At 47.3% G+C, this 144,179-nt stretch overlaps 2 protein-coding genes and 1 pseudogene across 3 annotated transcripts; all 3 read left to right on the top strand.

Moving 5' to 3' along the window:
* The first annotated feature begins 11,524 nt into the window (after positions 1–11,524).
* On the top strand, positions 11,525–15,293 carry LOC103649870 (pectin acetylesterase 5). Its single transcript, XM_008675568.3, has 9 exons — positions 11,525–12,144; positions 12,246–12,418; positions 12,579–12,703; positions 13,094–13,154; positions 13,311–13,370; positions 13,657–13,734; positions 13,913–14,018; positions 14,158–14,306; positions 14,906–15,293. The coding sequence occupies exons 1-9, from the start codon at positions 11,688–11,690 to the stop codon at positions 15,080–15,082; spliced, it is 1,386 nt and encodes a 461-aa protein (XP_008673790.1). The 5' UTR covers positions 11,525–11,687; the 3' UTR covers positions 15,083–15,293.
* Positions 15,294–16,392: 1,099 nt separating this feature from the next.
* LOC103651838 (beta-1,2-xylosyltransferase XYXT1-like) lies at positions 16,393–70,697 on the top strand (annotated as a pseudogene).
* An 18,485-nt stretch (positions 70,698–89,182) lies between these two features.
* LOC100191394 (Glycosyltransferase family 61 protein) lies at positions 89,183–92,099 on the top strand. 2 transcript variants are annotated; one of them, XM_008673793.4, is made up of 4 exons: positions 89,183–89,651; positions 89,828–89,890; positions 90,075–90,209; positions 90,497–92,099. In XM_008673793.4, the coding sequence occupies exons 1-4, from the start codon at positions 89,510–89,512 to the stop codon at positions 91,672–91,674; spliced, it is 1,518 nt and encodes a 505-aa protein (XP_008672015.1). In that variant the 5' UTR covers positions 89,183–89,509; the 3' UTR covers positions 91,675–92,099. The 2 variants fall into 2 exon arrangements, with proteins under 2 accessions (XP_008672015.1, NP_001130300.1); NM_001136828.1 differs by having other exon boundaries at positions 89,490–89,651; positions 90,494–91,929.
* The last annotated feature ends 52,080 nt before the right edge of the window (positions 92,100–144,179 follow it).

The following is a 144,179-nucleotide window of genomic DNA, read 5'->3' on the forward strand; positions in this document are numbered from 1 at the left end:
GCCAAAGGTTCACAACAAGCCAATTAAAAAGACCAATGTTGGGTTCAAAATAGAGAGCTAAAGGCATCCCGAAAGGCTCCCTGGTCTGGCGCACCGGACAGTGTCCGGTGCACCAGGGGACTTCGTGCTGAACACCTCAGCCTCGGGAATTTTCAGAGCCGGCGCGCTATAATTCACCGGACATGTCCGGTGTACACCGGACAGTGTCCGGTGCTCCAAGAGGACGCGGCTCTGGAACTTGGCAGCCTCGGGAATTCGCAGCAGCTGCTCCGCTATAATTCACCGGACATGTCCGGTGTACACCGGACTGTCCGGTGTAACTGCGGGGCAACGGCTACTTCGGCGCCAACGGCTACCTTCAAGTGCATTAAATGCGCGCCAGCGCGCGCAGAAGTCAGGCACGCCCATGCTGGCGCACCGGACACTCTACAGTACATGTCCGGTGCGCCACCGGACATTCAGGCGGGCCCAGAAGACAGAGCTCCAACGGTCAGAACCCAACGGCTTTGGTGACGTGGCTGGCGCACCGGACATGTCCGGTGTGCACCGGACTGTCCGGTGCACCATGCGACAAGACAGCCCCACCAAACGGCTAGTTTGGTGGTTGGGGCTATAAATACCCCCAACCACCCACCATTCATTGCATCCAAGTTTTCCACTTCTCAACCACTTACAAGAGCTAGGCATTCAACTCTAGACACACCAAAGAGATCAAATCCTCTCCAATCCCACACAAGGCTTTAGTGATTAGCGAGAGAGATTTGCCGTGTTCTTTTGAGCTCTTGCGCTTGGATTGCTTCTTTTCTTTCTCACTTGTTCTTGTGATCAAAACTCCATTGTAATCAAGGCAAGAGGCACCAATTGTGTGGTGGCCCTTGCGGGGAAGTTTTGTTCCCGGTTTTGATTTGAGAAGATAAGCTCACTCAGTCGGAGGGACCGTTTGAGAGAGGGAAAGGGTTGAAAGAGACCCGGTCTTTGTGACCACCTCAACGGGGAGTAGGTTTGCGAGAACCGAACCTCGGTAAAACAAATCCTTCTGTCACACTCCTTATTTGCTTGAGATTTGTTTTGCACCCTCTCTCGCAGACTCGTTTTTATTTCTAACGCTAACCCGGCTTGTAGTTGTGTTTATATTTGTAAATTTCAGTTTCGCCCTATTCACCCCCCTCTAGGCGACTATCAATTGGTATCAGAAGCCCGGTGCTTCATTAGAGCCTAACCGCTCGAAGTGATGTCGGGAGATCACGCCAAGAAGGAGATGGAGACCGGCGAAAAGCCCACTACAAGCCAGGGGAGCACTTCATCGGAAGAGTCCCGCACCAAGAGGAAGGAGAAGAAGAAGGACTCCTCTAAAGGGAAGGAGAAGAAATCTTCTTCACACCACAAAGAGAAGAAGGAGAAATCCTCTTCCCACAAGCCGCATCGGAGTGGGGACAAGAAAAAGAGGATGAGGAAGGTGGTCTACTACGAGACCGATTCTTCATCGGCATCCACCTCCGGCTCCGACGCGACGTCCGTCACTTCTAAACGCCAAGAGCGTAAGAAGTATAGTAAGATTCCCCTATGCTACCCTCGCATTTCTAAACATACACCTTTACTTTCCGTCCCATTAGGCAAACCACCAACTTTTGATGGTGAAGATTACGCTAGGTGGAGTGATTTAATGCGATTTCATCTAACCTCACTCCACAAAAGTATATGGGATGTTGTTGAGTTTGGTGCACAGGTACCATCCGTAGGGGATGAAAACTATGATGAGGATGAAGTAGCCCAAATCGAGCACTTCAACTCCCAAGCCACAACCATACTCCTCGCCTCTCTAAGTAGAGAGGAATATAACAAGGTGCAAGGGCTGAAGAATGCGAAGGAGATTTGGGATCTACTCAAGACCGCGCACGAGGGTGATGAACTCACCAAGATCACCAAGCGGGAAACGATCGAGGGGGAGCTCGGTCGCTTCCGTCTTCGCCAAGGGGAGGAGCCACAAGATATGTACAACCGGCTCAAAACCTTGGTGAACCAAGTGCGCAACCTCGGGAGCAAGAAATGGGATGACCACGAGGTGGTTAAGGTTATTCTTAGATCACTCATCTTCCTTAACCCCACTCAAGTTCAATTAATTCGTGGTAATCCTAGATACACACTAATGACTCCCGAGGAAGTTATCGGGAATTTTGTGAGCTTTGAATGTATGATCAAGGGCTCAAAGAAGATCAACGAGCTTGATGATCCCTCCACATCCGAAGCACAACCGGTGGCATTCAAGGCAACGGAGGAGAAGAAGGAGGAGTCTACACCAAGTAGACAACCAATCGACGCTTCAAAGCTCGACAACGAGGAGATGGCTTTAATCATCAAAAGCTTTCGCCAAATCCTCAAGCAACGGAAGGGGAAGGATTACAAATCCCGTTCCAAGAAGGTTTGCTACAAGTGTGGTAAGCCCGGTCACTTTATTGCTAAATGTCCATTATCAAGTGACAGTGACAGGGATAACGACAAGAAGGGCAAGAGGAGAGAAAAGAAGAGGTACCACAAGAAGAGGGACGGCGATGCCCACGTGTGCCGCAAGTGGGACTCCGACGAGAGCTCCACCGACTCCTCCGACGACGAGGACGCCGCCAACATCGCCGTCACCAAGGGACTCCTCTTCCCCAACATCGGGCACAAGTGCCTCATGGCAAAGGACGACAAGAGGAAGAAGGTTAAATCCAAATCATCCACTAAATATGAGTCTTCTAGTGATGATAATGCTAGTGATGAGGAGGATAACTTGCGTACCCTTTTTTCCAACCTTAACATGGAACAAAAGAAAAAATTAAATGAATTAATTAGTGCTATTCATGAAAAGGATGACCTTTTGGATTCTCAAGAGGACTTCCTAATTAAGGAAAATAAGAAATATGTTAAGGTTAAAAATGCTTATGCTCTAGAGGTAGAAAAATGTGAAAAATTAACTAGTGAGCTAAGCACATGCCATGACACTATTGCCAACCTTAGAAATGAAAATGCTAACTTGTTAGCTAAGGTTGATTCTCATGTTTGTAATGTTTCAACTTCCAATTCTAGAAATGATAATGATGATTTACTTGCTAGGATTGAAGAATTGAACATTTCACTTGCTAGCCTTAGAAATGAAAATGAAAAATTACTTGCTAAGGCTAAAGATTTTGATGTTTGCAATGCTACTATTTCAGACCTTAGAACTAAGAATGATATGTTACATGCTAAGATTGTAGAATTAAAATCTTGCAAGCCCTCTACATCTATCGTTGAGCATGTATCTATTTGTACTAGATGTAGAGATGTTGATATTAATGCTATTCATGATCACATGTCTTTAATTAAACAACAAAATGATCATATAGCAAAATTAGATGCTAAAATTGCCGAGCATAACTTAGAGAATGAAAAATTTAAATTTGCTCGTAGTATGCTTTATAATGGGAGACGCCCTGGCATCAAGGATGGCATCGGCTTCCAAAGGAGAGACAATGTCAAACTTAATGCCCCTCCTAAAAGATTGTCTAATTTTGTTAAGGGCAAGACTCCCATGCCTCAGGATAACGAGGGTTACATTTTGTACCCTGCCGGTTATCCCGAGAGCAAGATTAGGAGAATTCACTCTAGGAAGTCTCACTCTGGCCCAAATCATGCTTTTATGTATAAGGGTGAGACATCTAGTTCTAGGCAACCAACTCGTGCTAAGTTGCCTAAACGGAGAACTCCTAATGCATCAAATGATCATGACATTTCATTTAAAACTTTTGATGCATCATATGTTTTGACTAACAAATCCGGCAAGGTCGTTGCCAAGTATGTTGGGGGCAAACACAAGAGCTCGATAACTTGTGTTTGGGTTCCCAAAGTTCTTGTTTCTAATGCCAAAGGACCCAAAACCGTTTGGGTACCTAAAGTCAAGAACTAAACTTGTTTTGTAGGTTTATGCATCCGGGGGCTCAAGTTGGATCATCGATAGCGGGTGCACAAACCACATGACAGGGGAGAAAAAGATGTTCTCCTCCTATGAGAAAAATCAAGATCCCCAACGAGCTATCACATTCAGGGATGGAAACCAAGGTTTGGTCAAAGGATTGGGTAAAATTGCTATATCTCCTGACCATTCTATTTCCAATTTTTTTCTCGTAGATTCATTAGATTACAATTTGCTTTCTGTATCTCAATTATGCAAAATGGGCTACAACTGTCTCTTTACTGATATAGGTGTCACTGTCTTTAGAAGAACTGATGATTCAATAGCATTTAAGGGTGTGTTAGAGGGTCAGCTATACTTAGTAGATTTTGATAGAGCTGAACTCGACACATGCTTAATTGCTAAGACTAACATGGGTTGGCTCTGGCACCGCCGACTAGCCCATGTTGGGATGAAGAATCTTCATAAGCTTCTAAAGGGAGAACACATTTTAGGACTAACAAATGTTCATTTTGAGAAAGACAGGGTTTGTGGCGCATGCTAGGCAGGAAAGCAAGTTGGAGCCCATCATCCACACAAGAACATCATGACGACTGACAGGCCGCTTGAGCTACTCCACATGGATCTATTCGGCCTGATTGCTTACATAAGCATCAGCGGGAGTAAGTATTGTCTTGTAATAGTGGATGATTATTCTCGCTTCACTTGGGTGTTCTTTTTGTAGGAAAAATCTCAAACCCAAGAAACCTTAAAGGGATTCTTGAGACGAGCTCAAAACGAGTTCGCCTTAAGGATCAAGAAAATTAGAAGCGACAACGGGACGGAGTTCAAGAACTCTCAAACCGAAGGCTTCCTTGAGGAGGAGGGCATCAAGCATGAGTTCTCTTCTCCCTACACGCCACAACAAAATGGTGTAGTGGAGAGGAAGAATAGAACTCTATTAGATATGGCAAGAACCATGCTTGATGAATACAAGACTTCGGATCAGTTTTGGGCCGAGGCGGTCAACACCGCCTGCTACGCCATCAACCGGTTATATCTTCACCGAATCCTCAAGAAGACATCGTATGAACTCCTAACCGGTAAAAATCCCAATATTTCATATTTTAGAGTCTTTGGTAGCAAATGCTTTATTCTTGTCAAAAGAGGTAGAAAATCTAAATTTGCTCCTAAGACTGTAGAAGGCTTTTTACTAGGATATGATTCAAACACAAGGGCATATAGAGTCTTTAACAAGTCCTCCGGACAAGTTGAAGTTTCTTATGACGTTGTGTTTGATGAGACTAACGGCTCTCAAGTAGAGCAAGTTGATCTTGATGAGATAGGTAATGAAGAGGCTCCATGCATCGCGCTAAGGAACATGTCCATTGGGGATGTGTGTCCTAAGGAATCCGAAGAGCCTCCAAATGCACAAGATCAACCATCCTCCTCCACGCAAGCATCTCCACCGACTCAAAATGAGGATGAAGCTCAAGTTGATGAAGTAGAAGATCAAGCAAATGAGCCACCTCAAGATGACGGCAATGATCAAGGGGGAGATGCAAATGATCTAGACAAGGAGGATGAAGAACAAAGACCGCCACACCCAAGAGTCCACCAAGCAATCCAACAAGATCACCCCGTCGACACCATCCTCGGCGACATTCATAAGGGGGTAACTACTAGATCTCGTGTTGCACATTTTTGTGAGCATTACTCTTTTGTTTCCTCTATTGAGCCACACAGGGTAGAGGAAGCACTACAAGATTCGGATTGGGTGGTGGCAATGCAAGAGGAGCTCAACAACTTCACTAGGAATGAGGTATGGCATTTAGTTTCACGTCCTAACCAAAATGTTGTAGGAACCAAATGGGTTTTCCGCAACAAGCAAGATGAACATGGTGTGGTGACAAGGAACAAAGCTCGACTTGTGGCCAAGGGATACTCCCAAGTTGAAGGTTTGGATTTCGGTGAAACCTATGCACCCGTAGCTAGGCTTGAATCAATTCGCATATTATTGGCCTATGCTACTTACCATGGCTTTAAGCTTTATCAAATGGACGTGAAAAGTGCCTTCCTCAATGGACCAATCAAGGAATAGGTCTATGTTGAGCAACCTTTCGGCTTTGAAGATAGTGAGTACCCTAACCATGTTTATAAACTCTCTAAGGCGCTTTATGGGCTCAAGCAAGCCCCAAGAGCATGGTATGAATGCCTTAGGGATTTTCTTATCACTAATGGATTCAAAGTCGGAAAGGCCGATCCTACTTTATTTACTAAAACTCTTGAAAATGACTTGTTCATATGCCAAATTTATGTTGATGATATTATATTTGGGTCTACTAACGAGTCTACATGTGAAGAATTTAGTAGGATCATGACACAAAAATTCGAGATGTCTATGATGGGGGAGTTGAAGTATTTCTTAGGATTTCAAGTAAAGCAACTCCAAGAGGGCACCTTCCTAAGCCAAACAAAGTATACTCAAGATATTCTAAGCAAGTTTGGAATGAAGGATGCCAAACCCATCAAGACACCCATGGGAACCAATGGGCATCTCGACCTCGACGAGGGAGGTAAATCCGTCGATCAAAAGGTATACCGGTCGATGATAGGTTCTTTACTCTATTTATGTGCATCTCGACCGGATATTATGCTTTCCGTATGCATGTGTGCAAAATTCCAAGCCGACCCTAAGGAAGCTCACCTTACGATCGTAAAACGAATCTTGAGATATTTGGCTTACACTCCTAAGTTTGGGCTTTGGTATCCTAGGGGGTCCCCTTTTGATTTGATTGGTTATTCGGATGCCGATTGGGCGAGGTGTAAAATCAATAGGAAGAGCACATCGGGGACTTGCCAGTTCTTGGGAAGATCCTTGGTGTCTTGGGCTTCAAAGAAGCAAAATTCAGTCGCTCTTTCCACCGCCGAAGCCGAGTACATTGCCGCAGGCCATTGTTGCGCGTAATTGCTTTGGATGAGGCAAACCCTGCGGGACTACAGTTACAAATTAACCAAAGTCCCTTTGCTATGTGATAATGAGAGTGCAATCAAGATGGCGGATAATCCCGTCGAGCATAGCCGCACTAAACACATAGCCATTCGGTATCATTTTCTTAGGGATCACCAACAAAAGGGAGATATCGAGATTTCTTACATTAACACTAAAGATCAATTAGCCGATATCTTTACCAAGCCTCTTGATGAACAAACTTTTAACAAACTTAGGCATGAGCTCAATATTCTTGCTTCGCGCAATTTCTTTTGCTAAATTGCACACATAGCTCATTTGTATACCTTTGATCATGTCTCTTTCATATGCTATGACTAATGTTTTTTTAAGTCTATTTCAAACCAAGTCATAAGTGTATTAAAAGGGAATTGGAGTCTTCGGCGAAGACAAAGGCTTCCACTCCGTAACTCATCCTTCGCCATCACTCCAAGCAACTCTTCATCTTTTGGGGGAGAGTTCAAAGCAAAAGGACTTCGCCTTTGGTACAATTCTCACTCCTTTATTTATGACCAAAGGGGAAGAAAGTAATTCGAGGGCTCTAATGATTTCGTTTTTGGCGATTCATGCCAAAGGGGGAGAGAATATGAGCCCAAAGCAAAAGGACCGCACCACCACCTATTTTTTTAAAAAAAATTGGAGATTTTCAAAAGAGTATTTTCAAATTGGTATCTTATTATGTTAAAAGGGGGGAAAAAGTAGTATTTCAAAAATGATATATCAAAACCCTCTTGAACACTAAGAGGAGGATCTCATTTAGGGGGAGTTTTGTTTTGTCAAAGGAAAAGCATTTGAAACAGGGGGAGAAAATTTCAAATCTTGAAAATGCTTCGTAAAATCTTATTCATTTACCTTTGACCATTTGCAAAAAGAACTTTGAAAAGGATTTACAAAAGAATTTGCAAAAACAAAATCTGTGGTGCAAGCGTGGTCCAAAATGTTAAAAATAAAGAAACAATCCATGCATATCTTGTAAGTATTTATATTGGCTCAATTCCAAGCAACCTTTGCACTTACATTATGCAAGCTAGTTCAATTATGCACTTCTATATTTGCTTTGGTTTGTGTTGGCATCAATCACCAAAAATGGGGAGATTGAAAGGGAATTAGGCTTACACCTAGTTCCTAAATAATTTTGGTGGTTGAATTGCCCAACACAAATAATTGGACTAACTAGTTTGCTCTAGTGTATAAGTTATACAGGTGCCAAAGGTTCACAACAAGCCAATTAAAAAGACCAATGTTGGGTTCAAAATAGAGAGCTAAAGGCATCCCGAAAGGCTCCCTGGTCTGGCGCACCGGACTGTCCGGTGTGCTACCGGACAGTGTCCGGTGCACCAGGGGACTTCGTGCTGAATACCTCAACCTCGGGAATTTTCAGAGCCGGCACGCTATAATTCACCGGACATGTCCGGTGTACACAGGACAGTGTCCGGTGCTCCAAGAGGACGTGGCTCTGGAACTTGGCAGCCTCGGGAATTCGCAGCAGCTGCTCCGCTATAATTCACCGGACATGTCCGGTGTACACCGGACTGTCCGGTGTAACTGCGGGGCAACGACTACTTCGGCGCCAACGGCTACCTGCAAGTGCATTAAATGCGCGCCAGCGCGCGCAGAAGTCAGGCACGCCCATGCTGGCGCACCGGACACTCTACAGTACATGTCCGGTGCGCCACCGGACATCCAGGCGGGCCCAGAAGGCAGAGCTCCAACGGTCAGAACCCAACGGCTTTGGTGACGTGGCTGGCGCACCGGACTGTCCGGTGCACCATGCGACAGACAGCCCCACCAAACGATTAGTTTGGTGGTTGGGGCTATAAATACCCCCAACCACCCACCATTCATTGCATCCAAGTTTTCCACTTCTCAACCACTTACAAGAGCTAGGCATTCAACTCTAGACACACCAAAGAGATCAAATCCTCTCCAATTCCACACAAGGCTTTAGTGATTAGCGAGAGAGATTTGTCGTGTTCTTTTGAGCTCTTGCGCTTGGATTGCTTCTTTTCTTTCTCACTTGTTCTTGTGATCAAAACTCCATTGTAATCAAGGCAAGAGGCACCAATTGTGTGGTGGCCCTTGCGGGGAAGTTTTGTTCCCGGTTTTGATTTGAGAAGAGAAGCTCACTCGGTCAGAGGGACCGTTTGAGAGAGGGAAAGGGTTGAAAGAGACCCGGTCTTTGTGATCACCTCAACGGGGAGTAGGTTTGCGAGAACCGAACCTCGGTAAAACAAATCCTTCTGTCACACTCCTTATTTGCTTGAGATTTGTTTTGCACCCTCTCTCGCGGACTCGTTTTTATTTCTAACGCTAACCCGGCTTGTAGTTGTGTTTATATTTGTAAATTTCAGTTTCGCCCTATTCACCCCCCCTCTAGGCGACTATCAAGTACGACAATAGCAACAAAAGATATTTGTGGCAATATAGATAACTATATTACAACCATTTTTTATTTTGTGGCAAGAAGCATCACAGTTTTGCAACGGAATTTAATAGTATCGCAACCACATGAAACTCTTGGCAATATTGATTAACATATTGCAACAATTTTGCATATTGTGGCCCTAATACCTACTTCTTACCACAAAACTAATAATTATTGCAATGTAAAACATTTATGGTAATAAAGTCTATATATTGCAACCATTTTCAAATTTATGGCAATAACATATATCTATTGCAACTAAATTTGTGTTGTTGCAATATGATGCTAATTGATCAGCATCAGGCATTGGAAAGGAATCCTTGCCTAGAACTTTCTATTAGATCAAAATTTTCTCTTCGAGTAACCCAACCGCCACCAAGGACCAAAACTCTATTGGATCAATATGATCTGTGGTCATGGATGTGATTGGATGTGGTTTGAGATTTGGCAGCGACGACTGAGTGATTTAGGCTTTCACCGAAGATGAATTAGTGGTGGAATCAAAGCGCTAGGAAGTGATGGGCCAGTGGAAGACTAGAGGCCACAGAGGGGTCCCATTTATAAGTTGTAATGGAAGACCAAGTGCCACAAACCTAGAAGATGAGAAGCTAAAAGATTAAGCTATGTGAATATGTAGAATCTGGAGTGCTAGTGTGGAGTTTTGGTCGAGTCCTAAACAGTAAAAGGTCGAGTTCTAGGACTTAGGGGGTGCATATCAAAGCGAAGGATTTGAGGAACAACTCTAAATATCAAAAGCGAGGCTTCACATCTATGATTCAATGCAAGAGTCCAATCTATCCGAGTTGATAACTTTGTCAAATCACACTCGAGGGCTACTGTTAAGAATATATACTAGTGGTACCCAAGAACACTTCAACGAGCAAGGCCTTAACATGTGGGTCTGAGAACTCGGTGATGTTATTTAGGGACTATGTCCATAGTTCAAAGAGATGTCTGGTTTGCCTGGGGAAGATAAAGCTCATGATCTTATTAGATCAGTAGATAAGATTGATATCCATATAATATGGTAGAGTATGGACAATAAGGAAAACATACATGTAAAGATAGAATTAAGAGTCCTAGATAGACTCTGTTAGCGTGATACATATGCAAATACTTATCCTTATCTGGTATAATGTCAGGTGATCGTCCTATAACTGCCTCCTCCTTGGACTATAAAAGGAGGTACGATGGTGTCCAAAGAGGTGAGATCATTAGATCATAAGCAATAGCCACTGACATACAAGACATAATGTATTATGTCACATCGAGAGCCTGAACATGTCTAAACCTTCGTGTCTCCCATGCACTTATCTTGAATTCTCGATCTCATGATCTATCCTAAAAATTCACTACTAAATAATTCTCGAGAAACCCACCATTGTTGAATAAATTACAAAAAAGGTAAGTGACATAAGCTCAAAGCTAGGAGAAATAAGGTCCATCCATTTATTCACCTCAATTTATAGATGGATTAAGACATGTTTTGCTGATTTTTAGTGCTTTAATGATAAAAACGACTATTTTAAAATGGCCAATACCGTCTGTCGACGCTACTATTGGGCAACAGCCTTACGCTCGCTGAAACCACCACGTCAGAGCCTATTCGTTTTCATCTCAATCCATATGGATTGAAGATGATTTGGTGCGTTTAAATTTATAACAAGTCAAAATCTCTATTAACTTTTATGCAATTGCATCCAATCTATATGGCGTAGCAATAACCGAATAAGCGCTCATCTGGGACGGACTAATAAACAACCGCTAGTAGATCGAGGAGCGTAACTTTGTCTAACTTTTCTGCCTAAGGTTAGTTATTCAATTCGAACGACTAACCTTAAACAAAGTGTGACACATTTAGACACGAACCAAACAGCCCCTAAATTGCGAGGGCGGGTTTAGGCAATAACGCCCACCGTGGCAACCGGCCTAATAAACAACCGCTAGTAGATCGAGGAGCGTAGCTAATTAGGTATACATTCCTTGTCATAGTGATAATGAGTTACGACATATATATAGCCGGCCCTTGCTTGTCGTTGACCATTAATAACAATATGCAATAGCAATGGATAATGGAAGGCACCAAACGAACAAGCAATCAAGCAAGCAATAAAGGAAAAGAAGACAGGCAGTCGCAGTTCCCATCCCGTGCATGCATCCATCGCACGCCACACAAGGAGTACACAACAGAGTACCAGACCACATCACATCGCGCGGTAGGTGTACCTCCTACCTCGTGTCTAATTCTTCTTCGCTTCTACTCCAGTCCTGCATTACACCATAAACTGCAGTGCTTCCAGAGAGCCTGACCGACCATCCACCAGCAGCTAGCGTAGCGAGCGATGGCCACCGAACTCCGGTCGCCGCTCCTCCCGCCGCCACCGCCACAGCGCCGACTAAGCCCGCGGGCAGCCGCGTGGGCGGCGCTCGCCGTCTCGGCGACGGTCCTGCTCCTCCCCTTCCTGATCGGCAGCACCACCAGGACCACCAGCAGCAGCAGCACGAGACACCCTCGGCCCCGATCCTCCCCACCATCCAACCCCGTGGAGCTGACCCTCCTGACCGGCGCCCGCGACAAGGGCGCGGTGTGCCTGGACGGGAGCCCCCCGGGCTACCACCTGCAGGCGGGGTCCGGCGCCGGGTCCGGCAGCTGGCTCATCCATCTCATGGGGGGCGGCTGGTGCGACACCGTCCGCAGCTGCTCCGACCGCAGGACGACCTACCTCGGCTCGTCCCTCTTCATGCAGAAAGTCATGGACTTCACTGGCATTCTCAGCAACGACCCGGCACAGAATCCTGGTAACTACTACTCTCTCTCTCTTTCTCTCATTTTTTTTGTTATTATTGGCTGGTCGACGATTCATATCTCCATGTGTATGTATCTGTGTGATCATCGCCAGATTTCTACAGCTGGAACAGAGTGTTCGTTAGGTACTGCGACGGGGCATCGTTTTCGGGGGATTCCCAGCGCGAGGCTGGGCCTGGGAACGGCACGCTCTTCTTCAGAGGCCTGCGCATCTGGGAGGCAGTCCTCGACGAGCTCATGCACAAGGGCCTCGCGCATTCCAAACAGGCAAGTATATGTATATGTCTATGTATAGACTTAGAATATTGCATGATCTGATCTCTCCACAAGCTATATCTACATATATTCCATTTTGCTGCTGATCTTCATTTACACATGTGGTCTCATTTAATTTACTTGCATCGCCCGCCTTCGTTACGTACTGCAGGCCTTGCTCACAGGTTGTTCCGCTGGTGGTCTGGCCACGCTGCTGCACTGCGACGATTTTCGCGCACGGTTTCCCCCTGAGGTTCCTGTGAAATGCCTCTCCGATGCCGGGTTCTTTGTTGACGCGTAAGTACGTCCATCCATATCGTACAAATCCACTCCGTGTTCGTTTCCATCCTAATCCATATAAGACCTCGTTCGTTTTGCTCTCAATCTATGCAGATTAGTGAGATTAAGTGAGTTTAAATCTTAAGCAAATCAAAAAACTAAATCATTTCTTTTCCAATCTCATCCAAAACACATGGGATAGAAATAACCGAACAAGACCTAAATTGGGGGATTGGGTTGGTTTAAAATCCTTAATAATTCAAAATCTCTCCCAATACAATGTCAATTCTCTCCAATCCATATAGATTGCAAATAACCGAACAAGCCCTAAGCTAGAATTACATTGGTCAGTTTACTCCCATACATATGCGAACTCAACCCTTGCCTTGCCACTCTGCGTGCGTGCAGGAAGGATTTGTCAGGGCAGCGCTCCATGCGTTCTGTGTACAGCGGAGTTGTTCATCTTCAGGTGAGCGTGCCGTCCGTACGTCGTCGTCAAGTTCGTTCATGTTTCTCAAAAACAAATAAATAATCCTATCAGTATGGTGTGGGGGTGGTTTCGGCCTTCAGCTAACTGCAAACTAAATGTTCTTTTCCGGTTGTTCTTTTCTTCTCTTCCACAAAGAACGTTACTAAAGTTTTGCCCAAGGACTGCCTCCTCGCAAACAAGGACGATCCCACGCAGGTATTATATAATCATATACTACCTCGCTCCATTTCTAAATATTTGACGCCCAACAGTTCGTCCTTAAACTAGGAAACGTCATATATAAAAAAAACAAAGAGAGTACTATTTATCAGGCCTCCGATCCTATTATTCGTTAGAATGTATTATTCTTGTGTTTCTTTTTTTAATATTTCATGTGAAGTCTTGCTTGATTCTTGGGTTCAAAGGACGCCCTTACAGCATTATATCGATCTGTGCTTGGTTGGTAAAATATGTCAGTGTTGCTTCATATATACCAATGCAGTGTTTCTTCCCGGCGGAGCTTATTAAGAGCATCAGCACGCCCACGTTGATCGTAAACTCTGCTTACGACTCTTGGCAGGTACACTACTACTACTCTATTATTTCTGTTTCCGTATAAATTAAATACTAGTATATATATCGATATTGAAATCGATCTCTATAGAACTAGAATGAGGTCAAGTGAACAGCCCTGAGTGACTACTGCTATCCATCATGCATTTTTTAGTTCTATCTCATCCGTGTGGCGTCCAGTGCAGGTACGGTTTGTTGTTGCGCCAGACAGCTCGTCTCCCGACGAGTCATGGCGCGGCTGCAGAGACGACGTTCGCAGATGCAATTCCTCCCAGATCCAAGTCCTCAATGGTTGGCTATATATATATATATATATATATATATATATATATATATATATATATATATATATATATATATATACCCTTTTTTTTTCTTACTGCCTGCCTTTTGTCAATACTACACATCACACTTTCCTACGTCGTTGCAGCATTTAGGAAGACGATGGTAGATGACCTCGTCGAGGCTGCCGACGGCACCAACAGCAGCTGGTTCATCGACTCTTGCTTCACACATTGTCAGACTATCTTCGACACCTCAGGATGGAACTCAGCGGCCGCGCCGAGGATCGGAAACAAGGTGAGGAGGCGTGGATGCATGTGGATGGAATGAAAATATCATATCCAATCGGATCTCAAATTAATGCGAAACCAAACCATATAAGGGCTTATTCGGTTTGCTCTCAATCAATGTGGATTGAGTGGAATTGGGTGGGTTTAAATCACAAGCAAGTCAAAGTTCTTCTAATTTTTTCCAATCTCATCCAATCCATATATAATGGAAATAACCGAACAAAGACTAATCAACACTAAACCCTGATAGGTGCCAACTATCTATTATTAGGGCATCTAAAACTCTGAGATACCTGTTCGATTTTCCAAATATAAGAGACGGATAAGAGACCGTATGATATAATCCCGAGACCTTTAATTATAAATATAGCTAATACACAATGTATATAAAAAGTCGTGAAGAGACGAGCTCTTTGCGAAAAGCCGTCCCTCGTATTTTTTTCATTTAGTACCTTAGAGATCTATCAAGAGACTTTGTATTAAATAATGTTATACATATACTTAGCACCATGTTACTGGGACCATTGAAAAGCTCTATATTAATAACATACTGTTACTCTGGTTGATACAATAACTAACACGGCTTGGTTTTCTTAATTGGAGCAGACACTGACGGAGGTGATCGGGGACTGGTACTTTGGTAGGAGCCCGAGCCCGGTGGTGAGGCAGGTTGGCTGCGAGTATCCATGCAACCCTACATGCAACAGTCAGCCACCAGTTGCTGGCTTCTACAACAAAGCTCTGCCGCCGCGTCAACAAGCAAACATTCTTGTATTGGGGTGAACCATACAAGTAAACGGACAATAATTCTAAAGATAAATATATATAGCACACACTGCATGAGAGAACACTGAAAATTGATGGAAAGAAAATTGACGTACGTACGGGCTCTTGTTGGACCCTGTTAATGATGATAATTAAGAAGTGATGGATGATGATGAGACCAATGTGTTCCTTATCAAAAATGAAAGCGGATGGACCACTGTATTGGCCTCGTTTGGCTGTTTTGCGACAGCTTAGCTGGTAAAGCTAGCTGTTTTCTTGGTTTCAGCTTCACGAGCAACTTTCTCTTGATCGACAAAAACAGCTTTGCTTATATATTACTAGACAAAAAAAATGACTAACGATCTTTTTCTTTTTCCTTGTTTTCTATTTCATCTCCTTCTATCATATCTCAACAATGCACTGTTAAGGTATGGGTAGGGACGTGAAGGGGAAAAGCACATATAGTTGGGAGGAGGTAGAAGATAGGCTGGAAGGCGGAGAGTATATTTCTTCTCCAAATTCTTTTTTTTATTATGAAAACAAGAGTTTCGGCTTTAGCATAAAGATGTGTGCAGCCAATACATGACGATTATTGCACCAGAGAGCAGTTGCTTGAATAATTAAACTAACTCAAAGAAAACAAAATGCCATGATTATAGAAAACACTAGCCATCTTCAATTCTTGCATTTGAGCGTCATCTATGCATTGCAAAGACTTCTAGCGCCACCACCTCCAAAGCTCGACAGACATCGAGTATTTGTTGATGCTTTTCCTCCTTCTGTACACGTCTCCAGAATCTGAACCAGTGGGTACCCCTGAAAATAACATGCACAATTGATGATAATGGTTTATGATTAAAAGTCACCTCCTTTCGACAGAGCCAGATGGACCAAAATAAAGCTGATATTTCAGTCAGTAATAATTTTTTGTAAGCTAGAGCATTATTAGATTCCCAAGACCCGATAATATGATTAATGCTAATGGGCATGTCTATTTTAAAGCAAAGTAAATTATTCTCCATATACTATTGGCAATCACAACAGGAATTCCGTTGACTCCCGTCGGCCGGATTAATTCCCGTCGGCTAGTGCAAAAGCCGACGGGAATTAAGTAACTCCCGTCGGCCGTCAACTAGCTGACGTGAATTAATTTAATTCCCATCGGCCACGTCACCTAGCCGACGGGGTTAAGTAATTCCCGTCGGTTGTCCCTAAGCCGACGGGGGTTATTTAATTCCCGTCGGCCACGTCATAGGCCGACGGGGATTAATGGTTTTAGAGCCACGTCCGGCCGCGCGCGGACTCATTCTTCCTCCTCTCTCTCTCGTATGAAACCGACGAGCCGCCGCCGCCGCCCGCCCGAGCCGCCAACGCCGTCGCCCGCCCGAGTCGCCGCCCGCCCGAGCAGCCGCGCGGCCGAGCTCCCGCGCCGCCGAGCCCCCACGCCACCGCGCCGCCACGCCACCGCGCCGCCGTGCCCCGGCGCCACTGCGCAGTCGTGCCACCGCGCCGCCGCACCGCCACGCAGGCTGCGCGCCACCGCTTCTCCGCGCCGCCACCATCCGAGGCCCGCCACCCGAGGCCGGAACGCCGCCCCCGAGGCCGCCAACGCCCTCTGCTCGTCCCGGAGCGCCGCCGTCCGCCCGAACGCCGCCTCTAGCCCCCGTCGAGGTATAATCCTACCTATATGTAAATACATGTGATTATTTTCGTCGGTTTTTTATGGCCGACGGGAGTTAGCTTTAATGTGAATTATTGTTTATTTTCGTCGGTTTTTATGGCCGACAGGAGTTAACTGTAATACGATTACAATTTGTTAGTTTAATATCACATGTTAATTTTCATCGGTTTTAATATCATATGTTATTTGTTAGTATGATTTGACTTAAATTTGGATGTTGCAATATTGTTAATTAATTATTATCATGTTAATGTGATGAAGGTGATGTTATGTATATATATATAATATATATATATATATATTTACTACTTACCTATAGATGTATGTGTGACGTGTAGAAACATGAATGTCTCACACGCACTCTTTACTCGTACACACAGCCGCAATAATGGGTGATAGACGTTATTGGATGTATGAAGGTTTCAAGAAGGGTGGGTGTCACACAAGTGAATGGTTTGCCAAGACGCAGATGTTTCTGGACCATGCAGCTGCTTTGTCATTAATAATAATATGTAACATTGTGTGTGTGCAGGTGATGGTTCCATGGATGGCGCCCGTGCCTGATGCGTACTATGCTTGGTGTCGATATTGGGCTTCCGAAGGCTTCCAGAAAGCGTCAGCGCATCACAGACAATGTCGAGGAACCAATCCTAACCACAAGTTTGGCGGTGACGACACGATACGAAAAGCTAAAAGAATGGTAAGTTTGATCTTTCTATGTCGATCAGCAAATAATACGATTGCTTATGAATGTTTTTTGTTTATACAGGAAGCTACGAGTGGCCAAAAGCCTAGTGACATTGAGGTCTACCAGGAGGGCCACAAAGGACCAGACTCGAACAACCCTGACCAGCTCTGCAGCCAGACAGCCACGGATCGCTTGGTGAGTTTTGGCTCAAAAGTTCAAACATTCAAAGTATATAAATTCCTGCATTTGTAAGGTTGTGAATGATGTATAGGCGGCATATGGGGAGGAGATGGTTCGTCGCCATGGCCCTGACTTCGACTGGCGCCATGAACCGGTGGATCCCTCGGTGGTGTACGCAAGTGGTGGTGGCAAAGCGCATGGACGGTAAGATCTAACTTATGAAATTATATGGTTGACACTAAATTGATTATACAGTAATCACATTTTTTGAATAACTTATAGATATGCACTCTTCGACGGATTCATTGACTCGTCGTCGGTGAGATCTCAGAGGACGGGTTCATCTTCCCGTAGCTCATGCTCTCGTCGACCGAACGAGCAGGAGTTGGAGATTATGAAGGATGCGTGAAGAGATTAGACAACAACACGAATTTATGGAGGCTTGCAATGCACATAACCAAGCGATGTATCAAGTGAGTACACATAATCCGAACTCTAAATTATTATATTTCAATACAACATCTTAGGTAGTAACACATATGTGTTTAACAGTTAATGCAGCAACAGGGCATGACATCAAATTTTCCACCGCCACCACAATGGAGCCAATTTGCAAACACACCAGTTCCACCACCCCTCCGACACATATACCTGCACCTGGAGATAGGGTACGTTTGATAACTCTCCATTAATTTATATACTTGTATACTTTTTTGATATTTGCATTTAACGTGATGATATTTGCTAACTTGCATAGGTTACGCCCGAAGCGGGTGTTAGTGGGTCTGATCCCGCAGCAGGGACTGGATTTGTTGACTCGCTCTTCGCGTTCCCTCCTCCTGGTGGTGGTGGCGGCAGCGGTCAAAGCTCTAACCACCCAAGTGGTGGTTATCTATAAACACTTGAACATGTTTCTTAACTCGTTGACTCTTGGTCGTACTTGAACATATGTCGTACTTATATTTCAATACTATGTCGTACTCGTTGACTCGATGTGGTGGTTGAACTTATATTTGAAATGTTGGTGGATGTTATGTTTGTAATGCGTGATTTTATTATGAATGCATGTGTTTGTAATGTGGTTGTTATCTGTGATTTATGTTATGTGTGATATATGTTATGTGTGCAGAAATAGTCACCTAATTTAGTGCTGTTTTTGTAGCAGTATAGGGTAATTCTCGTCGGCCCAGTTAATTCCTGTCGGCTATGGTCGAACCGACGGGAATTAACTAATAACGCACGTCGGCCCAGTTAATTCCCGTCGGCCACGTAGGGCCGACGGCGGTCTGGGGAACCGACGAGAATTAATTAATAACTCTCGTCGGCCTGGGGAACCGACAGGAGTTAGCCTTAATTCCCGTCGGCTAGTTAGTGGCCGACGGGAATTAATAATTCCCGTCAGCCGCCGACGGGGATAAACTTATCCCCGACAAGGGCCGCCTGGCGGCTGAAAATCGACGGGAATAAGCCCTAAACCGACGGGAATAAGTAATTCCCGTCGGTTTAGGCTTATTCCCATCGGTTTCTGGCCGACGGAAATTAAGTGAATTCCTGTAGTGAATGTAACAGTAAAAAATGAGATAATGTATACTTTCATTCCGGTTGCAAAAGCTATAGGTCAAGCTACCATTCCAACGCCTTCTAGCTAAATTATCTTTAGTGAGGATCACTCCCCGACATAAATTCCACAAAAAAACTTTTATTTTTAGATGGAGCTTAAGTCTCCAAAGCATCTTACTCCGATTGTTGTTAGGATTATTCATCAAAAGATGGCACATCGATTGGACAAAGAAAATTCCATTCTTATGACCGTCCCAAACAAAATTGTCCCTAACCGGATTCAGAGTAACCGTAGTTAGCAAGTTTAACAAGTTGTGCCATTCGACCATTTTAATTCCCCTAATTGTTACGCACTATATTAAAAAGGTTCAGGAATTGTTCACTAAGAGGTCGACTGGTTAACCATATATCCTTCCAGAATATGGTAGCATGACCATCCCTCACTTGAAAGTGACCCCATCTAAGAAATTGATCCTTAATATTTATTAGACCTGACCAGAAGTGTGAATCATTCGGTCTTCTAGATATTTGAGTAAGAGATTTATCTCCTATGTATTTGTTTTTAAGTAACTGTTGCCATCTCCCCTCCTCATTGAGTAATTTAAATAGCCATTTGCTGAGTAAGCTAATATTTTTTACAGCCAGATTAGAGACACCTAAACTCCTAACGCTTTGGGTTGATAAACAATATGCCACCTGACCAGCCTATATCTCGTTTTACTGCTTCCTCCCTGCCAAAAGAATCTGGATCAAATAGCATTAAGTTTCTTCAAGATGCCTGCCGGAATCTCAAAGAAAGACATCATAAAGATAGGCAGACTACTTAACACCGAATTAAGTAAGACCAACCGTCCACCTGAAGATAGAAATTTGGCCTTCCATGTACTAAGCCTCTTTTCAAATCGGTCTATAACACCCTGCCAGTCACTATTTCTCAATCTTCTATGAGTCATAGGAATTCCAAGGTATTTGAAAGGCATTGACCCAATTCCACATCCAAATATAAGTGAGTAATGCAAATCATATTCCTTAGCCAACCCATAACAAAATAACTCACTTTTATGGAAATTTATTTTTAAACCAGACATTTGCTCAAAAAGAGTCAAAAGAAGTTTGATGTTCCGAGCATGCTCCAGATTATGATCTAAGAAAATCATCGTATCATCAGCATACTGAAGGATAGATAACCCCCACCGGAATCAAATGCGGAACAATACTTTTGAATTGATTTTCCTCTGTCGCTCTTGTGAATAGAATTGCCAACATATCAGCATCAATAATGAATAATATTGGCGACAAAGGATCCCCCTGACGAAGGTCGTTGTAAGTACCAAAAAAGGACATACGTCATCATTTACTTTAACTCTAACATGACCTCCAGAAACTATGTTTGGATCCAGGCGCACCAAGATGGAGAGAAACCCTTCATATGCATAGCTTGTTGTAGAAACTTCCATTTTACTTTATCATAAGCTTTCTCGAAGTCTAATTTAAGAATAACTCCATCTAACTTTTTCCTCTGTAGTTCATGAATAGATTTGTGAAGAATAATAACCCCTTCAAGAATATTCCGATCGGGCATAAAAGCTGTCTGAGAGGGTCTGACAATTATGTCTGCTACTAGACCTATTTGATTTGTAAGAACTTTAGTGATGATTTTGAATGAAACATTAAGTAAGCAAATAGGTCTGTAGTCCTGGATTTTAGTTGCGTTGTCTTTCTTTGGGATTAGAGTAATAACTCCAAAAATTAAGCTGTTAACCGGTAAAGAATTTTTATGAAAGTCCTCAAACAACGCAATCAAATCATATTTAATAACTTCCCAGAAAACTTGATAAAACTCAGCTGGAAAGCCATCAGGGCCAGGAGCCTTATTATGTTCCATATTAAATACCTCCTTTTTAACTTCATCCATAGTAAAATTAGGAGTTAAAATTTCATTCTCTGAATCCGAAACTTGAGGTATGTCATGGATAATAGATTCATCAAGTTCGATCGATGTTGCATCTGGCTTCCCAAAGAGGTTTTTGTAGTAATTCGTTATGTGATTTTTAAGCTCTTCCTCATCAGCTATACAGGTGCCGTCATCATCCTCCAAAGAATAAATCCGTTGTCTCCGGTGCTTGTCGTTAGCCACTAAATGGAAATATTTTGTGTTATCATCCCCTTCAAGGAGGTGTTTGACTTTAGCCCTCTCGAAGTGACGAATTTCTTCCTCTCTCAAAATACTGGCAAGTCTATCATTAGCAAAAGCTTTAGTATTCAACTCGTTAGGCGATAAGTAAGTAAATTCCGCTTTTTATTGAGGTCATTAATCAACTCTGAAAGTTGTTGCTTCTCTTTTTTTATTGACCCTGCAGAGTTCTTTGCCCACCCCTTAGATATTGCTGAAGGGCCCTAATCTTGTTCTGCCATATCTATATAGTGGTTTCTCCTTTATTTTCTTTTTGCCAAATCGAAGTAACCATATCATGGAAGCCCTCTCTAATAAACCATCCCAACTCAAATTTAAACACAGAGTGATTTCCCAGGCTCATGGGGACTTTGTGATTCAATAATAATGACGTATGATCAGACCGAGATCTGTCAAGCGCACGTACTGTAACATTAGGCAATTTAAGTTCCCACTATAGACTCATTAAAACCCTATCTAGCTTCTCAAACGTGGGTGGAACCAAGCCGTTTGCCCAAGTAAATTGTCGTCCCAACATTTCTATTTCCCACAATTCTAAGTTTGCTATGATAGCATTAAATAAATTAGGCCACTGGTAGCTGAAATTATCATTACTTTTTGAAGCGTTCCCAATCCTCTGGGACTCAAATGTGATACAATTACTAGTCCCAGGAGGCTAGTAAACACATTTACTTTTTGAAGGGATGAGAGCAAGAATTTTTTTAAGAAAATAGTTTGGACTCAAAATTTTTGGATCAGGCTAAGGGTTACGTCCTGCGGCCAACCTAACAGCTCCGATACCACCTGAAGCGTCCCCAATCCTCTAGGACTCAAATGTGTTACAATTACTAGTCCCAGGAGGCTAGTAAACACATTTATACATCAGATAGTTCCAGATCTGCTTAAACGAGACAAACCTATAAAGGTGGCGATCAACTTTAAGAGTTGGTCCACAACTCGGGACATATCATCAGAGTGGGGCTGAAGCAGCCCGATATACGCAGCGAAGCAAATCAGCGGTCCAACAGCCACAGGCAAGGTTGGGAACAGTCGTAACTCTTACCCGATCTCCTTTTTCTGAAAAACAACAAATAAGCAAGGGTGAGTACAAACGTACTCAGCAGCCCACCTTCACCCGCGGAATGGGGAAATCAGATATAATGCATGAAATATGTGGAGCTCAGGATATTTTGTAGAAACAGCAATATTTTATGCAAAGTTGTTTTGAAAAACATTTTGTATTTTTGCAACGCGCATCCTCTCCAAAAGGAGCAGGAAGTTTTTCAGTATTATAACAAAATCCCCTGGACTAAACCATCCAGGTATCTCAGCAGTTTCCCACTGGTTTTCCTTTTCAAAAACAGCTACTAGACTTCCCGTCCACTATAGCTCATGGCTCAACCGCCGAACCTTTTAAAAACCACTTTTCTCAAACGCAGCCTTTTTTGAAAACAAAACATTAATTGTCATACCATACCAGACTCGTCCATTCCTGTGGACACAGACTATTCGAATAGGTTTTCAAACTCTGCGCAGAGGTGTACACTTTACCCACTAGTCCGGCTCTGCGATCCCATAGCTAGTGAGACCCGAATCCGAATCTCTTTCTTTCCTCGCACGTCCTAACCTTAACGGTTATACCGGAAGGAGTCAGGCCACCGCCATGTCCAAACCAGACAAAACATTCCCCCTCCTTATCCTCCCGGTGCTCCCCAGCCTTCATAACCCTGGGGTTGGACCGTACGAGTTCAGATTGAGTGACTGCCCACACAGTCTCGAGTGGTTGTACTTATCATGAGTACAGGTAGTGAAGATGACAAACCGATCCTTATACGAGGGGACAATCCTTCTCCTCACGCCTAAACCAGCTGAGCTAACACCTTAGGCCCTCCCCTAAACAGGGAGTCCCTGATCATCCCTACTCAAAGGTGATAAGGGTGAAAACCCTTCATCATACACATTTTCAAAAGCATTTCCTTTTGAAAACTCACACCCTTTTCTCAAATCATTTGTAACAAATATATTAAGGATTGATTGCGGCAAGAGGCTTGGGGTGGCCATAATAACTTGTATCAAAATCATATCATGCATAAAATAACAGGCTGAGGGTTGTGGTTGAAAAATCATAGGTAATTTATGCATCAAAGGGATCCAGTGAGCTTGTCGTGCTTATCCGGTGAAGGGGGAAGGGGAGCTCGCGGAACTGGCTCCTAGCTCCACTGCCTGGCGTAGACTTACAGATCGGGCCTCCATGAGACGGCACGAACGCTCCGATAACTATGCAACATGAACAAGCAAACATACAAACAAGAAAGTATACCAACAAATATTTAGTATAGTGGCCAGAATAGAGATATATGGATGGGTAGAGTCTTGAGTAGAATCTGCGTCATGTGGTGTTGAGATACTACTAGTGGTGGAGCGGAGGTGCTTACCAGGAGGGTGGACTGGAGGCGAAGCGACACTATGCGTGTAGCCGGTACAGCGGAGTAACTGAGTGGGTGGGCGTTTGCCTTAGCTGAGGGTGTTGAGTGTGTGTGGAGAGGGAGAGGGTAGCTGGGTGTATTTATAGCTGGGTGTATGTGGTGTAGCACAGTGAAGTTCACTGTTGGTTAGAATAGTGACGAATGAATCGTCTGACTTAGTATGAACAGGAGAGTTATAGGCAGAATATGGGATAAGAGTATTTTGGGATTTTTCTGGAACATGAACCGTGCTTAAGGGATGACATGGTTGGATAGGGAATAATTCGATGAGAATTTAGAAACAAGAATTATTGGAATCGGAGTTTGGAAGCCTGGTTCGAAGGAATCTCAAGTTAAGCGTGCTCAACTTGGAGAAACCTAGGATGGGTGACCAGATGGGAAGTTCCCACTGGAAGGAAAATCACAGTCACCGGAGTTCGTATGACTGGAATATGGGTTTGGCTGGTCTTAGGTGGACTGGACAGCATGATGTATGAGTAGTTGAAATTTGGGGTGATCGGCTAATCGATGAATAGTAACGATGAATAGTAATGATGAATAGTGACGATGAAAAAGTTACTAGATATCATCGATGAGTAGTAACAATGATAAATAGTAACGATGATGAATAGTAACGATGGTGAATAGTGTCAGTGAATAGTAATGATGAATAGTAACGGTGAATAGTGATGGTGAATAGTCGTATGAACGAACGATGAATAGGAACTATGAACGAACGATGAACGATGAATAGGAACTATGAACAAACGAACGAACGATCGAATGATCGGGCGAACGAACGATCGGAATTTCGGCAGCATAACGACAGGACAAAGATTATCTGGAAGAACGATGAATAGGGACTATGAACGAACGATGAACGATGAATAGGAACTATGAACGAACGATGAACGATCGAATGATCGAACGAACGAACGATCGGAATTTCGGCAGCATAACGGCAGGACAAAGATTATTTGGATGAACGAACGGACGAACGATCGAATGATCGGACGAACGAACGATCGGAATTTCGGCAGCATAACAGCAAGACAAAGATTATCTAGAAGAACGATGAATAGGGACTATGAACGAACGATGAACGATGAATAGGAACTATGAACGAACGATGAACGATCGAATGATCGAACGAACGAATGATCGGAATTTCGGCAGCATAACGGTAGGAAAAAGATTATTTGGACGAACGAACGGACGAACGATCGAACGATCGGACGAACGGACAAACGAACCATGAACGATCGGACGAACGATCGGACGAACGAACGGACGAACTAAGAACAGGGGACGAACGATCGAAGAACGATCGAACGATCCTTGTGCTAGTGTGTGCTTGTGTGGGAAGTGGAGTGGGTGTGTGTGGGGGGGGGAGAGAGTTGCCACGAAATGGCTTGGGGTGGGATGAGAGGAGGCCCTTGCCCCTCTATTTATAGCCATGGTGGGGGGATTAGGGGAGGGATGAGAGGATTAGTGGGAGGATGAGAGGATTAGTGGGAGGATGAGAGGATTAATGGGAGATTAGCATGTATTTGTCTTATATGAGTGTAATTAGCTTGTAGAGCTCACCGTATGACACCGGAGGCATACGTATACGTATGAACATGAGAAAAGTTATGAAGAAAATTTTTGTTGGGACTTCAAAAATGATTCGGAAGGTATTTCTGAGGAGGAAAATATCTGGAGAATTATTGGTGGAATATTTGGGCAATATTTTCTAGAAAGGATCAGATGGGATCACTGGGGAAATATCTGGGCAGTATTTCTGGAAAGAATTTGAGGGGGATCACTGGAGAAACATTTGAAGGATATTTTGAGGAGGATTTTGGAGAGAATATAGACCACTATACTTTATTTGTTGATATCAACTCGCAAACAAACATTTTGAAATGAAATTTGAAATTCATTTTGAATTTAGAGCGAGTTTGAGAAATTTTTAAGATTTGAATTTTTGGGATGCTACAAATCTACCCCACTTAAAAGGAATCTCGTCCTCGAGATTTGGCTTAGAAGGGTTATGGGTATAGCTTTACTTCAGCTACATATCTTCACTTTGCAACTCTTCGAGGAGATGGAACTTCAACAAGATCTGGCCTGGCGGAGCATCTGGTTGCTGATTGCAAACGCTGATTCTGGCTACTCAAAGATCATCTTCAGGCTTCAGCTTTCGCTTGGTAGCTAGCTTATTGAAGAAGCATCGATGCCAACACGCAAACCTTTCTCTTGCGAACTTTCACATGGATTGCTTCCTTGATTGGTCTTCTGGTGCTTCATCAACAAAACTTGGGTGACCACTTCTCATCAGAAACTTATAAGCTTCGATGATCTGGTACTCCACAAGCTTGTTACAGGCCTTCTTCTTTTTCTCCATTGCAGGAACCTTGCTAGAATACTACCCCACTTAAAAAGAATGAGGGTAGAACTCTTGAATCTTGGGGATTTGAACTCCTTGAAGTACCTCATAACAAGGGTGTTACGGGTCCTTCTGCTGCTGTTGTTGCATGAGCTGGCTGCGGAGGGATGACTGGCACAGGGTTGATTCTGGGAGAACCTTCTTCTTATCTTCTCTTCACTATATTCTTTTCTCTTCTCACTTTTCACTTTTCACTGCCTCTTTCTTTCTCTTTGCTCTTCCCACTGGAGGAGTCTATCGATGAGTATTACCATCATACAGAGGAGGAAACCGAAGACTATGAACCATGTACAACAGTCTTCAACCCAAGAATCACCAAGCATTGTGATCTTAGGGGCGAGGGAGTGGAAAATGGAGTTGCTTGCGATTTGGCAGAGGGGATTTTTATCTGGCGTGTGCTTTTCTTGGGATGGGAACTGAGGGAGCTGGTGCGGAAGTTTTATAGGCGAGCGGTATGCGAGGTGGTGCTCGGGTGCGGAGTGGTGGTGGTGGAGCAGGTGCCATGTGGCAGCGGATGCGACGGAGGGGAAAGGGGGCATGGTGTTGCTGGCAGTGATGGCGGCTGTGGTGCGCTGCAAAGGTGGCGTGGGCGGCGGTGGTGCGCATGGAGGCGGGCACGCGTGCAGGGGGCACGGGTGAGTGGTGGGGTCACTGACCCTGATGTTTGTGGTCTCTGGTTCCAAGAATCTTTGCCTCTCTGTATGGTAATAACTCCTTCTGTCCTCTTTTCCTGTTTACTTTGACTCAGGGGCAGTGCTTTGATTCTCACGGTCGGTCCTTTTGACTAAGCGGCTGGACTGGTTTCTTCTATATTATTCCAGGCTTCAAGGGTAAGCTTCCCGGTATCTTCTTGGGTAAGGCACTTTTCTCTTGAGATGGGTTAAGATGAGAATGGAAGCATAAGGTGAGGATTAGCTCTAATTTGTGATCTATGTTTTTAGAGAAAACCTTTCTTAAAAAGAAAGAAAACACACAAGCTCAGCAATGATAAGCACAAACAAATCAAATGTTTTGAATAAGGGAAGAATAGAGTTTTTCCAAAGCACGGACTACTCAGATTCGGGGTCTAAGCATAACTACTATTGCTTGGCTCCTGAATTGAGAACTATGCTAAATGCAACTTATGAGCACTAACGTTAAAGCATCACATATGTACTCAAAAAGAGGAGAAAACATCAAGCGAAATTCATTTTGAAATGCCCTAGGGGGCAACACAATTAGAGTTTTTCAAAACACGAGTCTACACGATTACCTCTCATACATGCAGGGCTCTGGCCAAAGTGAAGAAAAACTTCACTACCCAATGCACGCAGAGGGCTAGGTATACTAACTTCAGGCCAGGCAATTCTCTTCTAGCAAGGCTTGCACACAACTTCAATCTGAGACATCTCCTGGATGGGTCAACAGGGAGCTGATGTTGATGACTTCTTCTGGCAGTGATTGAGATGACAAGACGGGGTCGAACTCTTCTTCAAGTTGGACTGGCTCTTGTAGCTCCTCAGAGGGCGGCGGTGGTGGCGGGGTGCTTGCAGCTTCTTCCTTGACCTCACAGGACGGTGCTGGAATCTTCTTCATGCTGAGGGGCTCAAACAACTCTGGTGGGGGATCTTGGGAGGACTCGGGGTGCTCTTGCTTATTCATAGCCTGAGGGAAGACTGGAATTCCTTCCAAGACTATGGCTCCTTCCGGGAGTTCCCAAGCCTTCTTCTCTCCTCTGATAGAGACCGGGTGACCTTCAAGAATCTGAGGGTCTTCAACTCTCCTGGGTTGAACTGGGTTGGATGGAGCGGGCTCTTGGATCCGCAGGGCTCTACGTTGGTTATGGGTTACCAAGTAGGCCTCCATCAACTTCTGGACGTGCTCATCCTTGGCTTGCTTCAGGGCTTCAACAGCAATGGCTTCACGACTTTCCAAGGCAGTTGCACGGGCTTGAGCTGAGGTGAGATCCACATGCAACTTACGGTTGAGCTTCTCTGCATCATCTACTCGGGCAATCATCTGACGGTGGTGTCGAGCCAAGGAATCATACTGTGCATCCAGGGTGAGCAGGTATGCAGTGAGGTACACGACTGAGGGGTTGTCCTCAAGCAACTGCTGACCTTCCAATGCACGCATCCTTGCCATCCAAACTGGACGGTTTCTCTGAAAGGGCGGAAAGAATCTGAGCGGTGTGTCAGCCACTTCTTCTTCATAGATCTGACATAGGGCCCTCAATGCCTTGCGAGCGACGACTTGGCAGGTGTCTCTGAATCTGTGCCCAGCAGCAGTGACACTCCATTCCACATGGTGTGGACTGGATCCAATGTATATAGTCACAACACACTTCTGTGTGCCATGCTCGACGAATTCACGACCATCATACTCTGGCTGTCTCCTGATTCCGAGGCGAACTGTGCATGCTCTCAGCAACTTGGGGAAACCATCTTCATTCTGGCAGAAGCTGGTTTGGCAGCGAACCTCCATCTGACTTCTGAGAGAAGGAAAGGGGAAACATTTTTGAAATGAAGGGATGAGAGCAAGAATTTTTTAAGAAAATAGTTTGGACTCAAAAACTTTTGGATCAGGCTAAGGGTTACGTCCTGCGGCCAACCTAAGAGCTCCGATACCACCTGAAGCGTCCCCAATCCTCTGGGACTCAAATGTGTTACAATTACTAGTCCCAGGAGGCTAGTAAACACATTTATACATCAGATAGTTCCAGATCTGCTTAAACGAGACAAACCTATAAAGGTGGCGATCAACTTTAAGAGTTGGTCCACAACTCGGAACATATCATCAGAGTGGGGCTGAAGCAGCCCAATATACGCAGCGAAGCAAATCAGCGGTCCAACAGCCACAGGCAAGGTTGGGAACAGTCGTAACTCTTACCCGATCTCCTTTTTCTGAAAAACAACAAATAAGCAAGGGTGAGTACAAACGTACTCAGCAGGCCACCTTCACCCGCGGAATGGGGAAATCAGATATAATGCATGAAATATGTGGAGCTCAGGATATTTTGCAGAAACAGCAATATTTTATGCAAAGTTGTTTTGAAAAACATTTTGTATTTTTGCAACGCGCATCCTCTCCAAAAGGAGCAGGAAGTTTTTCAGTATTATAACAAAATCCCCTGGACTAAACCATCCAGGTATCTCAGCAGTTTCCCACTGGTTTTCCTTTTCAAAAACAGCTACTGGACTTCCCGTCCACCATAGCTCATGGCTCAACCGCTGAACCTTTTAAAAACCACTTTTCTCAAACGCAGCCTTTTTTGAAAACAAAACATTAATTGTCATACCATACCAGACTCGTCCATTCCTGTGGACACGGACTATTCGAATAGGTTTTCAAACTCTGCGCAGAGGTGTACACTTTACCCACTAGTCCGGCTCTGCGATCCCATAGCTAGTGAGACCCGAATCCGAATCTCTTTCTTTCCTCGCACGTCCTAACCTTAACGGTTATACCGGAAGGAGTCAGGCCACCGCCATGTCCAAACCAGACAAAACATTCCCCCTCCTTATCCTCCCGGTGCTCCCCAGCCTTCATAACCATGGGGTTGGACCGTACGAGTTCAGATTGAGTGACTGCCCACACAGTCTCGAGTGGTTGTACTTATCATGAGTACAGGTAGTGAAGATGACAAACCGGTCCTTATACGAGGGGACAATCCTTCTGCTCACGCCTAAACCAGCTGAGCTAACACCTTAGGCCCTCCCCTAAACAGGGAGTCCCTGATCATCCCTACTCAAAGGTGATAAGGGTGAAAACCCTTCATCATACACATTTTCAAAAGCATTTTCTTTTGAAAACTCACACCCTTTTCTCAAATCATTTGTAACAAATATATTAAGGATTGATTGCGGCAAGCGGCTTGGGGTGGCCATAATAACTTGTCTCAAAATCATATCATGCATAAAATAACAGGCTGAGGGTTGTGGTTGAAAAATCATAGGTAATTTATGCATCAAAGGGATCCAGTGAGCTTGCCGTGCTTATCCGGTGAAGGGGGAAGGGGAGCTCGTGGAACTGGCTCCTAGCTCCACTGCCTGGCGTAGACTTACAGATCGGGCCTCCACGAGACGGCACGAACGCTCCGATAACTATGCAACATGAACAAGCAAACATACAAACAAGCAAGTATACCAACAAATATTTAGTATAGTGGCCAGAATAGAGATATATGGATGGGTAGAGTCTTGAGTAGAATCTGCGTCATGTGGTGTTGAGATACTACTAGTGGTGGAGCGGAGGTGCTTACCAGGAGGGTGGACTGGAGGCGAAGCGACACTATGCGTGTAGCCGGTAGAGCGGAGTAACTGAGTGGGTGGGCGTTTGCCTTGGCTGAGGGTGTTGAGTGTGTGTGGAGAGGGAGAGGGTAGCTGGGTGTATTTATAGCTGGGTGTATGTGGTGTAGCACAGTGAAGTTCACTGTTGGTTAGAATAGTGACGAATGAATCGTCTGACTTAGTATGAACAGGAGAGTTATAGGCAGAATATGGGACAAGAGTATTTTGGGATTTTTCTGGAACATGAACCGTGCTTAAGGGATGACATGGTTGGATAGGGAATAATTCGATGAGAATTTAGAAACAAGAATTATTGGAATCGGAGTTTGGAAGCCTGGTTCGAAGGAATCTCAAGTTAAGCGTGCTCAACTTGGAGAAACCTAGGATGGGTGACCAGATGGGAAGTTCCCACTGGAAGGAAAATCACAGTCACCGGAGTTCGTATGACTGGAATATGGGTGTGGCTGGTCTTAGGTGGACTGGATAGCATGATGTATGAGTAGTTGAAATTTGGGGTGATCGGCTAATCGATGAATAGTAACGATGAATAGTAATGATGAATAGTGACGATGAAAAAGTTGCTAGATATCATCGATGAGTAGTAACAATGATAAATAGTAACGATGATGAATAGTAACACTAAATAGTAACGATGGCGAATAGTGTCAGAGAATAGTAATGATGAATAGTAACGGTGAATAGTGATCGTGAATAGTCGTATGAACGAACGATGAACGATGAATAGGAACTATGAACGAACGATGAACGATGAATAGGAACTATGAACAAACGAACGAACGATCGAATGATCGGGCGAAAGAACGATCGGAATTTCGGCAGCATAACGGCAGGACAAAGATTATCTGGAAGAACGATGAATAGGGACTATGAACGAACGATGAATGATGAATAGGAACTATGAACGAACGATGAACGATCGAATGATCGAACGAACGAACGATCGGAATTTCGGCAGCATAACGGCAGGACAAAGATTATTTGGATGAACGAACGGACGAACGATCGAATGATCGGACGAACGAACGATCGGAATTTCGGCAGCATAACAGCAGGACAAAGATTATCTAGAAGAACGATGAATAGGGACTATGAACGAACGATGAACGATGAATAGGAACTATGAACGAACGATGAACGATCGAATGATCGAACGAACGAATGATCGGAATTTCGGCAGCATAACGGTAGGAAAAAGATTATTTGGACGAACGAACGGACGAACGATCGAACGATCGGACGAACGGACGAACGAACCATGAACGATCGGACGAACGAACGAACAAACTAAGAACAGGGGACGAACGATCGAACGATCCTTGTGCTAGTGTGTGCTTGTGTGGGAAGTGGAGTGGGTGTGTGTGTGGGGGGGGGGAAGAGAGTTGCCATGAAATGGCTTGGGGTGGGATGAGAGGAGGCCCTTGCCCCTCTATTTATAGCCATGGTGGGGGGATTAGGGGGAGGGATGAGAGGATTAGTGGGAGGATGAGAGGATTAGTGGGAGGATGAGAGGATTAATGGGAGATTAGCATGTATTTGTCTTATATGAGTGTAATTAGCTTGTAGAGCTCACCGTATGACACCGGAGGCATACATATACGTATGAACATGAGAAAAGTTATGAAGAAAATATTTGTTGGGACTTCAAAAATGATTCGGAAGGTATTTCTGAGGAGGAAAATATCTGGAGAATTATTGGTGGAATATTTGGGCAATATTTTCTAGAAAGGATCAGAGGGGATCAGTGGGGAAATATCTGGGCAGTATTTCTGGAAAGAATTTGAGGGGGATCACTGGAGAAACATTTGAAGAATATTTTGAGGAGGATTTTGGAGAGAATATAGACCACTATACTTTATTTGTTGATATCAACTCGCAAACAAACATTTTGTAATGAAATTTGAAATTCATTTTGAATTTAGAGCGAGTTTGAGAAATTTTTAAGATTTGAATTTTTGGGATGCTACACTTTTGGAGCAGCTGTGATAGCATTAAATAAATTAGACTACTGGTAGCCACGGTAGCTGAAATAGGGTTTAGGGTTTAGGGTGTACAAATCCCCTTTTGGGCCAGTTACATAGCTTCTCCAAATTATTGTTATCAGGTTATTACAGTCTCAACATATTTATATTCTCGCTGGGACGTAGCCCAAGCTCATTTGGCCCACTCCAACCCATGAACGTGTCTGTTTGGACATGAAGCGTCCTGATCCTTTGGGACTCAAATGTGATACAATTACTAGTCCCAGTAGGCTAGTAACCACATTCCTTACTTCAAATAGTACAGAGCTCGAAAAAAAAGTTATTACAATACCAGAGTACAAGCTCGAGAGAGAGCCATAATTACAAAGCGCAGCAGAAGATAAACTAGCCCAAGCCACAGGCAGAACTGGTTGCAGACACAGCCCCCTTAGTCAAGCATAGCAGAAAAGAAGTCTTCAGCTGCTGAAAAACATAAATAAATCTAGGTGAATACACTAGGTATTCTGCAAGCCCATCCCGCCCGTAAAGAGAAATGGACCTATATAATACATGCTTTATATGGTGGAGTTGAAGTCACTCTTCTTTTTCCAGAGAGGGGTGATGGGTGGGGCCAACCGATCAGCGGGGGAGGGGGCGCGGCGCTAGCGTGGGCGGGCGTGCGGGGGAACGGGACGCATGGGCCTGACAGGGGGCGAGGCGCGCGGGAGAGAGTTGGGCCGGAAACAGCCCAACCGGGGGGGGGGAGGATTTCCCCCCTTTTTTCTTTCTATTTCTATTTCTTATTTCTATTCCTATTTCTTTTATCTCCTTTTCTTTTGAACAAATAATTAGCTAAATAATCTTAGGTGCTAAAAGAAATATATTCTATGTGAGGTGCTTCTAACAATCATAGTGTATGCATATGATGAGATGTTCTATGAGGTGGAGTCGAGGGAAAAATCAAGCGGGGGTTAGGAGATTAGGGTTTCTAACCTTGGGGTTAAATTTTGGGATGTTACAAACCTACCCCACTTAAAGGAATCTCGCCCTCGAGATTCAGACTTGGCTTGAGAAAAGGTAAGGGTATTCCCTCCTCAAGTAGTCCTCACTTCTGAGTTGCGGGTCTTTCAGACTGCCGAGTCAAGAATCTTTACTGGCTTTTCTCGATACTGAAGATCCTTCTGAATCTAGATTGTCTCTTCTTCGATGTGATTTTCTGATACTTGCAGGCATTTGCGGAGCTGGGACACGTGAAACACATTGTGGATATCTGACATGGATTCTGGCAATTCAAGGCGGTATGCTGCGGGTCCTACTCTGCCAATGATAGGATAGGGGCCGACGAACCGCGGAGCTAGCTTCCCTTTCACTTGAAACCTTTTGACTCCGCGCATCGGGGAGACCTTGAGGTAGATGGAGTCTCCTTCCTCAAATCTGAGTTCTCTCCGCCTGTTGTCAGCATAACTCTTCTACCGACTCTGAGCTTCAAGTAATCTTTTGCGGATCAGGGCAACCTTCTCTTCTGCCTCTTTAACGAAGACATGTCCTTCTAGTGTCTTTTCCCCAATGTTGGACCACATTAGAGGGGTCTCGCACTTCCGTCCATACAATGCTTCGAACGGTGACATCTTGATACTGGCCTGGTAGCTATTGTTATACGAGAACTCTGCATATGGCAAACTGGACTCCCAATTTCTATCAAACGTCAACACACAGGCTCTTATTAAATCCTCGAGGACCTTGTTGACCCTTTCTGTCTGACCATCTGACTGGGGGTGGTAGGCGGTGCTGAAGTCTAACTTGGTGCCCATCGCTTGCTGAAGGCTCATCCAAAATTTTGAGGTGAACTGTGTCCCCTGTCTGACACTATCTTCCGTGGAATACCATGGAGTCTGACTATCTCTTTAAGATATATCCGGGCAAGAGTGGCTCCTCCAAAGGTAGTTTTCACTGGAATGAAATGAGCTACCTTGGTGAGACGGCCTATTATCACCCAGATAGAGTCGTTCCCTGTTTGGGTCCGAGGCAGTCCAGTTACAAAATCCATGCCTATTTCTTCCCACTTCCATTTGGGCACTAGAAGGGGTTGTAGTAGACCTGCAGGCTTCTGATGCTCGGTCTTAGTTCGCTGGCAAGTGTCACACCGGGCCACATATTGTGCTATCTCTTTCTTCATTCCTCTCCACCAGTATCTGGTTTTGAGGTCTAGGTACATCTTGGTGGTCCCTGGGTGGATGGAGTAGGCTGAGTTGTGAGCTTCATCAAGCAAAACTTCTCGTGCCTCTCCTTTTGGTACACACAGACGGTTCTTGAACCAAAGGACTCCTTCCTCAACTGTCCTGAAGTCCGGAAGTTGTTCCTTGCAAGCTTTTTCCATAAGACCTGATGTCTTAGTGTCTAAGCGTTGAGCCTTGCGTATGAGGTCTTCTAGCATTGGCTTGACTTTTAGGCTGCCATTGTCTCCCAGACATGCATTAAGCTGAGCTGATTCTTCCTTCCAATCTTCTAAAAAGTTGGTTCCTTTCTTCTCAAAAGGTTTTCGGCTGAGGGCGTCTGCTACCGCGTTGGCCTTCCCGGGGTGGTAGTGGATCTCAAGGTCATAATCTTTGATCAATTCTAGCCATCTTCGCTGACGGAGGTTGAGGTCCGGCTGAGTGAAAATGTACTTCAGACTCTTGTGATCGGTGAAGATGTGACATTTGTTCCCAATCAGGTAGTGCCTCCATATTTTTAGGGCATGCACTATGGCTGCCAATTCCAGATCGTGTGTGGGATAATTCTGCTCATGCGGCTTAAGTAAGTGTGATGCATAGGCAATGACTTTCTCATTTTGCATAAGTACACACCCTAAGCCTTGTCTTGAAGCATCACAGAAGACGACGAAATCGTGATGGATGTCTGGCAGTGTCAAGACGGGTGCGGTTGTGAGCTTCTTCTTTATGATTTGGAAGCTTTCCTCACACTTCGGGGTCCACACAAACTTATTGTCTTTCTTGAGGAGCTCGGTTATAGGTCTGGCTATGCTGGAGAATCCTTTGATAAAACGGCGGTAATATCCTGCCATTCCCAGAAAGCTTCGAACTTCACTTACGTTGGATGGCTGCTTTCATTTGGATACTGCTTCTACCTTGGACAGGTCTACTTCTATTCCTTCTGCAGTCAAGATATGCCCAAGGAAGGCTATATTTTCTAACCTGAATTTGCATTTGCTGAGCTTAGCATAGAGTTGATATGCTCTGAGTCTTTCAAGGACAATCCGGAGGTGATGCTCATGATCTTCGCGACTCTTGGAGTAGATAAGGATGTCGTCAATGAAGACTACGACAAACTTATCCAGCTCTTCCATAAATACCTTATTCATGAGGTTCATGAAAAAGGCGTGTGCGTTGGTTAGTCCGAAGGGCATTACTATGAACTCATACTGTCCGTACTGGGTGACAAATGCAGTCTTCTGAATATCTGCTTCCTTGATTCTCAGTTCATGATATCCTGACCTTAGGTCTATCTTGGAGAAATACTTGGCCCCTTGAAGCTGGTCGAAGAGGTCGTCAATCCGAGGGAGTGGATACTTGTTTTTGATTGTAACCTCATTCAAGGATCGGTAATCAATACACATCCTCATACTTCCATCCTTTTTGGTGACGAAGAGGACTGGTGTGCCCCAAGGAGATGAGCTGGGACGAATGTACCCTTTTTGTTGAAGGTCTGCGATCTGGAGTTTTAGTTCTGCTAATTCGGTGGGAGCCATGCGGTATGGTCTCTTTGCGATGGGTGCAGTGCCGGGAATTAGATCTATGTAGAACTCCACTTCTCTTTCTAGCGGCATTCCTGGCAATTCTTCTGGGAATACATCCATGAATTTTTCTACTACAGTTATGCTTTCTGCTGCTAGATTAAACACCATTGGATCTTTGGCGGGTGGCTGAGCCTGACATGAAACTGACTTTCCTTGGTGGTAAGTGAGAAGAACGGTCTTATTTGTGCAACTTATGATGCCCTTGTGTTTGGTTAACCAATCCATTCTTAAGATCACATCAATCCCTTAGGATGGCAAGGCGGCTAAGTCTACCAAGAACACTACCCCACTTAAAAGAATTTTGACTTGGGGGCATTTGAGCTGGCATAAAAGGTCTGACCCTAGGGTTCGGGTGACCAAGGAAATTTCTAGGTGTGTAGAGGGAATGCCATGTTTTTCCACAAAACTAGTGGCTATGAACGAATGAGATGCTCCTGAATCAAAAAGTACAGTAGCAGGAGTAAATTCAACCAGGAACTCACCGAGTACTACTCCCGGGGCTTGTTGAGCCTCTTGAGCATCGACGTGGTTTACTCGTGCCCTGCCATGATATTGGGTCTTGTTCTGCTGGCTGATGGAGGAGGGTGCCTTGGAGGCGGGTGCTGGGGCATTCTTGGGGCCATTCACCGAGTTGGAGTAAGTAGGTCCCGATGCCTTCAACTGGGGGCAGTTATTCTTGAAGTGACTGGGGTCTCCGCAGTGCCAATAGGCATTAGCTGGTGGTTGGTTGCTTGCAACTGAGGGGGCCTGAAAGGAGCTTTGACCCTGCTGACTGAAATGTGACGGAGTGGGTCCAGCTGGCTTATTGAAGCTTGGTCCCTTGGGTGGAAACCCAAAGGATCAAATTCTCTGGTGCATGTCTTGCTGTTGAGCTTGGAGGACTTGGAATTTCCTCTTGAGGTGACCTTTTTCTTCTTCCCTCGCCCTTTCCACTTGTATGGCTTTGTTTGAGAGGTGCGAGAAGCTGAGGAAATCCTGGCTGGCGAGGATAGTATTGAGTTCTGGTCTTAGCCCTTTCAAAAAGCGGGCCATCTTCTTGGCTTCTGTGCTGTTGTCGTCAGACGCATAGCGAGCCAATTCTGTGAATTTGTGCACGTACTCGCTGACAGATCTTCCACCTTGAGTTAGTTCCCGAAATTCATCTTCCTTGAGCTGAACGATCCCTTGAGGCACATGATGTTCTCAGAAAGCAGTCTCAAATTCTGCCCAGGTAGCATCTTTGACGGCAGCGCTGAAGGTATCCCACCAGGATAGGGCCATCCCGGAAAGTTGATGAGCAGCCAAATGAACACGCTGGTTCTCAAGACATCCGATGGCTTCTAACTTCCTTTTTATCGTGCACAGCCAGTCATCAGTATCGAGGGGATTGCTAGATCCAGCAAATGTGGGAGGCTTGAGCCTTAGAAAATCTCCCATCCTGTCCTGTGGTCTTCCACCATTCGGGCGCTGATTCTCCAGACTTCTAGTGAGGACTTCAATGAGTCGGGTTTGGTTGGCCAGAACTTGGGCTAAATCTAATGGCAGCTCCGGAGGTGCGGAGAGGTGGGTCTCACTCCCTTCTCCACCGGCTTCTCCTTCAGCTCCTAGGGGAAACCTTGCTCCAGTCCCGGAGGCGGTAGGCGTGGTTTTATCCGAAGCCATCTGCCAGGGGGAGAGAATTACTACTATGCATATGCCAAATTTTTTTCAACCATGTTATTTTATTCATTACACAAGTTCATTACAAGCATATAGTTACCACAAATCACACTACACGCGAGCGCTTTCTAAGGTGCTTCCAAACTCCCTTTCTAAAGTGTCCCCAAATTCCTTGAGAAGGTCGTCAAGGCTAGCTAGGTACATATCCTCGACGTCAGACAAGTTCTCTATTCTGGTGGGAGGCTTCCTTTTTCCGCTTAGTCTGGCATCCTTGGCTCTTGGTCCTCTTCCGGATTTTCTTCGTGGGGGCGAGCTTCTTTAGCTTCTTATCGTAATCCATCTTCAGGGTTCGGTAGGCTTCACGAGTGTTGGCCTCTTCACCTTCTGCTATTTCGAGACTTTCTTGGAGGGACGCCGTCTCCTTTTTAAGTTCCTTGACCTGTTGCTCTAAGCTCTCCACCCGAGAGTTTAGGTGGGTGCAGTGGGAGGAAAGGTCGTCATAGTGGTTATCGAGGGTGTGGAGATATCCGGCCATGTAGACGATGGTGGGGTCATCCTCAGTAGGATCTCTTCCTGACAGGGCCTGAAGACTTTTCCTATAGGCAGGAGTATTTTTGTTGCTAGGTGGGAAGTAACGAAGGGGGGTTTCAAAGACCTCCCTGCTGTAGTTTTGGCATAGCTGTCGGAGAGCTTTTCGGGCAACATTTTGGCAAGAGTCTGGGAAGCGGTGTCCGCTGAAGGTGACTTGGAAAGGAGGGTGATTCGGGTAGCTTCGGCTTTCTCCCAGGTAGACTGCCATAGAGCACTTCTCAGTTCCATTCTCGTGGTATTCTTTCCAGTCGTACTCCGGCTTCTTGCGGATCCCCATGCGAAGCGCGCAACTCCGCAAGAGATGAGGGAATCTTTCCACCTCTGAGCAGTAGGATGTCCTAATGACCAAAGAGGCTTCCATCTGGTAGAAGAAAAGAAGGGTCTGTTAATATCAGGGAAAGGAGAGAATATTTTTTTCTTAGAGGTAAGAGGTCTTTTCTTTTAAGGCAAACTTTTAAGGTCGAGGCTGCGATCTACGACCAGTCCTATGGCTCCGATACCACCTGAAGCATCCCGATCCTTTGGGACTCAAATGTGATACAATTACTAGTCCCAGGAGGCTAGTAACTACATTCCTTACTCCAAATAGTACATAGTTCAAAATAAAAGTTATTACAATACCAGAGTACAAGCTCGAGAGAGAGCCAGAATTACAAAGCGCAGTAGAAGATAAACTAGCCCAAGCCACAGATAGAACTGGGTGCAGACACAGCTCCCTTAATCAAGCATAGCACAAAAGAAGTCTTCAGCTGCTGAAAAACATAAATAAATCTGGGTGAATACACTAGGTATTCCGCAAGCCCATCCCACCCGTAAAGAGAAAGGGACCTATATAATACATGCTTTATATGGTGGAGTTGAAGTCACTCTTCTTTTTCCAGAGAAAGGCAATACTTTGATGGTTTCTCCCAAAGAAGGAAATAGCACATTTTCACACTCAACCACCACTGAGCTTCCCGCTCCCGTGGCATCGTTTTCATTTCCAAAAACACACCCACTCACACATTTCCCTGTTCCCGGAGGTTATGAAACACTAATTTTCATACCACACCAGACTCGTCCATTCCAGTGGACACAGACTATTCAAATAGGTTTGAACTCTACGCAGAGGGGTACACTTTACCCACTAGTCCGGTTTCTGCGATCTCACTGTCGTGAGATCCGAATGCCGAATCTCTTTCTTTCCTCGCACGTCCTTACCTTAACGGTTATACCAGAAGGAGTCAGGCCACCGCCATGTCCAAACCGGACAAAACATTCCCCCTCCTTATCCTCCCGGTGCTCCCCAGCCTTCATAACCCTGGGGTTTGGACCGTACAAGTTCAGATTGAGTGACTGCCCATACAGTCTCAAGTGGTTGTACTTATCATGAGTATAGGTAGTGAAGGATAACAAATCGATCTTTATATGAGGGGACAATCCTTCTGCTCACACCTAACCCGGCTGAGCCATCACCTTAGGCCCTCCCCTAAACCAGGGAGTCCCTGATCATCCCACTCAAAAAAGTGACGAGGGTGAATACCCTTCATCATACACTTTTTGAAAACATCGTTTAGTACAGACACTGCCCTTTTCTCATCCCTCATTTTGTACTCAAAAGATGTTTGTTAATGCGGGCCATCTCTCTGCTCACAATGCAAAAGATCCATCCCTTAATCCTGGCTTAGGTAGTGGTAGAAAGAATAGGTAATTTATGCATCAAGGGAAGAATGGACTTGCCTTCGTCGAAGTTCTCCTGGCACAAAAGATCTATTTTCGGAGCGATTGGGTTCCTGCCCTTCTTCCGGAGCTACAAATTCTGGAGGATCGGATCCCTCTTCTTCTAGCAAAAATAGGTAATGAACAATACATCAATCATGGTGACTTGGTGGGGTGTGCCAATTGTTAGACATTATTATTTTGTGCCCTATAATTTAATTAGACTATTTTTGGTGCATAAAATATCAATATATATATACATATATATATATAAATAGGAAAAGAAAAAGAAAAAGAAAAAGAAAAGGGATTTCCTCAGCTAGCTGGGCCGGGGGGGAATTCGGCCCAGCCGAGCGCAGGCGCGCGCGGGCGCGCGGGCAGGCGGTCCACTTGGCCTACCAGCGGGGGAACGGCGCCGTGGGCGTGGGCCCATGTGCCAGAGGGAGGGGACGGTGTTAGGAGGTGGTGACAGGGGGGGGGGGCGAACCGATCGGAGCCCGACCGCCGGTGAGGTTCGCGGCGGTTCTCCGCTGGGGTCCCAGTTCTGTGACGACGGAGTGGTGGCAAGGCACAGGCGGGGGTAGGGGATTACGGTGGTGGGGCCAATTTGGCCGGAGGGCGCTTAAGACGGCCGGTCCACGGCGAGGTGGCGGGCGCCCGCGGCTGTGGGATCGCCGATGAGGCCGCCGGGCGTAATAGGGAAAGGGGATGGGTGTGTTGTGCTTGCGAGGGCACGGCGAAGCTCAAGAGCTACAGTAATTGGACTAGAACTCAACAGAGAGGGGAGGGCGGGACTCACCGGAGCGGAGGAAGGGTGCGGCGGTGCTAGCTCAATCGAGCTCGGGGATGGGGAGAGAGAGTGGTCGAGGCCTGTGTGGAGAAAGAGGGAGCTCGGGCGGTCCTTTTATAGGCGCCCGGGGCGGGGAAGGAGGCGAGAGGTGGCGAGCTTGCCACGGCGGTGATGGTGGCGCACAGTGGCGACGACGGGACGGCTCGGGCAGGCGGTGACGGGATGGCTCGGGCTGGTGTAAGGGGACAGGGACGCAAGGCGCCAACCGTGCTGGCGAGCGAGTTAATGGCGAGATGACGGGGCGGTGGCGACCGGCGGTGATCGCGTCGTTAGCCCGGTCACGGGCGCGGGGAAGGTGCTGACAAGCGGGACCCGCTTGCCAGAGAGAGCGATTGCGAGGGAGCGAGGGCGAGTGCGGCTGACGGGTGGGGCCGGGCTGGCAGCGGGAGAGCGATGAGAGAGAAAGAGGGGATGCGCAGCTGACGGGTGGGGCCAACCGGTCAGCGTGGGAGGGGGTGCGGCGCTAGCGCGGGCGGGCGCGCGGGGGAACGAGCCGCGTGGGCCGGACGGGGGACGAGGCGCGCGGGAGAGGGTTGGGCCGGAAACGGCCCAACCGGGGGGAGGATTTTCCCCCTTTTTTCTTTCTATTTCTTATTTCTATTACTATTTCTTTTATCTCCTTTTCTTTTGAACAAATAATTAGCTAAATAATCTTAGGTGCTAAAAAAATATTCTATGTGAGGTGCTTCTAACAATCATAGTGTATGCATATGATGAGATGTTCTATGAGGTGGAGTCGAGGGAAAATCAAGGGGGGTTTAGGAGATTAGGGTTTCTAACCTTGGGGTTAAATTTTGGGATGTTACAGGACACCTCATTCACTAGTACATAGAAACTCTATAGTGATGGTCCTAGATGTATTTCTACTGGTGTTTTTAGTGCCGCCAGTGCTAGTGGACAGTGGAACATTTCCACTAGCGGTTATTTTGGAACCGCTAGTGAAAATACTATTTTCACTGGTGTTTTTCTTAAAGAAACTGCTAGTGGAAATATAATTCTACTGGCAGTTTGCTTAATACAACCGCAAGTGGAAATGAACTTTCCACCGACGATTTTCTTTATTAGGCCATTAGTGGTAGTTTTCCCGCCATTTTTCAAATTTTCAAACAAATTTGAATTTTACATATATTTACACACAAACATATATATATATATATTGAAAGCAACATGGAATTAAATTCTATCATACATTTATATACATCAAAGTCTTGTGTTTACAACTATCAAACATTCTATACATCAAAGTTTTCACCTAAGCTCGAATAACTATCTCGGCTAAGAGATAATCTACTAATTTCGGTGAGTATTCTAAACTCTGGCCTAGCTAATGTACCAGTAGGATCGTTATATTTCCCTTCAACGGGAATGACCTCTTTCAATACGAATGTGCATAGGTCCTCAACTATGCCATACAATGCACATTCAGTCAAGTTCTTTGTTTTCCTCGTTGAAATTCCTGTAAAGGAAGTTTATAAACACCAACTATTTACACTCGATAACACATTTGCATCCTTAATGACATAAATACATACATGACTATTACTAATAATATCTAGCTAGGGTTCGTGATGTATCCTCTGTTCACTCTCATGAACTCGCACACATAGAACGCACAAAGGACTGATCCTTGTGGTTGCTTGTGGTACTACATAATGAGAGATTGGTTATTTAGTTGCAACATTGTGTATGATATGTATTCATAAATTCATACACTTACCGACCAATCATAATGGGTGTATAGTGGCATAATTTTTTTGTCGTATCGTACTTTCCACCTTGCATCTTATAAAACCTATATGCCCTATGATCTCAAATAGAATCACTAAGTTATTCTAAAATTTTCATCAATATAAGTATACATGCATAAAAAAGGCTTACATCTCTAAGATGCTAAGAAATTTTGCATAGATCGAAGGGCCGTAGTTCAAGGAGTCGAGCACCAGCACCTTTCCAACCTTAAGATGTCTCTCTCCCTTTGTGGCTTAAATGTTCCTTGGCTCTGCTTAGCTGCCATTATATATATATATATAATGGCAGCTAAGCAGAGCCAAGGAACATTATATATATATATGTTTTTTTGCTGCTTCTTCGACAGTTGGATCATCAAAACATACACTATACTTGGTTTCCCTTGGTTTTCTAGCACGGATCCAATTAGCCGTCCTTTCACTAAGTTGCTCGGATAGCGTCGGCAACCCTACGATCTTCTTCTCGGTGTCTTCTTCTCGGATAGAGTCAGTAAGTAGTAATTCTATCAATTACCAATTCGTGGAATTCTCATGTTCCAATCAATAAGTGTGTCTACTTAAAAGTAAGTTCAACTTGCTTGTGTTAAGCTTTGCTCGAACTTGATTACTTCCTCGCTCTCCTTCACTCGGTCAAGGGATTCACCTTTACCTCGTTCTGGTCTTCCAGCTTGAAAGACAAGGTCCTTATTCAAAACTGGCTCGGTGAGAACATAACTAGCCCTCCCGTCAGCAAAGTGAAACCCCCTCCTCTAGGCTTGTTACAGTGGTGGGTGATGCACGTCGAGACCCAATGAATTGGACTTGATCATCACCATCTGCGCCCGCATCTTTGCTTGCACCGTCCGACTGTGATTTCTCTGGAGTGTCAAAGATGAGATTAAAGCTTGGCATTTAAGACTGTTATGCATGGAACTTTGTGGCTGCCTTTTTATTTTAGTATTACGCGGTGCCTTCTTTCCAAGGTATGGCGTATCTTCGCTATTAGGGATTGCAGTCTTATCAGAGGGGTTCTCGGCGTGCCATGCGTGTTACAGAAGACACTCAAATAAATCATGCATTATGCTGGGTTTTGTATTTTGTGAGCATATTGTGACAATATAAAAATAATAATGTGACAAGGAATATATTAAAAAGTCCAAAGTGGAATTTAAAACTTAAAAGAGATTCTAGAATTTAGAAAAGAGAAGCAAACAAATTTTATGTGATATAAAAATATAAATAATATATATAAACATATCTCCAAATTGGAACTTGTCATGGCACAATATAATCTAAGGATAAATTTGTCACAAGTTTGAATTTAAACTAGAATTTAAATTTGAATTTGGAAAAGAAGGAAAGGAAAATGAAAATATAAAAGAAAAGCAGAACTGTGTGCAGTTTGGGCCTAAACTAGCCGTTCGGCCCACTACTGCTTTTCCCTCCGCGCGCGCACGGCCCAAGTTCCTCCTGTGGCGCCGACGTGTGGGCCAACCGGGTCAGTCTCAGTCGCGCTGCATTCACAAGTTCTCTGCTGCTGGCGGATGGACCCGTGTTGTCAACGCTCACCTTCAACTGTCATGTCGCGCATGGCGGAGCTCCGCCGTGGACTTTGGAGCTAATGGTTGCGTGGATCGGGACCGGACTGCGGGGCTTTAAGTACCGAGTGGCCGAAGCTCTAATCCTCTCCACCTATCGCGCCTTTGTTGACCTTGTCGTGGATCGGGTGAGAGAGAGAAAAGTCGAGGGAAGCATGATTGGGGGCGCCGCCGTGCCTTCCCGTCCATTCGCCGCCGCCTGAAGTCGTAGGGGGGTCGGGGGTCTACACCGAGCGAGAGCGTAGCCATCCGCGGTGCCTGCGTGCGGAATCGACGATCGTGCGCCCCTTAATTGTTCGCCGGAGAGGGAGGAACACCGACAAGCCGCCTGGTCTCATGGTCAGCTCGCCCGCGCGCCCAATCCTCGGTAAATTCACCTCCCCCATGTTCGCTGTTGCCAACCCTTCGTGTAGCAGGGACTAATTGGGGATCTAGTCCACCCGTCGTGCTCGGTCTGGTGACTCCGGCGAGTGCGCCGCCGGGCGGGGTTTCTCTCCGCCGTAGCAGTGCGACGGGGTAGAAGAGGGGGCGTGGGCTATCGATCGGGAGATCTGCGGTCCAGATTAGAAAAGGGATAACGTTTCGATCCTCTGATATGCACCGCTGATCGGCAATCGGACAGATCAGCGCATTATGTAGTAAGATGTGATCGACACTATCGGTTTACGATCCGGTGGTTGCTATGGTGTACCGATTCGCGTTATAATCTAGGCCGTCATTTTAGATCCAACGGTTCGGATCAGGCGATACCTCTTCGCGACCGTAGTTTTACACCTAGGCACCTCTGTTTCTATAGAACTAACCCGCCATCCACAGGAGCTATTCACTGTGTCTGGAAATTATTACCCCGAGACCCCTGTGTTTCCCTATTTTAGTGCCTGCAGTCCAGAGCACATTTAAATTGGATAAATGAAATAGAAAATGAATATTTAATATATAAATAATTGCTAGAACTTGCTAAATTCATAGAAAATGCATATGAACTCCAAATTGATCCATTTCAGTTTCTAAAATTTTGTAGTATTATTGTCTAACACTTAGAGTCTATGTTTTGACATGAAAACAGTAAGAAAATTAATTTCCCACTTAATCCTATTTCAAGCACATAAAACCTTTGGAAATGCATAATTTAAAATCTATAACTCCAAAATTAATGATTCATGTTCCTAGGATTTTATTTTAATGTGTAGATTATTATTATGTATTTTGTTTACATGTTTGGTGTGATGTTAATTTTCTCTATATACTGTGCTTGTTTGTATTGTGGCAAGTAGAAGAACCTGTGAGTAAGGATCCTGGTGCCCAACAGATTGAAGTTGCTGAGCAGGAGCTCATTGAAGGCAATTTGTGCCCTTGACCACTTTTGTTACCCAATAATGATCTTTATATTCATGTACCATGCATAGGCTTAATTTTGATGGGACCCAATAGGTCACTCTAGACTGTTTATCTCTTTACCTTGTTATCCCTGAATCATTTGGGTAGTTTTGCTATTGCTTTACATAGTTTCTGGGATAATATTTCATAATGTCCATGTTCCAATTATTTTGTTATTCTATTTATGTTCATGTCAAGATCATTAATGTTAATTGGAACATGGAGCTTAACTTGAGAAACACGTGCCACCACAAGGGTGGAATGGGACACCCTTGGCTGACTAATTAGGAAAGCTAGTGGAAGACTACCTTACCCGAAAGGGGCAAGGGCAGTAGGGGAGTTGCATGCAAGGAGGTTCTCAGGTTGATTTTGCTGCGATGGTGGTCAGACAGGGGATTCTTGCAAGTGCTCTTCCCATAAACTCTAGCGGGTTTTCGGAAACTAGTGGAACTTTGTAAAGGCCTCGTAGTGTTACCCTGCCTCGCTTCCTTGGTAGAGGTGTATGGGGTCGTACAACCCCATGGCAGATGGGTAACATGACTTGTGGGTACAGGGTACAACCTCTGTAGAGTGTAAAACTGGTATACTAGTCGAGCTCACGGTCATGAGCATCTCAGGACTCTCGCATGATTAATTTATGGAACTTAAATTCATTTTGTCATTTGCATTGCATGGGATTATGTATTAATTTTGTTCTATTACTTTTATTAAGGTTTGGTATTTAGTTTCATTTAGTAACTGCTAATAAAATTTTGACCAACTAATTAAAAGCAATGCTCAGCTTTAACCCCTATTGTTGATTAGCCTTACACATCACATGGACTCCCACCTTTGGTGAGTTCATGCCCACTGGTTCCCCACAACTTGTTGATTTATGATCATGTGTGAGCTCACCCTTGATGTCTCACACCCCCCCACAGGATAAGAACAGGTGGTTCAGGAGGATCCACAAAGCGAGGAGTTTGATCTGATCTAGGTGGTGTTTCCTAGTTGACTTTGGCGCCAAGGATGATCCTTAGTTTGTTTTATATTTATCTTTTATTTTATAATAAGACTTCCGCTATGTAATAAATACTCTGATGTTATTGTGACATTTATTTATATACACTCTGTTATTATATATGTTGTCTTCTTGGCGCATGTATGAGATGCACCCGGCTTTGTCCCTTAAAGTCCGGGTGTTACAATTTAGGAATCTGATGGATGCAACCACCTATGCCTAGGTGGTGGTGGTACTTGTTCTTCTTAGATAGTTTCAAATTTGTCTCGCTTAGAGATATGAAATTAAGACTGCTCCTCTCCTCTAGAAATACTGCCCATTGACCTACTGAGATTTTATATTTTTTTGTCGGCTCCAGGCCTTTCTTTGCATACTTTGTATTCATCTTAGACCTCCAGTTTCGAAAAATGATTGCAAACTGCTTCATTTTGTATTCCTTCACGAGTTCTTCTGAACTACGAGGCAGAACGAACCTTGTTAATAACTTATTCCACATTTGACTCTTGACATCATCTCACACATCTCTCCACTGTCGGATTGTGATGTCAAGATTATCTCTAACTAAGAACCCAAGTGCATTCTAGAACTTAGGTAGTGCCTCTCTTGGAGCTAGGGGCTGACCTTTCGGGCTCACAACTAAGATTTTATATGTATTGTTAGGAAACTTGTTCAGTCCCCTGTCACCTTTTTCGGATCACTCTGCTTACTTTTCCTTGACCTCTCTGTGGTTGTCTCGGTCGGTTCTGGTGTGTCTTGGGTCAATTTTGTTGTGTCTTGGTATCGTGCTGCAGCTTGATTGAGTATCGCACTATATTGAGACAAGACCTCCTATTCATGTAATAAAATGCACAAGAAATCATGCATGTGTAATAGAAATTGTGAAATCAACTAATTAGGTACACACACAAAATTAAGGATGTGTACTTTACCTCACACTCTCATGGATCATAAGTAGGGTCATGTTGCAACTCATGGCGAGCGTCCCTATCTATGCTAGGACAAGGGTCGCTAGGCATTTCATGTCGTTCACCACTCGTTTGTTCTTGAGAAACACTCTTGTCCATGTGTTCGGGCCCTAATCCTTGGTCTTTGATCAAATAACTCATTGAGCTATATATATATATGCATAAGCAATAATTAAATACATATTAGCATAAGCAATAATTAAATTCACATTAACAAATACCCTAAGCCTAACCCTTAACCATAACGCTAAACCCAAAACCCAAAACCTTAACCCTTAACCCTAACCCCTAACACTAACCCTCAACCCTAACCCTTAACATCTAACACTAACCCCTAACCATAACACTTAACCCTTAACCCTAACCATAACCATAACACTTAACCCTAACCCTTAACCTTAACCCTAACCCCTAACACTAACCCCTAACCCCTAATATCATGTTACGAATATTATCGAGTTACGTATAGACAGGGAGAGTCGTATAGGCGATAGAGAGAGAAAGAGATGGAGAGCCGTATAGAACATATAGAGAGGGAGAGTCGTATGGATATTATTGAGTTGTGTACCCCCTGTCATAAATGCATCATGCAAGATGCGCCCAAGTTGTTGGAGCTCACAAACAATGAGTTATCTCTCATGAGATTGCTCAACTATAGAGCAATTGTCAACCATCTTGTAGTCATGATAATTCTCAATGACATAAGACTTATACCCAACATCAACATCATACTTACGTTCGATGGCCTCCATGGGCTCTCTTGCACTATTTATATTTATGTACACATCATAGAGCTTGTCAGACAAAATGATTAAGATACAACCTATTGCTATGATATTATCTTTGTTGAACTTTGCCTTCTTTCAAGAGTTAGAGGACATTCACAATGCTTAACAATCCAAGATTTATCCATAGCACTGGACCACAAATTCAAGCTTTATGGACTATCCCTTAAATCTCAATACATCGAACTTCTCATGTTTCATAGCATCAACAAAGCTATTACCCATCATAAAGGAGGTTTTTGGTTTGTTAGAAAGTTATGCACTTTTAAGGTTAAATTAGTTTCTCAAGCAATCACTATATTAATAATAGATAAACACACATAGCAAATAAAAGAATGTTCACGTAGTTAGAGACAGATCAAGTGATGGGCGGGTGGGTCTCCAGTCCCCCTATCGGTCCCAAGTCCATAGAGCCCCACTAAAGCCCCTCCTAAAATTTAAAATGTACATGGCATAATCTCATCATATATTTTATGGTTTTCATCATTTATTGACGTTTTAATATAATACTATTTCGATGTTTCAATATAATACTAATTCAAACTATTGTATATGTCTATTTTGAGTTATTTAGTGAGATTATATCGTTGTAGCGGTTTAATTCAAACTCTCTTAAACTTTTTTCTGGCTCCGTCCTTGCACGTAGTTGATTAAATCTAGGGTTTTTAAGGTGGTGCCCTCGGTTTTGCTGGTGTCCTCATTTTTACCCTTAGTCGTGTTTTTTGCTCAGTTTTGCCCTTCCAGTGCTATAGAACAGAAGGGCAAAACTGAGCAAAAAGCACGACTAAGGGTAAAAATGAGGACACCACATCGTTTCTCACAACGAGGATTGCTCCAGCCTAGTTGGAGATGAGTTCACAGTGTTGTTAAAGCCTACAGGCGTGACAATGTTGTTAAGGCGTCACTGTGCAGACCAACTTGACGAGCAGTCGCATGATCGCTGTTAGAGTGAATGTGCTAACCAATTCAACACAAAAACTTAAGCTATTAAGGACTTTCATAAAAATTCTTTACCAGTTCACAGCTTAAATTTTGGAGTTATTACTCTAATCCCAAAGAAAGACAACGCAACTAAAATACAGGACTACAGACCTATTTTCTTACTTAATTTTTCATTCAAAATCATCACTAAAGTTCTTATAAATCGAATAGGTCTAGTAGCAGACAGAATTGTCAGCCCCTCTCAGACAACTTTTATGCCCGGTCGGAATATTCTTGAAGGGGTTATTATTCTTCACGAATCTATTCATGAACTACAGAGGAAAAAGTTAGATGGAGTTATTCTTAAATTAGACTTCGAGAAAGCTTACGATAAAGTAAAATGGAATTTTCTACAGCAAGCGATGCGTATGAAGGGTTTCTCTCCATCTTGGTGCGCCTGGATCCAAACAATAGTTTCTAGAGGTCATGTTAGAGTTAAAGTAAATGATGGCGTATGTCCTTTTTTGGTACTTACAAGGGCCTTCGCCAAGGGGATCCTTTGTCGCCAATATTATTCAATATTGTTGCTGATATGTTGGCAATTCTATTCACAAGAGCGACAGAGGAAAATCAATTCACATGTATTGTTTCGCATTTGATTCCGGGGGTTTATCTATCCTTCAGTATGCCGATGATACGATGGTTTTCTTAGATCATAATCTGGAGCATGCTCGGAACATCAAACTTCTTTTAACTCTTTTTGAGCAAATGTCTGGTTTAAAAATAAATTTCCATAAAAGTGAGCTATTATGTTATGGGTTGGCTAAGGAATATGATTTCCATTACTCACTTATATTTGGATGTGGAATTGGGTCAATGCCTTTCAAATACCTTGGAATTCCTATGACTCATAGAAGATTGAGAAATAGTGACTGGCAGGGTGTTATAGACCGATTTGAAAAGAGGCTTAGTACATGGAAGGCCAAATTCCTATCTTCAGGGGAATGATCGGTCTTACTTAATTCAGTGTTAAGTAGTCTGCCTATCTTTATGATGCCTTTCTTTGAGATTTTGGCAGGCGTCTTGAAGAAACTTAATGCTATTCGATCCAGATTCTTTTGGCAGGGAGGAAGCAGTAAAATGTTAGGTGTCTTTAATCTGGCTTTAAAAACATTAGCTTACTCAGCAAATGGCTATTTAAATTACTCAATAAGGAGGGGAGGTGGCAACAGCTACTCAAAAACAATTACTTATGAGATAAATCTCTTACTCAAATATCTAGAAGACCGAACGATTCACACTTTTGGTCAGGTCTAATGAATATTAAGGATCAATTTCTTAGATGGGGTCACTTTCAAGTGAGGAATGGTCATGCTACCAAATTCTGGAAGGATATATGGTTAACCAGTCGACCTCTTAGTGAGCAATTCCCGAACCTTTTAATATAGTGCGTAACAAATTGGCCTTGGTTGTACACGTCTTTTCAGATACAAATTTTAATTTGTCTTTTCGCCAAACAATTAGAGGAATTAAAATGGTGGAATGGCACAACTTGTTAAACTTACTAACTACGGTTACTCTGAATCCGGCTAGGGACAATTTTGTTTGGGACGGTCATAAGAATGGAATTTTCTCTGTCCAATCGATGTACCATCTTTTGATGAATAATCCTAACAGCAATGAGTAAGATGCTTTGGAGACTTAAGCTCCCTCTGAAAATAAAAGTTTTTCTATGGAATTTATGTCGGGGAGCAATCCTCACTAAAGATAATTTGGCTAGAAGGCGTTGGAATGGTAGCTTGACCTGTAGCTTTTGCAACAACAATGAGAGTATACATCATCTCTTTTTTTACTATTACATTGCCAAAAGTATATGGAGAATAATTTAATTTGCTTTAAAAATAGACATGCCCATTAGCATTAATCATATTATCGGGTCTTGGGAATCTAATAAAGCTCTGGCTTACAAAAAAATATTACTGACTGGAATATCAGCTTTATTTTGGTCCATCTGGCTCTGTCGAAACTGTCGGGGACCATAATAAGGGGTACCCCCAAGACTCCTAATCTCAGCTGGTAACCCCCATCAGCACAAAGCTGCAAAGGCCTGATGGGCGCGATTCAGGTCAAGGCTCCGTCCACTCAAGGGACACGATCCCGCCTCGCCCGAGCTCAGCATCGAGCAAAGGCAGCCGGCCCAGGAGGATTCACGTCTCGCCCGAGGGTCCCCTCAAGCAACGGACGCACCTTCGACTCGCCCGAGGCCCAGCTCGGACAGGCTTCGCGGAGAAGCAACCTTGGCCGGATCACCACGCCAACCGACCATATCGCAGGAGCATTTAATGCAAGGATCGCCTGACACCTTATCCTGACGCGCGCTCCTCAGTCGACAGAGCCGAAGTGACCGCAGTCACTTCGCCGCTCCACTGACCGAACTGACAGGAAAACAGCGCCGCCTGCCCTGCTCCGACTGCTGTGCCACTCGACAAAGTGAGGCTGACACCAGCTAAGTCCAGCCTCGGGCGCCATAGGAAGCTCCGCCTCGCCTGACCCCAGGGCTCGGACTCAACCTCGACGCTGGACGACGGACTCCGTCTCGCCCGACCCCAGGGTTCGGACTCAGCCTCGACCTCGGACGACGGACTCCGCCTCGCCCGACCCCAGGGCTCGGACTCAGCCTCGACCTCGGAAGACGGTCTCCGCCTCGCCTGACCCCAGGGCTCGGACTCGACCTCGACCTCGGAGGAGCCTCCGCCTCGCCCGACCTCGGGCTCGGACCTGCCACGTCACAGGGGGGCCATAATTACCCTACACCTAGCTAGCTCAGGCTACAGGGAACAAGACCGGCGTCCCATCTGGCTCGCCCTGGTAAACAAGTAATGATGGCACCCCGCGTGCTCCATGACGATGGTGGCTCTCAGCCCCTTACGGAAGCAAGGAGACGTCAGCAAGGATCCGACAGCCCCAACAGTTGTACTTCCACAGGGATCAAGCACTCCTCCAACGGCCACGACATCACATGAACAGGGTGCCAAAACCTCTCCGACAGCCACGACGGCATGTACTTAGGGCTCTAGCTCCTCTCTGCTAGACACGTTAGCACATTGCTACACCCCCCATTGTACACCTGGGCCCTCTCCTTACGCCTATAAAAGGAAGGTCCAGGGCTCTCGTACGAGAAGGTTGGCCGCGCGGGATAATAGGCTGGCGGACAGTCTCTCTCTCTCTCCCACGCGAACGCTTGTAACCCCCTACTGCAAGCGCACCCGACCTGGGCGCAGGACAACACGAAGGTCGCGGGTTTCCTCTTTGCTGTCTTTCCCCCCTTTGTGTTCCGTCTCACGCCGACCCATCTGGGCTGGGACACGCGGCGACAATTTACTCGTCGGTCCAGGGACCCCTCGGGGTCGAAACGCCGACAGTTGGCGTGCCAGGTAAGGGCCTGTTGCGTGTTGACGAACAACTTTCCGTCAAGCTCTAGATGGGTAGTCTCCAGCAACCTCTCCAACCCGGGACGATGCTTCGTTTTGGGAGTCTTGAGTTCATGTCCCTCGACGGCAGCTACGACATGATACTCCTTCCTCCGCCGCGCGACAACGACAATGGCGGCCGTCAGCCCGCCCGCCGGCGGCGGAATCGACGACGTCTTCCCCACGTGGCGGAAGAGAAACGTCCGGGTCTGTCCCGTCACCTTCCCCGCCGATGGAGGAGGAGGCGGGGCAGGCATGGCCAAGCAGGAGGCGGCACATCGTCGGCTGTCGAGCGAGTCGACGGCGCCGGCGCCCCAGTGGAGGACACGTCAGACGTCGACCTCATGTCTGAGACGAAGACGAGCGTCGTTTCCCCGCAACACGCTAACTCCAAGCAGACGGACGACGCAAGCACGCTCGCGAAGGGCTTGCTGGGCGTTAGCCTCGTACCTGAGACAACGGTGCAGTCCGTCCCCGACGCGACTTCGTCACCGCCCGTCGATCAAGAGGTACCGTCTGTTTCCCATCCCATGCCTTTTAGATTCAGCTGTGACCCACCAAGCGACCCCGCTTCGGTGGACGCTTTCATAAAGGCATGTCCAAACCCTCCGGGGTATCATATGCGGTCACCCTGGGACCGGCTGACGGCCGTCTCGACCTACGGGCCCCTAGGTTCCGAGGAAGATGACGAGCCCGACTCTGGTTGGGATTTCTCCGGGCTCGATAACCCCAGTGCCATGCGGGACTTCATGACCGCATGTGACTACAGCCTCTCTGATTGCTCCGATAGCAGCCACAGCCTCGGCGACGAGGACTGTGGCCCAAGTCGCGAATGCTTCCACGCCGATCTAGGGGGTCTCGACGAAGGCAACCATCTTGGTATGTCGGAGGACGGTGATCCCCCTAGGCCTGCGTCTCGCGTTGACATCCTTCGGGAGCTAGCTGTGGTCCCAGTCCCTGCGGGGGGTCAGGACGCACAGCTCGAGCAAATCCGCGAGGTACAGGCCAGGCTCGACGAGGAAGCAGGACAACTTGTGCAGCTTCGGCAAAATATCGGGCAGGAGTGGGCAGGCCGAGCACCGGCCGGAGAAGCGCGTCATTTGGCCCAGGACGTCCAGCACCGCATCGCCGACGATGCCAGGGTGAGGCCGCCCCCGGTTTCCAGTGGGGTCGGCCAGAACTTGGCAGCAGCAGCGATACTACTCCGAGCGATGCCGGAACCATCCACCACCGAGGGGCAGCGTATCCAGGGAGAGCTCAAGAATCTCCTGGAAGATGTCGCGGTCCGACGGGCCAAGAGCTCTGCCTCCCGAAGGCAGGGGTACCCCCCGGAGCATCGCGCCGCAACTTCCCGATTCATGCGGGAAGCCTCGGTCCACACCGAACGCACGCGGAACACAGCGCCTGCGGCCCCGGGTCGCCTCGGCAACAAGCACCACCGCCGTGACCGTCGAGCCCACCTCGACGAGAAGGTGCGCTGAGGCTACCACCCCAGGTGTGGGGGACGCTACGACAGCGGGGAGGATCGGAGCCCCTTGCCCGAACCACCCGGTCCGCGAGCTTTCAGCCGAGCCATACGACGGGCGCTGTTCCCGACCCGGTTCCGAACCCCGACTACCATCACCAAGTACTCGGGGGAGTCAAAGACGAAGCTGTGGCTCGCGGACTACCAACTGGCCTGCCAGCTGGGTGGGACGGACGATGACAACCTCATCATCCGCAACCTTCCCCTGTTCCTCTCCAACGCCGCCCGAGCCTGGCTGGAGCATCTGCCTCCTGCGCAGATCTCCAACTGGGACGACCTGGTCAAAGCCTTCGCCGGCAACTTCCAGGGCACATACATGCGCCCTGGGAACTCCTGGGATCTCCGAAGCTGTCGCCAGCAGCCGGGAGAGTCCCTCCTGGACTACATCCGGCGATTTTCGAAGCAGCGCACCGAGCTGCCCAACATCATCGACTCGGATGTCATCAGCGCTTTCCTCTCCGGCACCACTTGCCGCGACCTAGTGAGCAAGCTGGGTCGCAAGACTCCCACCAGGGCGAGCGAGCTGATGGACATCGCCACCAAGTTTGCCTCTGGTCAGGAGGCGGTCGAGGCCATCTTTCGAAAGGACAAGCAGCCTCAGGGGCGCCAGCCAGAAGACGTCCCCGAGGCGTCCTCTCAGCGCGGCGCGAGGAAGAAGGGCAAGAAGAAGTCGCAGGCGAAACGCGACGCCGCCGACGCAGACCTTGTCGCCGCCGCCGAGCACAGAAACCCTCGGAAGCCTCCCGATGGCGCCAACCTGTTCGACAAGATGCTCAAGGAGTCGTGCCCCTATCATCAGGGTCCCGTTAAGCACACCCTTGAGGAGTGTGTCATGCTTCGGCACTATTTCCACAGGGTCGGGCCGCCGGCGGAAGGTGGCAGAGCCCACAACAACGACAAGAAGGAGGATCACAAGGCAGAGGAGTTCCCCGAGGTCCACGACTGCTTCATGATCTATGGTAAGCAAGTGGCGAACGCCTCGGCTCGGCAGTGCAAGCAAGAGTGCCGGGAGGTCTGCTCGATAAAGGTGGCGGCGCCAGTCTATCTAGACTGGTCCGACAAGCCCATCACCTTCGACCAGGGCGACCACCCCGACCGCGTGCCGAGCCCAGGAAAGTACCCGCTCGTTGTCGATCCCGTCATCGGCAACATCAGGCTTACCAAGGTCCTCATGGACGGAGGCAGTAGCCTCAACATCATCTACGCCGAGACCCTCGGGCTCCTGCAGATCGATCTGTCCTCGATCCGGGCCGGCGCGGCGCCCTTTCACGGGATCATCCCCGGGAAACGCGTCCAACCCCTCGGACAACTCGATCTGCCCGTCTGCTTCGGGACTCCCTCCAACTTCCGAAAGGAAACCCTCACGTTCGAGGTGGTCGGGTTTCGAGGAACCTACCACGCAGTGTTGGGGAGACCATGCTACGCTAAGTTCATGGCCGTCCCCAACTACACCTACCTCAAGCTCAAGATGTCAGGCCCCAACGGGGTCATCACCGTCGGCTCCACGTACCGACACGCGTACGAATGCAACATGGAGTGCGTGGAGTATGTCGAGGCCCTCGCCGAATCCGAGGCCCTCATCGCCGACCTGGAGAGCCTCTCCAAGGAGGCGCCAGATGCGAAGCGCCACGTCGGCAACTTCGAGCCAGCTGATACGGTTAAGTCCGTCCCTCTCGACCCCAGCAACGACGCCTCCAAGCAGATCCGGATCGGCTCCGAGCTCGACCCCAAATAGGAAGCAGTGCTCGTCGACTTTCTCCGCGCGAACGTCGTAGTGTTTGCGTGGAGTCCCTCGGACATGCCGGGCATACCGAGGGATGTCGCCGAGCACTCGCTGGATATCCAAGCTGGAGCCCGACCCGTGAAGCAGCCTCTGCACCGATTTGACGAAGAAAAGCGCAGAGCCATAGGCGAGGAGATCCACAAGCTGATGGCTACAGGGTTCATCAAAGAGGTATTCCATCCCGAATGGCTTGCCAACCCTGTGCTTGTGAGAAAGGAAGGAGGAAAATGGCGGATGTGTGTAGACTATACTGGTCTAAACAAAGCATGTCTGAAGGTTCCCTACCCTCTGCCTCGCATCGATCAAATCGTGGATTCCACTGCTCGGTGCGAAACCCTGTCTTTCCTCGATGCCTACTCAGGGTATCACCAAATCAGGATGAAAGAGTTCGACCAGCTCGCGACTTCTTTCATCACACCCTTTGGCATGTACTGCTACGTTACTATGCCATTTGGTTTGAGGAATGCGGGTGCAACATACCAAAGGTGCATGAACCACGTGTTTGGAGAGCACATTGGTCGAACGGTCGAGGCTTATGTCGATGACATCGTAGTCAAGACAAGGAAAGCCTCTGACCTCCTCTCCGACCTTGAAACGACATTCCGGTGTCTCAAGGCGAAAGGCGTAAAACTCAATCCCGAGAAGTGTGTCTTCGGAGTCCCCCGAGGCATGCTCTTGGGGTTCATCGTCTCCGAGCGGGGCATCGAGGCCAACCCGGAGAAAATCGCGGCCATCACTAACAGAGGGTCATGGGATGCCTTGCGGCTCTGAGCCGCTTCATCTCGCGCCTCAGCGAAAGAGGCCTACCTCTGTACCGCCTCTTAAGGAAGACCGAGCGCTTCACTTGGACCCCCGAGGCCGAGGAAGCCCTCGGGAACCTAAAGGCGCTCCTTACCAGCGCGCCCATCTTGGTGCCCCCTGCTGCCGGAGAAGCCCTCTTGATCTACGTCGCCGCTACCACTCAGGTGGTCAGCGCCGCGATCGTGGTCGAGAGACGAGAAGAGGGGCATGCATTGCCCGTCCAGAGGCCGGTCTACTTCATCAGTGAAGTACTGTCCGAGACCAAAATCCGCTACCCGCAAATCCAGAAGCTACTGTACGCGATAATTCTGACGCGGCGAAAGATGCGACACTACTTCGAGTCTCATCCGGTGACTTGTAGGATTACGGGGAGGCTACGCTAGCGCAAAACAAAATTTTCAACCCCATAAACCAAGAACTACTGCGGTTATAGGTCATGGAATTACCACTAGACGCGCAGAGCAGCGGAAGACGTCTCGATGTAGACGAACGCGTCGAGCAGTGCCGTGCAGTCGTCGGCGTCCTTCACGTCCTCGCACGGTTCGTCCCAGTGCTCCAGATGCAGCACCTCCGAGGTATCCACACGTACAGGGAGGAAGCGCCGCGTACCGAACTGCTAGGTTCACGACGGCGGCTTGGCGAGGGCGAGAGGCGAGTGGCTACTCGTTTGTTGGTGGCGAATTAGGTTAAGCCTAACCGCGCCCCCGCCCCTCATTATATAGGCGTTATGGTGGGCTTCTAACACCGAGGCCCGTCAATAACCCTAAAGCCCAGTCTAATTTCGGATCTAATCCGAGTTAGGCTTCCTTCCCCTTAAGTGTGTGACCCTATAGGTTCACGTACAAATAGACATAGCCCGAGTACTCTTACTTGGCCCAATAATTGACAGCGGCCTCTAGCAAGACATGTCAACTCCTATGCGCACGTAAAGATCATATCAGACGAACCATTGCAACATTACGTACATGTTGTTCCCTTTGTCTCACGATATTTGGTCTGGCTCTAAGCTGACCTCTCTTTCTCGATACTGTGAATTGGAATCCTTTCAATGGTTAACTCTTATCCCTAGCACGGCCATGCATTTCTTGCTCCAATCACTCGAGGGGCCCAGAGATATCTCTCTCACAAAGAGAGGGACAAATTCCATCTTGACTGACCATGCCTCACAACATGCTTCCTGACAAACCCAAAACTACCTTTATAACTACCCAGTTACGGAATAGCGTTTGATAGTCCCTAAGTAAGTCAATTCACATCTTGAGAACATGCGACAATCTCAGGTCTAAGGATACAGCATTCATGTTGCAAAAAGAGAACTATATTACAATATCTCACGTTGGGTCGGTCCAGCCTCATGTCATACATGCGCCCACATTATTAGTTTAACATCTCCATGTTCATGACTTCTGAAATGTAGTCATCAACTAATACATGTGCTAGTCATCGACTCTGACTAGGGACATCATTTAGAATAACCATATAAGTAAAGAATCTCACAAACAATTCACATAATTGCTAATCAATACAAGGTGCCTTCCATGGATATTCAATTAAGTAATATATATATCATGGATACAAAGAAATATGCTCATCTCTATGATTATCTCTAGGGCATATTTCTAACATGACTGTGGTGTCATCCTTTCCCCTGGGAGAGATCATCCAGTGCCGAGAGGCCTCGGGTAGAATCGCAAAGTGGGCGGTGGAGATCATGGGCGAGACAATCTCGTTCGCCCCTCGGAAGGCCATCAAGTCCCGAGTCTTGGCGGACTTTGTGGCTGAATGGGTCGACACCCAGCTTCCAGCAGCTCCGATCCAACCGGAACTCTAGACCATGTTTTTCGACGGGTCGTTGATGAAAACAAGAGCGGGTGCGGGCCTGCTCTTCATCTCGCCCCTCGGGAAGCACCTCCGCTACGTGTTGCGCCTCCATTTCCCGGCGTCCAACAATGTGGCCGAGTATGAGGCTCTGGTTAACGGGTTGCGCATCGCCATCGAGCTAGGGGTTCGACGCCTCGATGCTCGTGGCGACTCGCGACTTGTCATCAACCAAGTCATGAAGAACTCCCATTGTCGCGACCCGAAGATGGAAGCCTACTGCGATGAGGTTCGGCGCCTGGAGAACAAGTTCTTCGGGCTCGAGCTCAACCGCATCACCCGACGATACAACGAGACTGCGGATGAGCTGGCTAAGATAGCCTCGGGGCGGACAACGGTCCCTCCGGACGTCTTCTCCCGAGACCTACATCAACCCTCAGTCAAGACCGACGATACGCTCGAGCCCGAGAAGGTCTCGGCCCTGCCCGAGGTGCCCTCGGCTCAGCCCGAGGCACCCTCGGCCCCCGAGGGTGAGGCACTGCGCGTCGAGGAAGAGCGGAATGGGGTCACGCCTAATCGAAACTAGCAGACCCCGTACCTGCAATATCTCCACCGAGGAGAGCTACCCCTCGACAAAGCCGAAGCTCGGCGACTGGCGCGGCGCGCCAAGTCGTTCGTCTTGCTGGGAGACGGGAAGGAGCTCTACCACCGCAGCCCCTCAGGCATCCTCCAGCGATGCATATCCATCGCCGAAGGTTAGGAGTTATTACAAGAAATACACTCGGCGGCTTGCGGTCACCACGCAGCACCTCGAGCCCTCGTTGGAAATGCCTTCCAACAAGGTTTCTACTAGCCAACTGCGGTGGCCGACGCCACTAGGATTGTACGCACCTGCCAAGGGTGTCAATTCTACGCAAAGCAGACCCACCTGCCCACTCAGGCTCTGCAAACAATACCCATCACCTGGTCGTTTGCTATGTGGGGTCTGGACCTCGTCGGTCCCTTGCAGAAGGCACCCGGGGGCTACACGCACCAGATGGTCGCTATCGACAAATTCTCCAAGTGGATCGAGGTCCGACCCCTAAACAGCATCAAGTCCGAACAGGCGGTGGCGTTCTTCACCAACATCATCCATCGCTTTGGGGTCCCGAACTCCATCATCACCGACAACGACACCCAGTTCACCGGCAGAAAGTTCCTGGACTTCTGCGAGGATCACCACATCCGGGTGGACTGGGCCATCGTAGCTCACCCCATGACAAATGGGCAAGTAGAGCGTGCCAACGGCATGATTCTGCAAGGACTCAAGCCGCGGATCTATAATGACCTCAACAAGTTCGGCAGGCGATGGATGAAGGAACTCCCTTCGGTGGTCTGGAGTCTGAGGACAACGCCGAGCCGAGCCACGGGCTTCATGCCGTTCTTTCTGGTCTATGGGGCTGAGGCCATCTTGCCCACAGACTTAGAATACGGTTCCCCGAAGACGAGGGCATACGACGCCCGAAGCGACCGAACCAACCGAGAAGACTCACTGGACCAGCTGGAAGAGGCTCGGGACATGGCCTTACTCCACTCGGCGCGGTATCAGCAGTCCCTGTGACGCTACCACGCCCGAGGGGTTCGGTCCCGAGACCTCCAGGTGGGCGACTTGGTGCTTCGGCTATGACAAGACGCCCGAGGGCGTCACAAGCTCACGCCACCCTGGGAAGGGCCGTTCATCATCGCCAAGATTTTGAAGCCTGGAACGTACAAGCTGGCCAACAGTCAATGCGAGGTCTACAGCAACGCTTGGAACATCCGACAGCTACGTCGCTTCTACCCTTAAGATGTTTTCAAGTCGTTCATACACCTCGTTCACATACGCCAATAAAGTCTAACCATCAAGGAAGGGTCAGCCTTGCCTCGGCAAAGCCTGACCCTCCCTCGGGGGCTAGAAGGGGCGAACCCCCTCTGCGTCAAAATTTTCCTCAGAAAAAGTATTTCTGCCAGAACATCTTTCGTGATTTTCGACTACTTCGAAAGTGGGATCCTGAAAACGACGGAGTACACGTAAGCAGGCAAGGCCGATCGAGCCGAGGGACTCCTACGCCTCCGGGATACGGATACCTCACTCATCACCTTCTGCGATAAGTAACTCACGCTCGGATAAGCGATTCCGCTGACCGAACAAGTCTTAATGCTCGAAAACTTTTTTGCCGAAATGATTTTTCGTGCCTTCTCGACTATATCGATAACAGAATCCTACAGACGAGTAAGAGTACACGTAAGCGGCAAGGTCGACCGAGCCGAGGGACTCCTACGCCTCCGGGATACGGATACCTCACTCATCACCTTCCGTGAAAAGTAACTCTCGCTCGGACAAACAATTATGTTACCGACAAATAAGTCCTGATACTCGAAACAAGGGGAAAAGAAACACGGCTCTACAACACGATGACGATATGTTTGGGCCTCGACGACCGCCAAAAAACATACGCACACTACAGATAAACTGTTCTTGCAGGATCAGACATCAGTGGGGGAGCAGCAGCACCCTCGGCGTCGACTCCACCTTCGGCGGAATCCGACCCGACCTCGAACGGCAACACGGTCGGAGGATCTCCACCTCGAAGGAACCTGTCGGCACCACGCCTGGGCCATCGCCGCTAGGGTCTCCTCCGGGAACCCGGCCCGAGCAGACGGCTCGACCGGCCGCTTCGTAGCCTCAGCCAGCTGTCCCCCGAGGACATCAGCCCGACTCATGGCCTCGGCAACCCAACTCCGACGTCGGTCCCGCCAATGGATGGCCCGGCCAGGCTCCGGCCGACGAAGCGTCTTTTCGAGCCAACTCTGCCTCTGTCCATGCTGACACCGCTGCCTCCGGCTCCGGCTCATCGTAGAGCGGTCGAGGGTTTCTTTAACTAAGCAAGAGAAGCCTCGGGCGGCAAGGCCGACCGAGCCGAGGGACTCCTACGCCTTCGGGATACGGATACCTCACTCGTCACCTTCCGCACGAGGCAACTCACACTTGGTTAAGCGGTTCAGCTAGCCGACAGGCGAGTCCTGGTGCTCGAAATGAGAAAAAAACACGGCTTTACGCCAAAACATACATGTTCAGGCCCCGACAGCCGCAATGAACAGACACCGGCACTCAAGGTGCCATTACAAACGGAACTCCGGTTCCGCCCCCGCAGGTACGAACAACCCCCCCACATTGGAGGGCATGCGGGGCGACAAAACCCCAGGTGGCTTGCCGCCGCCCGCTACGGCAGCAGCGACAACGACCTCCGCTCCGGGCGGCTAAACAGCAGCAGCGATGACCTCAGGGCAGACGCTGCTGCGACAAGGCCCTCGCCCACGACCCCACTCGAGGGGCGAGGACAAGCTACCAAGGCCGTGGAGCCGGAGGTCAGTCCGCGGGAGGCACCGACTATCTCGTCCGCAGAGAAACCTCTTCCGGCTGCCTCGGTGGGAGGTGGCACCGGAAGCAGCGCCGAAGCCGCTCAGGCCGGAGAGCCAGACACGCGGCAGCTGCCAGCGCCACGGACGGCGAACGCCCTCCCCCCGATCACTGAGGGAAGGAGCGGGTCGCTGCCCGCGCGGAAATGGGCCCCAACTCGGCGCACTCCCCTCCCCAGCACTGATGATGAACATCCTTGAAGCTGAGGGAGGGGCAGAGGTCGCAGCCCGGCTCGCTTCTCCCCACCATCGAACTGGTGGTCACCGTCTTGGGTGACCACAGGCGAGGGGATGCAGCCGGGCTGCCTGATGAAAATCCTTGAAGCCAAGTGATGGCTGAAAGGTACCAACTTCCGCGAAGTTGCGTTCCTCCAACGACGACAAGACGGAAGAACCGCGGGCGCTCCCCATCTGGGGGCTCGGAAGGTGGAAGGGCGCGATGCATGGAGGGAGTACGAAGACATGGTTGCCATCCAAGGGGGTCACCCTCCTTTTAAAGGTGACTCTCCCCACTTGCGTCCTCAGCCGTCACGGACTGAGTCTTCACCAACACTCTCCAAGGTCTTCCCCCTACGACACGGGGGCTGGGTCCCACGCGTCATGCAAGCTGGCCCAGGACAGAAGAGGCCAAACCGCTGTGCGCGGTGCGCGTAACTGCCCAGCGGTTACAAGCGCTCCTCCACTTTCGCCCAGACCGGCGGGTGAAAGGGCGGACCGCCATGCAGGCGGCATGCAACCGCACTAAGGGGGCGCACCCTTTCGACTCCGAAGCGCCCAACATGGGAGCCCAGGCCCACACGTCATGTAACCGGCACGCCGGTTACTACGTGCGGGAAACTGCACCGCCACTTGAGCCAATACCGCACCTTCTCGACTGCGGAACCGGTGTCGCAACTCGAGGCAACCCTGCGCATGGCCCAACAGTGCCAACCGAGCACATCGGTCACGGGTCAGTCAGCCGCGGGAGAAGGCGCGACGGTCGATACGGCCAGAAATGGGCCGGCAGTGATGGCGGCGGCAGGTGGGCGGAACCAGCGGTCAAGTCGTCTGCAGGCTCACATCCCCTCCTGGAACAGCGAGAGAGCCCTCTCCCACGGCATAAAGACGACGCGCCCGTGTTCTGTTCCTCGAACGGCTCGCGCACGCACAACGGCTGCCCCGCGAACCACTCGTCCCGTCGCATTAACTCTGTGGCAGGGCAGGCGGCACCTTTGGCAGGCGAAGCAGGCGACGCTTCACCTCCGCCATAATGACCGCGTCAAAAAAGGTGTGCCACGTTATTCGATTTCGTATCCTTTTCCTCTTCCTCTTTCTCTCTCTTGCTACAGGGACCGGGAAAGGGGATACTCTGAATGGGATCTTTCTCCGCGAAGGAAGCGGGCCCCGAGCCCCCCTACTGATCAGAGGTTCGAAGGCTGGCCCCTCGGAAGGGTTCGATAGTCGCCTCAGAGCACTCAGGCTCCGAGCCCTCCTACTGATCAGAGGTTCGAAGGCTGGCCCCTCGGAAGGGTTCGACAGCCGCCTTAGACCACTCGGGCTCCGCGCCCACCACTGGTCAGAGGTTCGAAGGCTGGCCCCTCGAATGGGTTCGATAGCCGCCTCAAGCCACTCGGGCTCCGCGCCCACTACTGATCAGGGGTTCGTAGGCTGGCCCCCGAAGGGTTCGACAGCCGCCTCAGAGCACGCAGAGCGAGAGATGACTCTAGGTACGTCTGATACATGGCTGAGGCTCGGGCTACGCTCCCGAGGTACCCTAGGACATTTCCGAGACCAGCAGGAGCGATTCTGTAATGGAATCTAATCAGAGGGAGGCATCGAGCCCTCGGACCCTATCAAACGGGACCGGGTCCAGCAAATCACCTGCAGGTACTTTTGGAGCGCGCCTCTGGGCCACTAGCCGACCCTTATCGAACGGGGCATGGGCGTCCACTCGGATCACCCGTTAGCAACTCACTGGAGACACCATGTTCGGCGCCCTCCAAGGGCAACATGGCGCTTTTCCCCCTCCTCCTTGCGGAAAGGCGACGCAGGGGCGTATGAAAAAAGCCGAGTCTGTCCTTGACCGTCCTCTCGCTCAGTGCGGAGGCTCGAGGGCTGCTCTCGCAAACCCGGCTCCGGCCAAACCGTTGACACCGTCAACATACCAGCCCGAGAACTTGGAACCTGACTATGCACCCGGGCTACGGCCAGTTCGCATGAGGGAACAACCAGACCGGTCGAAGCATCACGAAACACGCTAAGACCTCGAAGGAGTCAAATCACTCCTCTGAGGCCTCGGGGGCTACACCCACCGGAACGAAAGGCAACCGAGAAAGGCCAGTCCCGTTGCAAAAAAGTGCGACAAAAGCCTCCAAGCGAGTACCAACACTCCCTTCGAGGCTCAGGGGCTACTGTCGGGGACCATAATTAGGGGTACCCCCAAGACTCCTAATCTCAGCTGGTAACCCCCATCAGCACAAAGCTGCAAAGGCCTGATGGGCGCGATTCAGGTCAAGGCTCCGTCCACTCAAGGGACACGATCCCGCCTCGCCCGAGCCCAGCCTCGGGCAAAGGCAGCCGGCCCAGGAGGATTCACGTCTCGCCCGAGGGTCCCCTCAAGCAACGGACGCACCTTCGACTCGCCCGAGGCCCAGCTCGGACAGGCTTCGCAGAGAAGCAACCTTGGCTGGATCACCACGCCAACCGACCGTATCGCAGGAGCATTTAATGCAAGGACCGCCTGACACCTTATCCTGACGCGCGCTCCTCAGTCGACAGAGCCGAAGTGACCGCAGTCAATTCACCGCTCCACTGACCGAACTGACAGGAAAACAACGCCGCCTATCCTACTCCGACTGTTGTGCCACTCGACAGAGTGAGGCTGACAACAGCTAAGTCCAGCCTCGGGCGCCATAGGAAGCTCCGCCTCGCCCGACCCCAGGGCTCGGACTCAACCTCGACGCCGGACGACGGACTCCGTCTCGCCGACCCCAGGGTTCGGACTCAGCCTCGACCTCGGACGACGGACTCCGCCTCGCCCGACCCTAGGGCTCAGACTCAGCCTCGACCTCGGAAGACGGTCTCCGCCTCGCCCGACCCCAGGGCTCGGACTCGACCTCGACCTCGGAGGAGCCTCCGCCTCGCCCGACCTCGGGCTCGGACCTGCCACGTCACAGGGGGGCCATCATTACCCTACCCCTAGCTATAGCTCAGGCTACGGGGAACAAGACCGACGTCCCATCTGGCTTGCCCCGGTAAACAAGTAATGATGGCACCCCGCGTGCTCCATGACGACGGCGGCTCTCAGCCCCTTACGGAAGCAAGGAGACGTCAGCAAGGATCCGACAGCCCCGACAGCTGTACTTCCACAGGGCTCAAGCACTCCTCCAACGACCACGACATCACATGAACAGGGTGCCAAAACCTCTCCGACAGCCACGACGGCATGTACTTAGGGCTCTAGCTCCTCTCTGCTAGACACGTTAGCACATTGCTACACCCCCCATTGTACACCTGGGCCCTCTCCTTACGCCTATAATAGGAAGGTCCAGGGCTCTCGTACGAGAAGGTTGGCCGCGCGGGAGAACGGGCTGGCGGACAGTTTCTCTCTCTCTCTCCCACGCGAACGCTTGTAACCCCCTACTGCAAGCGCACCCGACCTGGGCGCAGGACAACACGAAGGTCGCGAGTTTCCCCTTTGCTGTCTTTCCCCCCTTTGTGTTCCGTCTCGCGCCGACCCATCTGGGCTGGGACACGCGGCGATAATTTATTCGTCGGTCCAGGGACCCCCCGGGGTCGAAACACCGACAGAAACGAGGTGGTGTTTAATCATAAACCAATACCATCAATTGTGCAGGTTATTTTTAGGGTTACTTACTGGTTCAGATTCTAGAGACTTCTCCAGAAGGAGGAAAAGCACCAACAAATTCTCGATGTCTGTCGAGCTTTGGAGGTGGTGGCGATTGAAGTCTTTGCAATGCATGGATGGCGCTCGAATGCAAGAATTGAAGATAGCTATTGTTTTCTATAGTTATGGTATTTTGTTTTCTTTGAGTTAGTTTAATTATTCAAGCAACTGCTCTATGGTGCAATAATCGTCATGTATTGGATGTACGCATTTTTATGTTAAAGTCGGAACTATTATTTCCATAATAAAAAAATTAAGAGAAGATAGACAATCTACTTATACACTTCAACAATGACTACTATCGCGTCGTCGTCGTTGTCACGCCAACGTAAGGAATGAAGGACCATGAGATAACGCCACAAGGAGGACTCCCTTGTTTAAAAATCTTCGATCTCTTCTCTAAAATCTTAACTTGTAGTAGATTAGTTAATGTTAAGAAATGAAAGCTTTATGTTGCTGCTCGATAATGATTAATTTACATGAGAGACTCGGGGTGTTATACTATAACCTGCCAACGCTGCACAATCAATTTTTGTTGTGATTAATTGGCCGATTTCATTGTCTCCAAGTCGGTTTAATTTAGAATATTAGTTGTTGGAATTGTCCAAAAAAAAAGTACTCCATATAACAGTTGTTGGTCAGGTGCAGCTGAGGTGCGGGACTCGGATCTCTAGATGAGTCAACAGTTGCTTGGCCTCTAGCGCTGGGTGTAATAACCATACACTAGTGATGCATTTAATTCACTCGATATATATCCGATTAAACAAATAAACCAATCCAAAGACCTTGTTAAGTCAAAGGCACGCCACCGAACAATGTGGATTTGACCCTCAAACCCCGTTGACCTCGTTTTTCGAAAACTATCAATATCCCAATTCCCACCAACAGCAGTGTCACAGTCACTGTCACTGCCCGTCCTTTTGTTCACTACGGCTGCCAGCTGCGGCGGCCAGGTTGCAGCGCTGAGCTGCTGCGAGGAGACGACGACTGGGAAGAGCATGAAGAGCTGGGCGCCGATCAACCTCAACGTCGGCCTCGTCGTCGGCGTCCTCTTCGTGCTGCTTACTTATCTCGTCCTCTCGCAGCAAGCTGCAAGCAGTGGCCTCAGCGGTACTGAATCCTTTCACACATTGGCCATCTCAAATCAAAGGGCAGATCATGAGACGAGGACAGCAGTTAGGGCGTGTTCGGTTGGCTGCAAGCCGACACTGTTGCAGCTGTTTGGACTGCTGCAGCTGCAATCTATAGAGAGAAAAATACTGTAGAAGCCGCAGCCGCAGCCGGATTGCAGCCGCAGCAAGCCGCAGCGAACAAGCTGTAAGTTCTTGCTTTTTTTTCTTGATATGCAGTTGCCGCCACGGTCGCGCAATGGATCATGGACAAACATCTCACGACGACTAACGGTCCGGCTGAAACCTGTAAGCACTTCCGATCCACCACCGATTCCAATCCCGTGTGCCTGATGATCTCCTACGTATTATCTGTAGTTCATAAGCTGACGGTTCTTGCTTGTTGCTTAATGAACAGTCGTCGCTTCAGACTTGCAGCGGACCGCGGAAGAACAACTGGTTCATGGTTCAGGTGAGCACTCGTATCGTTTCCATCAAATCTTCTTCACCTTCTCTTTCAGACAGGGTATCCAGAGAAACTGTTTCTTGGGGAGGGAAACCGACAAACCGTAGACTAGAGAAAAAATAAAAGGAAAAAATGTAGGAAATCGTTTAGAACATTAGGGCCAGCATGAGATTGTAACCTGACCGTCGACGCCTGGCAGAGATGGAAATGGCTACAAGCTAATAAATTGATAATCACTGGGTTTGACCTCAACATACCAACTAAAAGATCTGAATGGCAAATCATATATGGTTGGACGGTGAATTAGAAACTGGGTGTCAGATTAGTTAGATCTAGGTATCAAGTTGTGATTTTTGAGTAACGGATTAGCGCCTACTTTAGATCTAAACTACCAAATTAATAGTACTGATTCTGGTCAAATGACGCTAGAAGCTCGAGAAGAATAAAACAATCTGAAAAAAAAATGAGCATGGTGCCATGATGGGATCAAAGTCAACATGCAGCAAATAGTTGAGCCTCTTAAATTAACATTTAAGATTAATTTTCTTACCATTCACAATAATGATGATTAAGTCATAAAAAGTCGGCCCATTTTAAAACAAGCATGTTAATTTTACCGGACACGTTACTGACAAAAACAAATTCTAGAAACTTCCGTAAAATTGAGGCTCAATTGTTGGCAATAATATATTGCGCTAACCCATATTTATCATCATGAAAAGACACTTAAAATAACTGTCTGGTTGAAGCCCTCTCAGGCACTTGGCTGCCACACAAGTGATCTCAGCCCTAGGCACTCAAAATCCTACGCCTAGGATCACTGCCTGGCCCAGGCAGCGCGAGCAAACCAAACCAGCCCTAAGCAGTTACATGGGCTACTTTTTGTTTCATCTACTTTAAGCAATTTGGAGAGTGAAGGGTGTGAAAAAACTCAAACACTTCCCTCTATTTATATGTTGGATTCCATTTTTTATTTTTTTGAAATACAAAATGATAACCAATAACAAATTGACGACATACGGTCGGTACCGATTGATCGAGGCCGATACTGATCAGGTCTCTAATGTTCGAGTCAGTATCAACTGGTCCGATTTTATCGTGGTCAGGCCAAACTGATCTGATCAGTATTGGGGTCCCTATGTCATCGATCGGTATAGACGTTTTGCCGATTCGGCCTTAAAACGCATGGACCTGTACAATTAATACATGAGTACATGACCCGATAAACCTGCACTGTGAAAACAGAAATGAACGGTGTTACTTTTTTCCCCGCTGGTGTGAACGTCCTCGCTGTATCCAGCTTCTGTTGTTAAGAAATGTATGCAGACACTTATTATACTAATTATTGAGCATCAGGTGAGAAGGGCAAGGTGGTGTACAACACGAAGGGATCCTACTCCGAAACCTGCGAAGTCGATGGCGACGTCCGCATCAACAGCACGGCCCTGTCGGTGACCCTGGTGCCGGCGATCGATCTCTTCGGAGCGCCGCGAGTGGAGGATCTGGCCATACTCTCGCAAGAACATGCCCGACATCAAGATGGTCACCGTGACGCAGCTGGAGGACAAGTCCTCGGCCCCGCCGTGCACGGTGACGTACAACATACCGGCGGTCCTGTTCGCGCTCGGCGGGCTGACGGGCAACTTCTGGCACGACTTCGGCGACGTGCTGGTGCCTCTGTTCATCGCGTCGCGGCGGTACGACGGCGAGGTCCAGTTCCTGATCAGCAACATGAAGCCGTGGTGGCCGGCAGCGTACAAGACCATCCTGCAGCGGCTGTCCAAGTACGACGCCGTGGACCTGGACGGCGACGGCGACGGCGACGCGCACGTCGTGCGGTGCTTCCCGCACGTCACCGTGGGGATCCACATGCACAACGGCCTGAGCATCGTCCCGGAGTGGGCGCCGGGACCGCCGGGCGGCCGCGGCCTCACCATGGCCGACTTCACCAGGTTCATGCGCGAGGTCTACGCGCTCCCGCGCGACGCGCCGGCCAGCCTGGTCCGGGAGGAGCCGGGCAAGCAGAGCCCGCCGCCGCGGCTGCTGCTGATCCACCGAGAGCACAGCCGCCGGTTCATGAACGAGCGGGAGATACTGCAGGCGGCGGAGGCGGCGGGGTTCGAGGCTGTGGCGCTGGACCTGCGGCGCGACGTGACCGTGGACGCGCAGGCGCGGGTGGTGAACTCGTTCGACGTGCTGCTGGGCGTGCACGGCGCGGGGCTGACCAACTCGGTGTTCCTGCCGCCGGGCGCGGTGCTCGTCCAGGTGGTGCCGTACGGGAAGATGGATGTCATCGCGACGCTGGAGTTCGGCCTGCCGGCGAAGGAGATGGGGCTCAAGTACCTCGACTACGTGGTGAGCGCGGAGGAGAGCACGCTGCTGGAGATGCTGGGGCCGGAGCACCCGGCGATCAAGGACCCGGACTCCATCCACCGCAGCGGGTGGGACAAGATGACCGAGTTCTACCTCAATATGCAGGACGTGCGCATCGACGTCGCCCGCTTCGCGCCCGTCCTCACCCAAGCGTTCGACCACCTACGCCAGCAATAATAACGCATCGATCGGTCGGAGGACTAACAGCCATGCATTATATTGGCACAACCATTTCAATGGCATATATATGTGGTCGACCACACTTGGACACCTCTACTCGCTCCCGCTCGAGTCTCAAAAAAAAAATGTTGTAGGACAACATCAGTATATGCAAAGCATAGCTACATCCACTTCATTTAGCCACTAGCTAAGCTTATTTAAAATTGACTCTATTCTCCTTGCTAGTTGAACTCTACTTTCTTTTGTATTTTCTTGAACACTTTTTCCATACGGTTTTGTTTGGATATTCTAGTATTAACCCTAATTCACATGTATTGAGGTGGGTAGATTGAGATCAACACTAGAGTACCCAAACTAGATCTACATGTATTCTCCAGCTATAAGAAAAAACCAAGTCACTGTCTTTATGCTTATTTATTCGTCTCCTCTTCATCCCACTATCAAGTATCAACTATCCACAACAGTCATATTTAGGAGTGAAAATAAGCTCTAGATTTTATACTACAAACTTTAAAGATCGAATCGGATTAGAATCGGATCATATTTCTATTTATTTTTTTAACTAACATTATTTAAGGGGATCTTAACTTTTTGCGAAATGTCATTTGGATCGTATTCTTGCAACTCCTAAATTCAAAGCACAGAAATACAATGCTCACTAGTAAAACCGGTTACCCACACCAATTCTCTCTTTAAGATCTTACAACCCAAGAAGTCAATTCGTGGCATTAACCGAGCTCCACCATTTGACATCTAACATTTGTTTATTCGGTATCCATCCCATATTCTGTTCATGTGAACGCTTCCTAGTCCTAAATAATCATCGCCATTTCTGAACTGAATTTCGTTTCTAATTAAGTCTATGTATTGCATCCTTTTCTTTTGAACCTACTCCTACTTTGCATGTGATCAGCATGCAAAAAGGAATCAGCCCAACATGCCATCGTTTCCCCATGATCATCTGCTCAGGGCATGCATGCTGGATTGATGGTGCATGCGCGTGCAAACAAAGGCCTCGCCATGAACAAGCAGAAACCGCTCTCTTCACTGCTAACTAGGTATGTGCCTGCGACGGTGTACAAATTGTTTGATAAATGTTAATGCAATTCAATCTACAACATACATGATCGTAGGAATTCAATCTAGAGCATGCATTATTTGGCCATAAGAATTCAATCTAGAATGAATGGATCTACTACAAATATAGGTTCAAATTCAGCGAATGGAGAAGAAGTCTGTCACATAGGTTAGTTCAACAATTAATGCTAGGGACCTACCGATTCGATGAAAAGTTGATGCAGATTAGATCCATAACAGCATTAGGGTAGAGCAATGTTCATGACATATTGAGTAACAGTGTTGAATCTCATATCATAATAACATTAGACTAGAGTAATGTTCACGTAGATCTGATTATTTTGCATCATATTTATGTCAGTATTGGTTACTTGACTTGTTGGTTGTTCTTTCTAGCTGCACCAGGATGCTCAACTCGTCATAAGAGTTTTTTGCTCGTCTGGAAAAAAAAGTTTTTCTTCTTCTTGTAAAGAAAAAGTTGTTTTTCTTCTTATTGTAAAGACAAAAAAAGATTACAAGACCGAGGCAGATTGTCTCCAGCAACGTTCTCAATATTCTTAGTCCTTTACAGCGCACTCTGAAAGATTCGTTTATCTATATCTTTACCATCTCCAACATTGTCTGAATTCCATCTTTATATCTCAACTTCTATATTTTCACAATCATATTAACATAAGTTTCTAGAACCTTAATTCAAAATATTGTCTCGTTTACATATTGCAAATCCTTTTTAATTATGTATTAATAACTATTTTTGAAGAATAATAAATACCAAACAAATTCAGAAGGCCATTCTCCTCTCCATCCCCACAGAAGATCCCATTATTTTTCTTCCTTTGGTTTGCTTTTTCATCTGCTCGCCGAAGTGTGATATCCTGGCCCCGGTGGATGGTGATATTATGGCCCAATGCTTAATAGAATTAATAGAGTATTCATACTAACAAGATGCATCTTCTTTTTCGGAAGCTTATCTCGAAAGAACCACCAAGTTAAGCGTGTCTGACTTGGAGTAATTTGAGATGGGTGATCGACTGGGAAGTTTTCTCGGGTGCGCATGAGTGAGGACAAAGTGCGCACAAAAGATTCGTGTTGGTCTGTGGGGACAATATATGATCCTAGAAAGCTGCTAGGAGTAAGTATCGCCGGTCCGACAGTGGACCGGTGTGTTACAATTGGTATCAGAGCCAACACTCGCGGTTTCACCGGCGTGTGTGGGTTAGGGGTTCGGGTATATGGCACATGGCGCATGTGGGCCCGGAGTGGTCACATAACATTACATATCACAACACTAGACAAACAGACGTGACCAAGAGAGGAGGTTCCTGGCTTGGGGTTGACCGACGAGGACGTCGGTCTTCTAAGGGAGGTGGATTGTGATATCCTGACCCCAATGGATGGTGATATCATGGCCCAATGCTTAATAGAATTAATAGAGTACCTATACAAACAAGATGCATCTTCTTTTTCGGAAGCCTATCTCGAAAGAACCTTCAAGTTAAACGTGCTTGACTTGGAGCAATTTGGGATGGATGACCGACTGAGAAGTTTTGTTGGGTGCGCATGAGTGAGGACAAAGTGAGGACAAAAGATCCGTGTTTGTCTATGGAGACAATATATGGTCCTAAAAATCTGATAGGTGTAAGTACCGTCGGTCCGAAAGTGGAAGGAGTGTTACACGGAGGTTGCTAGCTCCTTATCTAGTCGTCGGCGCCATGCGACAACTTGTTGGTGGTCGTCCGTTGCTGGCCACGCCGTGCAGCAGGACGCCGGTGGGCCACACGCCGGTTCTGTGTCCGCAGTCGCCAGCGTGGCGGCGGAGATGGAGGCATTTGTCGGTCGTCGCTCGACGTCGTGTCTGGCGCTGTGTTCAGCGTCGTAGGCATGGCGCCTGCGTCTCTCGCCCCTGGGTCGTCGCGCTCCTCGGCAGCATTCGCGAGCAGGTGATAGCGGACCAAAGAAGATCGCTAGATTTAGCGGATGCTGAGAACCTCCGCTATTTAGAGGACCATATAGTGTTTTGTTGATGGAGCGATAAAGCAGGAGAAGAAACGCTAAATACAAAGGGCATGACACTTTAGAGCATCTCCAACAATGCCTCAAACTAATGCCTCAAATCGAAATATAGGGCTCTACACAGGAAAAACCACTCCAACGGTGCCTCAATTCAACAAATTTTGTCAAAAAACTATAGGGCACCCTCTCAAGTGCCTCAAATATACTACACCGTAGTGGGCTGCCCTATAATCTAGATTTGGGGCTTTACTGTTGGAGCAGGGTGTTTTGTTGGTGCCCTAAATTCTATAAAATTTACTTATTTTAAAATTATAAGACATTTTTATAGGTCACGTTGTTGGAGATGCTCTTACGGTTCTTTGTTGAGCGAGTCTGATTCCATGCGCATTACAATTCACACGACCAGTGATCATGCATGTAAATGTAACAATAAGACCCAACTTAGGCCCAAACCCAACCTATGGCCCATGTACGATGCATTCACATTCGCAGCCAGGCCCATGGCTCTTGGAGGAAATAGGGCCGAAATCAAAGCTGGCTTTTGTTGCAAAAGCTGCAACTTTCATCTTTATATATAAAAACGCTGTTATTATTCCTTTTTAATTGACCAGAAAGAGCTGCTAGCTGCCAACTGTACGGTACTGTGTATATGCATCTAGACCAAGAGATGGAACTCATGAATGAACGCGGGAGATGAAACCGACCGCCGGAAAGGTGGCCGCCTAACCGCCCTCAAAGGTCAAAACTACTTCCACTTCCACAGTTTGCACGGCGACCACAGACGAGCAGATTTTCGTCGCTATGGGCCCGATTGGTTGTCTTCCCAGAGTAGCTTGTCCCGTATCTAGGAACTAGGACTCAGCAGACCATACTTTGTGCATGCAAAAGGGGTATATTTGGATGTCTGGCTGTCACCGGCCTGGTTGCAGAAGATATTGTTTGGATGCCTGGCTGTCACCCTCCCGCCGAACTCACCAGCGCTCCTCACGCGCTCAGCAGCGGCCAGGCTCAGGAGAAACGAAAAAAAAGGTCGCACGCCGCTGGCCAGACCGAGGGGTGCCTCGTGCATCGGGAGGGCCAGACCCAATAAACTCTCCAGGTAACCAATCATCACATGAGCGTGGATGGGGAATATGCAGGTAACCAATCAGTCCCTATACCTATACCTATGAATCGGAGCGCGCGTCTCGTCGACGTCGCATCGCCATTGGCTGTCCAAGTGCTGTACTCCTGTACTGATGAAACAGACGGGAGGGGATACCTGGCCTGGCCGTGAGATTATCATCGTCTCCGTAGCAGTGCTAGCTGTACTGATCCAGCAGCCAGAGCCCAGGAGGTGGGCCGGAGCTCGACGGTGAGGTGACGGTCCAACCGAACCACCGAATCAACCGGCCGGATCGTACCGTAGCAGAGCAGGAGCAGCCACTGGCCGCAAAGCAAATGAAAGAAACTGAATTGAAGAGAGAGTTCTTCGGCCTACTTACAAATCTCCACCCCCCAACAAGCTTCGTTGGATGTTAGCCCGTTTTTTTTTATAAAAAAAATCAAAATTAGGCTGCCTAATATTTACCAATGCTATCGACTCTCTTCTTCTTCGCAAATTGTCATTTTCTTCTTCTTAGCAAATTGGCCCACGGTACTTTCCAAGCTACAACTAACAACTAATTAAATAAAGAGAAAGGGGGCTTCCGTCCGAGGATATTAGTACCGGTTGATTTAGAATCGATCCTGACTTGACATCTTTTTTTAATCGTCGTGTTTTTGTAGAGGATATTACTACCAATCAGTGTCCACAACCGGTACCAATGTTAAGTTATCATTACTGGTTGAAGACACCAAATGGTACTTATGTATTTTAAGTTGGCGTCATAGAACCGAGAGGTCTTTAGTAGCGGTTCTATTCAGAAACCGGCACTAAAGCTCCCTTTTTAGTTTCCATCGACATAAAAGTAAGGGAGAATTACATGCCGCACCACTGCATGGCACACAACCTCAGATTTCACCTTAGCAATGAAAATTCCTCAGTTCTACCCTTGTATTCGGAGCAACGCATCACTAAACCTCTCACCGTCAGCCGTTACCGTTTGCCGTCACCTGAAGTTGGGCCCCACACGCCACATCCCAAAATCCCCAATCGAACAACAGAATCCATCGCAAAAAGGGAGGCGCGCGGCGCTGCCCCTGCAGTTGTGCCGCCGCCCTAGGTTCCCGTCGCCGCTGGTGGTCGCCGTCGCCGTGGAGGCGCGCGGCGCTGCCCCTGCAGTTGTGCCGCCGCCCTAGGTTCCCGTCGCCGCTGGTGGTCGCCGTCGCCGTGGAGGCGCGCGGCGCTGCCCCTGTCGTGGCTCCATACACCCTCGATCACGCGGCTGCTCCTCGCCCGGAGCCCGGTAGACATCGCCGCCGCTGGTGGTCGTCGTGGAGGCGCACGGCGCTGCCCCTGACGTGGCTCCAGGCGCCCTGGGCCACGCGGTCGCCGTCCCCTGCCGTGGCTCCAGAGTGCTTCGGGAATCGCCGTTGCTCACCGGTAAACACTGCTGCTGGTCGTCGTCCCCTATAGAAGTGCTCCCCTCTGGAATCACCGCTGCTCACCTTGGCCTGCTAGGCGCGCGTCGCAGCTGCTCCTGTCGTGGCCCTCGGGACGAGCCGCTGCTCACCATGGCCTGCTAGGCGCGCGGCGCAGCTGCTCTCCAGGAGTTAAAGGAACATGTGTGACAAATCTATATGGTGAATAATTCAAAAAAAATTAAGTTTTCGCATGACTTAGGCTTCTACGTGTTAAAGGAACATGTGTGACAAATCTTATGTCAAAATAAGAAAAAACTTTTTGAGAGTAGTACAAACTACTAACTTTATGTAGGATGTGATGAAACTATATAGGAGATGTGCCCATTTGTGAACCATGTCTACACGAATTTTCACGAAATCCTTTGAAATTTTTATGTTAACCTTCCATGACCATAATATGGAGCCACGCCAAATTTCACGAGTTTTTGAACATGTTTGGTATTTATTTATTTATTTATTTATTTTCAACTATACCTTTAAATTATGTAATATGGTGAATAATTCAAAAAAAATTAAGTTTTCGCATGACTTAGGCTTCTACGTGTTAAAGGAACATGTGTGACAAATCTTATGTCAAAATAAGAAAAAACTTTTTGAGAGTAGTACAAACTACTAACTTCATGTAGGATGTGATGAAACTATATAGGAGATGTGCCCATTTGTGAACCATGTCTACATGAATTTTCACGAAATCCTTTGAAATTTTTATGTTAACCTTCCATGACCATAATATGGAACCACACCAAATTTCACGATTTTTTGAACATGTTTGGTATTTATTTATTTATTTTCAACTATACCTTTAAATTATGTAATATGGTGAATAATTCAAAAAAAATTAAGTTTTCGCATGACTTAGGCTTCTACGTGTTAATGACAAATCTTATGTCAAAATAAGAAAAAACTTTTTAAGAGTGCATAGTGATATAATAATTGTTGTGCCACTACTTATGAAAACATGTTGATGGTGTAGTGGTAAGGTGCTGTACTACTATCCTAAAGGTTCTAGGTTCGACTCCTTGAACTCCTCTTTTTTTCCATTTTTTCATTTTTTATTTGGGCTTGCTGAAGGTATTGTTCACACAGCATGCACTAGCATATATTCCAGACAACATGCCAACTCAAGTATTCTAGACAGTGCCAGACTCAAATATTCCAAACAAAGTGCCAGACTAGCATATATTGTTCACACATCACTACAACACAGATCACCAATCACTACATAGCATGCACTACAAAAGTTCACACATCAATACAACACACAAACCTGCCACACTTCAAATTAAGTGCTTGCAATTACATTTCATCACAAAGAAAAGCGAGGAAATTAAAATCATAGTAGCGCAAAAAGCTCCAACAATCTTCTTCATCTCGCTCAAGTTGTGATTCACCTTCTTAACTTCAGCGATCAGGTCACTAATTGCTTTCGCGTTAGCAGTTGCCACATGTTGGTGCCCAATGTATTCATTTGGAGCGCCTGCCAACCCTTCTGCTTCTACCATCTTGATATAATCATCCAGCCACATGAAGAAGTCACATTTTCGCAAATCCTAATCAAAACAAACAAAGTTGAGCATAAATAATCCCAAATAAACTAAAGTTGATAGGGATGGCAAAATAAGGATCAACCTTCCATGGGCACTTCACGAACTCACGACCATAGTTGCCATTCTCAGTTTTCCTCGATGTGAGCCGCAAAAGAGGCTCTGGCCGTTCACACTCGGGGCAGCGCATAAGTGGCACTGTCCCATACTGAGGCCATTGATGTTGTCTGTTCGACGAACTACTCGCACGCGACATGTGATTCAGGCTACAACAACAGTAACAAACAACTTCAGGCTACTGGATGTTGAAATTTTACTACGCAGGATGAGTGTCAAGTACTTTACTGGATGACAACTTCAGGCTACTGGATGTTGAAATTTCACTGCGAGTTTCACTGCGAGAACCCTAAGATACCTTTCAGAGCGAGGGAAGGGAGATCCACGCCGCCAATCCTACGCCCTCGCCCTTTGCGCGGAGAGGCCGCCAGATCCACGACGGGGCTACTCCAGAGCTCGCCCTGCTCCTCTTCGCCCTCGCCCTGCTCCTCTTCGCCCTCGCCTTCGCCCTGCTCCCTCCGCGCGCCGATCTATCAACGGGGTTGAGGACGGTGGGGTTGCGAGGACGCACACTGAGCGAGGGAGGAGGGCACGACCCATCGGTGGCGTGGGGGGGGGCGTCGTCGGCGGGATCTGCCGACAGTGGCCGACGACGGGAGGACTGGGACCTCGCCCTGCTCCTCTTCGCCTCTGTAGAGGTGGGGTGTGGCGACGGGCCGACTGGGGGACAGTGGGCGGCGACGGCTGGACTCCTCCACCTCCCGGCGCGACGGCGGGAGGACTCCTCCACCTCCCGGCGCGTGAAGGTCTGGCGTCCCTTTTCGATTGGGGAATTGTTGGCACAGTTGAGCACCGCTGGCCAGGCTGGGACCCACATGACAGTAACGCCAACACGACGGAAACGGCGCGAGATGGCAAAGTTGAGCACTGCATGGCACACCAGGGTGAAAAACGAGTATGGGTAAAATTTGTGGCTAGCGATGAGTTGCGCGCAAAAACTGTGGTGCAGCATGTAATTCTCCCTAAAAGTAATCAGTGGTGGTTCGGCAGGCGAAGAGTTGCGATGCTATACTTATGAAAATAAGAGTGATGGTTGAGAACAGCTGTTCCCTTTCCCCGTATAGGCTCTGCTGGTACATTCCAGTTCGTAGAGCGAATCTATGTCCCAAACGATCGACTGACAGCTGAAGCCTTTCAGAGGCTTACGGATCGTGATATACGATCCACTCTCCTGTGATACTAAGATTTCTCCGCAGGATCCTTGGAATTTCTACTGGTGGAAAAAGAAGGTATGGGAGTCACCTTTCTGCAGACAGAGATCGAAGAGCTTGTATTGGAACCATCTCATCCCATTGGTGTTTAAGAACCGATACGAAAGGTCTTTTTTCGGCTTCCATCCAAAATCTTTACTGATTCTTTATAAGAATCGGTACTAAAGTACCCATATAACTTTGGTTTCTGCCCAAAATTTTCAGTTAGCTTGTGGATCTGAACAAATTTGGATCTACAAGCTGCTAAAAGTTAGCCGAGGTCTTGTTTGGGTCCCAAGCTAATAGTTTGGCTATTATCTTACCACCACCTAGCTAATAATTAGCAATTATTATTTTTTATGTTTTGCTATTAATACTGCTAATGTTAGCTGAGAGGATCCCGTTAGCCACCTGCTTGTCGATCGAACTATCGAAGCAACGGAAGGATATGTTTGCTCACATCGCCCCAAGCCCAAACCTAACTTTGCCATCTCCAACATCACAGGGGATCGGAAGTCAACAGTGATTTCGGCAAATTATTTAATACGCCTGTGGAAATCAGGTAGGTCGACGTGCGGATCCGATGGACGACCGGCAAAAGCTTTGTTTGTGCTCGTTCAATATATAATTCTTTTAGGCTTTTTTAACTATAACTTTGATCACTCGTCTTATTTAAATTATAGACATGCAAAATTTGAAGCCAAATGTAAACAAAACCACAATGTTTTTTGTTTGTTTTCTATAAATTTTTTAATAAGACAGGTGGTTAAAGTTAGAATTAAAGAAGCCAAATCAATTATAAATTGGAAAGGGGAGAGTACATATAATAATTTCTGATCCGGGTTGAGTTGACAAAAGCTTTTTTGGGTCAAACATTGTCGTAGGGGTGCGTGTTAACTGCATTCTCTCTCTGCTACTGTATGTTACTGATCTAGTATCAGAGAACCGTATAGCCATGCATTTGATTAATTAGCTTCCAGCTGGCTGTAGCACGATAATCATACACAGGAGATTTTAGAGATAAGCTAGTCGTAGTATACGTTTCTAATTGATAGTTCCATGTACGTGACGACCACTCGGTGCCCATGATGACGGTGCATGTAGAATGGCACTACCACACTTGGAGTCGAAGCATCCTCCAACTCCAAACCACACATTCTGGCCGTGGATCTATGTGATGATGAATTCATCTCCACTCCTTCAATAATAACAACAGTTATTAGATCCAAGAACCAGAAAAAAGAGGTCGTTGCAAAAAGGCAGGGCTGACTATATATTACTGGAAGCTCATGCAAGCAAGCATGACATGCATGTAATGAATATCTGAATATATAGTTGGCACCACGTTGGTCGTCAAATCGATAAATGATTAGATATGGGGACGAACATGCCTGGCGAGAGGTCCTCACGTCCGGACTTCATTGACTCCAGAAGCTAACGTTATCGGTTGGTTGTGTTCTAGCTAGCTAGCTAGTCGACGACGAAACCATGGCATGCATGAGCTGTTCAGATCCGATCTGCTTCGATCTTCACCGAAATCGACGTGCGTGTTTGCGTCGACCATGAAGGACAGCCTGACATGTTTGATGGTACACACATTAGGAGACAATATTTCATATTTGTGTCGAATGCTATTTTAGGATAAAATTTTAGATCTTAGAAATTTGTTCATTTGAAGATGGTGGGAGTACATGCATAATTCCTCCGTCCGTACTAGAATTCAAAGGAATTTGTGTGGCCTAGGGAAAAAAATCATAGCGAGTTTGGCCATGTTTATTAGAAAAAAGAGATAATTTTTATGATCTCATCAGTTTCATCAGCTGCATTATGAAACAGTTTTTATAATTTACATCTTCGATAGATATCAGTATATATTTTTGTATCAATTTTGTCAGAATTTAAATTATTTGATATTAGAACACAACATGCAGCTGGCCCGTTCATAGATTGTACTAATAACAAAAAGGACCCCCTTACCTAACAGAATAGTATGGAGCAACTCTATGTACTTTGCTGGTCCGTTCATAGATTGTGTGCTAATAAGCAAGGTATGTGTACCAAATACAACCCTTGTCTCCATGAAGCGAACAAAAAGACTAGACTATTAACAAAAAGTTAAAGTTGCTACATTTTTTAATATCAAAATAAGGTGAACGCTTTTTTCTTTTCAAAATCATTTCTGTATAGGGTAAGATACATGTTTCAACCTTCATGCTACACGCGAGTTTGACTGTTAAGTTTTAACTCTGAATTATGAAACAGGATAATGCACATCCTCAAACAATCGAAACCGAATAAATTTAGTACTCTAAAAAGTTTCAAAGGTTGTTTTATATTTTCTATAAATAATAAAAATCAGGTTTTATCTCTAAAAATTATAATCTATTTTATTTTAGATCTAAAAACATTAAAATAGTTCAATTTTTAAAATGGTATTGTTGATGTTCTGCTTAGAGCTATTATTGCAAATAAATAAATAAGCACGATTATATAAGTAATAAAACAATAGAAAAGCATGTTCAAATTATTATATATATAAGTATATAACATTTTAAAAATTATAAGTATATAACATTTTAAAAATTATACTATCTTCGTATATGTTAAATTTAAATAAATTAATTATAAATATTAAGAGATGAAGCCATATTTTATTATTCTTATAAACTAGAAACCCACCTATAAAACCAACTAGATGACCAAGTGTATTCGTTTTCAATAGTAGGGGTGTATATTATCTAGTTTCGTAGTTCAGTGTTGGAAATTAGACTACATACATTTTGAAGGTTGGAAAAAAGATAAACTTTGGTATTTTAAACAAGCTAATGGTTTTAGGTCATAAATTGTATTGTTTTTCCTTGTTTTGATCCACCTAGGTAATGGTTAGCTAGTAAAAATTGCTAATAGTTCAACTAATGATGTTGATGGAGACATGGTTCCCAATATTTTGTCAAGTTCACAACAACTCTTTTTTGGTGGAACACAACACACCGATCTAGATTTAGATCTAAAGACCTAAACCCTACAACATTAACATCACAACTCCTCTGCATCAATCGTGTCACTAATCTAGTTTACATTGACAAAGAAGGCTAATCTCTGCATACAAAACAAATAACACAGGCAAGAACAAGAAAGTACACAAGTCAATTAATGTGACAATAGTAGATGTATCATTAAGATCACAAAGTGGGATTTCACAAACTGGTAACGATGTCTTTGCAAAGATGGATTGATCTAAAGCAAAATCTAAGTCTAATATAGGTGGTGGCTATTGATTATATAGTGTAAAGGTCGTCATGTCATGAGTATATCGTTCGACGTTGGAGAATCAATACATGCAAATGAAGGAGGTGATTTCCTCATAAGATGGTCACTTAGCTAACAACTATCTTATAGCTATAAAAACCAACCGATAAATTGCCAAAAATACACTTTTTTGCGCTTCCACTTATCTCTATCCACATGCTCTCCTAGTACCAAATAGTGGTTCTAGATAGCATCCAAATATTTGTTAGCTAGTAAATATTAGCTCTAAACTATAACCCAAACTAACTATTAACTGTTAGTGGATTCAAATAGCGCCTTAATTCTAACTATGGTATCATGGTATAAGCAGCGTTTAAGGCTACACTGTGCCACTCTGGATTAGTCGTAGAGCTTGAAATGAGATCTAAGATGGAATAATGGTGCTAAACTCATGGAACTGTTAATATCTGAACCTAATAATGTTTATTCAAAATAAATCTGAAGAACCACATTCAAGTATACACACTAACCTCATCCCTTGTTCAAAATGTTGTTGTTGTTTTTTTACAAAGAATTGTATGTGCATCCCTATTTCCCCCCTAAACCATGGTTTTAGGTTTAGAACTATAGTTGCTAATACCATAGTTTATCAAAAACTGCAACATCCAAACATGATCTTAATTACTATACTAGCATAGTGTCAGTACGTTGCTACGGTTTTTATTTATACTTAAGTATTTAATATAATTACTAGGTGAGTGCCCGTGCGTTGCAACGGAAACATATAATACTACAATAACTTATGTACAAATGTGTGTTATACTGTTATGAGAAAAGATTTGAGCTTGCACAAACACACTATTTTTACCTCTAACTTGCAATAGAGTCGTAAATCTTTGTATTTATAAGAAAGAAAAGAATGTCCGAAGTACAAGCCTTCCTGTAAAGGGAGGATGAGACCCACCAAATAACAGAATTACATCTATGCTACTAAACAAAAAAAACGCAAACCCCAGACACACAGTAGCCTAAAAATAATCCATATGACTCCAAATCAAACAAACACATACTATTGATTCCAAAATTTCACCATTTTAAAAAAATAAATGAAGGTTAACCTTACAATACAAAATAAACTTCCGTCTTGCGAGGAACAGTAGATTGTTTCTATGAAACAAATGCAAGTACTGTGAGGGTATGGCGGCGTGGTGGCCGGGTCGGGGTCGATGCAGTTTGTGGGGTCTCATATGAAGAAAAAGGTATCTACAAGTCAAGAATCAAGTAAAACCAGATTCTTAGTCATATTCTCTAGATGTAAAAAGTAAAAGTGGGCTGCAACATATTGGGGGCAATCTCCTGTTACGTTTTAAAAATGATATATATCAGATGGGAAAAAGAAGATCCAAATCGAGAAGAACGAGTGTCTGTTCCATCACTAAACTAAAGTACCTGTAGATTTACTAAGAAACCTGAGTGGCCGAAGGATTTCAATCCAACAGCAACTGTAAGCCAGGCTGAAGCAATGATTGGACTCTTTGCTTCATTCAGACATAGCAAAGCAATACCTGGCCCCAGAAAGCCAACTGACTACAGAATAGTCAGAAAGAGAAGTTAATGCAACAGGAAGTGTACATTTGAAATGACAAAACCAATATTGATGAAAATAAACTGCCAGTGTTGATGAAAATAAACTGCCAGTGTTCATGTAAGACTTAACATGTTTGGTTTTTGTACCTTATGATTAATATTTAATAGATGACAACATATCAGGAAGCATGTCACCTTTTGGTAAGAGCGCGGAGAGGTGCACAAGATCATACGAATAAAACAAATGAAAACTTTACTGACTTGCACTACTATTTTTGTTGAAGCAACACAATTGCATTATCTTCCGTGTTAAAGTAATGTCTGTACCATTTCTAATAAGCATGTCCGATACAACACCAGCCACATAGCCTAAAACTGCCTTCATCACCCAAGGGAGTGAACTGAACCAAGCTGCTTCTCTCAGATTGACATGATACATCTGATCACCATGAAAGCAATATCAATTTGAATACTGGGAAAAGTAATTTATATACTCAAGAAAATTGAAGTAGAGTGAAGTCTTACAGTTTTGAAATTTGCAGACCAATGTATATGTGTAGCTTAAGAGTGTCCACAAGAAAGTCTTTTGTTCTTGTTGAAATCTGCATCAAGCAGGTCATGCTCTGAAATGACCTATATTGATTATGCTCCAGATCGGCCTGAAAATGGAGCAAAAACATTACAGAGGCAATCATTAAATTGGTAATAACATAAAGTCCATGGAAGCTATTCTATTACATGTCTGATATCCTAGAATATAAAAGGACGTAAAAGTCTTCTATAAAATGAAGAAACAAAACATAAGAGGTATCTTGTTTGTATAACAACCAAAGTTGCACTATGTTGTTCATGTCAAACAGTTACAAAAGTAATCTAGATTAAGAACTTTTTGATAGTGCTAGTAGTATAAAGACTGTCAACTCCAATGCACATTCCACAACCACTAACATATATCAGTAACTATAGACACATGTAACTAAAACACTTTTTTGAGAATTATTGTGATATGTATGCATGATATAGGTCTAGCAGGGAAAAATGCAAGGAAGGCATGCTGACAATTCTTCCTGATAAAAAAATATATGCACCACAGGGAAAAATACTTGAGACGAACTTCAGTATTCAGTATCAACATAAGAGGCATGTAAGTATCATAGATTCATGTGATAAAACGAAAACATTAGTTACAAATGCTTACAACAAATTCAGTTGTGCTCTTCAACTTTTTAGCTAATTCTGTTAAGCCTTTGTGATCTTGAGCCTGCATAAATGGTGTGTCCTTTAAATTAGTTGGCTTCACTGGTTAGCATAAATGGTGTATCCTCTAAATTAGCGAGCTTCACTGGTTCTAAGTCGGGGAAACAGGGGTTGCTGCAATGTTACTGGATTCTGTTATAGTTCTTGAAAATAAAAAAGTCATTTTTCCTGTTAGCTATGTCTTCAGTTGTGCCGTGATTTTGGTTCACAAGTTCTTCATGTCACACAGCTGTAGGTTTAGGCATTAAAGGAGTAGAGATGATCTCTATTCAAGCATGCAGATCAAATTCGTGTGTTGGAATAATTGGGTTCACATGCAGATCAAATTCTGCACAGTTCTTTCTTTGACTGCAAGCTTTGTCAAGCACTAAAATAGAGAGAATGAGTAAAAATCATTATTTTGCTATGATACTAAAAACAAAAAACCTGAGGTCCCAAAGAAACATAAGGCAAATTCTCCCAATCCTACAACACGGAGGCATGCTGGTTCCGCTCCATCCCAAAGGAACCCATTCCAAGATCCAAAATCTGAGACTGAGTCGTGTCTGCCCAAGCGGGTCAATCATGTTTGGAAGGACTAAATTGCATTGTCTAAACAACAAGCTAAACTCCACATGCGGTCATATGGTCTTGATTTTTGTCTCCAGGTGGCGCCACCGTTTTTATCTTGAGGTGGACAGGAAAGGAAAGGTTGTTAATCTAGAATAATGTAATAATGTATTCTCTCTGCTCTAGTTCACCTGTTACAACATTGTGGTATTTCTAGGGGCACATAACATAATTATCTACATCCACAACATTCATATTCACAAATCCATAAGGAAAAATGAGCTGATGATATGAATAATTCACAAGGTACAAATTGCCTATAAATTTTTATGTGCTCGCTTCTGCTAGCTTCAGCTACAATGCAGCTAGTCACTGCTACAATAATTTGCTGCATCAGTGGCTTGCTGCTGCTGTAGTCAGTGGTAAATATTAAGCTAGGCAGTAAATGTCAATACGTATTGATACAATACACTACATCATTACATCAGGCACTTGAAGAAAGAATGGTAAGAGGCCCAACCACATCCGAAATATGAGCTCCAACAATGATCGTTTCAAATTAGTGAAATTATGAGTATCACACAATTGTTACTTGGTACTCATCATTACTCATATATCATTATAGAGAATTTGGCATAGCAGAAAGTACCGAGTACCAAGAATCCTTGATTTATTCAAAAAAAATTCAGGTACCTGTTTGAAGTGTCGATAGACAAAAGGAGCCTACCAGCTCTTGTGAAGTTGAGGAGGCCATTTTTGCTAGACAACAACGAAGACGATGGCTCGATCTTGAGGCCCAATCGTCCTTCACTCGTCTCGGCATATGTGGACAAGTACCTTCATTGCTTCGTATAGTTGCAGATAGACTTTCTTTTAACCCATCCTTTTAGATCTTTTCTGCTTTCTCTACATCAATTCAGACAATATATCAAACAAAGGTTTCAAACCACAATGAGCATTGAAACTGCTATAGATACAAAGCAATAACACATAAAATAATCAAATTAGTTTTTTGGCAGGGGTGAACATTTTGGGCGAGGCATCGACAAGGTAGACAACCATCTCCTTGTTCGCCTCCCTCTCCTGGTTCCCCAAGAAAGAAATCCAGCACCCGCGAAAAAATGTGGTGTCACTGCATGGTCAAATCAGTTTTTTTCTTCAAAACACTGATTCGATAGAAGGAGAATAGGGAGAGAGAACGCAGCTAATAGCCAGTACGAACCTGGAAACTGTCTTCGTCTTCATCTCTGTAATGACCCGCAAGGTGAGCAGGTATAGGGACCAAGAAAATGTAAGCAATCAGCTAGCTGATGTACTCATACTCAGCAGATGTCAAAATCACTCCTTCCCGGGGTACATCCACAACCATATCTAAACAAACTAAGATGATCAAATCAGCAATACCAATCCTCCTAGCAGCTCACATTCATTAAGCCAATGCAGGTTGAAAAGGATAGGTACCCTGACACACATGCAACGAAACACTCACTCTGGGTGCCGACTGCCAACACGAGCAAAATCTCTGTAACTACTACTGTCTTAACAACCCATGACAGGAAACAGAATTGAAAAGCAAGCCCCGCAGTGCCGGTATTACCTTTGAGCTGACGATGACGACGCCTTAACAACCCTCGATGTGGCTCTGCAAGCAGAGGTGCTTTACGCCAAAGCCGCCCATGGATCAGTGCGCCTCGCGCGCCTACTCGCCAAAGCCGACGCGTCCATGCGGTCGCCCGAGATGGTGATGTAGGGGGCACTGATGGAAGGGATCACGGGGGTGGGGGCGAGGATAGCAGGGGCGGGGCCAGCTGCGGGGGCAACCTGGAATGGCGTTCGTCTAAGCTTGGAGAGCGAGGCAGAGACGCGAATCATGGAGGCACAAAAAGATCTCACTGAGCGGAATTTGGAAAGCCAGCAGCGCCAAATCGGTAAATTCGAAACCAGTTCCTTACGCAGATCCTCACTCCCCTCAGTTAGGCACATCACACATGTACCAATCACAACAATTCTCCACGGCTGCAACCACACAACAGATGAAACACGATGTCTGATCCGGCTGCCAACTAATCCAGCAGGAAATCCGCGCAACCCGGATCGAACACCGACTGCATCTAGAGCCCCCATCCGCGGATCTGAAACCCAATTCCCAGCGAGCAAGCGAGCCCGGTCATGGGGAAGTGGAGTGCTCACCTCAGATGGCCACCGCGCGCGCCACCTCCACCGACCGAGCGAGCAAGCGAGCTCGGTCGTGGGGAAGCGGAGTGCTCACCTCGGATGGCCACCGCGCACGCCACCTCCACCGACCACTGCTCCTTCGGCCCCCGCGATTCCTCTCGCGCCTCCCCCGCGCGAGGTTTTCTTCTTCCCCCTCTCCTCTTTGTTAGGAGAGAGAGACGGGCTGAGATTTTTGGGCGACGCCGTACGAAATGGATGTCACGTGGTGTGGTGGCCCGGTGCCTGGTGGGGCACTATGGCTGGCTGGCCTGGAGGAAATATGCTACTGGGGGCACGGCGAGGGAAGGACGAGATCCGCTAATGGGCGAGATCCATGGCGGAATCGCGGGGGCGGGTGAGGATAGCAGGGGCGAGGCCGGCCGCGGGGACAACCTAGAATGGCGTTCGTTGAAGCTTGGATAGCGGGGCAGAGGCACGAATCAAGAAGGCTAGGGGCACAGCGGTGGAATGGCGAGATCCGCTGGCGTATGGGCGAGATCCATGGCGGAGAAGGAGCGCGGTGGAGGTGTGCGGTGGGGGCAGACAGGGGCAGGCGGGAATCGCGGGATCCATCAGCGGCCGTTGCGCTCTGGCATGGCGAAATCTATGGCGGGTGCGGGGGAGGAAGGTGACGGGCTGCGGCCCGGAGCACCGTGGTGGAGGCACGGTGAAGCCGTGGACGCCCTCGCTATACCTTTAAGGTGTAGTAGAGATAAAGGCATATGTGATTTGTTGGCTAGATGGGTGTGAATATAGGTTTAGAGGAAACAACCACGGTTTGTGAATCCCATTTGTGTATAGTTTTAGCACTTTTACTATTTAAATATGGAGGAGCACGACAACGGTAGAAACCGTGAAACCATAGAAACTGATACTTTAATATAAGTAGAGAATACAAGATATATATAAGAGAAAACTCTAAAATATGTTTATTTTTATGATGTGTCACGTACTCACGTGATTATAGTAGGCTTTAAAATCCCTTGGATCAGTAATAGCAGAATGGGAAAGCTTTAAAATCCCTTGGATCAGTAATAGCAGAATGGGAAAGCATGCTCTTCTTGGCCAGTGGCCACGACTAAAAATACCCCCAAAAAATGGAAATGGCGGCATGCTGGCTTGGACCCAAATTCCAAGCCGGTGCTACGCGGGCGGGCCTAACAGTAACAGCAACCTGCGTGTGCGCGTCCGTGTGGACAATTTCGACTGGCACCGGTATTCCAGTAGTGGCCTTTTATGAGGGAAGGGAGAAGAAGATGAGCAAGAAAAGTTGGGTGTAAGCTGTCACCCCAAGACCTGATTATCAAAACCCTAACAACGCGGCACACTAGCACTCCATTACGGCATTATCCCATCGGATCATCATATTCCTAGTCCCCCCACATCTGCACATGGCACGAGCAAAGCCCGGCCGCTTAGTTTTTTTCTCAGAGTGGAGGCTGGTCAGGGGCGGCGTAGATTAGTGCAGAAAGGAGACGACCCCTGCATGCGCAATGCGCTAGATAATTATCCTACGAAAAAGGGGGGGGGGGGGGGGGGGGGGGCAAGGCGATTGATGCCACACACAGCCTAGGGTAGAGCTAGCTACAACTACAAAAGCAGACAACTTGGAGGAGGCCAACCCCAGCACACCTCCCTTTACCCTTCCTTCTCTCCCATGCAAGCAAGGAATCGAGGGAGGGAGGGAGGAAGCAAAAGGGGAAAAGCTCGTGCAAGACAAGCCGCCCTGCCCTGGGACCATTCCCACCCACATCGATCGTCAGCCAGAGAGAGGTTCGTTAGTTCCAGAAGGACACTGGACAGTTGGAGACAGCGAGCGAGCGAGCGAGCGAGCGGGAGGAGAGGAAGAAGAGCTAGGGGGCGATGGGCGGCGAGATGAAGCCCGGGAGGGGCCTCAGGACCTGGGCGCAGCGCCACCTCAACGTCACCTTCGCCGTCGGCTTCCTCCTCGTGCTGCTCACCTACCTCGTCGTCTCGCGGCAGCTCGCCGTCGCCGCGCCCGGCGGTACGGGAATTCTGACTTTGTTATCTTCCGTTCTGGTCCTGCACTGCGCGCCGATCACTGTTTCATATCCGTTCCCCGGCCGCACGCGTCTCTCTTCCTCTCTCCGTTAATTTTCGGCGAACCGAATGGTGACCGTGTCTTATTGCCTCTCGTGCTTGTTCGGTCTGTGCGTGCAGGTGCAGCGTCGAGGGTGGTGGCGGGTAAGCAGGTGGTCGTCAGAGACGCCGGAGACAACGCAGGTGAGCGTTTCTGCCGCCGTGCTGGGGTTCTTGATCGATCGATCGGTCGGCTCTACCTGCTGTTTTCGAAATCGGAGTCTTGAAATTCAGCATCACTGTCTTTCCTATACCAAATTCGAATAATCGGAACCTGGGTCTGTCTGGGTGGGTGAATGACACGGAATTGTCTGTTTGCCGAACGCAGAGGGCGCGAGCAAAAGGCGGCAGGAATGGCAGCCAAAACAGGCGGCGGCGGAGGAGGAGGAGACGTCCGGTGCCGTCCCAACGGAGGAGGAGGAGTCGTATCCGAAAAGAGATGAGGCCGACGGCAAACCGTCTGGTACGTGCAAATATCTGCTTCCAGAAACAACAAGCAAATACCCATCCCATCCCATCCCATCTTCTTCTGGCGTCTCCTGCCGCGTCACCGTTATCATCGTACCGCGAGCTGCTTTCATCGTCTCGGCCATTTCTGTCCCTCCCAACATATCGCAAAGATTCTGAATTCTGGCCACCGAAAAAAAAAGATGCCGAATTCCGGGGAAGTTTTCAGCACTGTCTACGTCTGTCACGCGGGCCCTGCGCCAAGTGTTCGTTCTCATTTGGTTTGTCGCGCGCGTGCAGCAGAGGCAGAGACGACGACGACGACGACGAGCAAGGCCGTGTGCAACACGGACGGCCCCGTGTCCGAGACGTGCGACCTGGACGGCGACGTCCGCACCAACGGCAGCGCCCTATCTGTGACGTTCGTCCCGGCGAGCCCGTCGGAGCGGCGGGAGTGGAAGGTCCGGCCGTACTCGCGCCGGACCATGGTGGGCGTCGACAGGGTCACCGTGACGCGGCTGGGGTCCCCGGATGACCCGGCGGCGCCGTGCGCGGTGGCGCACAGCGTGCCGGGCGTGCTGTTCGCGCTCGGCGGGCTCACGGGCAACTACTGGCACGACTTCAGCGACGTGCTGATGCCGCTGTACGCCGCGTCGCGGCGGTACGGCGGGGAGGTCCTGTTCCTGGTCAGCAACATGCAGCCGTGGTGGCTGGGCAAGTACGAGGCCGTGGTGCGGCGGCTGTCCAGGTACGACGCCGTGGACCTGGACCGGGACGCGCGGGTGCGCTGCTTCCGCCGCCTCACCGTGGGCCTGCGCCTGCACAAGGAGCTCGGCGTCGCGCCGGAGCTCACGGCGCCGGACCGGCTGACCACGGCCGACTTCACGGCGTTCCTGCGCGAGACGTACGCGCTCCAGCGCGGCGCGCCGGCGGCGGTCCCGACGACGGAGGGGAGAAAGCCGCGGCTAATGCTGATCCACCGCGCGCACTACCGCCGGTTCGTGAACGTGCCGGAGATCACGCGCGCAGCGGAGGCGGCGGGGTTCGAGGTGGCGGTGGCGAGCCCGCGCGGCGACGCGCCCGTGGAGGAGACGGCGCGGGCGGTGAACTCGTGCGACGCGCTGCTGGGCGTGCACGGCGCCGGGCTGACGAACGCCGTGTTCCTGCCCCCCGGCGCGGTGCTGATCCAGGTGGTGCCGTACGGGCGGCTGGAGCGCATGGCGCGCCGGGACTTCGGGGACCCCGCGGAGGACATGGGCCTGCGCTACCTGGAGTACAGCGTGTCCGCGGAGGAGAGCACCCTGCTGGAGATGCTGGGGCCGGAGCACCCGGTGATCAGGGACCCGGACTCCGTGCACCGCAGCGGCTGGGACAAGGTCGCCGAGTACTACCTCGGCAAGCAGGACGTGCGCATCGACGTGGACCGCTTCGCGCCCACGCTCGCGCAGGCGATGGACCACCTGCGGCACCGCCACCAGTGAGCCTTCATTGGTCGAACGAGCTGCACATGGAGGGAGGATACGTACATCATAACACATCTCACTCACATAAGGGACGCACATGCAAACTTGCGTTTGGCGGATAGGTTAGCTCCAAACTGTAAGTCATCGATTGTTTGGTACAGAATCGAGCGGCGTATACGTATTCTTTATCGTCTTTGTCTGAACCATATACATGTATGTACTGTTTCATTCAGTCGCTAGATTAGCTGCGAAATGAAGTCATTTTGTTTGTTCGTTTCCGTTTTGCCGTCAGTTGTTATGGCACGGATTGGTAAACCACCTTGTACTTGCCTACTCGCTCCGTCTCGAAAAGAGATGAATCTGTTAGGCCTTATTCGGCTATTCATATCTTATTTAGATTGGATCATATTGAAAAAAATTATAAAAGATTTTGATTTGTTTGAGATTTAAATCCACTCAATCACATCCCATCCATACGAATTGAGATCAAAACCAACAAGCTTTTCCCTAAAACAACCGTCTTTTTAGCAATGCTGCTCGCTAACCGTTCGCCAGACCATGCCCTAGCCGGCGGTGAATAGTTTGGTTGCGAGCTTTCATAGCAAACTATATAACTCGAGTGACAGACAGGTCAAATTCGCCATCAGAATTGACAGGATGTCTCTGATAAGTAAAAGTTTGGCTGAAGATCGAGCATCCGAGTGACAGGCAGGAACTTGGAGCTTTCGAAGCAGCTTTGAAGTACAGGAGCACTGAATGCTGAGACAATCAGAGCCTAACCAGGTGGTGGTCCGTCACCATTGGTTGGCTGATTATACAATCAGTTTTGGCCTCTTGGGAAAGAAATTGATGGTACCCTCCGCTGCTGCTGTGGCGACAGGAAACATTCTACATTCCCTTGTCAAAAGCATACCAGTACGACATACGATACGGATCTTCAGTTTTCACTTCAGGGTTTCATGCCAACTATGAAAATAAACATTAGTGGCTAATGTAGAAACTTAAATCCCTAGCACATTTCCCCCTCAATCCTGGGAATCCCAGAGTAGATTTAATAAGTTTCCAAACTTACCCTATAAGATCCCTTAACAAGCTGTAACATTTATGTACTCCCTCCATTTCAAATTACAAGCATTCCAGCTTTTTTTTTGGAAAGTCAAAATATCTTAAACTTTATCAAACCTATTAGAATAATTATAAAGATCTATGACATCAAAATAGATATACTACTATAAAAAAAGATATAATTAATGAAGAATTTAACAATACTTATTTAGCATATAGTAAATATTATTATTTTATTGTATACATTTGGTTAAATTTGAGACGCTTTGATTCTCCAAGAAAGTTAGAACGGCTTATAATTTAGGACGGGAGGGAGTATATCACTTACAAATCTACAATTCGTACATATGCTGAGATTCCACCGATGTTTACATTGCAAAATGTATTCGGTTGCCCTCGCAAAAGATTGTTTATAAGGCCCGTATCTGGCTCACATTTTTTTATCCTTTAGTTCTCTCATTGATTCCTATGATTTCCATGGCGTTCGGTTCTTAAGATTCATCAGCGAAATGCACGCTGAGCTCTGAGTACCTGCCATGCATCCCTTTTAGCCCATTTTCTACTGTCATCTGCCTCCTCTTCAACTCGATAGTATCTTGTATCAGTTCATTGATGTCCCTGAAGCTTTGGAAGGCTGCTGCTTCAAGAATGAAATGACAAGGAGCAAAGAGAATTGAAAGATATAGTGTTTAGTCAAATTTGGTTGATTTGTTTTTACTAAGGAGCAGTGAAAATTGTAGTTTGAATCTGCCAGATTTCCAGGTGCTGAGTCAGAGTGCTGTTGCTGTGTATTGTGGTGTGTTGTTCAGTTGTGTGTGGGTGAGTGGATTTTTTTTTTGGGGGGGGGGGGGGGGGTCTGTCTGTTGCACAATTGGTTTGCTTTTTCTCACTTTGATGAAAATGCAGCTTTTCTAAACATAAAAAAGGAAAAAAAAACTGCCGCTATTGTTAGCTTTAGAAGCTTAATTAGCAGCTGAATGTGGCAGCTCTCCCCGGATTATATTTTGTTAGGTTGATGGGAGCTAGCTATAGTCTAAACACTAAATTTATGGATGCAACATTTCTCCGGTTCATTTCATTGCTGAAGCAACTTCAGTAGTTCTTCAAAGAACAAAATGATTGTCGCTTCTTTTATGTGGATTGTGGTACACAAGCGCTGCTGGACAGCAGATCTTCCTGCCAGGGACTTGCACATCCAGTTCAGTGTCCACTGAGGAAACAATTGATTGTTCGCTCACTATTGTGCTTGCAAAGCAATTCTGGTTCTTCCTCCTGAATTGGGTTGGGCCGCGAAATCTGGAGGCGATGATGAATGATGCTTCTGTTGTGGACCAGAGCTAATGAGAAGATCAATGAACAATCGCAACAAGATATTAATTCCCTCATCATCATAGGGGCTTGGACACTTCGGAAATATATTTTGAAATAACAGATCTTTATGGCCTCTGGTTATTCCTGGCAAGTACTCTAAATATATTAATTCCCTCATCATCCTAGTTATTCAGAATCTTTATGGCCAAATTTAGTGGAAGTTTTTCCTGGCAAGTACTGAAAAGTATCTCGTACTACCTCTCTACTTTAGGAATATAAAAAATGGATTCCAGTGGATAATAGAGAAAATCAATAAAAGGCTAGCCGACTGGAAATGTAGACTTCTTTCAAAGACAGGTAGGGAAACCTCAGTTAAATCTGTGTTGACCGCGCAACCGATTTATCTACTAACTATTTTCCTAGTTCAGAAGTGGTTACTTAAAAGGATTGATAAGATCAGAAGAAATTTCCTTTGGAAAGGAGAAAATCTGGATTCATATAAAGGGGGTCATTGTCTGATGAATTGGGCTACAACTTGTTTACCAAATAATAAGGGGGGTCTTGGCATCCTTGATCTAGAGCGCTTTGCAAGAGCGTTAAGACTTCGTTGGCTGTGGCTTCGGTGGACGGATAAAGATAAAGCATGGACTCGCTTGCAACTCCCTTATGATAAAGCAGATGTCGATCTATTCAATGCATCCACAACTGTAACAATTGGAAACGACAAAACGGCTGATTTCTGGAGATCGAGCTGGATTCGAGGTCAGACACCAAGGAACATTGCACCAACATTATACATGAAAGCAAAGAGGAAGAATATCTCGGTGTGCCAAGCCCTTAAAAACAATCGTTGGATGCACTTCTGCTCTCCTTACACACAAGATGAAGAAATAAAAGAATTCATCTCCCTCTGGCAGGGTATCAATAACACACATGAACTCAATGATCTCGATGATATTATTTTATGGAGGTGGATGCCGGATGGGAAATATAGCTCAAGTAGCGCATACAAAATTCAGTTCACCACGAACTTTTGTAAAATCAAAATCTGTCATATCTGGAAGGCAAGAACTGAGCTCAAATGTTGCTTCTTCACATGGACCTTGTTGTATAACAGAATTCTGACTGCGGACAACCTCCAAAAGCGGGGATGGCCTTGCAATCCAATTTGCTGCCTTTGCAATTTATCACAGGAAACTATGGCCTATTTATGTAAAGACTGTCCGTTTTTTGCAGAGGTGTGGGGCAGGATCCTTTCTTGGGCCAATCTGTCCTTCCTACGTGGCATTTCTAGCCTCGGATCGCTGTAGGACTGGTGGAAGAGATAAAGGTCTCGTTGCTGCAAGGAGTTAAAGAAGATTTTTGATGGGCTTCTCATCTGCTTCTGGTGGAATATATGGTTGGAAAGAAACAACAGAATTTTCCAGGGACATCAAAGATCTATGGTCCAAGTTGCACAACTGGTGAAAGATCAAGTTGGGAGCTTTTAGTGTATCTTAGATAGATCAGTGGATGATGGTTTTTGTATTTTCGTTTTTCTTTTCCGGTGTGTGTTCGGTCTTGTGGATTATCTTATTTTTTCCTAATCTAATACAATGAAGAGGCAAGTCTTTTGCCGCTTCCTTTCAAAAAAAAAATTTACTGAGATGTACAGAGTATAACTTCTCAAATTGTTTAACAGGAGCCTTCATGGTTTTATATACCGAGTTTGCAAGTGCTGAAGACTGATCCGTGGGATACTGTGATGTTGAGTTCATGCTACTAAGGTTTTTAAAAAAACTATTTTTATTTTTTTTTAACTAGAGGAGAGTAGTTTCTTGGTTTTAAAGAAACTAAGAATCTAATTACTATAAACTGAGGGTTAAACGGGTATGTTTTTTAAACGAACCGGCAGGAGATCTATCCGTTATATTAAAAAGAAGGGAGTCCAAAGGAGCGAAGTTTAAAATACAAAGACACCCCACAAAAACATGACCAAGCCGAAAAACACAAACACACAAAACTAAACTGAAAGCAGACTATGAAAAAAGCCAATCTCAAACACACAAAACTAAAGAGAGGCTAGGAGATTAGCCAGCTGGTTAGCTCTGCACGTATCCAGACCGATGTCTCAGATATAAACTGGTACGTTTGAAACCAACTTAATCTCCATAAAACAGTTTTCTTAAAAACTGTGTCGCGTTTCCCCTCACCGCACCAGAAGGGGTTGCGTACCTTGCGCTTTGCAGCTGGAGTTGGTGGCCATCCATCCGACCATCCCCGGCCATGACTAGTACCCACCCAGTCTGCTAGCTCTAGCTGAGATGGAACAGCACAGAGAGTCATAGAGAGCATACGCAGACAGGTAGTAGTTGGTTCCAACTTCCAACCGATCCTTCCTGTTGCTCTGTTGTTCGCATTGCATCGTCAGTTCGTCGCCAATTCCCCAGCACAAGATACTGCCATGTTACCGATGTCATTGCAGTTCGCTGGTCGCATATTCATATTCTTCTTCCAAAACACCGAACGACACCATTACGGTCGACACGAGTACACAGCAATTCAACAAACAAATGGCAGCAGGTATAGATGGCCAATAAGCACGAGGCCCGCGAGCCCGGTACGAAGCCCGTTGTTTGGGTCCGGTCCGAGTCCGACACGACCCGGTTCTATGTGGGCCCGGGCCGGTCCGACACGAATAAACGGGCCGGGCTCGGACAGGAAACTAGACACGGTGGGCAGCACGGCCCGTTTACCTCTAAGCCTGTTAAGCCCGCTTTTTTACACTAAAACGTGCTTACCGGCCCGTATAGCCCACTTTTCGGCCCGCTTTGGTCCGGCCCGTTTAGGCTCGCTGCGTGCCAGACTCGGACAGGAAATTGAGCCCGCGTGCTTAGGCGGCCCGGCTCGGTTTTCTAACCGTGCCTGACGGGCCGGACGACCCGTTTGGCCATCTCTAGCAGCAGAGCACCATGTTACCAAGGCAAAGACAGGATTGGCAGGTGTACACGGTTCCATGTGCACCTATGGACACGTGTACATAGAAAAACTTGTTATTGGGCGGCACCCCTCGGGTTCGAACTTCCTCATGCTCCAACGCTCAACCGCAACTGTACATAGGGTTGAAAACGATCAATAAACACTAAAAATTGTTACCGTTTTTTTATCGAAAACAAAATCGGCAACTCCGAAAACAAAATTTATATCGGTATTTCGGAAATGTCGGAAACAAAAATTCGGTACGAAAAATACATCGGTAACCACCTAAACCTAAAATATGATCGGTGAACATATCAATATAACAAATTTACAGTATACAATAAAGATTGTAAGAATCACAAGTCCACTATTCAATGCACAATATATGTACATACATCTACAATACATAGTACGATTATATATATATATATACACTAGGTTAGTGTCCGTACGTTGCAACGGAAACATATAATACCACGATAACTTATGTATAAATGTGTGATATACTTTTATGAGAAATGGTCTTCGAGCACCTGGTTGATTTGGGCGACGAAGACAAAGACTTCGCCGGTGTGTAGGAGCGAGCGAGGTCACGCCACCAGAGCAAGTCGTCGCGGCCCTCAAAGTTGTCCTCGGAGGAGCCCGCGATGCCGGGGCCGGCGAGGTGAGCCAGACCCCACCGCACATCGAGAGGAGCATGCATCAGGGTAAAATATTGCTTTATTGTTTTCATGTCACTCGAGATCTAGAATGGCGAAAGATGGGTAAAAGTGACATCCTCGAGAGAGCTAGAATGGTACATACATATACAATACATAGTACGGTTACTTGAGCGGCTCGATATATATATATATATATATATATATATATATATATATATATATATATATATATATATATATATAGTTTAGATATTAGGAGCCCTGGCCTTTCAATAGCTGGGCGAAAGCCCTGATCTGATATTGCCAACCGGTTCAGCCGCACCAGGTCCAAAGCGACTATAAACAAAACTCTAGGTCACTACTATAAACGAAACTCTAGGTCACTAGGATTCAGTTTTAGCTACGCCGACGGTTACGTCCCCACCCTAGAGAGGCGCGCGCGGTGACGGACCCTATGAGGCACGCACGACGGCGAGGTGGGAGCGGTTGCGGATCCTGAGGGCACGCGCGCGGCGGCGGCCTCCTGAGGTGCGCACGACGGCGAGGTGGCAACAACCGCGGCGGCGGATCCCGGAGGGCACGAGCGCGGCAGCGTCTACCTGAGGCGCGCTGTCACACCCGGTTTTTAGAAGGCAAACCGAATGCGAACCATGTACGTGCCAGGATCAGTTATTCACGTACACAGCAGTTACATAATATGGACATCATCACACAGTGCTCAAAATAGTATTAAAAGGGGAAATAATAGTCGATTACATCATACGTCTGAGACGTCCATATAGTTCTTACAATAAATCAAAGTGCGGAAAAGAAACGTAGATAACGCGGCCTTCACAGGCAGCCGACTGGGGGTTGCCGCTAACCCACACCTAGAACTCGTCGTAATCTTGGAACTCCTGGAAGTCTCCTTCCACAGCTTCATCTTCGCCTGAGCAGGGGTTGCAATGCTGACAACCTGGGGGGGGGTTTGGTGTGTAGAGCAAGGGTGAGTACACATCAACATACTCAGCAAGTATCCTGTTTGGCTGTAGTGGACTAGCTTTATGTGGGGATAAGTCAAGCAGTTGCTTTTAGTTGGTCAGGTTATTACTTACTAGTAGAAAGCCAGGTTTTAACATTAACCCAAGTTATTAGCCCAATGTATCCTTTCCAAACGGAAAGAATACCACTTACCAGCACCATAATTATAACCAGATTCAACAGTCTCATAACCACCTGTACCACAATATCTCTGATCAAGTACCACTAATCATTGGAGCTCCCTTGGCCGCTCATAACCGCGAGCACGGCTGATATATCAGTTTCATAACACTCTGCAGAGGTTGTGCACTTTACCCACAAGCCGTGATTCCCATTCTGCCCGGAGATCATGACTCTCCATTGATCACTACCAAGGTGATCCAGCAGGGCATCACTACGAAGCCTTTACAAAGATTCCCCGGGGCTGTAGCCACCCGTTAGGTTTCCTAAATGCACCGCACTCCTCCCCAAGGGGCGAACCCAAACTTGGCAGAGCGAGCCGCATACACCGAGCCCCATTGACGGCACGACGGCTAAGTGAACTACACCCCGGATCCTCTAATTATTCAGCTAAGGGCACCCCATTCCACCCTCATGGTTGCACTGTTTTCCCGGGCGGTCATCCATAGAACAGGTCCTTACGGAGAGGCACTCGAGAAACCGCTCGAGTCCCCTTGAAAACCACAAGTATAATCATAAAGAAGAGCGGGAAAACAGCGTATCATAGATAATCACATCATGTTCATTGATTAGAGTTGAGCAATAGCATCAGACTAAGTAGTAATAATCCGACCCAAATAGGTAAACAAGGACATGGATAACAAAAGCTAGTCAATCCTTAGGTATAAATGTGTAAAGCGGGAGGTGAATTAAAGAATGAATAGGACATAGATAGGTCAAAGGACACTTGCCTCCACCAAACGACTGCTGCTCAGGGGCTTCTCCTGCGAATTCCTCGGGCTCTTCGACCGGATCGTTCTCTATGCGAGCGCAAACATACATACATACATCCACATATTTAATACAAAAGAACAGTACACCATACAAGATAACAAATAAAGCGAATATGCATCAAGTATGACATTCGATAACGCATTTGTTATGGTTAGAAAGAAACGGGAAAGGTCTCGCAGGGGGTTAAATCTTATGCACTTAATGACACAATTGGTTTTTAACAAAAGAATTCTGTTACATATACACTAATGGAAACCTAATCACTTTTAGTTGATCAACATTGCACAGGGTAAACAATTAACTACGTGCATCAATAGCATAACGGAATTTTAAATTAAACTTCCTATTTTCCCATAGCATGAACAGTGATTAGCCTACTTAAAATACAGTAATTATGATTACAGAAAGTAAATAAAATAAAATAAAAAAAATAAAAAAAACAGAAGGGGGGGCGGTTGAACCGGCCCTAGGGCGGTTGAACCGGCCCTAGGCGGGGCGCGGACGCGGGCGGCTGAACCGGCGGGGCAGGGGGCGGCGCAGGGGGCGGCCGAGCCGGGGGGGGGGGGCGGCCGAACCGGCGGGGCAGGGGGCGGCGCAGGGGGCGGCCGAGCCGGGGGGCGGGGCGGCCGAACCGGCCATGGGGAAAGGGGAGAGGGGATGGGGGAGGGAGGAGAGGGGGAGGGGGAGCTCACCGGGGAGGGGCGCGACGGCGAGGGGCGGCCGGCGGCAGGGGCGGCCGAGGGCGGCGGTTGGGCAGGGGGCGGCGGCGGCTTAGGGCAGGGGTAGGGGCGGCGGCTTAGGGAGAGGGAGAGAAAATGAGAGAAAATGAGAGGGAGAGGGAGAGGGTTTGGGGAAAAAGGGGAGGTGGGGGGGGGGGGCGGTTGGGCCTATTGGGCCCAGGGGGGGGGCGCAGGGGCGGCTGGGCCGGCCGGGGTCGGCCCACGGCGCGGGAGAGAGGAAAAAAAAAGGAAGAGAGAGAGAAAAGAGAAAGAAAAGAGAAAGAAAACATTTTCGAAATCCGATTCTTCTACATGAATGCATTTGCACTTTCAAAGCAATCAAAGGAAATGCAAGGTTCGGCATGGTGCATCGAGCAACATAAAGCATTTAGGGTTTTTCTTACACGGGAAATCCAAACCGAATCCCGCTAGAACTTTGGAAAAGGTCAAGGTTTAGCGAGGGAAAAAGAAAAGGAAAGGTAACGCCCGAATTTTGGCGAGTAAAGAAAAGAAAAAAAATTCAACTGCAAAATTCGGGGCGTTACAAACCTATCCCCCTTAAAAGAATCTCGCCCTCGAGATTCAGGGCTGGCTAGCAAAGAGCTCCGGGTACTTGGCCATCAGATCATCTTCACGCTCCCAGGTTGCTTCTTCCTCAGAGTGGTGACTCCATCTGACTTTGCACATCCTGACGGTCTTCCTTCGGGTGACTCTATCTGCAACCTCAAGGATCTGAGCTGGCTTCTCAACGTAGGTCAAGTCCTCCTGGACTTCAAGACCTTCCACTGGCAACTGCTCTTCTGGCATACGCAAGCACTTCTTCAACTGAGACACATGAAAGACATCATGCACAGCAGACAAATTCTCTGGCAAACTGAGCTGATAAGCCACTTCTCCACGTCTTGCAAGAATCTGATACGGACCAATGTAGCGGGGTGCTAGCTTGCCTTTCACTCCGAATCTTCTGACTCCTCTGATCGGTGACACTTTCAGATAGACAAAGTCTCCGACTTCGAAACTCAGCTCTCTTCTTCTTGTGTCTGCATAGCTTCGCTGCCTTGATTGCGCTATCTTCAGATTCTCTCGGACCATCTTGATGTTCTCTTCGGCTTCAAGCAAAATGTCTGGCCCAAACACTTGCTTCTCTCCAGGCTGATCCCATTGCAACGGAGTTCTACAACTCCTTCCATAGAGCGCCTGAAATGGTGACATCTTCAAACTGGCCTGATAACTGTTGTTATAGGAAAACTCTGCATAAGGCAATCGCTTGTCCCATCCGGACTGATCTTGCAACGCACAGGCTCTCAACATATCTTCAAGAATTTGATTGGTTCTTTCAGTCTGACCATCTGTCTGCGGGTGATAAGCTGAACTGAAATTCAGATGCGTGCCCAAGGCTTCATGCAACTGCTGCCAGAAATGAGAGGTGAACTGCGTTCCTCTGTCTGACACTATCTTCTTTGGCACACCATGAAGACAAACGATCCGAGACATATACAATTCTGCCAATACTGCACTGTTGTAGTTGGTCTTGACAGGTATGAAGTGGGCTGACTTGGTCAAGCGGTCCACTACTACCCAAATGGAATCGTAGCCGGCTCGAGTGCGAGGCAATCCGACTATGAAATCCATGCCAATTTCATCCCATTTCCACTGAGGGATCTGCAACGGTTGCAACAATCCAGCTGGTCTCTGGTGTTCTGCCTTAATTCTTCGACAACTATCGCACATAGCCACATGCTCTGCGATTTCCCTTTTCATTCCGTACCACCAGAATTTCTTCTTCAGATCCTGATACATCTTCTCACTGCCAGGGTGAATCGAATAGGCTGTCTCATGAGCTTCCTTAAGAATCAACTCCCGAATAGACTGGACATTGGGAACACACAAGCGGTCTTTGAACCATATCACGCCTTCTGCATCTTCTCGAAAGTCTTTGCCTTTGCCATCTAGAATCAATCGCCGAATCTCACTGATCTTTTCATCATTTTTCTGCGCTTCTTTGATTTCGCGCTCCAAGGTAGGTTCCAATTCAACTGTGACTCCTCGCGAATTGTTCAGAAATCCGAGACTCAACCTGTCAAACTCCTTGGCCAACTCATAAGGCATCGGGCGAGCAACCATCAGATTGACTTGACTCTTTCTGCTCAAAGCATCTGCCACTACGTTTGCTTTGCCTGGATGGTAATGAATCTCCAACTCATAGTCTTTGATCAATTCTAACCATCTTCGTTGCCTCATGTTCAATTCTGACTGAGTGAATATGTACTTCAGACTCTTGTGATCTGTGTAAACATCGCATTTCTGTCCATACAAATAGTGCCTCCAGGTCTTCAGTGCGTGAACCACTGCTGCCAACTCTAGATCATGGATTGGGTAATTCTTCTCATGAACCTTCAGCTGTCGGGACGAGTAAGCCACAACTCTTCCCTCTTGCATCAACACACATCCCAAACCTGTGTAACAAGCATCACAATACACCGAGAAGGGCTTGTGCACATCAGGCAAGACTAGGACAGGCGCTGTTGTCAACTTCTCTTTCAGCGCTTCAAAGGCCTCTTGGCATTTCTGGGTCCACTTGAACTCAACCTTGTTGCCTAGCAACGCTGTCATTGGCTTCGCAATCTTCGAAAACCCTTCAATGAATCGCCGATAATATCCGGCCATTCCAATGAAGCTCTTGATTCCTCTAGCATCTGTTGGTGCTTTCCAGTTCAGAATGTCTGCCACTTTCTTCGGATCCACAGCCAATCCTTCTTTGTTGATTATGTGACCCAAGAACAGGACTTCACTGATCCAGAACTCACACTTGCTCAACTTTGCATACAACTGGTGCTCTCGCAATCTCTGCAACACCATCCTCAAATGATCTGCATGCTCTTCTTCACTTTGAGAATAAACCAGAATGTCATCAATGAATACCACCACGAACTTATCAAGATAATCCATGAATACACTGTTCATCAAGTTCATAAAGAATGCTGGCGCATTGGTCAAACCAAAAGACATCACTGTGAACTCATATAAACCATACTTGGTAATGAATGCCGTCTTCGGAATGTCCGAAGGTCGGATCCTGAGCTGATGATAACCTGACCTCAGATCAATCTTGGAGAACACACTGGCTCCTCTCAACTGGTCGAACAGATCTTCTATTCTGGGCAAAGGATACTTGTTCTTGATCGTGACTTCATTCAAAGCTCGATAATCGATACACATCCTCTTAGTACCATCTTTCTTCTCCACAAACAAGACAGGGGCGGCCCAAGGCGAGGTGCTTGGCCGGATGTAACCTTTCTCTGACAGCTCATCAATTTGCTTCTTAAGTTCATCCAACTCTGGTCCAGATATTCTGTAAGCTCTCTTAGAGATGGGGGCGGTTCCGGGAAGAAGCTCTATAGCAAATTCAACTTTCCGCTCTGGTGGCATACCCGGTAAATCCTTTGGAAACACATCTGGGAATTCAGACACAACCTTGATACTCTCAATTGGGTCTGCTTCACTGCTATCAACAGCCATCTGATAACAACTTCCTTTCTTTGGCTCAGGCGGGACTAACTCGGTCACCACTTCCTCTCCTAGTGGGGACACCAACTTGATGGTCCTTTTATCACAACTGATAACTGCCTGATACTTATCTAACCAATTCATCCCTAGGATGACATCTATTCCCTGAGTACCCATTACTATAAGGTTGGCGGGAAACGCTATCCCCCTTATTTCCACACTTACATTTAAACAAATGCTATCAGCTCGAATTCTACCACCGGCTGAGTCAATTTGAATGGGGGTTAACATGGTAGTAGTTGGAAGATTATGTGCTTCTACCCATGATGCAGTAATGAAAGAATGTGTTGCTCCAGTATCAAATAACACTTCTGCAATATGGGAATCGACTGGGAACATACCTACTGTCATGCCGGGGGTCTCCTGAACTGCTTCAGCTTCCAAGTGATTCAATCTTCCGTGATTATAGCGCTGCTGAGAGCGATTGCCTGCTCCAGGCTGAGGCACATTCTGCTTTGCTGGGGCATTGGGGCCTGACTGCTGCTGGGCTGCCTTCTTCGGACATTGCATCACCCAGTGGCCTTGCTCTCCACAGTGGAAACATGCCCTGTTTCCAACTTGAGCTGGTGCTGCCTGACTGTTCTGCTGATTTGCTGGGGCAGGAAGACGAGGTGCTTGCTGATTCTGCTTCTGAAACTGACCTCCTGACTGATTGCTCTGACGGTTCTGGTACTGATTCTGAGGGTACTGCCTTTGAAACTGCTGATACTGCTGACGCTGCTGATGCTGCTGAGGTGGACGCTGGTTCTGCCTGAACTGCTGAGGTTGATTGCCTGAGAAACGGGGACGGCTGCTGCTTCCAGGCTGGGGTCCACTGATCTTGCGCTTACGATCTTCCATCTCCTTGCGCTTTCTCTCTGTCATGATTGCTCTGTCAATCAGGTGCTGGAATGTCGGGAAGGTGTGATTCATCAGCTGATACTGCAGAGGGTCAACCAAGCCTCTCAGGAAACGGTACTGTCGCTTGGCGTCGGTGTTGACATCTTCAGGAGCATAGCGAGACAATTGCAGAAACCTGTCCCGATACTCACTGACAGACGATGACCCTTGCTTAAGGGCCAGGAACTCCTCCTTCTTCACTGTCATCAGACCTGCAGGGACATGGTACTGACGAAAGCTACCCCTGAATTCTTCCCAGGTGATGGTGTCGGGGTTGGCATGGGTGGCGAGGTAAGACTCCCACCATGACTGGGCTGCTCCTCTCAACAGACGGGGACCATACAGAACTTTCTCCCTGTCATCGCACTGAGCGGTATGCAACTCCCGCTCCACAGTGCGCAGCCAATCTTCAGCATCCATGGGGTCAGAAGAGTGAGCGAACGTTGGGGGATGACCTCTCATGAATTCAGCACGCTTATCTCTAGGCATCTGAGGCATCTGAGGCTGGGGTGGTGCTTGCTGCTGCTGCTGCTGCTGCTGCTGTGAATGGCGGCCAGAGTCTGACCGATAGCTTGAACTGCCTGAGTCTGCATCAGAAACATCTGCTCAATCGACATCGGGGGCGGGGGCGGCAGGTGCTGCTGCTGGGGCACCTCATCCTGCGGAGCGGCTCGCTCCTGCTGAGCACGCCTTCCTCCTCTGCGCCTGTTCTCTGACATCTGCAGAACGCAACCACACATCAGAACTGATCTGGCAGAGCTTGCAGCATAAGAAAAGAGTATAGAATTCTCCAACAGCACTGAACAGATGAGCATCTTCACTGATCTCCAACACAGACCACACAGCTTCTCAGATAAAGAGGAAAGGAGAATAATGGGTTTCCCAACTATATAACTAACTTTATTGACATAGTATGTAAACCAAAATGCAGGGGATACCCACACTCTGGTGACAATCATTACAAAGATCCAAATCAAACATAGTTCATCATGACAAACATAGATGCACAGGATATAGCAAACTACCCTGTCTAACTAAAACTAACTAAGATCGAGGCTAACGCTAAGACTGAAGCTTCCATGTATATATTTCGTATTAATTACAAGATCCAACTCTAACGATCTATGGTTCTAGGTTGATCTTGGTCTTGCAGGCGGGATTGCCATAAGACTGGTGTCCACGCTGAGGTGAGCGGTACGGGTGCTGAGTCCCAACGGGAGCGGGGGAACCACCGTCCAGAAAACGACGTTCCGCGCGCTCAGCCCGCAGCAGGGCGACCTCAGCACGAGCCCTACTCAGCTCGTCTAATGCATGGTCCAGCTCCGTGTTTAGCACGGCGGCTAGGTTGACTGTGCTGCTCAACCTAGGATTGCCCTCACCGACAGGTGAGACAATCACGCCTCCTGTGCTGCCAGATGAACGGCGGGGGTAATACTTCAGGTCAAGACCGTCAGCTGCCCCACCGAAAACCGAGCAGTAGTGCGAAAGCGCACGCCGTGCAGCATCTTGCATGGCTGCCTCAGCTGAGTCCCGCTCAGAGATAGAATAGTGCTCTGAACAGGCCTCTGCACCCTGGAGACTGTCCTCCGGGCAGCGCACCAAGCAAGTCGCCTCCCAGCGGTCCGGGTAGACCCCGCGACTATGCTGGTAGACCACACAGCGATACTCGACGGACCAAGTATGCCGGTCAAATGCCCGACGTAGCAGGGTGTCGAGCGCATCATGGAAGTGACACCCGCGAGCAGCGTCGCGAGTGATGGGTCGAGCAACCCATCCTTCCGGCTCAGGATTAGCAGAGAAGTCGGTGTCGTGGCTCGAGCTGTCGTCGCCATCTCCGTCGTCTGGGTCTCCTCCAGCAGCTACTCCAGAAGCTGGGGCGCCCAGTGGTGGTGCAGGGGGCGGCTCCAGAGAAAGCACAGGGGAGCAGCTCCTCACAGACTCTATCTCCTGGTGGAGCGAGAGGGAAGAGCTCTGCTGCTCCTGTCGTCGACGTTCCTGCTCCTCACGCAGGCGGTGGTGTAGTCTCTCCAAGTGGCTGGACTGTCCGGCCACGGGACGGCGAAGCGGACGCTCAGCAAGACGGGAGGGTAAGAAGGGGATGACTGACTTTCGTGCAGTGTGTCTAAGTCGAGCCATCTACAAAAGACATCGCAAGCAAAAGGGTGAGAACAGAATTAATATGACCAGCAAGTAATGAATCATAAGTAAATGAAGGATTGGAATAAAACATGATTTTTAGCAAGGTATATAATATATAGTAGAACATAGGTTTGGTCAGTAGGACCAACTTTTGAAGGGATATCAAAGTCAAGGAAGAGACAGAGGTCTATAATCCTTAGAACGACCATTCTACTCTAGGTTAGCGGTCCTACAGTCAGCACGGCTCTGATACCACTTATGTCACACCCGGTTTTTAGAAGGCAAACCGAATGCGAACCATGTACGTGCCAGGATCAGTTATTCACGTACACAGCAGTTACATAATATGGACATCATCACACAGTGCTCAAAATAGTATTAAAAGGGGAAATAATAGTCGATTACATCATACGTCTGAGACGTCCATATAGTTCTTACAATAAATCAAAGTGCGGAAAAGAAACGTAGATAACGCGGCCTTCACAGGCAGCCGACTGGGGGTTGCCGCTAACCCACACCTAGAACTCGTCGTAATCTTGGAACTCCTGGAAGTCTCCTTCCACAGCTTCATCTTCGCCTGAGCAGGGGTTGCAATGCTGACAACCTGGGGGGGGGTTTGGTGTGTAGAGCAAGGGTGAGTACACATCAACATACTCAGCAAGTATCCTGTTTGGCTGTAGTGGACTAGCTTTATGTGGGGATAAGTCAAGCAGTTGCTTTTAGTTGGTCAGGTTATTACTTACTAGTAGAAAGCCAGGTTTTAACATTAACCCAAGTTATTAGCCCAATGTATCCTTTCCAAACGGAAAGAATACCACTTACCAGCACCATAATTATAACCAGATTCAACAGTCTCATAACCACCTGTACCACAATATCTCTGATCAAGTACCACTAATCATTGGAGCTCCCTTGGCCGCTCATAACCGCGAGCACGGCTGATATATCAGTTTCATAACACTCTGCAGAGGTTGTGCACTTTACCCACAAGCCGTGATTCCCATTCTGCCCGGAGATCATGACTCTCCATTGATCACTACCAAGGTGATCCAGCAGGGCATCACTACGAAGCCTTTACAAAGATTCCCCGGGGCTGTAGCCACCCGTTAGGTTTCCTAAATGCACCGCACTCCTCCCCAAGGGGCGAACCCAAACTTGGCAGAGCGAGCCGCATACACCGAGCCCCATTGACGGCACGACGGCTAAGTGAACTACACCCCGGATCCTCTAATTATTCAGCTAAGGGCACCCCATTCCACCCTCATGGTTGCACTGTTTTCCCGGGCGGTCATCCATAGAACAGGTCCTTACGGAGAGGCACTCGAGAAACCGCTCGAGTCCCCTTGAAAACCACAAGTATAATCATAAAGAAGAGCGGGAAAACAGCGTATCATAGATAATCACATCATGTTCATTGATTAGAGTTGAGCAATAGCATCAGACTAAGTAGTAATAATCCGACCCAAATAGGTAAACAAGGACATGGATAACAAAAGCTAGTCAATCCTTAGGTATAAATGTGTAAAGCGGGAGGTGAATTAAAGAATGAATAGGACATAGATAGGTCAAAGGACACTTGCCTCCACCAAACGACTGCTGCTCAGGGGCTTCTCCTGCGAATTCCTCGGGCTCTTCGACCGGATCGTTCTCTATGCGAGCGCAAACATACATACATACATCCACATATTTAATACAAAAGAACAGTACACCATACAAGATAACAAATAAAGCGAATATGCATCAAGTATGACATTCGATAACGCATTTGTTATGGTTAGAAAGAAACGGGAAAGGTCTCGCAGGGGGTTAAATCTTATGCACTTAATGACACAATTGGTTTTTAACAAAAGAATTCTGTTACATATACACTAATGGAAACCTAATCACTTTTAGTTGATCAACATTGCACAGGGTAAACAATTAACTACGTGCATCAATAGCATAACGGAATTTTAAATTAAACTTCCTATTTTCCCATAGCATGAACAGTGATTAGCCTACTTAAAATACAGTAATTATGATTACAGAAAGTAAATAAAATAAAATAAAAAAAATAAAAAAAAACAGAAGGGGGGGCGGTTGAACCGGCCCTAGGGCGGTTGAACCGGCCCTAGGCGGGGCGCGGACGCGGGCGGCTGAACCGGCGGGGCAGGGGGCGGCGCAGGGGGCGGCCGAGCCGGGGGGGGGGGCGGCCGAACCGGCGGGGCAGGGGGCGGCGCAGGGGGCGGCCGAGCCGGGGGGCGGGGCGGCCGAACCGGCCATGGGGAAAGGGGAGAGGGGATGGGGGAGGGAGGAGAGGGGGAGGGGGAGCTCACCGGGGAGGGGCGCGACGGCGAGGGGCGGCCGGCGGCAGGGGCGGCCGAGGGCGGCGGTTGGGCAGGGGGCGGCGGCGGCTTAGGGCAGGGGTAGGGGCGGCGGCTTAGGGAGAGGGAGAGAAAATGAGAGAAAATGAGAGGGAGAGGGAGAGGGTTTGGGGAAAAAGGGGAGGTGGGGGGGGGGCGGTTGGGCCTATTGGGCCCAGGGGGGGGCGCAGGGGCGGCTGGGCCGGCCGGGGTCGGCCCACGGCGCGGGAGAGAGGAAAAAAAAAGGAAGAGAGAGAGAAAAGAGAAAGAAAAGAGAAAGAAAACATTTTCGAAATCCGATTCTTCTACATGAATGCATTTGCACTTTCAAAGCAATCAAAGGAAATGCAAGGTTCGGCATGGTGCATCGAGCAACATAAAGCATTTAGGGTTTTTCTTACACGGGAAATCCAAACCGAATCCCGCTAGAACTTTGGAAAAGGTCAAGGTTTAGCGAGGGAAAAAGAAAAGGAAAGGTAACGCCCGAATTTTGGCGAGTAAAGAAAAGAAAAAAAATTCAACTGCAAAATTCGGGGCGTTACACGCGCGCGGTAGTGCCCCCTTGAGGTGTGCACGACGGCGAGGTGGGAGCGGCTACGTGTCACACCCGGTTTTGGAAGGCAAACAGAATGCGAACCATATACGTGCCAGGATCAGAACTCACGTACACAACGATTACATAATTGGACATCATCACACAGTGCTCAAAGTAAATAGCAGAAAAGTACTTTATTACAACAAGATGTCCAAGACATCCACTGAGTCTAATACATAACCATAGTCTTCAATATTAATATCAAAGTGCGGAAATACGAAACGTAGTAGATAAGCCTACACATGCAGCTGACTGGGGGTTTGCCACTAAGATAAACTAGAACTCATTGTAGTCCTGGAACTCCTCAAAGTCCTCCATTGTAACACCCCGGGCTTTAAGGGACAAAGCCGGGTGCATCTCATACATGCGCCAAAGAAGACAACATATATAATAACAGAGTGTATAGAGATAAATGTCTCAATATAATCAGAGTACTTATCACATAGTGGGAGTCTTACAAAATAAAAGATGAATATAGCAGGATCTAAAATCTATCCTTGGCGCCAGAAAGTCAACTGGGAGACGCCACCTATATCGAATCGAACTCCTCATTAAGCGACTCCTCCTGAACCACCTGTTCTTCTCCTGTGGGGGGAGGGTGTGAGACAGCAAGGGTGAGCTCACATACGTTCATAGCTCAACAAGCTGTGCAGAATAATGTGGCATGAACTCACCAAAGGTGGGAGTTCATGTGATGTGTAAAGCTGATCAACAATAGGGGTTAAAGCTGAGCATTGCTTTTAATAAGTTGGTCAAATTTTATTAGCAATTACTAAATGTAATTAAATACCAAACCATAATAAATAATAGAACAAAATTAATAAATAATCCCATGCAAATGCAAATGACAAATTGAGTTTTAATTCCATAGATTAATCATGTGAGGGTCCGAGCCGCTCATGACCGTGAGCATAGCTAGTATACCAATTTTATACTCTGCAGAGGTTGCGCATCTTTACCCACAAGTCATGTTACCCATCTGCCAAGGGGTCATGAATCCCATACACCTCTACCAAGGAGGCGAGGCAGGGTAAGACTATGAGGCCTTTACAAAGTTCCACTAGCTTCAGAAAACCCGCTACAGATTATAGGAAGCTTCAGTGCAGGAATCCCTCGCCTGACCGCCATCGCAGCATAATCAACCCAAGGAACTCCCTACACTAACCACTCCCCTACTGCCCTTGCCCTTTCGGGTAAGGTAGTCATCCACTAGCTTTCCTAATTAATCAGCCAAGGACGTCCCATTAAACCCTTGTGGTAGCACTGTTTTCCCGGGTGGTCGCTCCATGTTCCAAATAACATAATGATCTTTTCATGAACATAAATAACATAACAGAATAATTGGAACATGGATGTAATGAAATATTATCCCGAAACCACATAATGCAATAGCATAACTACCCAAGTGAATCAGAGGTAAACAAGGTAAACATGATAAAAGACTAGGGTGACCTATTAGGTCCCATCAAAATTAAACCTATGCATGAATAAGTGATAATAAAGAACATTATTGGGTAACAAAAGTGGATCAAGGGCACAACTTGTCTGGCACTTGAGATTCCAGTTACCAGGGTGATTCTTCAGATCCTCGAAACCTCGCGCTAGTCGTAGCAATACAAACAAACATGGTATAGATAAAATTAACATCACACCAAACATAAGTACAAACTAAATCATAACAATCTACGCGTCGCTACGAGATCGCGGGCTCGAGAACTACTACGATCGGAGTTACTGGTAAGGAGTTATGATTTTATAGAGGATTTATGTGATTAAAATGTTAAACTATATCATAAATTGGTTAATATAAATCATATAAGAGGTTATTCTATGAATAATTATCTCAACTTTAATCTAAGTTATAAATTAACCATAGATCATATTCCAGTAGTTTATAAGCAGTTTAACCAGACTAACCAACATCAGTTAAATACAGATATGATTATAAAATAATGATACATGGTATAATAAATGTTGTTATTTCATAGTAAATATTTATACGAGACTAACACAACTGGAACGAGTCAATTCGGAATCAAAATGAAAGAGTTATGGTTTTCTAAAGGTTTTAAGTATTCGATACAAGATTAATTAAGAGATATATTTTAATATGGTTTTCATGTCAAAGCAGAGACACTATGTGATAAACAACATTATTATAAAATTATAGGAACTGGAATGAATAAATTTGGACCAAGTATGCATTTTCTATGAATTAAACACATTCTAGTATTTATTTTCACATAAAAATCATTTTCTAATCATTTTTACTGAATTTCTAATTTTCTGGACTGGGCGTCAAATACTAGAAAAGGTAGGGTCTCTGGCGCAAGAATCCGCAAGACTCAAAGCACATCCGCGGGTTGATTTGATAAAAGGACAGGGGCTATTTTATAAAGCTAGCCAGCTGAATGGGTATGGTGAGTTCTAGGCCGCTGGATTCAAATCGTGCGAACAGGATTAGATCTACTCACTTAATGAATCGGTACGTAGTGTGGTTCCTCGGATCCAGATCCGACGGTGCTCATCACCCCATCACCCGATTTGTCCGATCAACCGCCAACGCTCTAGATCAACCCAGTGAACTGGTACGCTAAGATCCGATCCAGACCGCACGTTCCCAATCCGACGCCCAGGCTCTTTTACCCTAACCCGACAGCGCCCCGGCGACGGAGCTCAGCTCCCCGCGGTGGCCGGTTCGCCGGCGAGCACGAAATATGGTTCCAAACCGCCCCATCTAGAAATTGATCACTACTACACTGAGAGGGGAAGATGGCGAAACTGCAGAGAGGGGTCTCACCGGCGATTGAAGAGGTTGCGAGCCTGCCCACGGAGGAGAGCGGATCCGCGGCTGCGCTTGTACTCCGGCGAGGAATTCAACCGCAACCGGATATCACTAGCGTGATTGCTTCCATCCCCAGCTTCGCCAACCTCCAGTGAGCCCCCCCCCGAGGTACGGTTCAGGGGCAGAGTCGCCCCTAATCTCAATCCTCGCAGCGGCGGCGGGGACTTATGTTTTTCTTTTCACGACGTCTATGGAGGTCGGGTCTGGGCGCTGGTCTTTGCACGCTGGAGAAGGTAAGAAGGAAAGGAAAGAATGCGGCGCAACATATAGGATCGTGGCTGACGAGGTCACGCCATGCGCTGCGGGGTTCACGGCGTACTTCCGCCATGGCCGGTATTACGTTGAGGCGAAGTCGCAGCTCGATTGAGGCGACAGACAAATGGGTCCGACCAGCAGTCCGTGCGTGTGGGGCTCAGGCAAGCCGAGACTAGAGGTCGGTCGTGGGTGGCTCCAATGGATCCCGCGACGTGCGCCAGGGCCGAGCATATCCGAGCAGTGCAGCGAAGAAAGGGGGAAAATGGTAGAGCTGACGTGAAGAGCCCACCAGCCAGTGAAATGGGCGCGCGCGCGGAGGCTGGTTTGCGGGCCCCAAATGTCAGTGAAGACTGTGCGTGCGTGGAGTGGCTGACAAGGCGGGGCCACCTGTCGGCGCCGCGACCAGGGTGTTGATGGGCCACGCGGGTGAGTGGGTCGCCCAATTTGGGCCTAGTAGTGAGGATTATGGCCCAGCTAGCTCTTTCTTTTTTTTTCTCTCTCTTTTCTTTTTCTTATTTTATTTCTTTTCTTCTCTCTTCCCTTTCAAATTTAAATCTCAAATTTGAATTCCACTCATTTGTGAATTTAAACTCATCTTTAACAGTAAAATTTGAACCTACTATTATGGCGAAAATTTATTTATTTATTTATTTTGTTTAATATTTTCTTCTCTTTTCTCAAATTCTAAATTTGCTCCTTTGGGTTAAAACCCAAATTCTCATCTCATTATTCTATTCCCATATTATTACAAAATTCTAATTCCAATTTAATACATACTTCAAATTCAATTATGGAGCAATAGATATATATTTATTTTAATTGATTTACTTGTTTGATAGATGTTTGAAATATGGGAAACACTCATTTTGTTTTCTTTCCATTAAAAAATAGTACTATGAATCTGGAATGAGAAGTAAAAGTTACTTCAAAATTAGATATTCATGTAAATAAATGCTTATGGTGCATCATTTAATGCAATGTATATTCATTTAGTTGAATAGGAAACTTTTCTATTACTACTTTTCTAAAATGATTCTTGGTTTTCAAAATTGAGTCCTCGATTTTCAGTACTCAAGTATAATTTGAGATATATGAGTTTGCTATTTCATTCCTTCCTGTATTTATTTTATTTTTTTCTTATACAGATTTTTGGGCCTTACATCCATGCTGCCAGCATCTCCTCTTGAGCACTGAGTACAGTGGGGACAACCTAGGGTGGGGTGGTTTGTAAAGCAAGGGCAAGTACACATCAACGTACTCAACAAATGTCCCGTTTGGCTAAAGTGGACTAGCTGTATGTGGAGTTAAGGTTAAGTTGTTGCTTTTAGCTGGTCATGTTTTTATTACTATAAGTAGAACCGAATTTTAATAATAAACCCAGTTATTACCCAGAAGCACTCCCTCCAAGAGGAAATACTAGAGATCAAAATTATAACCATCATTGCTAACCATCATCATAAAAGTAATCAAAGTTCTTCTAATCAAAGAGGATCCCAAGGCCGCTCTTAACCGTGAGCACGACTGATATACCAGTTTCTAACACTCTGCAGAGGTTGCACACTTTACCCACAAGTCGTGATTCCCTTTCTGCCCAGGGTTCTAGCCTCCCCATTGATCACTACCAAGGTGACCTAGGAGGGTATCACTACGTAGCCTTTACAAAGATTTCCCAGAGGTCATAGTCGCCCGTTAGGTTTCTCCAGTTTGATAAACACAGTACATCTCCCCAAAGGAAGGGTGACTAACAAAACCAAATCGAGAACCTCTGCAACCAGCCTCGGCAGAGCAAGTACTGTGCTCGGACCCCATTGACGGCCCTACGACGAAGCCAACTACTCCTCTGGTTCCTCTAATTAATTAGCTAAGGGAGTCCCATTCCACCCTCATGGTTGTACTGTTATTCCGGGTTGTCACTCCCCAAACAAGTCCTTACGGAGAGGTACTCAGGAAACAACCTGAGTCCCCTAAAGTATCACAAGAACATCATCGGGATAACATCATTGTATCATAATATTCGCATCATGTTCATTGATTAAAGTAAAGCAATAGCATAAAGCTAACCATGATAACCCAAAAGGTAAACAAGGATAAGATAAATACAGACTAGTCACTCCTTAAGTTTTAAATAATGTAATGCGGGACAGTGAATTATAAAGTAAATAGGACATGATAGGTCTGAGGACACTTGCCTTCACCAGGTTGTTGCTCAGGGAGATCTTCGACAACACACTCAGGAACCACGGGTTGCTCGTTGTCTAAATAAAACGATCATGCATTCGATAAATTTGGTAAATGACAAATGAACAGCACAACAATCATGTACAAACATTGGAACACATCTCAAAAGGTATATTGCTAATTAAAGAAAAAGGAGATCAAATTATAAAATGAACTAATCTTATTTAGGAGGTGATTACTCTCTAAGTGTTGTCCATGATTACATAATCTAATACTATTCATTTTATTGAGACCTAAAAGTTAAACCAGAGATTAATTCTTATATTACACATTATTAAACTCACAAGATTAAGCATCCATTTACCCCTAGGGTTTTCCTTTTTTTATTTATTTTATTAAGGGAATAAATCAACATACACACTAACTCATAGTCTAGGTATAAAAATGAATGTTCACAGACTATAGATGAACATAATTTATTTGGACAGAGAATATTCTTATGAACATTTTGCAATTTGAACCACTAAATTTGGAGTTCATATGAAAAAGATATGAAATAAACAAGTTTTGAAGTTTAAAATATGAAACTAGGTCTAATTCAGTAATTATTTAAAAGCATAGGGGGCTGTTTAAAAGAATACAGGGGCCTGCGCGAAAACCAGGGACGTCGGGTTAATTTCCTAAAACCCGAGGGCTTCTTAAGCAAAAATACACGCGAAGGGGTATCGGACGATCTCAACCATCGGATCGCAGATCAATGAACAGGATCAGATCCCGCGGACGCGCGCGCGAACACGAGCGCGCAGCGAGCGCTGACAGGCGGGGACGGGTGTTAGCGACTAGAGGGGGAGGTGGGCTGACTGGTCGGGCCCAACGTCTAGGGGCGCAAGCGCTGACTGGCAGGACCCAGAGGCAGAGCGCGCGGGCGTGAATCATTATCCGTGGATCTGAATCGCGCGATCGGGATCGAACGGTGGAGCTCAATGCCGAGAAGGCTTATGGCTGCGGGCAACGCTGCTCCTCCACCTCGGCGGTGAGGTCGCCGGAGATAAGGGGAACAGCCATGGAAGGGCTCTAGGGGTTTTGGGAAGGGCTCAGGCGTGCTTAGGGCGATCTGGCGAACTCAATCATGGGCGCAATACCAGCGCTGGGGCACCAGAGGGCGCGGAACACGGCGACGCGATCTAACGGCGACGCGGATCAACTCCGGCGAGGAATTATGTGGACGCTGGGGCAGAACTAGGCGAAATAAAGGCATAGGAAGGTTGCTCACATCGAGTGCGAACTCAGGAGCACTTGGGCGACAACGGGGACGTGGGGAAGCCTCGGGTCGACAGTGGCGGACTTCGGCTGCACGAGGAAGACTCCGGTGAGCGTGGACAGGGCAAACCAGAGGGGCTGGAGGTGAACCGAGAGATGTTCCGAGTTGCTTATGGAGAGGCGGAACTCACCGAGGCAACGGGCGCGACGCGGGCTCGACAGCGGTCGCAGAACGGACGACGGGCTTCGGTGAGCTGTGGTGGGGCTACCTGGTCGCGTGCGCAGAGCGAGAGAGGGGGCGAGAGAGCTCAGCTGAGGGCGCAAATGAGCAGGGGGAGGTGGGCGAGCGGGGTGCAGGTTCTAAAGGGGCGCGGGCGTGAAGATGTGGCCAGAGAACGCGCGGTCGTGGGCGCGTCCACGGTGAGGGTGTGGGCGAGAGGTTAGGGAAGCGGAGGGGGCTAACGGGTGGGGTCCATGGGGCAGCGAGGGGAAATCCGCGAACGGGCGGTCAACACTGACGGAAAGGGTCCACCGGGCAGCGGGAGAGAATGGGCGCGAGCGCGAGGGAATTGGCGCCAACATTCCGACCCCACAGAGCAGCGAGAGGGAGAGAGAGAAGGGGCGCGGCGGCCGGCGCCGATAGGCGGGGTCCGCCTGTCAGGGGCTGAGGGCGCGCGCGCGAGGCTGGGCCGACTTGGGCCGAATTGGGTTTTTTCCATTTTCAAGGAATTTCTAACTGCTTTTCTATTTATTTTCTCTAGGGTTTTCAATTCAAATTCAATCCAAATCAAACATGTTCAATAATTCAAAGAATATTTGGAGTTCAACATGATGCAACACTTCATGACTCATATGGTTTGGACAAAATAAAATAAATAATCCCTCCCTAATTAAACTAATTCTACAAAAAAGAAAAGGAGAGAGTGAAACTAGAGAGAGAAGAGTAACACCTGAATTTAGTTGGTAATTAGCAAGAAATTTTATGCCCCAAATTCAGGTTGTTACACTACGCCAGTGCGACGGTGGATCTTGGGGGCACGCGAGCGACGACGGCGCCCCTAAGGCACACATGACGGCGAGGTGGGAGCAGCTGCTACGGCGGATCCCGGGATGCACGCGCCCGAGGGTCGACCCCTGAGCCGTGCACGATCGTGATGCCAGCCAAGGTGGGAGCGACGACGGTGGACTTCTCTAGGCGCGAGCGACGACGACAGCCTCTGTAACGCCCTGAATTTGGGGGTAGATTTTTTTCTTCTTTTCTCTCACCAAATTCAGGCGTTACTCTTTCCTTTTCCCTTTTCTTCTCGCTAAGCCTTGATCTTTTCCAAAGTCGCAGCGGGTTTTGGCTTTAGACCTCGTGTAAAGCAAAACCTTAAAACACTTTATTTCGTGTGATGCACCATGCCGAACCATGCATATTTTTTTTGATTGATTAAAATGTGAAAGCATTCATCCAAAGAAAATTAGATTTTAGAAAAAGAAAATCCTTTTCTTTTTCTCTCCCTCCCTCCCTTTCCCATTTCGGCCCAAGCCGCCCCCCCTCTCCCCCCTTCGGCCGGCCCAGCTGGCGGCCCAGCCGCCCCCTCCCCTCTCCCCTCCCGCGTGGGCCTCCCGGCCGGCCCAGCCGCGCCCCCCCGTTCCCCCCCACTTTGGGCCCATCCGGCCCAGCCGCCCCCCACCCTTTTCTTTTTTCCCCAAAAATCCCCCCCCCGCGGGCCCCGCCCGTCACCTCTCTCTCTCTCTCTCTCTCTCTCACCCCAACCCTAACCCTAGCCGCCGCCGCCGCTCCCCTCCGGTGAGACCCCTTCTCCTCCCTCACCCCCCTCTCCTCCCTCCCCCCCGGCGTCCCGCGCCCGTCCCCCCCCCCGCGCCATGGGCGCCGCCCGTCCCCGACTCCGGCCGGCCGCCGCGCCCCGGCGTCCCGCGCCCGTCCCCCCCCCCGCGCCATGGGCGCCGCCCGTCCCCGACTCCGGCCGGCCGCCGCGCCCCGGCGTCCCGCGCCCGTCCCCGCCCGCGCCGGCCGCCCTCGCTCGGCCCCGCCCGGCCGCGCTCCGGCGACCCCGCGCCCGTCCCCGACCCCGCTCGGCCCCGGCCCGGCCGCCGCTCCCCCGTGCCGCCCGACCCGGCCGCTCGCGCCGCCCGGCTCAGCCGTCCGCCGCCGGCGTCCCGCTCGACCCCGCCCTCGCGCCCGCTCCGGCGAACCGCCCGCGCGCGCCCGCCTCCCGGCGAGCTCGGCGCCCCCCCCCGGTTCAACCGCCCCCGTGCCCCGGTTCAACCGCCCGTCCCCGCGCTCGGCCTCGTCCGGCCGCGTCCTCGCTCGCTCGCGCTCGCTGGCCCCGGCGTGCTTGCCCGCTCGCCCCGCCGTGCCTTGCTCGCGTCGTGTCGGCCCCTGCGTGGCCTCGAGCTTGGCCCAGCGTGCCTATGGCGCGCGGCTTAGAGCTCGGCTAGCGCACGGCCCCGACGTGCGTACGGTTAGTCCGTAGTGTGTGCGTGTGTAATGCCTAAATTTGTAACTCATATGAAGAGAGAGTATTTCCTTTATCTATATGTGGGTACCATCTCTAGTTAATATCACATGGGAATAAACACCATCAAAAGGGGATTGAAAAACCAATAACACCTAACTAAATCATGCATCATGCTGAGTCTTACTTGATTGTGAATTTGTGGCTAATAAAATAAAAGTATTGTTAATATATTGATAGACACATGGATTTAAATTCTATTTTTGGAAAGCAAAATTCTAAAGAAATGTGGAGAAGGGGGGAAAAGCATTAACCATCGCCAAATAAAATTTCTTGGAAATAAATTAATTTATCCCATGTCATATTCAAGTGGGATATTTAATTTGGAGACAAGTTTGCTATGGAATTCGAATTCAAATTCAAATTGGAGTTTGAATTGGAAAAGGGAGAAAAGAAAATAGAAAATAAAATGGAAAAAGATTAAAACCCTGCTTGGGCCGGTGGCTAACCTATTCGGCCCAACTCTGGATTACTCCCGCGCGGCCCATCAACCAAAGGGGGAGCGCCGACAGCATGACCCCACACGTCAGTCGCCATCACCGCTCGTTTCCTCTGCATCTCACTGGTGCGTGGGACCGCCCTGGCAGTGCTCGCTTGACCACCACTCACTCATCCGCGTGCCGCGACGCTGGCCTGTGGGCCCATTTCGTCATCCGCCCGGACTGATGGGGCCCGCTCACCAGGAGCTCCGTCTTCCCTGGCTCCTGCGCGCATGGCGGGCGGGTTGTTGTAAACCAACCGCCGATTTGACCGCGGGTTTGGGTAGAGATTTGCCCTCTCTCGATCTGGGTATAAGTCCCAGGGCGCATCTGCTGCTCCTACCTATCCCCACGTGAGCATCGTCAAGGTCGGTACGAACGGAGCGAGGGACGGGAGACCGCCGCCACCGTAGGGATTCCTCTGCGGACTGCACTCGGCTGTGGGAGGAATTGCGGAGGCGGTGCTCGAGCGATCTTCAGACACGGGCGGCACACGTGGATCTACTGGTAGCAGGGACGGCTGGACAGCTCCTCGGTAAGGAAACCACCTCGCACCTGCTCGGCGTACCATCATTAGCGAAGCCTGCATAGCCATAGTAGAAGCCGATTGCTAGCTTGTCGTGGCGGGGTGCGGCACCACCATTACTCCGGCGTTGACTAGAGAATGATAGCGAGGGCAGTAGGTAGTGGGATCGCTGGTGACGTTTACACCACCGTCGGTGTCCGCGTTGCTCCACGGAGCGCGTCGGCGTAAAGTCCCGTCGGGGAAGATGACGTATAAGCCGTCGATCGACTAGGGAGCGGTTGAGATTAGGGCACGGGGTGGAAATGCTGCGGGCTGTTGATGGTTGATCCGGTGGTCACGATCACTTACCTATTCGTTAAAAATGAAGACAGATCCTGGCGCTTAATTTTTAGATCGGACGGCGGTTAGGGCGTACCAGTTCACTCTCGGGTGAATCTAATCTGGGACGTGGGGCTTTAATCCGACGGCTGAGACCCATCCATACCCCTTCGGCCTGGCGTTTTTACACAAGAAACCCCGGGGTTAAAGGATATCAACCCGCCATCCTAGTTTGACCGTGGCTGTGTCTTAGCGCATTTTGCAAGATAGCCCCTGCTTTTTCCTAGAATTTGGTGCCTAGTCCAGAGAACAAATAAAACCAGAAAAATGAATTTAGAAATAGATTTTTAGTACAAATTTAATTGCAGAAACTTGTTTAATTCATAGAAAATGCATATGAACTCCAAATTGGTCCATTCCAGTTCCTATAATTTTGTAATAGTATTCTCTATTAAATAGTACCACTGTTTTTACATGAAATACACATTTAATTTTATTTCCCACTTAATCCTATATTAAATGCATAAAACCTTAGAAAATCCATAACTTAAATCTATACCTCCAAATTTAATGATTCTAGTTCCTATGATCTTATTTTAATGTCTAGTATATTACTGTGTATTTTGTTTATATGTTTGGTGTAATGTTAATTTTTGCTATACCATGTATGTATTGTGTTGATGCGAGTAGACGAGCAAGCTACACAGGATTCCGTGGTTCAGCAAGTAGAGACTGCTGAGCAGGAGCTCGTTGAAGGCAAGTTGTGCCCTTGATCACTTCTTTTACCCATTCATGTTCTTATTATTCATAATGATCTGCATAGGATAATTTTGCTGGGACCCAATAGGATGCCCTAGATTTTGACTATCTTTATACCTTGCTTCACCACTGGTTTTACTACTAAAGTTTTGGGTAGTACATGCTATTGCTTTATGTGGATTTGGGTATAAAGATATTTATCACTCATTTTTACACTTGTTATTATCTGTTCATTATTTTATGTTCATGATAAGATCATTATGTTAATGGGAACATGGAGAACCACCCGGGAAAACAGTGCTACCACAAGGGTATAATGGGACGCCCTTGGCTGATTAACTAGGAAAGCTAGTGGAGGGCTGCCTTACCCGAAAGGGGCAAGGGCAGTAGGGGAGTGGTCAGTGTAGGGAGGTCCTTGGGTTGATTTTGCTGCGATGGCGGTCAGGCAAGAACCCTGCACTGGAGCTTCCTATAAACTGTAGCGGGTAGTCTGAAGCTAGTGGAACTTTGTAAAGGCCTCGTAGTGATACCCTGCCTCGCTTCCTTGGTAGAGGTGTATGGAGTCTGATCAACTCTGTGGCAAATGGGTAACACGACTTGTGGGTAAAGATGCGCAACCTCTGCAGAGTGTAAAACTGGTATACTAGCCGTGCTCACGGTCATGAGCGGCTCGGACACTCACATGATTAATTTATGGAACTTAAACTTAATTTGTCATATCATTGCATTTGGGATTATTTTACTATTACTTTTACTTATTATTACTATGGTTTGGTATTTACTTACACTTAGTAATTGCTAATAAAATTTTGACCAACTTATAAAAGCAATGCTCAGCTTCAGCCTTTATTTCATTGATCAGCCTTACACTTCATGAACTCCCACCTTTGGTGAGTTCATGCCACATTATTCCCCACAACTTGTTGAGCGATGAACGTATGTGAGCTCACCCTTGCTGTCTCACACCCCCCCCACAGGAGAAGAGCAGGTGGTTCAGGAGGAGCCACAAGGCGAGGAGTATGATCTGATCTAGGTGGCGTTTCTCAGTTGACATCTGCGCCGACGATCCTTAGTTCGTTTTATACTCATTATTTTTATTTTGTAATAAGTCTTCCGCTATGTAATAAATACTCTGATTATTGTGACATTTTTCTCTATACACTCTGTTATTGTATATGTTGTCTTCTTGGCGCATGTATGAGATGCACCTGGCTTTGTTCCTTAAAGACGGGTGTGACAGAAGTGGTATCAGAGGAAATGTTGACTGTAAGACGAAACCTAGATAGAAATGGACAAAACCCTTACCTACTTACCCTACTCTGATTCTTTCTTATCTTATCTTGATCATGTCTCACCTTCTACTTTTCTACTCTGATTAATCCTATCCTTTCTACTCTAAGACAAGATGGATTTCACACCTTGGAATCCTACCATTATGATCTTTTTAAGAGATAGGAGACCTAAGACAAATTAAAATTATTTTCTCTATTAAAAATGTTGGTTGATTGTTCTGATGATCAATGTCTGATTTGCTTCTTTGATTGATTGAAATAGTATAGACGGATGTATTAGCTTTAGTGGATAACACACTAATCTACCTAGCTAATAAATTCCCCGTAGTAACATTTCTTGTAATTACTCGCCTTGTCTACAATTCTTCCTTCCTTACCCTATGTTTCTAACCCAAATGGGCTACCCCTGTACTATTAGAAGAGAGCAGTATAGATTTGATCCTTGGTATGTCATGGTTAAGAAAGGCAAAGGCAATATATACACGGTGCTAAGGGAACCGTAGAACTCACCAGTTCCAAAGGAGAAAGATTTGAAGTTGGAATTGCAGTAACTACCGTCACTTGACTAGCGGCATTCTTAGTAGATGGGAAGTTTGTTGGTGTCAACATCCGTATGGTTAGAGATTTTTCGGATGTCTTCCTAGAAGAGTTACCAGGGATGCCACCATATAGAGAAGTTGAGTTTGTTATTGATCTCTTACCTGGAACCGCCCCTATTTCTAAACGGCCATATAGAATGTTCGTAGAGGAGTTGAAGGAACTAAAGAAGCAGTTGACGGAGTTACAAGAGGCTGGTTACATTCGTCCAAGTTCCTCACCTTGGGGAGCACCGGTGTTATTCGTACAGAAGAAGGATGGATCGCAACGGATGTGTGTGGACTATAGATCACTCAATGATGTCACGGTGAAGAACAAGTACTCGTTGCCCCGTATTGAGGATCTATTTGATCAAATGAGAGGTGCTAGGGTATTCTCGAAGATTGATCTCCGATCGGGATACCATCAGATGAGGATTAGACCATCGGATATTCCCAAGACGGCTTTCTCGACTCGATATGGATTATATGAGTTTACTGTTATGTCATTTGGACTAACCAATGCACCAGCTTATTTCATGAATTTGATGGACAAAGTGTTTATGGAGTATTTGGACAGATTCGTCGTGGTGTTTATCGACGATATTCTCATCTATTCTAAGAATGAAAGTGATCATGAACAACATCTAAGGTTGGTGCTACAGAAGTTACGAGATAATCAACTCTATGCTAAGTTCAGCAAGTGCGAGTTTTGGATTGACAAAGTGCCATTCCTTGGTCATATTATTTCTAATGGAGGGATAGCAGTGGATCCTGCTAAAGTGAAGGAGATAATGGAGTGGAGAGTGCCCACTACAGTTACAGAGATTCGGAGTTTCTTAGGGCTTGCAGGGTATTATCGAAGATTCATTGAAGGATTCTCTAAAATTGCCAAGCCTATGACATCGCTTTTGGAGAAAGGAAAAGAATTCAAGTGGGATGAGAAATGTCAAGAGAGCTTTGATCAACTGAAGGAGAGATTGATGTCACCTCCAGTATTGATTATGCCAGATCTGCAGAAGGGATTTGACATTTACTGTGATGCATGTGGCCAAGGACTTGGATGTGTGCTTATGCAAGAAGGTCATGTGATTGCCTATGCATCTCGTCAGTTGAGGAAGCATGAATTGAACTACCCCACCCATGACTTAGAGCTGGCTGCCGTTGTGCATGCACTTAAGATTTGGAGACCCTACATTATGGGAACTAAGTGCCAAGTATACACGGATCATAAGAGTTTGAAGTATATATTCACTCAGAAGGATCTCAACCTTAGGCAACGCCGTTGGTTGGAGCTCATCAAGGATTATGATTTGGAGATTCACTATCACCCGGGCAAGGCGAATTTGGTCGCAGATGCCTTGAGTCGGAAAGAACATGTTCACTCCGCTTTCGTTGTCCAGCTACCTGATGAATTAGCAAAAGACTTTGAGAGACTCAATTTGGGAATTGTTACTCATACTGAAGGAGTCACCATCGAGTTGGAACCTACCTTGGAGCAAGAGATTCGTAAAGGTCAGGTTGGTGATGCTAAGATTCAAGAGATTAAGGATCTTATTATTGAAGGTCGAGTTCCAGAATTCACGGAGGATGAGCAAGGTACCATATGGTTCAAAGATCGGATATGTGTTCTAGAGATTGATAGCCTCCGGGAGACTATATTGAAAGAAGCTCATGATTCTGATTACTCAATCCACCCTGGTAGCACTAAGATGTATCAGGATTTGAAGCAAAAGTATTGGTGGTATGGACTGAAAAGAGATGTTGCTGCTCATGTGGCTAAGTGTGATGTATGTCAAAGAGTTAAGGCCGAACATCAAAGACCAGTTGGGCTATTGCACCCATTGAAGATACCCAAGTGGAAATGGGAAGAAATTGGTATGGATTTCATTGTTGGACTACCCCGCACCCCTGCTGGGTATGACTCTATTTGGGTAATTGTGGACAGACTGACGAAAGTGGCTCATTTTATACCTGTGAGGACTAATTATACGGGAGCCAAGCTAGCAGAATTGTATATGACTCGGATAGTTTGTCTACATGGAGTACCTAAGAAGATCGTGTCTGATCGAGGATCACAGTTTACTTCTCGATTTTGGAAGAAGTTGCATGAGAGCTTGGATACAAAGTTGAATTTTAGTTCAGCCTACCATCCCTAGACTGATGGACAGACAGAGAGAACAAATCAAGTGCTGGAAGATATGTTAAGAGCTTGTGCTCTCAAGCATGGTGGCAGTTGGGAGAAGAGTCTACCCTATGCTGAGTTTTCCTATAATAATGGTTATCAGGCCAGTTTGAAGATGTCACCATTTGAGGCTCTGTATGGCAGGAAATGCAGGACTCCACTGTATTGGGATCAAACCGGAGAAAGACAGTTCTTCGGGCCTGAACTTATTCAAGAGGCAGAAGAACAAGTTCGAATGATAAGAGAAAATTTGAGAATTGCACAATCTAGGCAAAAGAGCTATGCTGATAATAGGAGAAGACTACTGGAGTTTAAGGAGGGTGATCATGTCTATTTGAAGGTGTCACTACTCCGGGGTATGAGAAGATTCAAAGTCAAAGGAAAGTTGTCCCCTCGCTTTATTGGACCCTTCTTAATCTTAAAGCGAGTGGGAGAGGTTGCATATCAATTGGAGTTACCGGATCATCTCGCGGATGTTCACGATGTCTTTCATGTATCTCAGCTGAAGAAATGTCTCAGGGTACCTGAGGAGTAGTTACCAATGGATGACCTTAGTGTTCAAGATGATCTGACTTATGCTGAGTACCCAATCAAGATTCTGGACACTTTGACTCGAGTTACAAGGAATAAGGTGATTAAAATGTGCAAGGTTCAATGGAGTCACCATGGTGAAGATGAAGCAACGTGGGAGAGAGAAGAAGAGCTTCGCATAGAATTTTCCCCATCTTTTCCTTAGTCCTTCCTAAATCTCGAGGACGAGATTCTTTCTAAGGGGGGTAGGATTTGTAATGCCTAAATTTGTAACTCATATGAAGAGAGAGTATTTCCTTTATCTATATGTGGGTACCATCTCTAGTTAATATCACATGGGAATAAACACCATCAAAAGGGGATTGAAAAACCAATAACACCTAACTAAATCATGCATCATGCTGAGTCTTACTTGATTGTGAATTTGTGGCTAATAAAATAAAAGTATTGTTAATATATTGATAGACACATGGATTTAAATTCTATTTTTGGAAAGCAAAATTCTAAAGAAATGTGGAGAAGGGGGGAAAAGCATTAACCATCGCCAAATAAAATTTCTTGGAAATAAATTAATTTATCCCATGTCATATTCAAGTGGGATATTTAATTTGGAGACAAGTTTGCTATGGAATTCGAATTCAAATTCAAATTGGAGTTTGAATTGGAAAAGGGAGAAAAGAAAATAGAAAATAAAATGGAAAAAGATTAAAACCCTGCTTGGGCCGGTGGCTAACCTATTCGGCCCAACTCTGGATTACTCCCGCGCGGCCCATCAACCAAAGGGGGAGCGCCGACAGCATGACCCCACACGTCAGTCGCCATCACCGCTCGTTTCCTCTGCATCTCACTGGTGCGTGGGACCGCCCTGGCAGTGCTCGCTTGACCACCACTCACTCATCCGCGTGCCGCGACGCTGGCCTGTGGGCCCATTTCGTCATCCGCCCGGACTGATGGGGCCCGCTCACCAGGAGCTCCGTCTTCCCTGGCTCCTGCGCGCATGGCGGGCGGGTTGTTGTAAACCAACCGCCGATTTGACCGCGGGTTTGGGTAGAGATTTGCCCTCTCTCGATCTGGGTATAAGTCCCAGGGCGCATCTGCTGCTCCTACCTATCCCCACGTGAGCATCGTCAAGGTCGGTACGAACGGAGCGAGGGACGGGAGACCGCCGCCACCGTAGGGATTCCTCTGCGGACTGCACTCGGCTGTGGGAGGAATTGCGGAGGCGGTGCTCGAGCGATCTTCAGACACGGGCGGCACACGTGGATCTACTGGTAGCAGGGACGGCTGGACAGCTCCTCGGTAAGGAAACCACCTCGCACCTGCTCGGCGTACCATCATTAGCGAAGCCTGCATAGCCATAGTAGAAGCCGATTGCTAGCTTGTCGTGGCGGGGTGCGGCACCACCATTACTCCGTCGTTGACTAGAGAATGATAGCGAGGGCAGTAGGTAGTGGGATCGCTGGTGACGTTTACACCGCCGTCGGTGTCCGCGTTGCTCCACGGAGCGCGTCGGCGTAAAGTCCCGTCGGGGAAGATGACGTATAAGCCGTCGATCGACTAGGGAGCGGTTGAGATTAGGGCACGGGGTGGAAATGCTGTGGGCTGTTGATGGTTGATCCGGTGGTCACGATCACTTACCTATTCGTTAAAAATGAAGACAGATCCTGGCGCTTAATTTTTAGATCGGACGGCGGTTAGGGCGTACCAGTTCACTCTCGGGTGAATCTAATCTGGGACGTGGGGCTTTAATCCGACGGCTGAGACCCATCCATACCCCTTCGGCCTGGCGTTTTTACACAAGAAACCCCGGGGTTAAAGGATATCAACCCGCCATCCTAGTTTGACCGTGGCTGTGTCTTAGCGCATTTTGCAAGATAGCCCCTGCTTTTTCCTAGAATTTGGTGCCTAGTCCAGAGAACAAATAAAACCAGAAAAATGAATTTAGAAATAGATTTTTAGTACAAATTTAATTGCAGAAACTTGTTTAATTCATAGAAAATGCATATGAACTCCAAATTGGTCCATTCCAGTTCCTATAATTTTGTAATAGTATTCTCTATTAAATAGTACCACTGTTTTTACATGAAATACACATTTAATTTTATTTCCCACTTAATCCTATATTAAATGCATAAAACCTTAGAAAATCCATAACTTAAATCTATACCTCCAAATTTAATGATTCTAGTTCCTATGATCTTATTTTAATGTCTAGTATATTACTGTGTATTTTGTTTATATGTTTGGTGTAATGTTAATTTTTGCTATACCATGTATGTATTGTGTTGATGCGAGTAGACGAGCAAGCTACACAGGATTCCGTGGTTCAGCAAGTAGAGACTGCTGAGCAGGAGCTCGTTGAAGGCAAGTTGTGCCCTTGATCACTTCTTTTACCCATTCATGTTCTTATTATTCATAATGATCTGCATAGGATAATTTTGCTGGGACCCAATAGGATGCCCTAGATTTTGACTATCTTTATACCTTGCTTCACCACTGGTTTTACTACTAAAGTTTTGGGTAGTACATGCTATTGCTTTATGTGGATTTGGGTATAAAGATATTTATCACTCATTTTTACACTTGTTATTATCTGTTCATTATTTTATGTTCATGATAAGATCATTATGTTAATGGGAACATGGAGAACCACCCGGGAAAACAGTGCTACCACAAGGGTATAATGGGACGCCCTTGGCTGATTAACTAGGAAAGCTAGTGGAGGGCTGCCTTACCCGAAAGGGGCAAGGGCAGTAGGGGAGTGGTCAGTGTAGGGAGGTCCTTGGGTTGATTTTGCTGCGATGGCGGTCAGGCAAGAACCCTGCACTGGAGCTTCCTATAAACTGTAGCGGGTAGTCTGAAGCTAGTGGAACTTTGTAAAGGCCTCGTAGTGATACCCTGCCTCGCTTCCTTGGTAGAGGTGTATGGAGTCTGATCAACTCTGTGGCAAATGGGTAACACGACTTGTGGGTAAAGATGCGCAACCTCTGCAGAGTGTAAAACTGGTATACTAGCCGTGCTCACGGTCATGAGCGGCTCGGACACTCACATGATTAATTTATGGAACTTAAACTTAATTTGTCATATCATTGCATTTGGGATTATTTTACTATTACTTTTACTTATTATTACTATGGTTTGGTATTTACTTACACTTAGTAATTGCTAATAAAATTTTGACCAACTTATAAAAGCAATGCTCAGCTTCAGCCTTTATTTCATTGATCAGCCTTACACTTCATGAACTCCCACCTTTGGTGAGTTCATGCCACATTATTCCCCACAACTTGTTGAGCGATGAACGTATGTGAGCTCACCCTTGCTGTCTCACACCCCCCCCACAGGAGAAGAGCAGGTGGTTCAGGAGGAGCCACAAGGCGAGGAGTATGATCTGATCTAGGTGGCGTTTCTCAGTTGACATCTGCGCCGACGATCCTTAGTTCGTTTTATACTCATTATTTTTATTTTGTAATAAGTCTTCCGCTATGTAATAAATACTCTGATTATTGTGACATTTATCTCTATACACTCTGTTATTGTATATGTTGTCTTCTTGGCGCATGTATGAGATGCACCTGGCTTTGTTCCTTAAAGCCGGGTGTGACAGCGTGCGACCTCGCGTGCGTGCCCGCGTAGTGCGCGTGCCTTGGCACGACTCGTCGTGCCTCGTCTACCCCCCCTAACCCCTCGTCTACCCCCCCGTCTCCTATATGCGCTAATCACGTCGTTTATATTAGTAAGATAGGAGTCTCAATTTGGAAATTGGTTACGTTAGTTAATTCGTATAACTAATCATCTATCTCGTTCAATGTTAATCTACTAAAAGTGGTTGCGATTACATTAGTGCATGTAGCTAATTCTTTTGTTAGAACTAATTAAAACTAGAGCACGTGACGTCTAGTCCTTCGCTTACCCGTAGTGTTCCTCGAGTATAAGCCTCAACTCTTGCGAAACTTTCCCTCGTTTCTTTCTAACCAAAGTAGATTCATTATCGTATGTGGTACTTTATGCATATCTGCTTTACTTGTTCTCTTGTATGGTGTACTGTTGGTTTCCTAATTTCGATGGATGGATGTATGTATGTTTGCACCCGCTTAGAGAACGATCCGGTTGAAGAGCCCGAGGAACTCGCAGGAGAAGCCCCTGAGCAGCAGTCGGTTGGTGGAGGCAAGTGTCCCTTGACCTATCTATGTCCTATTCATTATTTAATTCACCTCCCGCTTTACACCTTTATGCCTAAGGATTGACTAGCTTTTGTTATCCATGTCCTTGTTCACCTATTCGGGTTGGATTATTACTGTTTAGCTTTATGCTATTGCTTAACTCTAATCAATGAACATGATGAGATTATCTATGATACGCTGTTTTCCCTCCTTATGATGATGTTATACTTGTGGTCTTCAAGGGGGCTCGAGCGGTTTCTCGAGTGCCTCTCCGTAAGGACCTGTTCTATGGATGACCGCCCGGGAAAACAGTGCAACCATGAGGGTAGAATGGGGTGCCCTTAGCTGAATAATTAGAGGATCCGGGGTGTAGTTCACTTAGCCGTCGTGCCGTCAATGGGGCTCGGTGTATGCGGCTCGCTCTGCCAAGTTTGGGTTCGCCCCTTGGGGAGGAGTGCGGTGCATTTAGGAAACCTAACGGGTGGCTACAGCCCCGGGGAATCTTTGTAAAGGCTACGTAGTGATGCCCTGCTAGGCCACCTAGGTAGTGGTCAATGGGGAGTAGCTCTCTCCGGGCAGAATGGGAATCACGGCTTGTGGGTAAAGTGCACAACCTCTGTAGAGTGTTTGAAAACTGATATATCAGCCGTGCTCACGGTTAAGAGCGGCCAAGGGAGCTCCAGTGATTAGTGGTACTTGATCAGAGATACTTTGGTACAGGTGGTTATGAGATCGATGGTTCTGGTTATGACTATGGTGCTGGTAAGTGGTACTCTTTCCGTTTGGAAAGGAGTACGTTTGGGTTAATAACTTGGGTTAATGCTAAAACTTGGCTTTCTACTAGTAAGTAATAATCTGACCAACTAAAAGCAACCGCTTGACTTATCCCCACATACAGCTAGTCCACTACAGCCAAACAGGATACTTGCTGAGTATGTTGATGTGTACTCACCCTTGCTCTACACACCAAACCCCCCCCCATCCCCAGGTTGTCAGCATTGCAACCACTGCTCAGGCGAAGATGAAGCTGTGGAAGGAGACTTCCAGGAGTTCCAAGATTACGACGAGTTCTAGGTGTGGGTTAGCGGCAACCCCCAGTCGGCTGCCTGTGAAGGCCGCGGTTATCTACGTTTCTTTTCCGCACTTTGATTTATTGTAAGAACTATATGGACGTCTCAGACGTATGATGTAATCGACTATTTCCCTTATTAATACTATTTTGAGCACTGTGTGATGATGTCCATATTATGTAACTGCTGTGTACGTGAATAACTGATCCTGGCACGTACATGGTTCGCATTCGGTTTGCCTTCTAAAACCGGGTGTGACATAAGTGGTATCAAAGCCGTGCTGACTGTAGGACCGCTAACCTAGAGTAGAATGGTCGTTCTAAGGACTATAGACCTCTGTCTCTGCCTTGACTTTGATATCCCTTCAAAAGTTGGTCATACCGACCAAACCTATGTTCTACTATATATAATACCTTGCTGAAAATCATGTTTTATTCTAATCCTTCATTTACTTATGATTCATTATTTGCTGGTCATATTAATTCTGTTCTCACCCTTTTGCTTGCGATGTCTTTTGTAGATGGCTCGACTTAGACACACTGCACGAAAGTCAGTCATCCCCTTCTTACCCTCCCGCCTTGCTGAGCGTCCGCTTCGCCGTCCCGTGGCCGGACAGTCCAGCCACTTGGAGAGACTACACCACCGCCTGCGTGAGGAGCAGGAGCGTCGACGACAGGAGCAGCAGAGCTCTTCCTTCTCGCTCCACCAGGAGATAGAGTCTGTGAGGAGCTGCTCCCCTGTGCTTCCTCTGGAGCCGCCCCCTGCACCACCACTGGGCGCCCCAGCTTCTGGAGTAGCTGCTGGAGGAGACCCAGACGACGGAGATGGCGACGACAGCTCGAGCCACGACACCGACTTCTCTGCTAACCTTGAGCCGGAAGGATGGGTTGCTCGACCCATCACTCGCGACGCTGCTCGCGGGTGTCACTTCCACGATGCGCTCGACACCCTGCTACGTCGGGCATTTAACCGGCATACTTGGTCCGTCGAGTATCGCTGTGTGGTCTACCAGCATAGTCGCGGGGTCTACCCGGACTGCTGGGAGGCAACCTGTTTGGTGCGCTGCCCGAAGAACAGTCTCCAGGGTGCGGAGGCCTGTTCAGAGCACTATTCTATCTCTGAGCGGGACTCAGCTGAGGCAGCCATGCAGGATGCTGCACGGCGTGCGCTTTCGCACTACTGCTCGGTTTTCGGTGGGGCAGCTGATGGTCTTGACCTGAAGTATTACCCCCGCCGTCCATCTGGCAGCACAGGAGGCGTGATTGTCTCACCTGTCGGTGAGGGCAATCCTAGGTTGAGCAGCACAGTCAACCTAGCCGCCGTGCTAAACACGGAGCTGGACCATGCATTAGATGAGCTGAGTAGGGCTCGTGCTGAGATCGCCCTGCTGCGGGCTGAGCGCGCGGAACGTCGTCACCTGGATGGTGGTTCCCCCGCTCCCGTCGGGACTCAGCACCCGTACCGCTCACCTCAGCGTGGACACCAGTCTTATGGCAATCTCGCCTGCAAGACCAAGATAACTCTAGAACCATAGATCGTTAGAGTTGGATCTTGTAATTAATACGAAATATATATACGTAGAAGCTTCAGTCTTAGCGTTAGTCTCAGTCTTAGTTAGTTTTAGTTAGACAGGGTAGTTTGCTATATCCTGTGGATCTATGTTTGTCATGATGAACTATGTTTGGTTTGGATCTTTGTAATGACTGTCACCGGAGTGTGGGTATCCCCTGCATTTTGGTTTGCCTATTATGTTAATGGAGTTAGTTATATAGTTGGGAAACCCCTTTTATTCCACTTTCCTTTCTATCTGAGAAGCTGTGTGGTCTGAGTTGGAGATCAGTGAAGATGCTCATCTGTTCAGTGCTGTTGAAGAATTCTATTCTCTTTTCTTATGCTGCAAGATTTGCCAGATCAGTTCTGATGTGTGGTTGCATTCTGCAGATGTCAGAGAACAGGCGCAGAGGAGGAAGGCGTGCTCAGCAGGAGCGAGCCGCTCAACAGGAGGAGGTGCCCCAGCAGCAGCACCTGCCGCCCCCGCCCCCGATGTCCATCGAGCAGATGTTTCTGATGCAGACTCAGGCAGTTCAAGCCATCGGTCAGACTTTGGCCGCCATTCAGCAGCAGCAGCAGCAGCAGCAAGCTCCACCTCAGCCTCAGATGCCTCAGATGCCCAGAGACAAGCGTGCTGAATTCATGAGAGGTCATCCACCAACGTTCGCTCATTCTTCTGACCCCATGGATGCTGAGGATTGGCTGCGCACTGTGGAGCGGGAGTTGCACACCGCTCAGTGCGATGACAGGGAGAAAGTTCTGTATGGTCCCCGTCTGTTGAGAGGAGCAGCCCAGTCATGGTGGGAGTCTTACCTCGCCACCCATGCCCACCCTGATGCCATCACTTGGGAAGAGTTCAGAGGTAGCTTTCGTCAGTACCATGTACCTGCAGGTCTGATGACAGTGAAGAAGGAGGAGTTCCTGGCCCTCAAGCAAGGGTCATCGTCTGTCAGTGAGTACCGGGACAGGTTTCTGCAATTGTCTCGCTATGCTCCTGAAGATGTCAACACCGATGCCAAGCGGCAGTACCGTTTTCTGAGAGGCTTGGTTGACCCTCTGCAGTACCAACTGATGAATCACACCTTCCCGACATTCCAGCACCTGATTGACAGAGCAATCATGACAGAGAGGAAGCGTAAGGAGATGGAAGATCGTAAACGCAAGATCAGTGGACCCCAGCCTGGAAGCAGCAATCGTCCTCGTTTCTCAGGCAATCAACCTCAGCAGTTCAGGCAGAATCAGCGTCCACCTCAGCAGCATCAGCAGTTTCAAAGGCAGTACCCTCAGAATCAGTACCAGAACCGTCAGAGCAATCAGTCAGGAGGTCAGTTTCAGAGGCAGAATCAGCAGGCACCTCGTCTTCCTGCCCCAGCAAACCAGCAGAACAGTCAGGCAGCACCAGCTCAAGTTGGAAACAGAGCATGTTTCCACTGTGGAGAGCAAGGCCACTGGGTGATGCAATGTCCGAAGAAGGCAGCCCAGCAGCAGTCAGGCCCCAATGCCCCAGCAAAGCAGAATGTGTCTCAGCCTGGAGCAGGCAACCGCTCTCAGCCGCGCTATAATCATGGAAGATTGAACCACTTGGAAGCTGAAGCAGTTCAGGAGACCCCCGGCATGATAGTAGGTATGTTCCCAGTCGCCTCCCATATTGCAGAAGTGTTATTTGATACTGGAGCAACGCATTCTTTCATTACTGCATCATGGGTAGAAGCACATAATCTTCCAATTACTACCATGTCAACCCCCATTCAAATCGACTCAGCCGGTGGTAGAATTCGAGCCGATAGCATTTGTTTGAATATAAGTGTGAAAATAAGGGGGATAGCGTTTCCCGCCAACCTTATAGTAATGGGTACTCAGGGAATAGATGTCATCCTAGGGATGAATTGGCTAGATAAGTATCAGGCAGTTATCAGTTGTGATAAAAGGACCATCAAGTTGATGTCCCCACTAGGAGAGGAAGTGGTAACCGAGTTAGTCCCGCCTGAGCCAAAGAAAGGAAGTTGTTATCAGATAGCTGTTGATAACAGTGAAGCAGACCCGATCGAGAGTATCAAGGTTGTGTCCGAGTTCCCAGATGTGTTTCCAAAGGACTTACCGGGTATGCCACCAGAGCGGAAAGTTGAGTTTGCTATAGAGCTTCTTCCTGGAACCGCCCCTATCTATAAGAGAGCTTACAGAATATCTGGACCAGAGTTGGATGAACTTAAGAAGCAAATTGATGAGCTATCAGAGAAAGGTTACATTCGGCCAAGCACCTCGCATTGGGCCGCCCCTGTCCTATTTGTGGAGAAGAAAGATGGCACCAAGAGGATGTGTATCGATTACCGAGCTTTGAATGAGGTCACGATCAAGAACAAGTATCCTTTGCCCAGAATAGAAGATCTGTTCGACCAGTTGAGAGGAGCCAGTGTGTTCTCCAAGATTGATCTGAGGTCAGGTTATCATCAGCTCAGGATCCGACCTTCGGACATTCCGAAGACGGCATTCATTTCCAAGTATGGTTTGTATGAGTTCACAGTGATGTCTTTTGGTTTGACCAATGCGCCAGCGTTCTTCATGAACTTGATGAATAGTGTATTCATGGATTACCTTGATAAGTTTGTGGTGGTATTCATTGATGACATTCTGGTTTATTCTCAAAGCGAAGAAGAGCACGCAGATCATTTGAGGATGGTGTTGCAGAGATTGCGAGAGCACCAGCTGTATGCAAAGTTGAGCAAATGTGAGTTCTGGATCAGTGAAGTCCTGTTCTTGGGTCACATAATCAACAAGGAAGGATTGGCTGTGGATCCGAAGAAAGTGGCAGACATTCTGAACTGGAAAGCGCCAACAGATGCTCGAGGAATCAAGAGCTTCATTGGAATGGCCGGATATTATCGGCGATTCATTGAAGGGTTTTCGAAGATTGCGAAACCAATGACAGCGTTGCTAGGCAACAAAGTTGAGTTCAAGTGGACCCAGAAATGCCAAGAGGCCTTTGAAGCGCTGAAAGAGAAGTTGACTACGGCGCCTGTCCTAGTCTTGCCTGATGTGCACAAGCCCTTCTCGGTGTATTGCGATGCTTGTTACACAGGTTTGGGATGTGTGTTGATGCAAGAGGGAAGAGTTGTGGCTTACTCGTCCCGACAGTTGAAGGTTCATGAGAAGAATTACCCAATCCATGATCTAGAGTTGGCAGCAGTGGTTCACGCGCTGAAGACATGGAGGCACTATCTGTATGGATAGAAATGCGATGTTTACACAGACCACAAGAGTCTGAAGTACATATTCACTCAGTCAGAGTTGAACATGAGGCAGCGAAGATGGTTAGAGTTGATCAAAGATTATGAGTTGGAGATTCATTACCATCCAGGCAAAGCAAACGTAGTGGCAGATGCTTTGAGCAGAAAGAGCCAAGTCAATCTGATGGTCGCTCGTCCGATGCCTTATGAGTTGGCCAAGGAGTTCGACAGGTTGAGTCTCGGATTTCTGAATAATTCGCGAGGAGTCACAGTTGAGTTGGAACCTACCTTGGAGCGCGAAATCAAAGAAGCGCAGAAGAACGATGAGAAAATCAGTGAGATCCGGCGACTGATTCTAGAAGGCAAAGGCAAAGATTTTCGAGAAGACGCAGAAGGCGTGATATGGTTCAAAGACCGCTTGTGTGTTCCCAATGTCCAGTCCATTCGGGAGTTGATTCTCAAGGAAGCTCATGAGACAGCTTATTCGATTCACCCTGGCAGTGAGAAGATGTATCAGGATCTGAAGAAGAAATTCTGGTGGTACGGAATGAAGAGGGAAATCGCAGAGCATGTGGCTATGTGCGATAATTGCCGAAGAATTAAGGCAGAGCACCAGAGACATGCTGGATTGTTGCAACCGTTGCAGATCCCTCAGTGGAAATGGGATGAAATTGGTATGGATTTCATAGTCGGATTGCCTCGCACTCGAGCCGGCTACGATTCCATTTGGGTAGTAGTGGACCGTCTGACCAAGTCAGCCCACTTCATACCTGTCAAGACCAACTATAGCAGTGCAGTATTGGCAGAATTGTATATGTCTCGGATCGTTTGTCTTCATGGTGTGCCAAAGAAGATAGTGTCAGACAGAGGAACGCAGTTCACCTCTCATTTCTGGCAGCAGTTGCATGAAGCCTTGGGCACGCATCTGAATTTCAGTTCAGCTTATCATCCGCAGACAGATGGCCAGACCGAAAGAACCAACCAAATTCTTGAAGACATGTTGAGAGCCTGTGCGTTGCAAGATCAGTCCGGATGTGACAAGAGATTGCCTTATGCAGAGTTTTCCTATAACAACAGTTACCAGGCCAGTTTAAAGATGTCACCATTTCAGGCGCTTTATGGAAGGAGTTGTAGAACTCCGTTGCAATGGGATCAGCCTGGAGAAAAGCAAGTGTTTGGGCCAGACATTTTGCTTGAAGCCGAAGAGAACATCAAGATGGTTCGAGAGAATCTGAAGATAGCGCAATCAAGACAGCAAAGTTATGCAGACACAAGAAGGAGAGAGCTGAGTTTCGAAGTCGGAGACTTTGTCTATCTGAAAGTGTCACCAATCAGAGGAGTCAGGAGGTTCGGAGTCAAAGGCAAGCTAGCACCCCGCTACATTGGTCCGTATCAGATTCTTGCAAGACGTGGAGAAGTGGCCTATCAGCTCAGTTTGCCAGAGAATTTGTCAGCTGTGCATGATGTCTTTCATGTGTCTCAGTTGAAGAAGTGCTTGCGTGTGCCAGAAGAGCAGTTGCCAGTGGAAGGTCTTGAAGTCCAGGATGACTTGACCTACGTTGAGAAGCCAGTGCAGATCCTTGAGGTTGCAGACAGAGTCACCCGAAGGAAGACCGTCAGAATGTGCAAAGTCAGATGGGACCATCACTCAGAGGAAGAAGCAACCTGGGAGCGTGAAGATGATCTGATGGCCAAGTACCCTGAGCTCTTTGCTAGCCAACCCTGAATCTCGAGGGCGAGATTCTTTTAAGGGGGATAGGTTTGTAACGCCCTGAATTTGGGGGTAGATTTTTTTCTTCTTTTCTCTCACCAAATTCAGGCGTTACTCTTTCCTTTTCCCTTTTCTTCTCGCTAAGCCTTGATCTTTTCCAAAGTCGCAGCGGGTTTTGGCTTTAGACCTCGTGTAAAGCAAAACCTTAAAACACTTTATTTCGTGTGATGCACCATGCCGAACCATGCATATTTTTTTTGATTGATTAAAATGTGAAAGCATTCATCCAAAGAAAATTAGATTTTAGAAAAAGAAAATCCTTTTCTTTTTCTCTCCCTCCCTCCCTTTCCCATTTCGGCCCAAGCCGCCCCCCCCTCTCCCCCCTTCGACCGGCCCAGCTGGCGGCCCAGCCGCCCCCTCCCCTCTCCCCTCCCGCGTGGGCCTCCCGGCCGGCCCAGCCGCGCGCCCCCCCTTCCCCCCCACTTTGGGCCCATCCGGCCCAGCCGCCCCCCCACCCTTTTCTTTTTTCCCCAAAAATCCCCCCCCCGCGGGCCCCGCCCGTCACCTCTCTCTCTCTCTCTCACCCCAACCCTAACCCTAGCCGCCGCCGCCGCCGCTCCCCTCCGGTGAGACCCCTTCTCCTCCCTCACCCCCCCTCTCCTCCCCCCCCGGCGTCCCGCGCCCGTCCCCCCCGCGCCATGGGCGCCGCCCGTCCCCGACTCTGGCCGGCCGCCGCGCCCCGGCGTCCCGCGCCCGTCCCCCCCCCCGCGCCATGGGCGCCGCCCGTCCCCGACTCCGGCCGGCCGCCGCGCCCCGGCGTCCCGCGCCCCAGCGTCCCGCGCCCGTCCCCGCCCGCGCCGGCCGCCCTCGCTCGGCCCCGCCCGGCCGCGCTCCGGCGACCCCGCGCCCGTCCCCGACCCCGCTCGGCCCCGGCCCGGCCGCCGCTCCCCCGCGCCGCCCGGCTCGGCCGTCCGCCGCCGGCGTCCCGCTCGACCCCGCCCTCGCGCCCGCTCCGGCGAACCGCCCGCGCGCGCCCGCCTCCCGGCGAGCTCGGCGCCCCCCGGTTCAACCGCCCCCGTGCCCCGGTTCAACCGCCCGTCCCCGCGCTCGGCCTCGTCCGGCCGCATCCTCGCTCGCTCGCGCTCGCTGGCCCCGGCGTGCTTGCCCGCTCGCCCCGCCGTGCCTTGCTCGCGTCGTGTCGGCCCCTGCGTGGCCTCGAGCTTGGCCCAGCGTGCCTATGGCGCGCGGCTTAGAGCTCGGCTAGCGCACGGCCCCGACGTGCGTACGGTTAGTCCGTAGTGTGTGCGTGCGACCTCGCGTGCGTGCCCGCGTAGTGCGCGTGCCTTGGCACGACTCGTCGTGCCTCGTCTACCCCCCCTAACCCCTCGTCTACCCCCCCGTCTCCTATATGCGCTAATCACGTCGTTTATATTAGTAAGATAGGAGTCTCAATTTGGAAATTGATTACGTTAGTTAATTCGTATAACTAATCATCTATCTCGTTCAATGTTAATCTACTAAAAGTGGTTGCGATTACATTAGTGCATGTAGCTAATTCTTTTGTTAGAACTAATTAAAACTAGAGCACGTGACGTCTAGTCCTTCGCTTACCCGTAGTGTTCCTCGAGTATAAGCCTCAACTCTTGCGAAACTTTCCCTCGTTTCTTTCTAACCAAAGTAGATTCATTATCGTATGTGGTACTTTATGCATATCTGCTTTACTTGTTCTCTTGTATGGTGTACTGTTGGTTTCCTAATTTCGATGGATGGATGTATGTATGTTTGCACCCGCTTAGAGAACGATCCGGTTGAAGAGCCCGAGGAACTCGCAGGAGAAGCCCCTGAGCAGCAGTCGGTTGGTGGAGGCAAGTGTCCCTTGACCTATCTATGTCCTATTCATTATTTAATTCACCTCCCGCTTTACACCTTTATGCCTAAGGATTGACTAGCTTTTGTTATCCATGTCCTTGTTCACCTATTCGGGTTGGATTATTACTGTTTAGCTTTATGCTATTGCTTAACTCTAATCAATGAACATGATGAGATTATCTATGATACGCTGTTTTCCCTCCTTATGATGATGTTATACTTGTGGTCTTCAAGGGGGCTCGAGCGGTTTCTCGAGTGCCTCTCCGTAAGGACCTGTTCTATGGATGACCGCCCGGGAAAACAGTGCAACCATGAGGGTAGAATGGGGTGCCCTTAGCTGAATAATTAGAGGATCCGGGGTGTAGTTCACTTAGCCGTCGTGCCGTCAATGGGGCTCGGTGTATGCGGCTCGCTCTGCCAAGTTTGGGTTCGCCCCTTGGGGAGGAGTGCGGTGCATTTAGGAAACCTAACGGGTGGCTACAACCCCGGGGAATCTTTGTAAAGGCTACGTAGTGATGCCCTGCTAGGCCACCTAGGTAGTGGTCAATGGGGAGTAGCTCTCTCCGGGCAGAATGGGAATCACGGCTTGTGGGTAAAGTGCACAACCTCTGCAGAGTGTTTGAAAACTGATATATCAGCCGTGCTCACGGTTAAGAGCGGCCAAGGGAGCTCCAGTGATTAGTGGTACTTGATCAGAGATACTTTGGTACAGGTGGTTATGAGATCGATGGTTCTGGTTATGACTATGGTGCTGGTAAGTGGTACTCTTTCCGTTTGGAAAGGAGTACATTTGGGTTAATAACTTGGGTTAATGCTAAAACTTGGCTTTCTACTAGTAAGTAATAATCTGACCAACTAAAAGCAACCGTTTGACTTATCCCCACATACAGCTAGTCCACTACAGCCAAACAGGATACTTGCTGAGTATGTTGATGTGTACTCACCCTTGCTCTACACACCAACCCCCCCCATCCCCAGGTTGTCAGCATTGCAACCACTGCTCAGGCGAAGATGAAGCTGTGGAAGGAGACTTCCAGGAGTTCCAAGATTACGACGAGTTCTAGGTGTGGGTTAGCGGCAACCCCCAGTCGGCTGCCTGTGAAGGCCGCGGTTATCTACGTTTCTTTTCCGCACTTTGATTTATTGTAAGAACTATATGGACGTCTCAGACGTATGATGTAATCGACTATTTCCCTTATTAATACTATTTTGAGCACTGTGTGATGATGTCCATATTATGTAACTGCTGTGTACGTGAATAACTGATCCTGGCACGTACATGGTTCGCATTCGGTTTGCCTTCTAAAACCGGGTGTGACAGCCTCCCCTAGGCACGAAGCTGTGGCGCATCCCGGACGCGGGGCGACGATCCTGTTTTTATGTTATTTTATATACATATTTATGCCAACATCAATAGGTTTTTACAATATATATTTTAGTTCATGGCTCCGCTTCCATCTATTTGTCTGTTTATGATATTTTTATTCACATTTTACGCAAACAATTTATTGATTTTATGCATTATCTCGTTTACTTAATCTAGTGTGTATTGGGTTCCTACCATTTATGTCATATGTATAAGATATATTTACGACGTACACATTTACACAATGAAATAGAAATTTAGAAAAATGTAACCGCTCTAAGAAATGAGGTCATTTACCACAATTGCATAAATCTCGCGTATGCCAATCCATTTCCTTTTCAACTCACATTCTTGTCATCCTAAATTTGTGTACATACAGCAGAAAACAGATTTTTTACGCAGTCTACCATAGTGCATAAATACCTTCACCCTGTAGTATAATTAGTATCAGTATTTATCATAAACTGGTTTTAACGAGCCTTGATGCATGGATATTGGAGAGATCCTATATTTATAGAGAAAATAAAACATTTAAATCAGATTTTTTGTTTCCAAGCATGCCAATCTATTTCCTTTTCAATGCACATTCTTGTCATACTAAATCTGTGCGCATGCAGCATGAAACAATTTTTTTACACACATTGCTGTTGTAGAGATCCTATTTTTATGGACGAAATAAAACATTAAAACCAGATTTTTTTTGTTTCCATGCATGTCAATCCATTTTATCTCAACGCACATTATTCACATCCTAAATTTGTGCACATGCAGCAGGAAACTGATTATTTAAGTAGTGTATCGTATTGCATAAATATTTACACCATATAGCATAGTTAGTAGCAATATATTTCATAAAATGTTTCTTACGAGCCTAACTGCATGGTTGTTATAGAGATCCTATATTTATGGACGGAATAAAGCATTCAAAAATCAGTTTTTTTTCATGCATGCAGCACATAAGGGATACACTTCCTAATTTCTCGCGCATGCAAATGGAAACAAATTGCGCGCATGTAAGGAATGTGACGCATGCGGGAGGGGGCTAGCGGCCAGGCTGGTCGAGTGGTGCGGGGGTGGCTGAGGCTTCCTGTATGAAGCGTCCCAATCCTCTGGGACTCAAATGTGATACAATTACTAGTCTCAGGAGGCTAGTAACCACATTTCTTACTTCAAATAGTACAGAGTTCGAATAAAAGTAATTACAATACCAGGGTATAAGCTCAAGAGAGCCTGAAATACAAAGCGCAGTGGAAGATAAACTAGCCCAAGCCACAGACAGAATTGGGTGCAGACACAGCCCCCTCTAGTCGAGCATAGCAGAAAAGAAGTCTTCAGCTGCTGAAAAACATAAATAAATCTAGGTGAATACACTAGGTATTTCGCAAGCCCATCCTACCCGTAAAGAGAAAGGGACCTATATAATACATGCTTTATATGGTGGAGTTGAGGTCACTCTTCTTTTTCAGAAAAAGGCAATTCTTTGATGGTTTTCCCCAAAGAAGGCAGTAGCACATTTTCACACTCAACCAACACTGAGCTTCCTGCTCTCGTGGCATTGTTTTTATTTCCAAAAATAGACCCACTCACACATTTCCTAGTTCGCGGAAGTTTTTAAACACTAATTGTCATACCACACCAGACTCATCCATACCAGTGGACACGAACTATTCGAATAAGTTTGGACTATCCGCAGAGGGGTACATTTTGCCCACTAGTCCGGCTCTGCGATCTCATGGCCAATGAGATCCGAATCCGAATCTCTTTCTTTCCTCGCACGTCACTACCTTAACGGTTATACCGGAAGGAGTCAGGCCACCGCCATGTCTAAACCGGACAAAACATTCCCCCTCCTTAGTCTCCCGGTGCTCCCCAGCCATCATAACCCTGGGGTTTGGACCGTACGAGTTCCGATTGATTGACTGCCCATACAGTCTCGAGTGGTTGTACTTGTCATGAGTACAGGTAGTGAAGGATGACAAACCGATCCTTATATGAGAGGACAATCCTTCTTCTCACACCTAACCCGGCTGAGCCAACACCTGAGGCCCTCCCCTAAACCAGGGAGTCCCTGATTATCCCACTCAAAAGGTGATAAGGGTGAATACCCTTCATCATACACTTTTTTTTGAAAACATCGTTTAGTAAAAACACTGCCCTTTTCTCATCCCACATTTTGTACTCAAAAGATATTCTTTAATGCGGGCTATCTCTCTTCTCACAATGCAAAAGACCCATCCCTTATTCCTGGCTTAGGTAGTGGTAGAAAGAGTAGGTAATTTATGCATCAAGGGAAGAATGGACTTGCCTTCGTCGAAGTTCTCTTGGCACGAAAGATCTATTTCGAAGAGGTCGGGTTCCTGCCCTTCTTCCGGAGTTACAAATTCCAAAGGATCGGATCCCTCTTCTCCTAGCAAAATAAGTAATGAACAATACATCAACCATTGTGACTTGGTGGAGTGTGCCACCTTTTAGATATTATCATTTTGTGCCCTATAATTTATTTAGACTATTTTTGGTGCATAAAATATCAACATATGCATAAATATAAGAAAAATAGGAAAAAGAAATGAAAAAGGAAAAAGAAAAGGGTTTTCTCTGCTAACTGGGCCGGGGGGATTTCAGCCCAGCCGAGCGCGGGCAGGTGGCCTAGCCGGCCCACGGAAGGGAGGAACGGCGCGGGCGAACACCGTGGGTGCGGGCCCACACGTCAGGGGGAGGAGGGGGTAACGACGTCGGGGGGGGGGGGGAGAAAGGGCGGTTCGCGGTGGTGAGAACCGCCCACCAGTGAAATTCCGCGGCGGTTCTTCGCCGGTGGCCCGGTTCTGCGTCGACGGAGTGGTGGCAAGGCACGAGCGGAGGTAGGGGATTACAGAGGTGGGGCCAATTTGGCTGGTGGACGCTCGGGGTGGCCGGTCCACGGCGAGGTGGCGGGATCACCGGCGAGGTTGCCGTGCACAATAGGTGAAGGGAAGGGGTGTGTCGTGTTCGTGAGGGGGCGGTGAAGCTCAAGAGCTACATTAATTTGACTAGAACTCAACAGAGGGAGGAGGGCGGGGCTCACCGGAGCGGAGGAAGGGCGCGGCGGCACGGAGCTTGATTTGGCTTAGGGGAGGGGAGAGGGAGTGGACGAGGCCGGTGTGAAGAAGGATGGAGCTCGGGCGGTCCTTTTTATAGGCGCCCGGGGCAGTGAAGGAGAGGAGAGGTGGCGAGCACCGGCGAGCTTGCCACGGCGGCGATGATGGCGTACAGTGGTGGCGACGGGACGGCTCGGGCAGGCGGGTGACGGGATGGCTCGGGCTAGTGCAAGGAGATAGGGAGGCAAGGCGCCAACCTTGCTGCCGAGCGCGTTAATGGCGAGACAACGGGGCGGGTGGCGACCGACGGCGATCACGCTGATAGCTTGGTCACGGGCGCGAGGAAGGTGCTGACAAGCAGGGCCCGCTTGCCAGAGAGAGGGCGGTTGCGAGGGAGCTAGGGCGAGGGCGAGCGCGACTGACGGGTGGGGCCGGGCTGACAGCGGCGGAGGGAGGAGCGTGGGCGCGCGAGCGGGGATGGGCCGCGTGTGCTGAGCGGGGGACAGGCGCGCGAGCGGAGAGGGGAGACGGTTGGGCTGGATTCGGCCCAGTCGAG

This window comes from Zea mays, chromosome 3, assembly GCF_902167145.1.
Source record: "Zea mays cultivar B73 chromosome 3, Zm-B73-REFERENCE-NAM-5.0, whole genome shotgun sequence".
NCBI classification, from domain to species: Eukaryota; Viridiplantae; Streptophyta; class Magnoliopsida; order Poales; family Poaceae; genus Zea; species Zea mays.

What these genes read in the sequence shown, in the direction of transcription:
- LOC103649870 (XM_008675568.3), top strand. Translation starts at nt 11,688, where the DNA reads ATGGCCACCGAACTCCGGTCGCCGCTCCTCCCGCCGCCACCGCCACAG. An exon ending in GCCGGGTTCTTTGTTGACGC is followed by an intron (nt 12,704 to 13,093) that starts GTAAGTACGTCC and finishes GCGTGCGTGCAG; the next exon opens with GAAGGATTTGTCAGGGCAGC. An exon ending in CTGCTTACGACTCTTGGCAG is followed by an intron (nt 13,735 to 13,912) that starts GTACACTACTAC and finishes CGTCCAGTGCAG; the next exon opens with GTACGGTTTGTTGTTGCGCC.
- LOC100191394 (NM_001136828.1), top strand. Translation starts at nt 89,510, where the DNA reads ATGGGCGGCGAGATGAAGCCCGGGAGGGGCCTCAGGACCTGGGCGCAG. An exon ending in AGACGCCGGAGACAACGCAG is followed by an intron (nt 89,891 to 90,074) that starts GTGAGCGTTTCT and finishes TGCCGAACGCAG; the next exon opens with AGGGCGCGAGCAAAAGGCGG. An exon ending in GGCCGACGGCAAACCGTCTG is followed by an intron (nt 90,210 to 90,493) that starts GTACGTGCAAAT and finishes GCGCGCGTGCAG; the next exon opens with CAGAGGCAGAGACGACGACG.